This window comes from Chanos chanos, chromosome 8 (assembly GCF_902362185.1).
Source record: "Chanos chanos chromosome 8, fChaCha1.1, whole genome shotgun sequence".
In the NCBI taxonomy this organism is placed as follows: Eukaryota; Metazoa; Chordata; class Actinopteri; order Gonorynchiformes; family Chanidae; genus Chanos; species Chanos chanos.
The window spans coordinates 20,566,110-20,710,288 of record NC_044502.1 but is presented as its reverse complement, the minus strand read 5'-3'; the positions used below and the strand labels follow the sequence as shown (position 1 = coordinate 20,710,288).

At 39.7% G+C, this 144,179-nt stretch overlaps 1 protein-coding gene, 1 pseudogene and 6 gene segments (V, D, J or C); 6 read left to right on the top strand and 2 right to left on the bottom strand.

Moving 5' to 3' along the window:
• The first annotated feature begins 4,343 nt into the window (after window positions 1-4,343).
• Window positions 4,344-5,508, top strand: LOC115817842 (Ig heavy chain V region PJ14-like). The segment is given in 3 exon segments: window positions 4,344-4,386; window positions 4,510-4,806; window positions 5,477-5,508. Coding segments are annotated over 3 exon segments (372 nt in total).
• A 5,276-nt stretch (window positions 5,509-10,784) lies between these two features.
• LOC115819436 (immunoglobulin heavy variable 3-66-like) lies at window positions 10,785-11,241 on the top strand. The segment is given in 2 exon segments: window positions 10,785-10,836; window positions 10,934-11,241. Coding segments are annotated over 2 exon segments (360 nt in total).
• A 28,745-nt stretch (window positions 11,242-39,986) lies between these two features.
• On the bottom strand, window positions 39,987-40,443 carry LOC115817903 (Ig heavy chain V region PJ14-like). The segment is given in 2 exon segments: window positions 39,987-40,303; window positions 40,395-40,443. Coding segments are annotated over 2 exon segments (366 nt in total).
• Window positions 40,444-44,601: 4,158 nt separating this feature from the next.
• On the bottom strand, window positions 44,602-45,047 carry LOC115819435 (Ig heavy chain V region 5A-like; annotated as a pseudogene).
• Window positions 45,048-64,354: 19,307 nt separating this feature from the next.
• LOC115819434 (immunoglobulin heavy variable 3-43-like) lies at window positions 64,355-88,470 on the top strand. The segment is given in 3 exon segments: window positions 64,355-64,397; window positions 87,740-88,035; window positions 88,465-88,470. Coding segments are annotated over 3 exon segments (345 nt in total).
• A 525-nt stretch (window positions 88,471-88,995) lies between these two features.
• LOC115819432 (Ig heavy chain V region 914-like) lies at window positions 88,996-94,143 on the top strand. The segment is given in 3 exon segments: window positions 88,996-89,038; window positions 89,113-89,417; window positions 94,006-94,143. Coding segments are annotated over 3 exon segments (486 nt in total).
• A 4,250-nt stretch (window positions 94,144-98,393) lies between these two features.
• On the top strand, window positions 98,394-124,498 carry LOC115819431 (uncharacterized). Its single transcript, XM_030782963.1, has 3 exons — window positions 98,394-98,436; window positions 98,562-98,930; window positions 124,191-124,498. The coding sequence occupies exons 1-3, from the start codon at window positions 98,394-98,396 to the stop codon at window positions 124,496-124,498; spliced, it is 720 nt and encodes a 239-aa protein (XP_030638823.1).
• Window positions 124,499-139,140: 14,642 nt separating this feature from the next.
• Window positions 139,141-142,881, top strand: LOC115819430 (Ig heavy chain V region 5A-like). The segment is given in 3 exon segments: window positions 139,141-139,183; window positions 139,308-139,615; window positions 142,846-142,881. Coding segments are annotated over 3 exon segments (387 nt in total).
• Window positions 142,882-144,179: the final 1,298 nt, after the last annotated feature.

The following is a 144,179-nucleotide window of genomic DNA, read 5'->3' as shown; positions in this document are numbered from 1 at the left end:
AAGATGACCCTGGATCTGAAGATTTCAGATTGTCCTTGAAAAAGAAAACAATAGATGCTATCCTCAGAGAGGCTGAAAGTCTTTCTAATATTGAGAACTCAAATAGCAACTCTGACACAGACACCAAACAGCTGAAACAAAGACCTGATGACAGCCCATCATATGTGACATGAAAAAAAAAGCCTGTACTCACCCATACTAGACCAACAGTAGTATGTTCACTGGTTTTGAGTGTTTTGGAGAGAAGACATGAAATGACTCAGATCTTTCTCAAATGATAACTGAAGACCAAACTCAGTGACTAAACTTCAACACCAGCTGTGGTCCTGGTGGATGATTTATCCAATGTAGCTCCAATGTAGCACCACCCAGTGAGAGAGCTGAGAATCTTATCATGTAACCCCAGAAGGCAAGTTAAGAGTTAGTTGCATCACAGCAACCCAAAGAAGCAGCCCAAGATGAAACCAGCCAAACAAATAAATTATAGTTCCCATTGTCTCACAGAAATGTATGTGACAGCAGTGGGAAATCCCCATCTAAAGCAGGGGAGACTCATGCAAGATCTGCCAGCATGTAGCACAGATAGAGTCAGTACTGGACCCACCAACCACCCTGACACCTCTTGCTATATTCAGATTCTGAAAGCACAGAACCGCCCAGCAAGTATATGACTTTCCTTTAATTACTGCTATATTTATTTGATATCCTTTGAAAAGGTATCCAAACAATGGAATGGAGTCCCAGCCAAGGCACAACCACATCCAGAACAAAATCAACGTGCAAGACAGGAGGAAGACTAAAGAGGAACCAGGGAAAACTAAAGGGATGCAGTGTTCAGTCTCCTAGAATTTGTTTAAGGATAATTCATCGAGATGCCCCTCACAGAGGTTTTTGCCCTCTTGTCCAGTGCCCAGTAACTGGGAGACAAATAATGTGATGAAATTATGTCTGTGTCAGACTCATACCACTGAAGAAGACAGACATGTATTCCTTTTAGTGTATATTAGCATGCTTAACCTTTGGTCGGCTCCTTGCAGTGAAAAGGCAAGACTCCTTCATTTCAGCAAGGTGATGTTAACTCAACCTACTGGGGAGATTCAGCAAACCGATGAAATACTTGGTGTTCATATAGGAAGGCCAAAGGCATCATTACTTTGAAAAGACACGGTTTTCACAGTTCAACAGCTTTGTATGTTAAATACAAATTTGGGGGCACACATTCTCTGTTAAATAAACCTAGAGGAGCTGCTGATGTTTTCACTGGCAGATCCTGGGGTTTCACATATCATGTTTATGCTAATGATCTCTGCTCACAACACTACTAGCTATAGCCAATACGTAAACGCAAGTCTGTTGAATTCTTAATTATATTCACTATTTAATCAGCTGTTGTCTGAAAATGAGGATGTTCCTCCAGGCATCTGAAAAGTTCTGAATCAGCTCACATAAACAATATTCCCTGTTTCACTGCTACTCCTGCTGGTGGCCTTATCCTGTGAGTTTTCTTGTTCTATTGTTGTTGCTGTTTTTCTTTTTTTTGTGTGTGTGTGAATGCATTGATTTAAGAAATCTACAAATGATAACAGTGCCACTATTATTTGAATAAATTTATTGGTGTGTTTCAGGCGTCCAGTGTCAGGTTATCCTCACACAGTCTGAACAGTCAATGGATGGGTCCCCATTTCTTCACCAATATATAATATTTGATTATAATAGTCAGTTCTTTAAAAATGTTCTTTATTGGCATTGCTGATCAATTCCACATATAGCCAAATAAACCGATACCTCTGTATTTGAAGAAGAAGATGGAAAAGAGGAAATTCAGCTGAAATTCGTCGTAATCAGTACAGTTTGAAACATTTTACAAAATATGGCTGTGGATGTGTTTTCAACACACATGGCCCATGTCTGTCTCAGCACTATGGAGTCAGATAAACCATTTCCACAGAGACTGGGAGGTAACCTGTGATATGGCCTAAGGTCAAATGATCTTTTCTGTGAATATGCTGATGTATCAATAAATGCTTATTGTACAACACTCACATAATTAAATGTATAAGAATATATTTTTATGAAGTCTACAGATGAATACTTAATGAAATCTTCTTAAAAAGCGCAATGAGAAAAGATCAGTCATGGTTGCACTTGAACTGAGTAGAAAACTAAAACAAGCAAATAATTCTCATTGTGTGTTTGAGAAAATGGTTTTGCGAATACACATAATGACTGGAGCAGTAAATGAGGAAACATATAAATTATCTCCCAGTGCTCTCACAGATAAAATATGTAAATGTGCAGTATTGTCAATGGACTGTGTGTACCGCAGGAAATATGGAAGGAAATATGTTTAAACAACTCGTGCTTGCCTTTTATGTGTATGTCTGATGAGATCCAGAAGATTCAAAGTGAATTTGAAGAAGTGGACACTGTCTTTGGTCCCATATTTGCTGCGAAAGAGAACTCATCAGCAGATTAGGCACTCAATGACACATGTATAGCGGTAAACAGCAGACTGAAAATAGGTTACTTTTAGTTGGGCGCCAGACGCCCGCTAGGAGCGTCACAGAGAGAGAAGAAGAAGGAAAAAAGTAAAAAAAAATTAAAGAAGAATAGTACAGCCTTTTTACCCCTAACAGGCCGCATAGGCGTCTAGTAGGGCCTAGATTCACCTGCGGCCTGGCACAGCTAGCTCTATCTCAGGGCAGTCATACAAAAAGGATTCCCGTCAACATTTCAAAGTAGGATGAAAACAGAGTAGGGACCATGAATATATTTACAGTTGTTGAATATCCAGAGAAACAAAGTGTAGTGGATAATAACCAACATAAAAAAAAACAAACTCAAAGGCAACACTCAACACATAACGCCGCACGTCCAGCACAGAAGGCAATACATCATTTACAATTTGTCACAAATATTTACATATATACAGGCGACCGACTGAGGGTCGTTTCTTATTAGGGATAACTAAGAGGAGAATCAACCATAAACAAACAAACGACAAAAAAACAAAAAACCAACAAACAAACAAACAAAAAAAAAAAACGACCTCCGCAAAGTTCGTCCCTCCCCACGGAGAGTCCGGATAGTAGAGTAAGTTTGCCAACAATGTGAACGGTGTTTCGAAAACAGCAGATAGTGAGTGTGAAATCGAGGCTAGTCACCTGGGAAAGTAGGGGGGGGAAAGCCGGCAGGAAAAGTGAGGGGTAGAGCAGCAATCCAAGGTGGAGTCCAACCACTGCGAATCCGTGATCGTAACTCCGATTAGTGGAGAGAAAGAATTCTGCGAGTCCGTGATTGTAACTCCGATTAGTGGAGAGAAAGCATTTCAAGCTGTCCGAAAACGAAGCTGCGCGTACTGAACAGTCGATTAATAAAAGTAAACGGTCAGCAAACGCCTCGGTGACTGGGAGAGAGAAAACAAACCACGAGAATGCCGTTTCGAGTTTTTCCCTCCCCGTAGCAGGAATCACGCCCCTTCCTATATTCTACGGCGGCCCTTTTTAGTCACGGCAAAAAGCCAATGACGAAACGGCAAATCAAAGAGAGAAAAAAAAATAGAAAAAGTTTGGTGATGGAAAGTGAAAGGAAAGCGCGGTAGAAAACAGAAAAAAAATAATGAGCATGACACGGTGAAGGGTCCGTGTCAATTGCTACACATGATAACGATTGTTTGGAGCAAAAGAGTATGAAAATTGGACCTTATCGTGAATATGTCTTTAAGCACTCTAATCATCCAATTTAATGGTCTACACATGTCTGCCCAAATATATTACAGAGTCAGTCATGTGAAGTCAGCACTGAATTTTGTCTTGTTGTGCTTAATCCCACCAAAACTCCAACAAATTTGTGAATATAAAATCACTCTCCAACAAGTGTAGCTGTTGATCTACAGAGGGCGATATCCATCCTTAAATGACACTGCATGACATCTGAAAGGAATATTTTCTGAATATGTGGACAGAATTTAAACCACTAGAAACTAGATATTAATCTGGCCTTGAAAGAAGTACATGTGAGGGTAAAAAAAGAGAAAATACTGATATAATCTCACTCCTTCACATTGGAATAACAGGAATTCAAAGTTTAAAGGTTTAATTTAATTTAGATGATGCAGTCATTTCAATCTGTTTCTTTTTTCTTTCCTTTTTATAAGTGGTAAAAATATGTAATATATTACAAGTTGAAAAATTGAGGAGACATTAGTGAAAACTCTTTTTTTGATGTGACTCTTCAATGCAAATTCTCCCTCCTTCTGTCTCAGGTGACCAGTCTATTTAAATCCCAAGCAGCCTCTGAACTCTACAGGAGACAGTCTCAAAAGTTGAGCTTCAAAATCTGTCATGTTCTCTGTGTCTCTAGTGCTGCTACTGGCAGCCACATCCTGTGAGTTTCTTTGGTCTAGTAACAAAAATGAAAGCTGCAGTATCTGTAGTCCATTTTTCTGACAGCTTAGAGTATTTGACTGATTGTTTCATGTTTTTGTAATGATTATTGAATCTCTTCCAGGTGTTCACTCTTATGAGCTGATTCAGCCTGAATTTCAGACTGTTCGTCCAGCTCAGCAAATGACCATCAACTGCAAAGTCTCATATTCTGTTACTAGCTCTGGTACAGCTTGGATTCGTCAACCAACAGGAAAAGCTCTGGAGTTTATTGGAATTATCTGGGGTGGTGGGAGCTTAAACTATAAAGAGTCTCTGAAAAACAAGTTCAGCATCTCAAGAGACACCAGCAGTAAAACAATAACATTACAAGGGAATAATCTACAGACCGAAGACACAGCTGTGTATTATTGTGCCAAGGTTTATTACACACAGTGTTATAAACTATCAGCTATCCTTTACAGAAACCTCTGTGCAGGAGTTTGTAAAAGCATAAACTTAGGCCAACATATTCATATACATACATAGTTACTTCATTGCTCCAGAAAGAAAGAAAGAAAGAAAGAAAGACTGATGTTCTGATGAGTGAGTCATCTGGTTTGTCTTCATTTACCTTTTTGGTTATTATGTGTAAAGAATCATTGCTTTGTTCAGCTCTCTGCGAGATCTCTTCTTAACGTAAGATTTTAACTCTGTCTGTGAGTGATTCAAAGCATTGTTAACCTGTAAATTGATTCCAAATCAAAACCTGCACCTGGGTCCTGTAACCTCATCCTGCCTGAGTTCAGTCTTCCTGTCTGTTCCTGGTGTTTGATCCTGTTGTCGTTCTTGAGCTCTGTATATTGCAGTCTGTATAATATAATTACCTAGATTTGAACAGGTCTCAGGTTTTTCATAAGTTCTCTGACATACTTTAGAGTCACAGAAGAGAAATACAAAAATCATCACTGAAGCAGAAAACCAATCCTGACATGACACATTTAAAGTGTCAGAACAGAATGACAGAAACACTCATAGGCTCCCCTTACTATAGCATCAGGAACTTTTTACGCTTAATATAAAACATACATTGTCTGCTCTTTCCTTACCAAACATTGCAGCATATTCAATATTTGGCAGCTGAATACAACAACAGATTTCAAAATCACCTTAACTGCTTATATAAACATTTTTCTTTGCTCACCAACATTTCTGATGTGACAACACAACCTGCTTTACAATAAGTGCCAGGAGTTTCATTCATTTCAATTATTCAAGAGTAATTTCTGTTTCTGGCAAATGGTTATTTTGTTTTTTACCAGCTCATTTATAATGTACAATACCTTTTCCAAAAAAAAAAAAAAGAAAGTTTATTCAGAAGTATAAAAACTTCTCTAATTCATATGAGAGAGTTGCCATGAATCTGAGAATTGTTTAAATGCATAAAAAATGGAAAGCGTTATGATACAGAAGGTCTCTCATTAGGAGGAAAAAAGAATGAGAGTGTAACAGAAACAGACACAGAGCAGATCTTCCTGACTGTCTGTGTCAGCCTTTAGAAAACAGGTTATGCAAATTAACCATCAACATCTAAACTTCATATAATTTTTCATTGAAAAAGTGGAGTGCTGTGTAGACATCTGTAGAATAACCTGTATATGAAAGGACTTAGCTGTGGAGACCAAATCTCTGTGGTGTGTCATCTTTTTATCTCACTTTTACTGTAAGTGTTCAGTGTTCTGCTCATTTATTCTCTATGAGTGTGTGCTGGGATTTAGAGAGTAAATCATATTAAATGTCTATATGCCTTTGTTTTAAAAAGGCATATGCTGTGGGGAAAAAACCCTGGAGAATCATTTAAGATCTCTTGTAAAATCTCTGGTTACAAAATGACTAGCTCTTATATGCACTGGATCAGACTGAGACCAGGGAGAGCACTGGAGTGGATTGGAAGACTTAATTCTGGTAGCAGTTCTGATATCATTTATGCAGAGTCTCTGAAAGGCCAGTTCACTCTGACTGAGGATGTCTCCATAAGTGCACAATACATAGAGGCCAAGAGTCTGAGAACAGAAGACACTGCTGTTTATTACTGTGCTGTAGAGTCACAGTGACTGAATCTGGTGAATCAGCTGTACAAAAACCACAGACTACTGTTCTAATGAATGAATCATAGTACAGGAACATACATTTTGTCAGCGAGAGGAACTTTTCAACTAGAGTTTCTATCAGGAACATGAAGATCAGACATGATTTAATTGTATTGTTTACTGACATTCTAATTGAAATGTTTATAAGATATATTACATGTGTAAGATATGAGTCTTCTGTGTGGCCCTGATAAATTCTAGATTATGAAAAGTCTGAACATCTACCAGACAGAGAATAACAGGGTCTGGGAGTTTACCCAGGAGCAAGAACACGTCCTAAACCTGGCACTGCAGGGTCAGAGAAGAGAAATTAAACATTAATCAAATGCAGTCCCAACATGATCCATTTAAAGTGGACGCACTAATGTCTCCTCCAAATAATATGAGAGAACTGTGATAAATCTCACATTTGTTTAAATATGTAAGAAAGGGGGAAAAAACCTCAGTGATATGTGAAGAAAGACAGAGAGCTCTCTAAAGCTTATCTTAAATAGCAACGTTATCTTAAATAGCAACGTTAAATAGCAACTTTTTTTTTTTTTTTTTAACAATTTAATGAGGTAAATTGTTCTAACACATACATTTTTGGACATGAAAAATTGAAAAGCTGGCTACAAATTAAAAACCCACATCAACACAACACAACTTACAAGACAGCTTACAACAGGCATTCTGTGAATTTATGGATTACTTGATTTTCCAAAGTACTATACGTTTAATTTCAGTTGATGTGATTTGAAAACCTTCCTCAATACACACAAAAACTGAGTGAGACTCGATACACGTGTGGTTCACTAGATTTATTGAAACATAAACAGGCAGGTTTACAAAGCTTCCCATGGGAGTAGGCTTAGACTAGACAAAACATCTTTACCTCTCAGCATTACAAAGTAACTCAATATAAGACTCCACACAGAAGCACCTAAAAGACAGTGTTATTTATACAGTCTGGAAATCAGATAAATCATCAGAAGACAGGTTAGAGACGGCAGAAAGGGAACAGAAACAGGTACAATGGATGACTGAAAAATAGAAACACACTGAAACAGAACAGGCAAAGTGGCCACCACAGGGAGGAAGTGAGAGCCTAAACTGTTACGATATGACCAAAGCCATAAATAAAACAGAGCATTTATGTGGTTATGTTTTATGTATTTTACTTATTATTTAAATTATTTGAAACTGATCCAAGTCCTCACTAACCACCGACCTTTTGAGTAAAAAAGAAGAACTATGTTCTATGTATATTTATTGTTACTGCTGGCAGCTGCTTCCTGTCACAACAGAGATGACATACAGTCACTAATAAATTATCAAACTAAAAACAACAGAGTTACTGTGTTTATAACTACATCATTCTTCAACTGTGTCTCTGTAGATCAGATGCAGAAAACAAGTGGGAACACACACACATTCACACACACAATATATGAATTCTCTCTCTCTCTCTCTCTCTCTCTCTCTCTCTATATATATATATATATATATATATATATACATATGTGTTTGTGTATGTATTATGGGAAGATTCACCATCTCCACAGATGACTGCAGCAATAAACTGTATTTACAGATGAACAGTGTGACATCACAGCTGTGCTTTATTGTTCCAGAGACCAACAGTGACAGACGAACAGCCAACCTGTACAAAAAATACTTCCCATGCACGTCAGAAAAAAATAGGTTGTGTTGAGCTCTTAAATAGTGCAGGAATAAAAAGTAGTTCTCACTTGTAGATAGGTACTCATGAGCAAATGAGGTGAAAATCACAAATGAAGGTCACAAGCTTTCATGAGAAAATGAACAATTCACAGCTCTGTCTGCTAAGGCTGAATGGTTGAAGTAGGTATGACGGTTCAGGAGAAAATTTCACTCTGCATGTTTGATGAGATTCAAAAGATTCAAAGTGCATTTGGAGAAGTAGACACTGTCTTTGGTCCTGAATTTGGTGTGAAAGAGACCTCATCATCACCTCAGACCTTCACCTCAGATTAGGCTCTCACCAACACGTGACAAAAAGGTTGTTTAGAACAAAAGGAAATGAAAATTGGACCTAATCATGAATGTGGACTATAAGCACTCTAATCATTCAGTGTAACTGTCTACACATAATGTATGCCAGTGTATGTATGCCAAAATATATTACTGAGTCAGTCATATGAAGTCGATGTTGGATTTTACTGTTTTACGTCATCCCCGTTCCTTGGACAATGAAGGCAATCAAGCTATATGTGTGTGTGTGTGTGTGTGTGTGTGTGTGTGTGTTGGTGGGTGGGTGGGTGTGAGTGAGTGAGAGAGAGAAAGAAAGAGAGAGAGAGAGAGAGAGAGAGAGAGAGAGAGAGGAGCCATTCAAGGGTCTCATATTCCATACTGTTTCCAAAGAGCTTTTCACTGTATCTATTTAAGTCTCTAGAGGGACAATGTAAAGTTATGCTTTGGTTCAGCCTTTTATAATCTCATGTCCCTTTTCATCACTGTGTGAACAATATTTATAGAAGTAGCTTCTGTCAACTCAGCATTGGCAGTTTGATCCCTGGGCGAACCTTGCCTTCAGCGCCCCCCACCATCCCCAACAGAAATTGTGTGTCTATCACCTCTTTACAATCAAGTAATCTGTGTTGGTCATTCAGATTTCCCAAATCAACAAAACACATTGCACAGCTAAGGTACGCTTCGCGCTTCTTCTTAAATATTATCAACATACCTTGCAATCGAGACATAAAAACTGACTGGTGGAATAGAGTGATATCACAACCAGGAGTCAAACATTAATCCTACAATAATGTGGATTGGGCTGCCTATGACCTCCCTCGCTTAAAAGCGAGAACATGTTTATTCTGCTGCTTATTCTCATCCAGAGTTTATATGGATCAACTAAAGAAAGGAAGGTGACATACCCATCCACCCCAAACATAGAACTATATCTACCTGCACAAATCATCGAGACAATGCATTAGAGGTGAGCTAGGTTACTGCTGCAATGGTTAACTTCTGTCTCTGTCTTTTGGCATAAAGTGGATGGTATTAACATAGATATTCTGTGAGCAAAAAGTCACGCTTCTGGTGCCCCAGGTGTAGACAGACTGGTTTTATATTATTCTTAACAATTTCCCACAAACCCACAAAAAAAAAAAAAAAAAGAAAAATGCAACAATATGTCTCAGGAAATATATATTCACAGTATTACGACTGAACTGTGGTTTATTTGGTAGCATTTCATAGTGTTACTGATTTTACTAATTGCATGAGTACTGTACAAAATTACAGGTGCACTATTTGATGGATTCCCCTGCTCCCCCTACCTCGTGCTTCCAGTGGGGAGACCTGAGGTCAACTGAACCCTGCCCCCTTCCCCATTTCGTACTTCTGAGTGGGAGACCTTCCCAGGCAGTAGCCTACCTAGTTAACAAACTAGAATCGGGGCACCCACTCTGACAAGGTTAACTGACCCACACCGTGACATGACATCACGGACGTGATGTGCAAATGAGTGACAGAAAACCAATAGCGCAAATGTCACCATTCCAATCATGGTTTTTGTTTTTGTGTGTTTTTGTTTTGTTTTTTTGCAGGCGCTCTGTGCCACCCCCAGCAAGATGCCGCCCTGGGCCTCACCCATGTCTAAAACCATCCCTGCACAACTCAGATTCACCATATCCAGAGATGACTCCAGCAGTAAGCTGCATTTACAGATGAACCGTCTGAAGAATGAAGACACTTCTGTGTATTACTGTGCTGGAGAGTCACAGTGAGAGACAAAGACAGCAGACCTCTCAGGTAAATCTCAGTTGAAACAGATTGTGTTGTGCTTTTTAGGAGTGCAGAAGTGAAAAGTAGATCTCAGTTTTATATATAATCCTATGAGAAAATAATGTGAAAATCATGTATGGAGATCAGAGTATTGTATTGGTCTCCTGACAAAACGGATGATTCACAGCTCTTTCTACTAAAGCTGAATAGTTGAAGTAGGTATGACAAACCAGGAGAAAATGTCACTGTGTCTACAGTGTCTCTTCTTGACCACAAGGGGGCACTTGCTGTCTATCTAATGTAAAAACAGATGAGCCACTGATATTTTCATTGGTAGATCCTGAGGTTTCACATATCCTGCTTATGTCACTTCTCTGATCTCTGCTTATAATTATATTAGTTCACACCCATACGCCAATGCAAATCTACTGAATTCTTCATTATGCTCACTATTTAAACAGCAGTGGTCGGAATATTCTCCTCCAAAGCAGCTCTCACTAACTCAGCATCACCATAAACAATGTTCCCTTTTTCTCTGCTGTCACAGCTGCTGCTGTTAGCAGCCATGTCTTGTGAGTTTTTGGTTTTGGTGAAATAGTTTTAAGAAATTCATGTAGGATCATATTATTATTGTTCTTTGAATAAATTTGTCTGTGTGTGTTCTTTCAGGTGTCCAGTGTCAGGTTCTCACTCAGTCTGAACAATCAGTGGTTGTGTCTCCAGGTGGAGCCCACAAACTCACGTGTGCCTGCAGTGGATTTAGTGTGAGTAGCGCTAGCATGCACTGGGTCCGTCAGGCTCCTGGAAAAGGACTTGAATGGATCATTTACTATTATTCTGATAGCAGCAAGAGCACAGCCCAGGCAGTGCAGGGCCGCTTCACAGCATCCAAGGACAGCTCTAATTTCTACCTTCATATGAACCAACTGAAGACTGAGGACACTGCAGTTTATTACTGTGCTAGAGATTCACTGTGACTAAACTTATACAATCAGCTGTACAAAAACTAAAAAGGGGAAGGATGTGGGTGGAGATTTGTATGTATTTGTATGTATGATACTATATGTTTCCCCCTTGGGACTCATAAATTGTGCTCAAAAACAAAATAAATTTAACTCCCTTTTCCTCCACCAATTAAACATTTGTAATTGCACATGATTCAGTAAGTATCACCCTTGAATGTCAGCCATCTTCACCTTGGTGAATGGACTAGAACATTCTAATCATGAACTGTAATATCAATCATGAAGTCTTTCACACTGACATTTGCAGAAATGTGAATCGATATAACGTGTATTCACTGAATTCAACGCAAATCATATAAAAACCTTAGGTCTAAAGAGATGTCAAATGCAGGACAGCTCATTCATAAATAGTATTTATTGTCTTTGCAATCAATACATTACAAATTTAAAGGGTAACAAAGTCACACCCTTGAGAATGTAATACAGATGTCACTTTCAATGAAGTCATCAAATGTGATCATTTTATATTTCCTGCGCAGAATGTGAAAAATAGACCATACTGATTTTTTGCCTGTCATATATGATTTGAAGTCATTTCATAAAATCACAAAGAAGATAAAGAAAAAGAAAATATTAACACAATGTTCAAAGATAAAGAAACAGAAAAGACAGGAAAGGAAACTCTTAGGACAGTGGTGAATGAAACAGTTTGATCTCATATTCTGGCAAAATGAGACACTTTTTTTTTTAATTGAGGTAATAATTTACCAATATGACAAAAATGGAATAAACACCTTTTCCAAATACTCCTTCTTATTTTTGAGCTCTAGCTTATAACTCCGCATTGCCATATTTCCATACATCTGTCTGTATACTCTAAATAACTGTCACAGCCTGCACCTTAATTTGAACTTTTATTTTAAAATGTCTTGTGCTCCTGTTCCGTGTGTGTCTCTGCCTTTCACCTGATTCTGTTTGAACCAATCATGTTTGCCCTGTTTGTCTCCTCTTGTATTTCAGCCCTTGTGTTTGACCTGTCCCTTGTCTATCGTTGTTAGTGTTCGGTTACACTCTGTTTGGCTGCACTTTTTGTTACTGGTATTTGTTCCTGTTTGCACCTGTTTATTTATCTACATTTTGCAAGTGAACCATCAATTGCACCATCAATGTGTCTTGCACTTGGGTCCACCTCCACTCCACGCCTGACAATAACACATAAGAACTCACTAATTATTAATTTTGTTTTGAAGGTGAGTTCTTTTAAGAAACAAACACAAAAAATAAAATAAAAAATACAGACACATTTGCTGTCGCTGTCACTTTTAAACCTATGGAGGGCAAAAATTTCTACCCTTTATAATGACATACTGTATCTGTTCATCCATGTAAACCATTCTGCCCTTTATAATCATGTACTGAATGTTTTCATCCATGCGAACTGTTCTGCCCATTATAATCACACACTACACCTGATAATGATAATGAGGATGATGATTACTTTTTGTTCTTTCTCTGTTTCTTCTTATTAAAATGAATGTAACAGATGTAGCCGAATTTTGATAATCTGCATCTGAATAATGAGACATCATTACAGACTCCACACAGTGTTCACAGAGCTAGGTTATACTCCACTTCATGCTTTTACAATCACATGTGTCTTTTTATCTCTGGATGTGCGTACAGTATTTTCAGTAGTGGCTCCTGTCAGCTCAGCTGTGGAGTCAAAAGATATTTTGTTTTTGATCATCATGTTGATGTTTAAAGAATGTAAGATACTTCTAAACATTTGATTTAACTTTGATGTATGGATTTGTATATTTTCTAATTTCACATGATGCTCTTAAATTCAAGGTTCAATTGAATTTATTATATCCTCTTTCTTCATAGATGTATATGGGTCAGACACTGACTGAGTCTGAACCAGTGATCATTAAATCTGGTGGATCTCATAAACTGACCTGTACAGCCTCTGGGCTTGACTTCAGTAGCCATTGGATGGCTAGGATCAGACAGGCTCCTGGAAAAGGACTGGAATTTCTGATAGGTGATAGTGATAGAAAATCTTACTCCAGTGGTGTTGAGGGAAGGTTCACCATCTCCAGAGACAACAGTAAGAATCAGCTCTATCTACAGATGAACAGTCTGAAGACTGAAGACACAGAAAAGGAGGCATAAAAACCTGATGTAGTCACTTGCAGGAGTTTATCTGCAGTAAATCAATATGAAATGTCTAACTCAGTGAAATGTACTTGTGGGTCATAGCAGATTGTTCTCTGTGGTATTAAGATCAGAGGAGACATATACTTGTACTCAGACACACTGCTTGCACACTGACATACTTATGCAGCTGGTAACAGTTTATTGTCTCTGCTCATTTAACTGCTGATGTTTCCTCTACCTGATCCTGTTTCTGAGTGTTGGTGATTTACTTATTACTGTTCATCTCCTGGTGGGAGATGAAGTCGATCTCCTGGTGGGACACATCTATAGAGATATAAACATACTATCTTACAAATACCAGAATAGGCTTGTCATGAATATTAATAATGTCACATGACACAATTGAAAATACAGTTAAACAACCAACTATTGTCTCGCAACTGTTCAGTTACTATGAAAAAGAATCAATGAGCACAAACCAGCTACAATAAGTGTAGGTGAAATAAGTGAATAATTGTGATCAGTTTTGTGAACTGCGCATTTACAATTTGCGTTATGTCGTGGATTTGTATGCGTGAATATATTTTACTGGTATAACAATTTTTATACTGTTTAGAGTGCAGTTCTCAGGGGGGGGGGGGGTGGTTTCAAATGCAGCACACACTTTTCTTGAGGAAGAAAATCATTTGGACTCTGGTTAGGCTAAAATATTTGTTTGCAGTTTGGTATAGATAAGATATTTTAACTTTGTGATGGTTGCTGAAATGATATATGCAGGGATTTTTAGGAAACCAGCAATTTTTAGGTCTTTAGAGAAAGAATAAACACAAGGAGAATAGACTGTGTGCAGTGGAAAGATATGTGCTATTCAAAGCCCAGTGGTAATCCTTTTAAATCTTTTATCTGTCATAATGACCAAATTCTTTACATATCCCACATCACTCAGTCTAGCTGAGTCAAATGCGAAAACAGTTTAAAATAGTCTGGTGCTTGTTCTTTTATCCCATACAACATGTGTCAAATTGATTACCTGATTTGAGTTCAGACTGATACAGCTAAAATGTTTGCTGGAGGTTCATTTTTCCAAACCAAACTAATGCTCTACCACGATATCATAGAATTTAGTTCAACGTCTCAAAATCTAATTTCAGTTCAGTATTCAAAAGAAAATGAAGTTTACCAAAACATTTGAGAGAACATCTATGTATGAACATTCATATCTCTCCTCACTGATTAATTAGACCTTCTTGTAGTATCAACAACAACAACAATAATAATAAGAACAATTTGGTTGTTACTACATGGGGATAATGACTATAAACTCTTGTGGGAGGACTATGCCAAGTTATACTCTACTTCAGTCCTTCATAATCACACATCTCTTTTCATCTCTGGCTGTTTGTGCAGAATTTACATAGGAAGCTCCTTTCAGTCAGCGGAATGAAGAGATTTTTTTTTTATTTAATCCTCATATTTAACAGGACAGCACCCCCTGACTTAATCCTCATGGCAGGCATGAAAAAACTCCCCAAAAACCCAAAAGGGAAATGGGAAAATGGGAGAAATCTTGAGAAGGACCACAGAGAGAGGAGACCCCTCCTTGGCCAGACAGGTGTGCAATAGGTGCCGACCCAGCGGGCAGTTACAACTGAAAGTAAGTTGGAGCATGAACAAAAGGGATGGCGATGCTGACAGGAGGCTGACCGGGGGATGAAAGATGATAACACCAGGATGGATCAGTCCAGAGGGCAGGAGGAGTCAGGATCACTGGTATCTCAGGAGTAGCATGTGTGGCGAGTAGCGTGTGTGGCTCGACAGAGAGAGAGAGAAAGAGAGAGAGAGAGAGAGAGAGAGAGAGAGAGAGAGAGAGAGACATTGTTAGATGTTCATTTCCACATAATGGAAACCATCTAACAGTGTAAGTTTGTTTTAGGTTTGATTAATAAATTTAAATACTTCCCAACTTCACATGACTTTTAAACTTTAATATTTGCTCAGTTGACAATTGTATTCTCTGTTTTCAGATGTAGCAGCTCTGAATTAGCTCACAGTAGCTCAGCATTAGCATAAACAATGTTCCCTGTTTCTCTGCAACTGCTGGCGGTGGTGGCCTTTTTTTTTTTTGAAATTTATTGATTTTAGAAACTTACAAATGAACACAGTGTTACTTTTGTTTGAAGAAATTCATCTCCAGTTGTGACCAATGGCCATAAATACTAGTGGGGCAGACATTCAGTGGTGCATGACAATGATAGCAAGGTCATTAAAGCCCTTCAGACTACACTGCCCGAAGAGACTGATAGACGATGGGAGTTCAAAGAGTGATTCTTGGAGAGAAGCATTTCTATCAAAGCTGCTGTTCTTGACCCACATTTCAAGGAGCTTTTTCTTCTCACTGATGAGCGAAGGGACGAGGCTTATTCAGTGGTGGCAAATCTAGCTGAGAGTCTAGCTGACAGGCCTTTCCAGGAGGAAAGTGCTGGCAGTGACTTGGTGGAGGAGCGTGAGCCCACAGGCCCTCTAAAACAGAGAGAGAAAGACGAGGTGATGGCGATGCTGCTGTCCAGATATGCAAAGGAGGAAGAGCCGTATTAATAGGGCAGTGAGATGAAGGCTTATATGAAGGACTACACAAAAAGCAATACAGGACCACTGGAATGCCAGCAAAAGAACAAGGAGAGATACCTAAAGCTGTCAAGGGCCGCATAAAGAATCCACAGCATCCCATCCACTGCCACATCATCACAGAGGATATTCTACTCTGCAAGGCAGGTTTTATTGTCAGCAAAGCAAGGAGCGCACTTCTCCCAGGCAATGTGAACAACCTGGTTTTCCTCGCACACAGTTTGAAAAGAATCAAGCAGACACAGGTGTGGTGAAAGACTGGTTATTTTTGTTTGATCAGGTAGGCTAAAGTGATTTCAAAACCTTTTAGCCAGTTCTTTCTTGACTTTTGGACACTGTGAACTTCTTTAGCATAGAGTTGGATAGGCTACCCATTGCGGTGCTTAGAGCTTGGTCTCTGTGGTGTAAAAACTATTTGTTATGTGCCATCTGACGACCTACTTGATTCTGTCTTTCATTTCATAATGTTATTTTTTATTGTATTTATTTTATATTTATATGAGCAGGATTATTCTATGCTAATTTAATTCTACATTTAATTCTACGCTTTGAGACGGAAGTTTTCGGGCATCCGTGTGACCACAGTAGTTAGCTGATGGCTTGGCCTTTCAAATGCTAATAACAGTCAGTGGTCTGGGTGGGACTGGGTATAGAAGCCTGCCCCCCTTCCTCGCTGTAATTTTCTATCAGTTAGCCTATATGTAATATTTAGGCTACATTTTGATAACCACAAAAACTTGTTAGGTGTTGCATGGTGTATAATACAGCAGTGGTAGGCCCATGTAGCCTTTAATGTCATTGCTCTGTCGTGCAGCTAAATTATAATGGACTCTTCAAATGGAGCATACAAAAACACACTGAAAATATAATTAAAAAAAAAAGTCTAAATGAGAGGTTCATTAATTACATATTTGATGGTTATGCAACTGTCCTTTACTTGGGGTCAAAGGTATAGGGTGACCAGATGCAAACAGACCAAATGGGGGACAAGTAGTAAGTTTGTGTGGGACAATGTGGAACTTGTTACCAATGCTGAGAGATAACGTAAAACTTAGATATAATGTAAGTCTAACTGAATAAGAAACACTTGTGTACACTTGTATTGATAGACATCCAACATGCATTGGCCATTACAGGCCCATCAAAGGCAACTGTACTTAAGCAAAGCAGCAGGCATCATAAAGCTCAAGTCTTTCAAGTTAAACCCCTTACCAAATCCAACTATTACAATAAACAAGGCTCAAAATAAAATATTACATAAAATAAAACAATTTCAATGCAAATCTTTATATCAAGACAAAATCTCTATTGGATGAGTAGCATGGTCAGAAGGGATAAAAGAACTTTTTCCTTTCTTTTTGACCATGATGTCGGCTGACAGCGTTTACCTTCATATCTGTAAAGTTTTACTAAGTTTGGTTTTTGTGACGTAGCAAAGAAATTCGTCGGCCCCACAGCTGCCCAGTTTGATTGACGGCCGCCACAGCCTCTTGTTGACCGCCCTCAATGCTCTCCTCTCAGCCATTTGTGAAAGCAAGGCTTTCAAAAAAAAACTCGGCTATGTTGCATTTGTACTGCTTTTGACATAGCGCTATTAAATAGATTAGAAACTATGCCGGGCGGGTAAAAGAATGGATCCATATATTTTTTTATTTCTGACAACCAAACAACCAGTGAAACCAAACGACCAGCGAAACTGCGGGACATTATCTCAGTATGAGGGATTTGGGACAAAGGATACATGAGGTTTTTTTTTTTTTAAGTTTACAGGGCACTGGAGTTTTTGTTGTTGTTGTTCCTCGCTTGTTTGTTTGGAACGTTTCTCCTCAGTACGAGGACGCGCCCCGTTTTCAAACCACCCACTTAGAATCTAAGGTTGAGTCCTGTCCAATCAGTTTTCTGTGCATGCATGGCGTAGAGTGACAGTAACCAATAGCATTGTGTGCAACTGCAGCGCGAAATTTGCTTTGGGGAAGGGGTTACTTGTACGTAGGAGAAGCAAGTCACTGAAGGATTACAGAAGTTGTAGTCCGTATTCGATAGTGTGCATTTTGAAGATGTCTTGCAAAAGAACACTTGAGTTTTCGAATGGACAGCGGAGTGGAGAGTCTACTCGTGCGCCGGGAATATCCAATTTTTCCAACGCCGAGTCCGAACGAAAACAAACAACTGGGGGGTATTTCAAGAAGCGGGTTTAGTGAAAACTCTGAGTTTGTTAACCCTGAGATGAGGGAAACTCTGGGTTTTCCGTTTCAGAAAGCGAGGTAACTCAAACTCTGGTTCAGTTACCGCAGTAACTGACTCTGTGAACCTAACCTGCTCGCTGGCAGGTTTTCTTCAACAAACCCTGCGTTTCTCCCTAGCTCCTCCCTCCGACTGAACCTGAAGCATCTGTAAAACATGGCGTCTCCTTTCGTCGCTAACCCGATCGGTGTTGAAACCAAATTAATTCGCATAGCCTTATGTCGGGAGAAGTTTTTGAGACCCCAATTAGATGTATTGTCATTCCCTGATGACTACGTAATCGAGCGTTACCGTTTTCATCACAATGTATCATTTATCTGAACAACGGCCTACATCTCTAATATTACACACCGTGGACTTCTTGCTCTCAGATCGGAGTAAATTCTTTGCTCTTCATTTTTATTTCTGCCGACGGGAGTTTCCTTTATCACACTGGCGACGCCGAGTATATCGGGAAAGCAACTGTTTGTAGAGCCGTAAAAAGTGTCCCTTGTACTTAAACGGCTACTGCACAGTTTCCTAGCGTCAGACCTCTAAGGACCATCAAAGAGGAATTACACAGGATTGCAGGCGACTGATGTAGAATCATTCAGTTAAAGGTAACGATATTTTAAATTATATCGTGTTCATGACATTCTGCTGCGACCTCAGACTGGGATCAATCGTTAGTTTTTATGTTGCAGCGTTTCCCAGTGTCATGGGCTGCATCGATGGCACACAGATCCCTATCACTGCTCCTTCAGTTAATGAAGTTGACTATGTGAATAGGAAGTCTTTCCACAGCATTAATGTGCAGGTACACTGACTATTGTCTTACAATAACAAAGACTATACATCACAATATACTGCAGCTAATGTATCTCATTCTCTGCACCATCAAGATCATATGTGATGCAGTGCACTTTATCACAAATGTTGAAGCCAGTGGCCCAGCTCTGTGCATGATATACGAATGTATCATTAGTGTACCCTGAGCGACGGAATTGCACATGGAAAGTAAAGCTTTGCACAAATATCACTCCCTTGTCTCCCTCTTTTAACACCCTTAAAATGTATCCACTGTATAATTACAGGAGAGTTTGATGGCCACCTGCTTGGTGACAGAGAGTACCCATGCCAGCCCTCTCTGTTGAGCCCTTACCCTGACCCTGAGCTGGGCCCTCAACAACATTCCAGTGTGGCCCACTGCAGGACTAGAGACTGGGTTGAGATGACAATAGGCATGCTCAAAGCCCGGCTCCAGTGTCTGCATAAACTCAGGGTAACCCCAGAGACGGCGTGTGACATTATTTTGCAATGTGTTGTTCTCCATAATAATATTGCCACAATTAGAGGAGAGCCGCACCCTGCCGCACAAATGAACGATCCTGAGGAAGACAGTCCCATCCACCCTGCAGATGTCCTGGATGGAGGAGCCGTCCGAGAGAATTTGCCAAAAACATTTCACACATTAAGATACCACCACCCCCAGAAGTCAAATAAAGAAAAATCAGTCACATTTTATTTGGTCTTCTTTATTTCCTACAAATGCAACACTTATCATATTTAGATTGTTCCAACAATTAACAATTCACCTGTGACCATGTACCCACCTCTAACTGCTGTTCCAGTAATTGAATTTCAAGATAGGCCATTTAATCTGCCACTGCAAGTGCATCATTTCTCAGTCAGTTTTAGCCATTTTCCTCCTTAATTCATAACTGAGAAAACATAAGGATGACATTAAATTCTACAGATCTACATGCAGAATTAACCTGGCATTTATTGAACATCTCACTGTGTCAGTCTGTGCTGTGGAGGTTGATGGACTCTCCTCCTGGTAATGCCCAGTCATGCTCTGTTAAAAAGGATAAGAACGTGTCATCCCTTCAATGTGCATTTTAAACTCAAAGTTCCACACAAGAATGTAAAATCATTTTAATAGGGAGAGAAATATCAGTAGCTACCATACATAATATTAATGTAAACCACAGTAGGCCTTTCTGAATCCCTCTGTGGCACCAGACAATGTGTCTTCATCATCATCCTGTTATGAAGAGCTTTCTGTTTCAGTATACTTTAAACTACTATAATTGGCAAAATCTTTGGGAGTATTTACAGCCCAAATGTTAATCTGCTAAGCAGGATATTAGGCGAGAGGACATTTGTGTGTCTTAAAACAGCATTCTGTTGGGGGTTAAAGCTACTCCAAGTTGAAATAGCCACTGAATGACATTTACTTGGTTTAATATGTCAAATATGATTCAAACCAAAATGAGGTACAATCATGAGCCTATAGGCCTAAGCAAAATGTGTCTTATCTGTTTGAACTATGTTTTTATATTTCATTTTCAGCAGCTGCCAAGTGCACTTTGTGCCCATGGGATTGCTCCTAAAAGAAAATAGAATTTTATTCAATTACATTCCACCACTTCCACCTGTAATATTAAAAGAAAGTGTGCTTACATGTTAAATGAATAGACTTCTGCATTCAAACCTACGCACTGTCTCGGGCAGCAATTCTCTCCCACGCCGATTATCTCGCTTTTGCCGATGCAGGTGGGAACCGAACCAAACACCTTTTTGTTGTGAGGCGACAGCGTTACCCGCTGCGTCACCGTGCCGCGCCATAATCTGCTCATACTTTCTAACTGCAGCGGGGCGTAAAATGACTTTTGTTTTCGCCGGTTGCCATGGTGAATCGTAGTATCGGAGCTCCATTGATGATGGCTTTTTATAATTGTCATGCACGCGCTTAACTCGGAGTTAACAGACTCACAGTTGATCCAACCAACTCAGATCAGCTTTTCTGGAACCGAAAACTCAGAGTTTCCCATCTCAGGGTTCATCATCTCAGAGTTCAGGATTAAACTCAGAGTTTGTTAAACCCGCTTCCTGAAATACCCCCCTGGTGTCCTCGTTAAATGCATTTTTAAGAAGATGTCTGAACAGCAGTAAACGTACATGGAGAATGTTATTCGGCGGTTGGACAGGATGGAGTCAGACACTAAAGAAGCGCAAGAGGAGTCTGCCCAAAAAAGAAGACGAGCGGGAAATAACTCTGTTTCGGTAAGTTTATTTCTGTAGCCTTCTGTCTTTTGTCTTTGACTGCCGCACATTCTGATACGTTCACATTTCTTTATCTGCTTTATTCCTTAATGTGGTTGAATTTAACTCTTGTACTAATTTTGCGTCTACAGGAAGCTGTGCGGAGAATGCATAATGCTGAAAACAACACGCACAGATATGATCCACAGACAAGGTAAGATAACGTGTTTTGTTGGTAGACTATATCGTCGCGATTGTTTCATAGCAGTGCCTGGAATTCTTAAAAAACTTTTAATCAATCTTCCTTTCTTCTCCACTTTTTTTCTCTCTCTAGCATCCTGCAAGACCTATTGAGGCTATTCGAAAGAATTACAGGATTAACCAAGAAGGGAATCTAGAGAACAAAGAGGGGGCAGGATCGCCACTCGAACGAGGCAAAGGAGGAGAAGAGTAAGTCAAAACATCATTTCCCCAGTAGTTCTTAGACTTTTAGACTTAGACTTAGACTCCATTTGCTGTTTTCAGTGATCTAATTTCTTTTTTCACTGTGTTTTGCAGCAGCACAAGGCCAGAGCTAGTGTTCTTTAAACTGAGGAAGAGGCTGCCATATGGAAGACCGCATCAGTAGATATAATTTCTGAAGAGGAGGACGCCATCTTGGATGGAAGGCCATCGTGGGTCCTCCCGCCTAGCACAGAGTTGTCTGCACTGTGTGGGGTGCTACAGAATATACTGGACAAAGACCAAAAATATGTTGTGAATCAACATGCACGAGCTGGTGCGGATAGATTCACAATGGAGACCACGGAAGCAGGGTTGTTCTTGGGAATGCTCAGCATTTAGTTTCATTTATGCTCCCAAAAAGCATTTATATTATATGCTATGATATTACAGTATATTCTGTTCTAAAGTATTCTATTCTGTTATATGTTGTACATTGATATATGTATATATATGTGTATATGTGTGTATATATATATATATATATATATATATATATATATATATATATATATATACACATATACACATATATATACATATATCAATATATATATATATATATATATATATATATGTGTGTGTGTGTGTGTGTGTGTGTGTGTATATATATATTTATAATTTATATTATACTATATTTTCTTTATTTATAATAAAATTTGTGTAATTCATTTTTGTTTGCCAGACTATCTATACAATCTACCTATTAACATAAAACAGCACCACCAATAATAAGAATAAGAATATTAATAATATAAACCATATGAAATCATGCCTGGGGACACACTATGGACCAATGGGGAAGGGTTTTAGAGGAGGGGCAAGACATTGCTCCACCAATCCAAAGTAAGACTTTTGACCAATTGCAGGATATCTGGTGGCCCAAGGTGTGAAGTGCAAATGTTCCCTTGCAAGCACCCCCAAGGGATTATTCACCATGGCAACTAAGGGCTCTAGGTAGACCCCCAAACCTGGTACATATTCAGGAGCACTCCATGCTGCGTAACAGAGCTGCAAACTGCCGGATACAGCCGATTATCTGTGGAGTATCCGGGAATATACAGGAGTATTCCAGACCGGATACACCTCTTTTCACACAGGGTAGTGCACAATGTTTGTTCTTGTTGAAGCTTGCAGACTCAAGTGGCAGACAACATGGAGCACAGCATTCATCCAGGCAGCACTGACAGTTAGAGGACACTTCCCTGTTTTGGTCCTCTCCCTTCTTTTATACACAGAAAATGGGTGTATTCTTGTTAATTTGGAGAGTGGCAAAACATTCAAATATGAGTTTCACATGTGTGCCTTTAAATCGGTGCAATGAGAAGAGTCTTTTGGAACTTAGAATGTAGCAGGAATTCCCAGAAAACATACATAAACAAAATTTGAAAATGGTGATCAAAATAATCAAAGCAAAATTCATCAACATAATATTTCCATCACAATGAACAGCTAGTAATTTAACTTGATTTTCAACACACTTGCTAAAAAACAAAGTGACCATATCTGAGAGGATCATGTAACAGTTTGTTATTCACTCAGGGCTAACTGTGTGACAGTAGCTGTTTAACATATACATTTAAAAACAACAGTCTAAACAGTCCTGGGGGGTATTCCAGAAAGCGGGTTTAGTGAAAACTCAGAATTATTTAGCTCAGAGCAAGTAGTAAGCCTCCTAATAGAAGAGCTGTATGGCTTCATTCGCCTAGCAAAATAAAGCCATAGGGCTCTACTATCTTTTTTATCATTTGTTCCCAATGAAAAATGTGTCCTTATTTGTAGAAGGATCTTAAGCCTGAGTTTGGTGTATGGCCTAAATGGCCCCCCAGAATCTGTCATAATAAAGAGAAGTCCCTCAGTTCTGTTTTCAAGTCATTTATATAAACATTTCACTTCAATTTTATAGATTATATTCGCACAAAGTATTTTATTTGCCGCACATTTACTTGAAGGGGAAATACCAAAAATTGCAAGTGTTGTCTCATTTTCATGCCCCCCCCCCCCCAACCCTTTAATTTACATTTAAATATGGTTATGACTTGGTTCCTAAGTGCCTTGCTGGGAAATGGAATTCATTGTCTCTAAAAACAAACAGTACTTGTTTTCACTATATTACTTTTTACCTCTCACTTCTCTAATGTGAAGTTGTTTTAGAACTATCTGAGATCACACTATGCACTTTCTTATTTCATATTTCTTTTTGTGTTTATATGGGACATGTGTTTTAAAAATCCCCCAACATCAATATCATTCTCAATTATTTTTGTAATTTCAGTTTTTTCTTGCCTTTGTATACTCTTATTATTTTCATTACTTTGTATAATTATGTATTAAAATGTATCAGTTCTTCTTGTAAGTACAATTACTGTTGTTAAATTATATGGTTCATAACTGCACATATATTACTTTTAATCTACCTATAGTAGGTTATTGTAAATTGTATCTTTTACTTTAAGAACATTGTTAAGGAACATGAGACTCAGTTCAGAATAATTGAAGCATGACCCACAGGAAACACCTGCACTGTCAGTAAATGTCAGTATTGACTATAAATAACATCTACATGAAAATTTTTCTAATGCTTTGACTAACGTATTAAAGATACTTTCAAAAGACTAGAAAATTTATTGTGGAGGAAATTTTGATGTCCATTTGAATCACAGTACCATTTATAGTTGTCAGATGCAAAATAAAACAAAAAGAACAACATTAATTCCAAACATTGCTGGTTTATTTCATATAGTAGTTCAGTGCTCTGTTTACAGGACTGAGGAAAGTGACCTCTGCTCTTTCAACAGGACTCAGAGTTACTGCTGTCAAAAGTCATCACAGGATAAGACATCAGAGGAGCTTTTCTGGGACAAGTGAATTAAAATGAAAGGAATTATTGTCAGACAGCTGAGTGTGAAGGTCACTTCTGTTGTGTTTGTTCTCTTAGCAAAATGACTGTATTTAAAGATTTCTGGAACATCTGTGACTAGGGGAGTGAGAAATGAACAGGACATTTTATGACTGTAATCCACTATACCACCTCGGAATTTTTAAAACTCACTGTGACTGTTTGACTGGGTGGTGAACAGTCAGAATCAGCAAAAAACATATGGGCGAACAACCTCCTGTTTCATTACAAAATCTAAAATACAGTGAAAGCTAAAAGAATTTCAAATTACAAGGGTTAATCAAAACCCAGCTGATGCAGCAGGTCAGCAGAACACACAATTAGGTAGATGTACCTTAAAATGATCCACCCAGTTATTACAGTTAGAGGAAAAATGAATCTGAAATCTCTACTGTTTTGTGTGTATGTGTGTCCACTCACCATGGCTGGCAACTTGTCGTTCAGTGCACCCTCTGGTGGTGCCGGATGGTTCCGAAAAGAAAAAGGAAATGCCCACCTAGGGCTGCAACGATATGACCGCCATACCACGGTATTAGGAGGTGCACCGCGGTGTTTAGTACGTCACTGCCATTACCATCATAACAGCATTTTTTCCCCCTTATCTGAGAGTGCTGCCATCCTTGTGTAGCTTTTGGCTTAGCCTGTGGCCTTGTCTACATGTATCAGGATAATTTACTTTTTTTTTTGTCAGTTTTGAAACTGATCCTGTCCACAGTACACGCGTTTTTAAATGTGTCCAAACAAGAACGAGAAAACGATTCTAAAATGCCCAGACCTCTGCACTGAGCACACACACCGATGGGCTCTGATACACATAACATTCAGCAAGCGCATCACGTTATTGTATCCTTCTGGTAAACAGACCAATCAAATCAATCGAGAGGACTGACATTGTGAAGCGATTTGCTAGTCACCTAGCTCAAAAGTTCGAGTGTTTCAATGAAGATCTAAAATGATCTATTTGCCCCGACCAGAGCCGTTAAGAGAGTTTTTTCTACCGCTCTGGCCCTGACTAAGTTCATGTAACATCGTGTTGATGTAGAAACAAATGGTTGCCTATACATCTTTTAATAATACACATGTTTTCATGCTACATGTAGCCTTTAGCCTCCACCATCTTGGTCAAACTTTTTTTGTTACTGTAAGTGCCCAATCTGTCTCAGCTCTCTAGAGAACCATAAAATCACACGCTGAACTGATTGGTTCTGTCGTGGTTCTCATTTGCATGAAGTTGGGGTTTCGCCATTTTGCTTGCTTCACCTGATTCACTCTGATTTCGCCCAGTCAGATTAAATTTTGCCCCCATACAGCCTGAATGAGAGCGAAGCAAAATTCGCTGCAATTAAATTTAAAACAAAGTCAAATGAATGAATAACTAAACACAGAGAGGTTTGGTTGGGTTGTGGTATTACTGCAAACCGCAAAGGTAGCATTCCTCAAATACCATGGTAAGGAAATATATATATATATATATATGTGTGTGTGTGTGTGTGTGTGTGTGTGTGTGTGTGTGTGTATGTGTGTGTATATATATATATATATATATATATATATATATATACACACACACATACACACACACACACATATATATATATATATATATATACATATATATATATATTAGCAGTTCATACATATGTATAATAAATCTGAGAATTGTTTGAGTGTGCAAAAATGTAATGTGTCATTACACAGAAGTTCTCTCATTAGGAGGAAAAGAGAATGAGTGTGTAGCAGAAACACCCACAGAGCAGATCCTCTTGACTCTCAGCCTGTAGAGAACAGGTTATGCAAATTAACATCAACAACTACACTTTATATAACTTTTCACTGTATTCATTGAAGAAGTGTTGTGTAGACATCTATCGTATAACCTGCAGATGAAAGGATTTAGCGATGGAGACCAAATCCCTGTGGTGTGTCATCTTTTTATCTCACTTCAACTGTGAGTGTTCAGTGCTCTGCTCAATTATTCTCTATGATTGTGTGCTGGGATTCAGAGAGTAAATCATATTAAATGTCTATATGCCTTTGTTTTAACAGTTATCAGGTGTGAAGACATCAGACTGGATCAGCCTCCTATTGTGGTGAAAAAACCTGGAGAATCATTGAAGGTCTCCTGTAAAATCTCTTGTTTCACCATGAGCAGCCACTGGATGCACTGGGTCCGACAGAAACCAGGGAAACGATTGGAGTGGATTGGGCAAATGAATGGTGGAACAATTTATCAGGCAGAGTCTCTGAAAAGCCAGTTCACTCTGACTGAGGATGTCTCTGCAAGCACACAGTAGCACACAGTAGACCACCAGTATGAGAACAGAAGACACTGTTGTTTATTACTGTGTTTGACAGTCACAGTGACAGAAACTGATGAAACAGCTGTACACAAACAACCACATAGTCTCTGTTACTGTAAAAACCACACTCTTTCAATCTATTGTTCGATAATCGAATTAAAGGTACAGGAACAAAACACTGGCATTTTGAAAGGATCAAGACAAAATGTTGGAGGATAATCAGTACATAGGTGACATATGTCTTAAAAGTGATACCTTATTTATAAATAGGTGACAGTTGTTTAGGTCTAATTAGTCAGTCTGATAAGTCAATATCAAATAAAAACATGTCTCAGAAATAACTGGGTTTAAAAAAAAGAAGTATCACTTCTATAAAGCAAGTCCACTTGAGATGTTTCAGATTCATGCAATAAACTTCTGTCTATGTTGATCATCAGTTCAATTTGCTTTTATTCATCCAGTTCGATAATACCAGAGTAGGAGATAAACCTACCAATAGTTACTTAATCTCCACCTTTAGTGACTGGAAGCAGTGAAGTTCTATTCAGTAAAGAAAGGAGAGTCATATGCTACACAGGAATATTTCAATCCAATTAAATATCTGAGGGATGAGAGAGAACTAGCTATCTGGAATAGAAAAGCTTCACAAGGCAATTTAAACAAACAAACAAACAACAACAACAACAACAACAACAACAAAACCAAGGTCTACAACATCCCTGACACAAACTTTCCGTATGTTGTTGTGTCCATGCCATAAAATTACTGAAGAAATAAACCTGCAAAAGAGATTGCAAATCAATATATAAATAATAAAATTAAAAAAAAATCTTTATTTTGGATTATGGTTAAGGTTTTTTGTTGATTATGAGCAAATTTATCAATTTATACTTTTATTTAATCTTTGCACTCATGATCATTCATTCATTCACTCATTGGTAAGGTGGTTTGTTTGCCATTCCTACATACAAACATTCATCTTCTGAATTGGACATTTGAAAGTCTCCTCTGATTCCTAACCCTGAACACATTGTATCTGTTTAAGTCTGTAGGGCGTGGACTATGCAAACTTATACTGCACTTCAGTCCTTTATAATCTCGTGTCTCTTTTCATCTCTGTCTGTTTATATAGTATTTACAGGAGTAGCTCTTGTCAGCTCAGTTATGGAGTCAAGAGATATTTTACTTTTTATTGTCATGTTGACATTTAACCAATGTAAGACATTTCTAATCATTTAATTTCATTTTGATGAGTGAATCTGAATATATTCTTATTTCACATGATGTTTTTAATTGAGGTTTTTACTTAATTGTTTGTTATATTCTCTTATTTTGGCAGATGTAATGGGTCAGACACTGACTGAATCTGAACCAGTGACCATTAAACCTGGTGGATCTCATAAACTGACCTGTACAGCCTCTGGGTTTAACCTTGGTAGCTACCACATGAGCTGGATCAGACAGGCTCCTGGAAAAGGACTGGAATGGTTGTCATTTATCAGCTATGACAGTAGCAACATATATTACTCCAGTGGTGTTCAGGGAAGGTTCACCATCTCCAGAGACAACAGTAAGAAACAGCTCTATCTACAGATGAACAGTCTGAAGACTGAAGACACAGCTGTGTATTACTGTGCCAGAGACTCACAGTGAGAAAAAGGGAGGTACTGCTGTACAAAAACATGATGTAGTCACTTCCAGGAGATTACCTGCAGTAAGTCAATAAGAAGAGTCTAACATAAAAACAAATAAACAAACAAACAAAACAAACAAACAAAAACTGCAACAACAACAAAACCCTCACTGAAATGTAAAGAAAAGAAAGATGCAGAACTTCCTAAAGTGTATCTTAAATAGCCAAACTTTTTTTTTTTCTTTTTGAGAATTTAATGAGGTAAATGTTCTGACATGTACATTTTAGGGCCTAGAAAAATTGAAAATCTGGCTACAAATTGAAAACCAAGATCAACACAATGCAACTTACAGCACAGCTTCCAACTTGAGTTCTGTGAATTAATGGATTAGTTGATTTTTCAAAGTACCATTACTTAACAGTTTTTGCCGATTGCATACACACTGGAAGTGAATGCCTAGACAAAAGCCCCAAAACCTTAACTTTTGCAACCATGTCTTAAACAAAGGCACCAAAACTACAAACACATTTTCTGCTTTGAACTCTGTTTGCAATTCTGTAACACACTGTTTGCAAAACACTACACACTGTTTCTTACATTAGACACATTGTTCATGAATGAACCTCTTGCATTCATTGGGAAAACACTTCTATCAGAAATGCAAAACATAGCTGAAATTGGCAACACCCAAACATACATATGAAAACACTTGTACAGTAATTGAACACCAACCAGTCTGAGGCTTAGCACTACAAATAGACCTCAGGTAAGCTTTTGGTGGGGGTGGGGTGTCTGTGGGAACTCCTGCAAGGAGACTGCAAGGTGTTCTCCATCACCATGCCACCCTAGGTCACTACAACACAGCACACATAATCACATTTCTGGATGCACTACATACTTGTACTGGACAGACCAGAGCAGCCCAGGTTTGTTGTGATCTGGGATAATGTTAGTTTCCACCAGGCTGCTCTGGTCCGAGACTGGTTAACCAACAACAATAACTTTACAGTTGTATACTTGCCCCCTTACTCTCCATTTCTCAGTCCTACTGAGAAATTCTTTTTGGCTTGGCATTGGAAAGTGTATGACCACCAACCACATGCCTGCCTGCCTCTTCTGCAAGCAATGGAAGAGGCATGTGGAGACATTGAGGTGGGGTCATTCTAGGGTTGGATACGGCACGCAAGGTGATATTTTCCCTCTTGCTTAGCTAGGGATGACATTGCTTGTGACGTGAACAAGGTGATGTGGCCAGACCCTGACAGAGAGCGGGATCCATAAACCATCCACCTTATCCCTTACTATTCCTTACAATACTAATTTTTGTTTACCATTGCACTGTAATTTTACAGTAATTATTTTTGACTTTAGCATAACATATTGTATTGATTACTGTACTGCAATTCTATTTTTCTTTGTGATTTCTTGTTGTTGTAAAAACCTACAATGGTGGGGGGAAAAAAGCTGTATATACTTTTCATCTGAAGTTTTTCCTTTTTTGTGTTCATTGAAATGAGAGTAGTTACACTGTGCAATCTTTCACAGGAGCCTGTATTAGAGAATTAAAATGGTATACAAAATACTAAAGACAGAAGTGTTTTGTATAAAGTACATCAGTGTGTTGTTGCTGCTTTCAAAGAGAAATTCAAATGGTGCAAGTGTGTATCATTTTGTCGCAAAATTGCCATTTTGAAAAAGGATTGTTAGGTTTTGATTGCAGAGTTTCATTTTGACATAGAAGTGAAATGTTTGTCTCCAAGTGTTGTGTCTCATTTGCTTGTGTGTAGAGTTTTGACACAATGAGCGAAATTCTGCAACAGCTGTGTAAGGAATCATAAAAAAAAACTGTAAGCTCTGTGTTTTCATTTAAAAAACACTTACAGGTGTCTCTGTACCTCACTTTTCTCCAGTAAGGGGATTTGCAAGAGTGTGTGATTTTCTTGATGTATGTGTTCATCACTTCTGTTTTAACTTCTGTTTTCAGTCCCAAAAGATCGCTGTGATCATCACACTTATCTTACATTCAGTTACAAATGTTGTGTATAAATTTTGTGATCACTGTTGTGATAAAACTCACAGGATGCAGCTGCCAGCAACAGCAGTAGTAGAGATACAGGGAATGTGGTTTCTTTTCAAGCTGAAAATAGCTCTTTCTATGCCCATCTGAGAAAGGAGGAGCAGACAGCCCCTTTTAAAAGAGAGGGATGTTGCTGTAGAGAGTGATTTTGCATATAAACCAACAAAGCGCTCAAAGCCTTTAGTGTCAAAACTGATTTCATTTCACTGGTTTACATAAATGAATGAATTCAGTGTGTGATTATATAGGGTAGGCTGGTTCACATGGGTGAGCAGATCCAGTATGTGATTATAAAGGGTAGAATGGCTTGCATGATCTGCCCTCTGGAGGCTGAAACAAAAATTGAGAGCCATTGTGACCAGTACTTCTTTTCTTTCTTTTATGAGTCCACCTGTACTCGAAACAAAATCAACAGAATTAATCAATTCTTATGTGAGCAGAGGAGAAGCAGCATGTGTGATTTAGAATGTACAAACATACAAACTGTAGCTTACAACTGAAAAAAGAGGAAAATTTAATCAAAAATATGAGATCAAACTGCTTTGTTTATTGGTATTTTAATGCCATAACCATAGAGGGATTGTAACTATAATACTTAAAACATTTACCAACATTTACCATGTAAGACCATTGCGCGCCACAAACTTGTAAGGCACAAGAAATTCTCTCTCTCTCTGTCTCTCTCTGTCTCTATGTGTTTTAGTCAAGAACCCCTAAACCGAGACCAAGTAAAGACCAAGACCAAGGCAGGGCTAGACCACATTAAGACCAGGACCAGACCAGTGGTAGTCCCACACTGCATGACACACTTACGATAATATGTGGAACATGCAAACCATAGGCACTTCTCAAATTGATCTGAAAGATCCACAATCCCATAAAAACACCCACATAGAAATAAACACTAATAGCTGAAATCAACTTTACCATCTTTATTCAACACTCCTTTCCCATGTTTTACCATCCAGCAAACACAATACAATTTTTTGCCCAAGATGTTTTCTGATTTCACGAATTTCTGACATCTTTCACAACTGTATTTATGTGTTTATTTTAGCATTGCTGAAGTGTTATTGACATATAAGATAAAATGAAATGCCTACATCTTTTGGTTGATCACTAGGATTAGGCCTGACCTTTGAGATTGACCCCAAAAATCACTTTTGTGACGTGTTATCTGTTTTCACAAATTTTTGAAAAGTTTCACAACTGCATTTTTTGTTTATTTAATCCATACTAGGGTGTTATTTACATATAAGATGAAATGAAATGTCTACATCCGTTAGTCACTAGGACCAGGCATGACCTTTGTAGTTGACTCAGACTCATTTTGGATACATATTCCAATTTCCCTTTTTTTGAAAAATTTCACAATCATACTTTTATGGCCATTTCATCGATACTAGTACGTTACTGAAATCTAAGTTGAAATAAAATGTCTAGATGCCTGGTTGATCACTAGAAGTAGGTCAAGCCTTTGAACAGAAATGTCCAAAAATGTGTTTTCAAAAGTTATTATTATTCAGAGGAGCAATCATGAGTAATTCTTTACTACTGTTTAAAGAGAAACTGAAAATAAAATATAAATATTCAAAATTTGCTGACCATGTCTGGCCTTATACTTCACCGATATTCTACTTGTAACACACAAATTACCCTTCAGTATGCATGAACTTTCGATGGACTTTTACTTTGAAACGTAATCTCTGTGCAAGATAAATGGTGGAATGAACAGTAGGATGCAACAACATGCCTTAATTTGTTATTCATTTGCATTTCGGAATGTCATGTCCGAAAAAGTATTTATAATTTCACAACTGAATACAAGACAGGATAACATAATGTGTATGTAGTTCATATAACTTTTTATGAGAAAGAGATTTAACTATGTGGTGAATGTCAGGCGAATGTCTAATTTCAAGTTAACTTCTCCACGGTTATCCCAGCAGTTGTGGTCTTGACCAATCTTGAAATAGAATCCCGAATCCTCTATGTCTAAGAAAAACTGCAGTCGATTCTGAGACTAGACTGACCCATCGACACTATTTACATACATGCATATATAGGGAGAGAGAGAGAGAGAGAGAGAGAGAGAGAAAGAGAGGTATATGTAAGGGTCTGACCAAAAGTTGTCTAAAGAATTGTGATGGGTCAGCTGATACAGCCACAGTCATCAAATGTAATTTGATGGTATAAGATGCCAAAGAGATATTTTTTATTTGATCCTTATGCTGATGTTTAAACAATATAAGTTTGTTTTAGTTTTGTATGAATATCAATACTTCCCAATTTCACAGGTTTTTAATTTCAGTTCTTTCCTCAGTTTACCATTATATTCTCTTTGTTTACAGATGCAATGTGTCAGACACTGACCCAGTCTGAATCAGTGATCATTAAACCTGGTGGATCTCATAAACTGACCTGTACAGCCTCTGGGTAGCTACTGGATGGTTTGGATCAGACAGGCTCCTGGAAAAGGACTGGAATTTGTGGCAGCCAAATATGACAGTTCTTATATAGCTTATTCCATTGGTGTTCAGGGAAGGTTCATCATCTCCAGAGACAGCAGTAAGAATCAGCTCTACCTACAGATGAACAGTCTGGAAAGAGCAGCAGAGTCTTTAGAGATTTAGAATATTTTAATGTTAAACCGTCTAATCCCAAATTTTTCACATCTAGGAGAGTGCATTTGTTTTACTCCTTGAACTGCCCCACTACACAACCTGCATGCCTTTTCTAAGATATTTTTGGAAAAGTTAGTGAAAAAAGTTAGCTTTATTATCTCAGCAGTGTTTTGTTGGAGTCATGCCAAAAACTAGGGTGGCGCTATACCATTAAAATAAGTAAATAAATAAATAAATCTCCATTGCTCTGTGTTTCATCAAAGTTAAGGATCCTAACTAGGAACTTATGAAACCTCCGTATCGGCCATGTTGTGTTTCATCCCTCTTTAATTTAGTCAAAAACACATTTAAGCCTCTCCTCCTAGAGTTATGGCACAATGAGGTTTTTGTGTTTTACCTCTTTGGACCATTGTCTTTAAGAGTTGTCAAAGGATAGTTGCCAGGTTGAACAATATGGCCACGGTGTACCCACAAATTCACCCATGAAGGCACTATAAAGGAGGAGTGACCATATCTCTGCAATGGTTTTGTTCACTGGCATAAAACTTGGTACACATGTTTACTATGAGGCCTTGGTGGCACACACCAAGTTTAGTGAAATTTTGCCACTTAGGGGTGCTATGCTGAAAAACAGGTGTAAACACCAGTGTGTCCATGTACTTAAAATTTAATGACAATTTGTTCCAATGGACATCAAAATGCACAGAACACATAAAGAAAAGAAGATATTGTGTGCAACTTTTTGTAGATCATTGCATCATTACATGTCAGGTTCTAACTGGGAAATGAACACATAGCTCAATGTCCAAGTGGCATGGCTGCTAAGATACAGTCAGTTTGTGGCACTTAAAATAGGCACATCTCATGCACCTTTGGAGCCACTGCCACAAAACTAAATAGTGTTGAAGAAGTACTTGGACTTTCCATATTGGTCTGAATGTAAGAAAGGGTCTTTTCTTTTTTGTCTTTCTTTTTCTTCAAAAATTACATTCGAAAAGTGGGGTTAGTTTACTTTCAAGGACTAGACTTGACAAATTTTTCACATCTAGGAGAGTGCATTTGTTTTACTCCTTGAACTGCCCCACTACACTACCTGCATGCCTTCTCTAAGATATTTTTGGAAAAGTTAGTGAAAAAAAGTTAGCTTTATTCTTAGTCATAGTTGTGACCAGTGGGATTAAATGGCTACATAGTGGATTGTGAGTTCCAATATCACTTATGCAGACAGTCTGTCTGTCTGTCTCTCTCTCTCTCTCTCTCTCTCTCTCTCTCTTCCACAACAGCTATTATGGTCATTCTAAATGGATTTAAAGCAGATGTATGAGGTAGAGTAATTACAGTATACCTCATGTATTTCTGTTTTAACAGATGAAATTCCTGGAGTTAGAGAATAACTATGCAAAACAGTTACACTTCAGTCTTTCAGAAAGATGTCTTTTAAGTCTTAAGCCATTGGTCATCGACAAACTGCAAAATGTCATTCAACGTTATTCATGTTCACATTATTCTTTCGAAAAACAAAACAAAAAAAACAAAAAAAAGAAAAACCTCTACAGTGGCACCAAACATATGGTGTCTCTTCATGTTTGGCTTCATACACAGTTAGTGACGCCTTTCACTCGTTTTTCTAATTCACAGGTATTGACTGTCAGATATTCACTCAGTCTGAAGCCATGTGAAGTCTGTCAGTCTCCTGGAAAAGGACTGGAATGGATCATTTACTATTATTCTAATTCTGACATGAGCACAGCCCAGGCAGTGCAGGGCCGCTTCACAGCATCCAAGGACAGCTCTAATTTCTACCTTCATATGAACCAACTGAAGACTGAGGACACAGCGGTTTATTACTGTGCTAGAGATTCACTGTGATTAAACTCAATCAACCAACTGTACAAAATCAAAAGGAGCTGGGTGTGGGAGGGGGCTTTATGGAAACATAAATAGCAGAACAACAAAACAGGGTCATTTGCAGGGCAGTCATTTATTTATTTTCACCAGTTCTTCACCAATTTAAAATATTCATTTACAATAAAAATTTAATAGTTAAAAATGTTCCTTATTGCCATTGCTGATCAATTCTACATATAGTCACATAAAACTATACCTTCGATGGTTTGAGGAAGAACATAAAACTTGGAACATGGAGTTCCAGTGAAGTCAGTTCAGCTGAAATGTACCTTAATCAGTACACTGTTTTAAATTTATATTTTGTAGTTGTAGTGAAACATCTCCTGATGCTAAGCTAGGGCAGATTATCAGTGATGTTTCCGGGGGTCATCAGGTGTTTCAGGTCTTTCGAACATCATACATTCTAGCCCAGGTGACCCAGCTGGGGTTGATCAGACTTCAGCTTCCGGCCTAGCAGTTGTTACCCATGAATCCGCCCTCTTAATCCATAGCCATTTTGAGGCTCTCTCTGCAGCCTGTGTGTTATTCCAGATGGCTCTCCTCCTCTTCTCTCCTGTGATGCCAAGTGCAACACAGGCCCTACAGAAAGACTGCAAAACCTAGGTACCCGACCTCTACAGACAAGCGCCTCACTTTCCAGCCTTGCTTATGGCAGTCCTTGACCAGGCTATCATACTACTCCCTTTTCCCTCCAAAGGCCTCATCCATGTGCTCCTCCCATGGCACAGTATGCTCCAACATGATGATGTGCTTTGTCGCCTTTGACACCAGCAGAACATTGGGTCTGAGGGTGGTCTTAGCTACATGCTGAGGGAACTTGAGTTGTTGCCCCAACTCCATCATTTGCTACCAGTCCTGTGCTGCATTGAGAAACCTTGGTGCTGCCTTGGGTGTTCTGCTTGGCCTCTCTCCTGCTTTAATGAAGCAGGTGGCCAGTTTAACTGGTTTTGCCCTCCAGCATTCAGTGATGGCCCAGGAAATGGACTCTGTGATGGTCTTGAGCATCTGCTCATGCCACCACCAATACGGGCCCTCACCCAAACCCTTTGGGCAGCAGCCCAGAATGTGCTCAAGGGATCCTGTCCTTTGGCAAAGAGGGCACTGTGGTGACTCAGCCATGCTCTAACAGTGCAGATTGGATGGGCTGGGGAGGACATCATAGACTGCCTGGACTAAGAACTTGATACGTTGCGGTTCTACCTGCCAGAGGTCCACAAAGACATGTATGATAGGATTAGTACTCCTGTCAGAGACTTGACCAAGGCACTGGCAAAAAGACCTGGAGTTGGTCCCCGGGTGCTGCACTGCAGCTGCTCCTAACTCATAGTGTATGTGTGCTCACTGATCTAGTGTATGTGTGTGTGCTCACAGGTGTTACGATGGGTTAAATGTAGAGGCTATGTTTCACTGCTCACTGCGTGTGTCTGACAAATAAAGTACTTCTTCTTCTTCTTCTTCTTCTTCTTCTATTATATTACAGAGACAGTCATAAGAAAGTCGTCGTTAGATTTTATTCTTTTACCTAATCCAGTTCTTTGGACAATGAAGGCAATCAAGCGGTGTCTGTGTCTGTGTGAGACAGAGGACTAACCATAGGCTGGCAGGTGTTTCTAGAGTACTCACAGGCTGACACTCTGAATTTCTTATACATGGGTTGATTGGACGTGGACAAGAAGCTGAACAAGCCATTCAGATATCTCAATAGTTTAGAGATATAATATTCCCTATAGATAAAAACAGAGTCCAAAGGGGAAAAACAAAGTTTGTGAATATAAAATTGTTCTCCAACAAGTGTAGCGGTTGGTAGACTGGGGTAGTGTCACGCTGGTGGTGTGGTGCAGGACCCAAGTGCAAGACACGATGATTGATGGTGACAAACGGAAGGCTTTACTTAAAATGAAGACCAAAACACAAGTGCAAACTAATAACAAAAGCCGATAACAAAAAGGTGCAGCATAACAGTGTGCGCAAAACACAAACAACGATAGACAATGGACAAGGCAAACACTAGGACTTAAATACAAGGGAGAACTAAAACAGGGTCAAAACAGGATTGGATAAAATTAACAAGGTAATAATTAGACAAACAGGTACAGGTGAGGGGCGGAGACAGACAGAGAACAGGAGCATAAAGACATGTCAAACCAAAAGTCCAAAATGGCGGTGCAGGTTGTGACAGGTAGGCACTGTTCAGTAGGTGATTTGTTATTTTTTAACATGGGGATGGCCCAATGGGAGCACCCCCTTGCTCCCACACCACCAACCAAGACAAATTCTCCCTCTTTCTGTCTCATGTGGCCAATCTCTATTTAAATCCTAAACAGCCTCTGAGCTCTACAGGAAACATTCTCAAGTTGACCTTCAAAATCACTCTGTGTGTATCTTGCACTGCTACTGGCAGCCACACCCTGTAAGTTTCTTTGCTCTAATAACAGAAATTGCAGCTGCAGTATCTTGTAGTCCATTTTACTGACATTTTAGAGTATTTGACTGAGTGTCTCATGTCTTTGTAATAACTACTGAATCTCTTCCAGGCGTCCACTCTTATGAGCTGATTCAGCCTGAATTTCAGACTGTTCGTCCAGGTCAGCAAATGACCAACTGCAAGGTCTCATATTCAGTTACTAGTGAACATACAGCTTGGATTAGACAACCAACTGGAAAAACTCTGGAGTATATTGGACATATCAACAGTGATGGGAGCTCATACTACAAAGAGTCTCTGAAAAACAAGTTCAGCATCTCAAGAGACACCAGCAGTAACACAATAATATTACAAGGGAATAGTCTACAGACTGAAGACACAGCCATGTATTACTGTGCCACATATAATTCAAAAAGCTCTATGTGGGCATTTGTAAACAGCATAACGATAAGCCAACATATATTTATACCTATAGTTGCTTTACTCCCCTCAAAACTGGAGTCTTCATGCTTACCTAAGAAAGAAAGAAAGAAAGAAAGAAAGACAGTGTGTCTTATCAGAAATTAAATAAAAAGCGTCACTTTGTGGTAACATATATTACAGTTTTTTATGATTGCTTACACACTTGTTGTGGAATTTCACTCATTGTGTCAAAACTCTACACACAAGCGAATGAGACACAACACTTGGAGACAAACATCTCACTTCTATGTCAAAATGAAACTCTGCAATCAAAACCTAATAATCCTTTTTCAAAATGGCATTTTTGCGACAAAATGATACACAAATGCACAATTTGAATTACTCTTTGAAAGTAGCAACAACATACTGATGTACTTTATACAAAACACTTCTGTCTTTAATATTTCATATACCTTTTTAATTGTCTCATACAGGCTCCTGCGAAAGATTGTTCCAGTACAGTACATCTACTCTCATTTCAATGAACACAAAAAAGAAAGTTTTCAGGAAAGAAACCCAAAAAAACAAAAAACATACCGCTTATTTATTTTCGCCATTGCAGGTTTTTACAGCAACAAGAAAACACAAAGAAAAATAGAATTGCAGTACAGTAATCAATACAATATGTTACGCTAAACTCAAAAATAATTACAATAAAATTACAGTGCAATGGTAAACAAAAATGAGTATTGTAAGGAATTGTAAGGGATGAGATGGATGGTTTATGGATCCTGCCCTCTGTCAGGGTCTGGGCACATCACCTTGCTCACATCACAAGCAATGTTGTCCCTTGCTGGGCAAGAGGGAAAATATCACCTTGCGTGCCGTATCCTACCCTGGACTGACCCCACCTCAATGTCTCCACATGCCTCTTCCATTGCTTGCAGAAGAGGCAGGCGGGCATGTGGTTGGTGGTCATACACTTTCCAAAACCAGGCCGAAAAGAATTCCTCAGTAGGACTGAGAAATGGGGAGTAAGGGGACAAGTAGTTATTGTTGTTGGTTAACCAGTCTCGGACCAGAGCAGCCTGGTGGGAACTAACATTATCCCAGGTCACAACAAACCTGGGCTGCTCTGGTCTGTCCAGTACAAGTATGTATTACATCCAGACATGTGATTATGTGTGCTGTGTTGTAGTGATCTAGGGTGGCATGGTGATGGAGAACACCTTGCAGACTCCTTGCAGAAGCTCCCACAGACACCCCACCCCCCCAAAAGCTTACCTGAGGTCTATTTGTAGTGCTAAGGCTCAGACTGATTGGTGTTCAATTACTGTACAAGTGTTTTTATATGTGTGTTTGGGTGTTGCCAATTTCAGCTATGTTTTGCATTTCTGATAGAAGTGTTTTCCCAATGAATGCAAGAGGTTCATTCATGAACAATGCGTCTAATGTAAGAAACAGTGTGTAGTGTTTTGCAAACAGTGTGTTACAGAATTGCAAACAGAGTGCAAAGCAGAAAATGTGTTTGTTGTTTTGGTACCTTTGTTTAAGACATGGTTGCAAAAGTTAAGGTTTTGGTGCTTTTGTCTAGGCATTCACTTCCAGTGAGTAAGCAATCGGCAAAAACTGTAATTCAGGATAGTTAATTCATGTTCTCAACTTCAGATTGCCTGTCATCTCTGACATAGAAATAAGGCGCTTCATTTTCACTCTTCAGTGACCTGTTAATCTGTGAATACAGATCACTTCTCATTGTACATGTGTATGATTATGTATTCCTTATATCTGTGGAAGGTGCAGCTATGTAATTTTTGGAATGCACATTTTTATATATGTTGACAAAATACCTACTGTTTAGTTCTTTACAGTTCTCTACAGGACTGTTTGACAGTGATTGAGTTTTCATATAGGGTGTCCTCTGATTTGTATCACTGTGACTCTCCAGCACAGTAATACACAGCTGTGTCCTCAGTCTGCAGGCTTTGTCCTCGCAGTGACACTGTACTGCTGGAGGTATCTCTGGAGACCTGAAACTTGTTCTTCTGTTTTTCACTGTAATCTGTGTTTCCATTACCACATATTACTCCAACCCATTCCATTGCTTTTCCCTCAGGCTGTCGTATCCAGTATGTACAGTAGTCACTATCAGTCAGTGAATATCCAGAGATCTTACAGGACAAAGTCATGGACTGACCAGGCATCACAACCATAGAACCAGGCTGGTTCAGCTCAATACAGTGGACTCCTGTCAGAGCACAAACACAGTCAAATATGAATAATTTAATTCACATTCCCTCAGCACTTTCAAAAATACAAGTGAATTCACTGGTACTCACTGTTTACAGCTGCCAGCAGCAGCAGCAGTAGCAGAGAGGAGGAGAACATGGACTAAGAGGAGATAGATGTGTTTGGAGCTGGTCTTTCTCTGTTCACATACACTCAGACATGTTTGGATCAGTGTCTCTCATCCACTTCACCACTGAGGGTCACGTGGCTGTAAAGATCCTGATGAAGTTCAAGTTGAATTAACTAAAAGAAATACTTGCTCATTTTTCAGATTCTGAAAGATGCTGCCATATCTCGTATCAATGCTAATTTTTCATGATCTTTTTTACATATTTCATCACACTCCATAGTCATTGTTTGTGAGTTAAGACAAAAACTGTCATAGACAACTGACTAATGTCTGATTTTGAATGTTTAATTTAATTTTTTCTGGGCTACAGTGGCATTGTATTGTTACCCACAACCTGTAATGTTAAATGAAATATCATATCTCTTGTATGGGCACTTTGAGTGTTTTGACTGACAGGAGCTTACAAATTAGATCAACAATTCATCCCATCTGAGAACCATATGATAACAGCAGAAAAATGTATTTCTTTGTTTAAATATAATACATTTTGTCAGGAATGAGGGATCTGGGGAGACATACGAGACAAGGCATGTGTGAGTGAGTCTGTAAATCTCTGTAAGATATGGGGTAATAAATATGGGTAATAAATATACAGGAGGACACATCACTGACTGGCTGATTTTCTTACATTGTAACTCATTTCCTTTCTGTATGGGGACATCAGATATTGAGCACTATTTCAAGTTTAAGTTAAAGTTCAGGTTTAATTTGTGCACTTTTCATAATTAAAATTTGTCTCAAAGCAGCTTTACAGAGATCAAAGCAGCCAGTACATAGAATATAGAGGTTTACAGTACAGGGGAATCAAGAGTAACCAGATTCAATGGCCCTTTAAATGTTTTAAAGTATATTATGTATTATGTTAACAGTATAAAAGATTTATGATATAGAACATTCTCATAGTTCCAGATTGTATGCGACATGGATTAGTTGATAACTTATTGATATGAAAATTAGCTAGTTATCTTACCAAAAAAAAAAAAAAAGTTTTATACTGCTCGATGTTCAGCAGTACTAAAACAGGGATGACCTGGGTGTACAGGACAATCTAATCTTGGTTCTACAGTCAGGTTGGGTCAGCACTACATGCTTAGGATAGGAGCTTGTAGGAGGTACAGACAAGGAGTCAGGAATACATAGGGACCCAATAAATTTTGTGAATTAATTTCTTAAACAAATTAGGGTTGCGCTATTCCCACCTTTCTAAAGAACCTGACTTATCTTACCTGATCTCACTCACTCATTGTCTAAGCCACTTATCCTGATTAGGGTCGCAGGGGGTGCCTATCCCAGCACTCATAGGGTGAAAGGCAGGGAAACACCCTGGACAGGTTGCCAGTCCATTGCAGGGCAGACACACACACATTCATACCTAGGAGCAATTTAGAGTGTCCAATTCACCTGCATGTCTTTGGACGGTGGGAGGAAACCCACACAGACATGGGGAGAACATGCAAACTCCACACAGAAAAGACCCCAGCCACCCAGCCGGGGAATCGAGCCCTGTGACCTTCTTATAGCGCTACCCACTGCGCCACCGTGCCATCCTTACCACACCTAAACTAGCTTATTAGAGTCTCAGCTCTCCCAATGGGTGGTGCTACATTGAAGCTACATTGCATAATCCATCTACTGCGACCACAGAACCAGGAACACAGTCTGTGTTGAAGTTTAGTCACTGGGTCTGGTCTTCAGCTCTTGAATTTGAGGAGGATTTGAATCTGTGTGATTGCTGATGACTTATTAGCATATAGCGCAGAGTTCAGGTCTGGAATGACATACAGATGACTTACTGACTTATTTAAATCTCTGAATATTACTTGTCAGAACTCTGCAGTATGAGCTCGACAGAACTGATAAGATGACAGAAAAGAAAAGTCTGTTTAAGTTTAATGAGTCACTTACACGGTGACAGTAAGAGACAGAGTTTGTTGGAAATATATAAAAAATGTGTCTCTAGTTTCTATGTTTACTCTTGTGGTTGAACTCTGAAAACACAGTTTAGGAAAAATATTGGACATGTTAATATATGACACGATGAAGTGATGCAGTTCATTTAATTTCTGATAAGCCACACTTTCAGTGGATCAAGCCGAGACCTCTTACTGTAAACCAATGGCATGAGGAGATACTTAAAGTTATACCAATGGAGCAACTGAGTGCAGTCTTGAGGTGAAATATAAGTTCCTTTGATAGGCTGTGACAACCCTTTCTGGATTATATCCCACTCAGTACTTCAGACATCATACAAAGAAGGCATCACACCCTAGTCTGGAGTCCTCCTGGTGGTCCCCAGAGTGGGCAAAACTGCTAAAGACTGTTTCCTTTTGTTTTTATTTTGCTCTCATGTTTTCCTGTCCGTTCTGTCCCCCATTCCAGAATATCTTCTCTGTCTGCACTGACCCATGATATGATATGTTAAGGTGGTGCTGTCTGCTGTCACCTCTACATTAGTTTTATTATTTTGCTTTATGCTGATTGTATTGATCTAAGGAAGATCCAACAAATATTGGGGAAAAAAGCGTCTCTGGTTTCAATGTTTACCTCTGTGGTTGCACTCTGAGATCAAAGTTTATGGAGGAAAAAAATACTGGAAGTGTTAAACAACAAGAGCTTCTCATTAAATTTCTGATATATCAAAAATTGTTTCTTCTTTCTTTCTTTCTTTCTTTCTTTCCATCTGTCTTTCTTTCTTTCTTTCCCGCTCTCTGGGGGGAATATAATAACTATAGATATGAGTATGTGTTGGCTTATGGTCAGAGGTGGACAAAGTAAACAACTCCATTACTTGAGTAAAAGTATAGATACTCCTGGTCAAATATAACTCCAATACAAGTAAAAGTTGTTCAGTTCAATTTTTACTTGAGTTAAAGTACCGGAGTACTTGCTTTCAAAAATACTTAAGTATTCAAAAGAACATTTTCTTTTTAATGTCATCGCATTGTTGTATTGTTGCAACAATGTATTTACAGAGTCGAACGACTCTGAAACAACCTACTGAATGCACTGACTTGCTTGTAGAACCTGTAGAATAAAAAGCTTGTGGAATATGCTAAAAAGCCTATAGAAACACAGTTGAACCAAATGCTTCCTCTATAAAAGACAGTGTATAGCTTCAGTTAAACAGGCACAAGGTTAACTCAGATTGGCCTTAAAAGGATAAACACGTCATAATGTTGTAGGCTAGGTTAATTTTACTTCTACTACATAGCATTGTCTGAAATGTGAAACAGCCCGGTCCTATGTGAAACTACTGACCTTACAAATATCACTGTGTTTACCAGACAAGATTAAAGCATATATTTCTGAAAGGATTTTGTCAGTAACGTTAACTCGGCATTTTCGCTATCTAACTATTAGTATGCGTCAGCAGTGGATTCACACAGGACCTGGTGTTATGCCCCAAATGGTTTTCAGGCCAACCGGAAGTTGTTGTCTGCCTCTGTCACCAGATTCGTCACACATTCACAAACATATAAATCGCAATTTTCAAGTCACATCTCATATCTACTGTGGCAAATGATTGTAAGTGTTAGGCGAACACAGCGCACAAATGCACACGGGAAGCAATTAGCTTGGAAACCAGTTGATTTAAAAAATCTCAGACATGGTCTTAAGATATGGCCATGGCTGCTCTGGTGAGGAACCTTTATCTTTATCATCTTTATCTTCCATTGTAGTAGCCATCAGTAAAACCGCCAAGTTCAGTTGTTAAAAAAAATGCAGCACGCACTTGACTGACAGCACTGGAGTAGTTTACTGTGGTTTTTCTGCTGTGACGAACACAATATGGCCTATCGCATTTTAGGAAAGAAAATTCGTCCACTGACTTCAAAGCTATGCGTTAAGGTAACAAGTAACGAGAACCTTCATAGAAATGTAGTGGAGTGAAAAGTACAATATTTGTATTTCAAATGTAGTGGAGTAAAAATTTCCAAAAAAAAAAAAAAAATAACACTCAAGTAAAGTACAGATACTCAAAAAATGTACTTAAGTACAGTACTCAAGTAAATGTACTTCGTTACTGTCCACCCCTGCTCATGGTTATGCTTTTAACAAATGCCCACATAGAGGTTTTTGTACTAGACATCTGCTAGTTCATAATAGTGTGAGTCTCTAGCTCAGTACTACACAGCTGTGTCTTCAGTCTGTATTCCCTTGTAATATTATTGTGTTACTGCTGGTGTCTCTTGAGATGCTGAACTTGTTTTTCAGAGACTCTTTGTAGTATGAGCTCCCATCACTGTTGATATATCCAATATACTCCAGAGCTTTTCCAGTTGGTTGTCTAATCCAAGCTGTATGTTCACTAGTAACTGAATATGAGACCTTGCAGTTGATGGTCATTTGCTGACCTGGACGAACAGTCTGAAAGTCAGGCTGAATCAGCTCATAAGAGTGGACACCTGGAAGAGATTCAATAGTTATTACAAAGACATGAGACACTCAGTCAAATACTCTAAAATGTCAGTAAAATGGACTGCAAGATACCGCAGCTGCAATTTCTGTTATTAGAGCAAAGAAACTCACAGGATGTGGCTGCCAAGAGCAGCACTAGAGACACAGAGAACATGATTGGTTCTGAAGGTCAACTTGAGAATGTCTCCTGTAGAGCTCAGAGGTTGTTTAGGATTTAAATAGAGATTGGCCACATGAGACAGAGAGAGGGAGAATTTGCATAGAGGAGTATCATTATGTAAAGGTTTTTTGCCAATTTTTTCCTCATTTTTTCTCATTGTAAAAGAAAAAAAAAAAAAAAAAAAAAAAAAAACAAGAAAAAACTCACGGAATCAATTTACTGTTGCAGCTGACAGATTGAACCCAAATGCAGGTAACAGATCTTAAATAAAGTTTTGACGGGGTTTTATTGAGAAAAGTGGGAAAGTGACAGGCAGATGAGAACACACAGAAGTTCAGCAGAAGAGATGGTTTATGACAGGTGACAGGGTCAGGATGCGTAGCGGATGGGTAGCCAGGAATGACAGATGAGAAGAAGGCGAGGAAGGTAGGCATGTGGCGGGTGAGAGGCAGGAAAGAGCTGAACAGGTGGCACAGGGAGATGACCTGTTTAGCGATAGAAGAATATTAACACAACCGACAAATCAGACTTGTTATAATACATAAACAAATGATAACTCTACTGAGCGAACGGAGGCAACGAACTGACGGTAAGTGGTGGGAGAACCGGGGTATAAATGCAGCAGTGGTAACCCCTTTTTTTTTTTTTTCATTACATCTCATAGATTAATATCTATGAGGCATTTTAAGTGGGTTAAATCCTGTCCACATCTTTATAAAATGTAATCACGGAAAACATGCAGTTTTTAGATGGATATCGCCCTCTGTACATTAACAGCTGTACTAGTAGAACAGATATACTATATTCACATACTTTGTGGAGTTTTTCCCTTTGGACTCTGTCATCAAGGAATATTATATATCTCCAAGGAATATGATATCTCAAATTGCTGAGATTCCTGAATGGCTTTTTCCGCTTCTCCACGTCCAGTCAGTCAGCGTATAAGATATTCAATGACTCAGACTGTGAGTACTACAGACACTGCCAACCTGTGGTTAGTCCTCTTTCTCTCTCTCTCTCTCTCTCTCTCATATACACACATACACACACACACACACATTCGTACACCACTATGCAACTACTACATGCAGTAACAGAGAAACAGGGTACATTGTTTATGCTGAGCTGGTGTGAGCTGATTCAGAACTTTTCAGATGCCTGAAGGAACATCCTCACTTTCAGACTACAGCTGATTAAATAGTGAATATGATTACGAATTCAACAGATTTGCACTGATTTATGGGTCTCAACAAATATCAATAAACAGGATATGTCAAACCACAGAATCAATTAAAACATCAGCAGCTTGTCTAGTTTTATTTAGTAGATAATATATGCTCCCTTATAGATAAGAGAGGGTACTGTTGGTAGAGTGAAATTTTGTCCTGATTTGTCATGCCTACTTCAACCATTCAGCTTTAGTGGAATGTGCTGGATTATTAGTTTTCTCATGAAAGCATGTGGTTTTCATATTATTTACTCACAAGCTCATGTGCAAAACTGAGACTTACGTTTTATTTCTGCGCCCAAGCAGGTCTGCTGTCTTTTGTACAGGTCGGCTGTCTTTGTCTCTCACTATAACAGTACAGTAATACACAGCCGTGTCAGGAAATGCAGACAAAGGGAACAAGGAGAGTAGAGCAAAGATGTATTAGGATAACTTGTGTGTGTGTGTGTGTGTGTGTGTGTAAGTACGTGTGGACAGTGTTTCCTGACTCCCTTTGGATTTTGCACAACACTGCCTCCCTTTCTCTCATTGCGAGTCTCTAATACACAGCTGTGTCTTCAGTCTTCAGACTGTTCATCTGTAGATAGAGCTGATTCTTACTGTTGTCTCTGGAGATAGTGAACCTTCCCTCAACAGCACTGGAGTAAGATTTGCTGCTACCGTCACCCGTAATTGTTGACACCCATTCCAGTCCTTTTCCAGGAGCCTGTCTGACCCAAACCATCCAGTGGCTACTGAAGTCAAGCCCAGAGGCTGTGCAGGTCAGTTTATGAGATCCACCAGATTGAATGATCACTGGTGCGGACTCAGTCAGTGTCTGACCCATAACATCTGTAAACAAAGAGAATATAATAAATTAAATAAAAACAAATTTAAGAACACCATGTGAAGCTGGGAAATATTTACATTCATACATCAAAAAGAAAATAAATTTCTTACAAATTTCTTAGAAATGTCTTACATTTTTTCAACATCAACATGATGATCAAAACCAAAATATCTCTTGATTCCATAGCTGAGCTGATTGGAGCTGCTTCTGAAAATACTGTACACACAGACAGAGATGAAAAGAGACATGAGATTATAAAGGACTGAAGTGGAGTATTTGCATAGTCCATCTAATATGGTCTTAATTATCAGATCAGAGTCTCGAATCTTTGAAGATTTCTCATTTTTCAAGGTCACATCATTAAAATTCAGCTGTCTGTTACATCATTTTACAGTTTTTCATAAATGTTTACACACATTTTCTGAATCTTCAGCTCATTTTCTCAAAACTCTAAACACAAAACCACAAAAAAAGCAATACTATACAGTTTTTCAGCAAAAGCAAACATTGCATTCAGAACTGTTTTATCCCTTTCCAAAATATGTTTTTTTGCATCAAAATGTCACACACCATCATATGAAGAGATCTGCCTACCAACAACACTTTGATGTGCTCAACAAAAAACACTACTTCAGTTATCTCATCAGTAGGTTTCTGCCTTTTGCAGAACTGCTAAAGTAGTACTGAGAGGAAAAATCATATCATACTCATCACACAAGAAGAAAAAGGAAAATGAGATTGGAGAGAAGTTGGAACAAAAACTCAGAGAATTAAATGACAAGTATGCTAATAATCCAATGGAACAACTTCTGAATGAATTAACAACAACCAATTTTCAATTGAACACTATTATGAACAAGAAAAACCAATTCATACTGCAAAGACTAAGACATGACATTTTTGAATACAACAACAAATCTGGTAAATATCTGGCAAACCAGTTAAAATGAGGCAAAGACAAATCCATTATCCCAGTCATAAAGAACTCTGCAGGGGAAACCATGCAAACACCTACAGATATAAACAATACATTTCGGGAATTTTACATTAAATTATACACCTCAGATCATGAACCAAATTTGACAGACATCCACCCCTTTCTCAATTGTACTGACCTTTCTCAGCTTGACAAGGAAACAGCAAATGAACTAGACGCACCATTAACATTGGAAGAATTCTATAACGCCCTCAACCAGATACCAAATAATAAAGCACCAGGACCTGACGGTTTCCCTGCTGAGTTCTTCAAGCACTTCTGGCACACAATCTCCCCACTTTTCTTTAGAATGACTGTTGATATTAAACAAAACTCAAAAATCCCGCCACATATGACCACAGCACTCCTCTCAGTACTACTGAAAGCCTGACAAAGACCCAACCCTATGTCCTAGCTACCGCCCCCTTTCACTCATCAATACCGATCTCAAAATTATCAGTAAAGTCCTAGCCATCAGAATTGAGAGAGTAACCCCATCACTAATCCACTCAGACAAAATCGGATTTATCAAAGGAAGAGATTCATCAAATAACATGAGCAGATTATTCAACATGCACAGATTATTCATTTTAACAGATTTTGCGGTACAAATCGGACAAAATGGAAACGAAAAGACAAAGTTGATAAACCAATGGCAAAGTCCCAGTTTGCGATTTAATTTTCGACATCAACGCGCTGTATCTGCCAAAATGAAAATGCAAAGGCAAACTGGCATTGCGTTTTCGAGTTCGCCTATATGCAAATATATGCAAATATATGTTAATGAAAAATGGGCGTTGCGGAAGACACGGACCTTAATAGTGGAGGACACGTGACCCGGAAAGTGCCCGAAAGCCTAATAGAGGTAACAATGGCGGATGCATTCTAAGAGACGGCGAAGGAGCTGAGTTAGCGAATTGTCAGGATGAAGACTTCGTTTTACTTAGAGTTGAAGTACTTTTAGATAGGCTTGGAGATATTGTCCGTGTCTTCGGCAACGCCCATTTCTCATTAACATATATTTGCATATAGACGGGATTTGCCGTTGGTTTATCAACTTTGTCTTTTCGTTTCCATTTTGTCCGATTTGTACCGCAAAATATGTTAAAAAGAAAAGACTAACAAATGAAATGAAATGACAAAATTATATTTTAATTTTTTTTTTTTTTTTGTCAGAAAAGACTCATGTTTGTCTTGGGCAGGATATGTGCGCAGAGGTATTGAAAAAGCAATGTCAAACCAGGCTTTGAACTTTCATTTTACCGTTTTCATTTTAATTTTAATTTTGGCATGGATTACCTCCCATACTAACGGACTAACATCACAGAGTTTCATGCTACACAGAGGGACCAGGCAAGGATGCCCACTCTCACCATCACTTTTCGCCCTGTTCATTCAACCTCTAGCCGCTGCAGTACGCCAAAATAACAACATCAAAGGAATCCAAACCCCCAACACACACCACAAACTCAGCCTTTACGCAGACGACATACTGCTTTGCCTCCAAGACCCATCAAACTCCCTGCAAGAAGCCATGAAGCTTATCAATTTATTTTCTGAAATATCAGACTACACTGTAAACTGGACAAAATCAACAATTTTACCCATCTGCAGTGTTGACTCGTACGCTAAAGTGAAAAACATGCCCCTCATCTCCTCAGGTAATATTAAATATCTAGGCAGAAATATCTCCACCAAGCTGTCAGAGTTTGTCGTGGAGTGACGTGATTCGTGGGTGATTTAAACAACAACAAAAAAGAGACTGGCTCCGCCGCAATAGCACTTCAGTGCAATGATGTTTTATTTACAGTGTTTCCCAAACAGCCCGACAAAGCAAAATTCCGTGACAAAAATCCAAAAAGTGCAAAATACGTATTTAGGTTCACAAAACAAAAGACAAAGCAAAAAAAAAAGGATTCAAATTTACATATAAAGGCCTATACAAACGCAATTTAATGTACACGACTCGCAATGGTCCTACCATGACCGAATCCTCCCAAGAACTACCTCTAGGTACCCCAGGGCTCTTCTTCTACCCTAAGCCCCGCCCCTAGCTCATACTATAGTGGAGGATTGACAACCAAATAGATTTTTCCTTCTTTTTCCCCCTTTTATAATTTCTCAGGCATTTTTAAAAATCACATTTAATCTGTACACCCCAAATTGATGATAAAAGGTCATAAAATTTAAAGCAGCAATTTCCATAACCTATTTCATTAACATATTTCATGTTCGGTCACTCTTGCATGGTTTGCCCCACCAGCTCCTGGAGTGAAAGAGCCACCCACCGAGCTTTGAAAACTGTCAGGAAAATTACGGTTCAGCCTTTTGCAGTGTCCGTAGCCAGGAACTTCAGCAGTTACCACGGAAGACAGTGGACGAACATAGCGCGCATTTACAAACTTACACAACAACGACAGACGAAGATCTTCAAAAACAACAAACAGATAAGACAATAATAAACTTGGTTTTAAATGGATTTCTGCGTCTGTGTAGATTTGTGTTATGTAGGCATAATTTTGGTAATTGTGTAAGGACCGGGATGAATTATGTCGTGGTTGTGATTGCGTGTATGCGAATGGAACATATTTAGCCGCTAATTCTGTGGTGCACTCACAGAAGCATCTAACTAGTAACGGGGAAGGGAATGTAATAATGTAGAATGTAGTACGATGTTTGGGGGTCAACCAAAAGTGCCGCCGCGGATACCGACAGAGCCCTCTGTCACAGAGTTGTTTCGCCTTAATTTCACTCCATGATTAAAATCAATAGAAAATGACTTAAACTGTTGGACAAATTTACCACTGTCTCTAATTGGCAGAATAGCAACTGTAAAAATGACCATACTACCCAAAGTGAACTACCTCTTCAAAATGACCCCAACTCAACCCACTACTAACTGGTTTAATTCACTCAACTCCATGACAACTAAATTCTACTGGAAAAATAAACCACCCAGGATTAAACTAGCAACTTTACAGAAACACTAATCTCAAGGAGGACTGGAAGCACCAAACTTCTACTATTATTACCTGGCTAATCAACTACAATATATCTCAAACTGGATTCATCCCAACCAATAGAATAACCCATGGATTGAAATAGAACAGTCAGAATGCAATGAAATTTCAATCTCCGATTTGCCATTGTAACCGGGGTGTTCCTCTATCTGCACCTCCGTTAAATTAACCTCTATAATCTGCGTTGTGTTCGATGGTCTGCTTAACTTGATAGTAGTGTAAGGATCACACCGATGATTCCAGTTGTTGGTTTTATTAGAGGAGAAATACCGTCTGCACAAATTAACACAAAACGAAAAGAAATGTTTGACATGCAGCCCTCACACGCACACACACAGAACATCAGCAACCTCTCCTCAATTCAACAACCGCAGACTGAAAATTAACTACATAATAATGAACGAACACTGAGCACAACATACCTGCACAAATTAACACAAAATGAAAAGAAATGTTTGACATGCAGCCCTCACACGCACACACACAGGACATCAGCAACCTGTTAGCAAAAGAAAGCATACAAGAAACCTCCTAGCACCTTATGGAACACGTGTCTTTCATAAATTGTGTAAAATATGAAATTACAGTATTTGGATCTGAGTAATAAAATGTTTGCATGTTCATTAACTTTACATACACAATTATGGCTGCATTGCGTAACATTTGTCTCGTTTTTTATCACCAAAATATACTTTTATAATCTAACGGGTATAACTTGCGTACCTCTCCTCAGTTCAACAACCGCAGACTGAGAGCGACGCAATAATGACGACAACGAACTACAATCTCTTAAAGAAACAGTGCAGGTGAAACAGCTCAGTATTGAAATCAGACACATTACATAGATACATTATATACAAACATAAAATAAGACAATAGCAACCATATCAGGATTTGGTGAAGTTCATAAAAAAAATAAATGTACACTTTTTAACCTGGTTACACCATTCCTTAGCACTTCCATAAAACACCACTATTGCTTCAAAAATACTGTAATCTCAACAACCCTGACAGCTTGGTGGAAAATTAATAAAATCTTTAAATTCACAGTGTCACCATGTAAATACACCCCAATACGACACAACCCTGACTTTTCACTCAACAAATCACCACTCCACTTCACCACTTGGAAACAAAGAGGTATCACACAGCTTCAGCACATTTTTCAGAATAACACCTTCATCACTTTCCAGGACCTGGTGCAAAAGTATAACATAGGGAAAGAGCAATACTTTCAGTAATTGCAAATAAAATCCATTCTAAAATCCAAAATTAATATAATTAACAGCAACCTACATCCACCCCACTAGTGGAAGAAATGGAAAAAATAAACAATACTAAGAAAAATCTCCAAATTATACAAACTAATATCATCCACGGACCAAACAATATCCCTCCCCATCCAAGACTGGGAAAAAGACCTATCACTCTCTACCAGTACAGACTTCTGGACTCTGGACACTTTCACAATGACAAACAGTACTGATCTTCAACTAATACAATATAAAGTAATCCACAGAACACATATCACCCAGCACAAGATGTATAAAATGGGATTCCTAGATTCAGACATATGCTCACATTGCACAATGAACACCCCAGACAATTATTTGCACTCTACCTGGTTGTGCCCACCAACTTACCACTTTTGGAAACAAGTTACTGACAGAATATTCGTGAGCTGTAACATCCCACTCTCTCCATCCCTCTGTCTGCTCGGGGATACCTCTGTGATCAGCCCACCAATCCAAAATCCCAAACCCATACTCATCACCCTAGCAATCGCTAAGAAAACTATTCTCTTAAACTGGAAAACAAGAAACACAATAAACATCACACAATGGTTAAACTTTCTCAAAAATTTCATTCCAACACCAAAACTTATACTTTCAAAAAATCTGGGCCCCTTTCATAAATTTATTGAATTTGTCTGCTAAACTAATTTTTTAAATTTACTTTTCTTCTTTATCCCTTACTCCCTTATCACCTTTCATTGATTTTGTCCTTCTGTCTGTCTCCTTGCCTACCTGTTCACTTGTCTGTCTGTCATTCTACAGCATGTCACCTGTCTGTCTGCATGTTTGTTTGTTGCCTGTCCACCTGTATTCTCTGTACACAAGTGTGTAGACTCATCAAATAAAATTTATAAAAAGAAACAAGGGAAAAAAAAGAGAAAGTACGATGTGACTCCCATGTCGGAGGGGTGGTGGTGGGCTTAGGAAAATAAAAAAAAAACAAAAAAAAACTGTAATAATATTACTGTAATAATTCACTGGAAGTGAATGCCTAGACAACACCCAAACATACATATGAAAACACTTGTACAGTAATTGAACACCAATCAGTCTGAGCCTTAGCACTACAAATAGACCCCAGGTAAGCTTTTGGTGGGAGTGGGGTGTCTGTGGGAGCTCCTGCAAGGAGACTGCAAGGTGTTCTCCATCACCATGCCACCCTAGATCACTACAACACAGCACACATAATCACATTTCTGTACTACATACTTGTACTGGACAGACCAGAGCAGCCCAGGTTTGTTGTGATCTGGGACAATGTTAGTTTCCACCAGGCTGCTCTGGTCCGAGACTGGTTCACCAACAACAATAACTTTACAGTTGTATACTTGCCCCCTTACTCCCCATTTCTCAGTCCTACTGAGGAATTCTTTTCGGTTTGGCATTGGAAAGTATATGACCACCAACCACATGCCCGCCTGCCTCTTCTGCAAGCAATGGAAGAGGCATGTGGAGACATTGAGGTGGACTCAGTCCAGGGTAGGATACAGCACGCAAGGTGATATTTTCCCTGTTGCCCAGCCAGGGATGACATTGCTTGTGATGTGAACGAGGTGATGTGGCCAGATCCTGACAGAGAGCGGGATCCATAAACCATCCATCTCATCCCTTACAATTCCTTACAATACTCATTTTTGTTTACCATTGCACTGTAATTTTTGAGTTTAGTGTAACATATTGTATTGATTACTGTACTGCAATTCTATTTTTCTTTGTGTTTTTTTGTTGTTGTAAAAACCTGCAATGGCGAAAAAAATAAGCGGTATGTTTTTTGGTTTTTTGGGTTTCTTTCCTGAAAACTTTCTTTTTTGTGTTCATTGAAATGAGAGTAGATGTACTGTACTGGAACAATCTTTCACAGGAGCCTGTATAAGAAAATTAAAAAGGTATACGAAATATTAAAGACAGAAGTGTTTTGTATAAAGTACATCAGTGTGTTGTTGCTACTTTCAAATAGTAATTCAAATAGTGCATGTGTCAATCGTTTTGTCTCAAAAATGCCATTTTGAAAAAGGATTATTAGGTTTTGATTGCAGAGTTTCATTTTGACATAGAAGTGAGATGTTTGTCTCCAAGTGTTGTGTCTCATTCGTTTGTGTGTAGAGTTTTGACACAATGAGTGAAATTCCACAACAAGTGTGTAAGCAATCATAAAAAACTCCTTAATTCCTTAAAATAACAGGAGGGGGCGCCTGACTCCTTTGTATTATGCCAAGAGTACTTGGTGAGGTCTGATATGAAAACTAAACAGTTTCCCCCAGTTAATTTTAAACACTTGTAACACTTGTAACAATCAGCTATCCAAATATCCATTTCTACCAACAAATAAACAGGTTAAAACTAATTCTCCGTCAGATATGATTGACATTTCTTTTTAAAATAAGGTCATCTAATTTGATCTTGTTTCATATTTCATGGGTATACTATGTAAAACAGAGCACAATGAGTTCTAGCCTCTAATATATGATTCAAGGTCATTTTATGAAATCACAAAATTACAAGTAAACAAGTTAAAAAAAAAAAAAAAAATTAACACAATGGTCAGAAATAACGTAACAGAAAAGACAGGATTCTGATTCTTCATTTTTTTGAGCTCCAACTACGTTTTTCCATATTTTCATATATTTGTGTTTTGAGTACATTATTTTGTTTTGAGTACAGATGAACTCATTAAAGAAACAAGAAATTCTGGACACAGTTACTGTCATTGTCACTTTTAAACCTCTAGAGCAGGGGTGGGCAAATCCGGTCTTGGAGGGCCATGGTCCTGCTGTTTTTCTTGTCAGCTAACTAAATACAATCTGTGATTGGCTGAAGAGAGTGCACACCTGTATGCAAGGTGAAAATCAACAGGTAACTAAGAGGTGAAAACAAAAACCCGACAGGTCACTGGCCCTCCAGGACCGGATTTGCCCACCCCTGCTCTAGAGGGAAAAGCACTGTGCCCTTTGTTATCTGAAACTGGATATTTTCATCAAATTAAACAATTCTAACATTAAAATCACATAATAGACCTGATAATGATAACGAGGATGGTGATTCTTTTTCTTCCTTTTCTGCTTCTACTTAAAATGAAAGTAATGGACATATCTGATTTTTTCTGATCTAACCTTGAATAAAGAGATATCTTCACAGATTCCAAACTCTGATCACAATGTTTCTCACTGTATCCATTTAAGTCTCTAGAGAGTGGACTATGCAAAGTTATACTCCACTTCAGTCCTTTATAACCATGTTTCTTTTCATCTCTGGCCGTGTGTACAAAAAGAGGCAGCTCCATAGAAGCAGCTCCAGTCAGTTCAGCTATGGATTCAAGAAATATTTTGTTCTTTCTTATCATGTTGATCAATGTAATCGAACAATGTAAGATAGATCTAAACATTTAATTTCATTTTGATATACAGATTTGAATATTTTCCAGTTTTGCATGATCTTGAATTTAAGTTTTTTATTTAACTTATTATATTCGGTTTGATTAAAGATGTAATGGATCAGACACTGACTGAGTCTGAACCAGTGATCATTAAACCTGGTGGATCTCATAAACTGACCTGTACAGCCTCTGGGTTTAACTTTGGTGACTATGGCTTGAACTGGATCAGACAGACTAGAATATTCTAACCATGAACTGTAAAATCAACCGTGAAATGTTTCACTCTCTGACATTTGTAAAAATGTGAATCAATGCAGCACGTGTATTCAATAAATTCAAACCAAAAACCACATAAGATCCTTAAGGTTAATGAGATGTCAAATGTAGTATTCTTTATTGCCGTTGTTAATCAATACATTATGAATTTATGGTGTACGAATATCACATTCTTGAAGATCTGATATGGAACGTGGAAGTCACTTTAAATGAAGTCCTCTTATATGATCATGTTTCCTGTGTATAATATGACCAAAAAGAGCATACTGAGTTCTAGACCATAATATATAATTCAGTCACTTCACAAAATTAAAAATTTAAACATTAAAGTAACCATGTGACTAAATCTCACGAGAGAAGATTTCTGACAGAGATAAAAGAAAACAAAAATGACACAATGGTCAGAGATAAATGAAACAGAAAAGACGGGATTTTTATGCCCCCACACATTATGAAGGACAGTGGTTATGAAACAAATTGATCATTTTGGGGAAAAAATGAGAAACAATGAAAATAGCTTTTCTTTTTCTTTGCTTTTTATCTTGTGGTAAAAATATATCAAAATAACAAAAATGGAACAAGCAGTTCTATTAAATATTCCTACTTTATAGCTCCAGCTTATAGTCATGCTGTATTTGCATACATTTTTGTACTCCAAATAACACATTTTTCTACCTCTGCTCATAAGAACTGACTCTTGTTTGTTTTGTTTCGTTTTGAGTACAGGGGGGTATTTCAAGAACCGGGTTTAACAAACTCCGAGTTTAATTCTGAACTCTGAGTTGATGAACCCTGAGATGGGAAACTCTGAGTTTTCGGTTCCAGAAAAGCTGATCTGAGCTGGCTCGACCGACTCTGAGTATGTTAACTCCAAGTTAAGCGCGTGCATGACAATTATAAAAAGCCATCATCAATGGAGCTCCGATACTACGATTCACCATGGCAACCGGCGAAAACAAAAGTCGTTTTACTTCACCCCACGGCAGTTAGAAATTCTCATACGTATTTATGGCGAGTATGAGCAAAATTTAGGGCGGCACGGTGACGCAGCGGGTAGCACTGTCGCCTCACAACAAAAAGGTGTTTGGTTCGGCTCCCACCTGCATCGGCAAAGGCGAGATAATCGGCGTGGGAGAGATTTGCTGCCAAAGTCAATGCGTAGGTTTGAATGCAGAAGTCTGTTCATTTAACATGTAAGCACACTTTCTTTTAATATTACAGGTGGAAGTGGTGGAATGTAATTGAATAAAATTCTATTTTCTTTTAGGAGTAATCCTACGGGCACAAACCACACTTGGTAGCCGCTGAAAATGAAATATAAAAACATAGTTCAAACAGGTAATACACATTTTGCTTAGGCCTATAGGCTCATGATTGTACTTCATTTTGGTTTTAATCATATTTGACATATTCAACCAAGTAAATGTCATTCAGTGGCTATTTCAACTTGGAGTAGCTTTAACCCCCAACAGAATGCTGTTATAAGACACACAAATGTCCTCTCGCCTAATATCCTGCTTAGCAGATTAACATTTGGGCTGTAAATACTCCCAAAGATTTTGCCAATTATAGTAGTTTAAAGTATACTGAAACAGAATGCTTTTCTTCATCACAGGATGATGACGAAGACACGTTGTCTGCTGCCACAGAGGGATTCAGAAAGGCCTACAGTGGTTTACATTAATATTATGTATGGTAGCTACTGATATTTCTCTCCCTATTAAAATGTTTTTACATTCTTGAGCGGAATTTTGAGTTTAAAATACACATTGAAGGGATGACACGTTCTAATCCTTTTTAACAGAGCATGACTGGGCATTACCAGGAGGAGAGTCCATCAACCTCCACAGCACAGACTGACACAGTGAGATGTTCAATAAATGCCAGGTTAATTCTGCATGTAGATCTGTAGAATTTAATGTCATCCTTATGTTTTCTCAGTTATGAATTAAGGAGGAAAATGGCTAAAGCTGACTGAGAAATGATGCACTTGCAGTGGCAGATTAAATGGCCTATCTTGAAATTCAATTACTGGAACAGCAGTTAGAGGTGGGTGCATGGTCACAGGTGAATTGTTAATTGTTGGAACAATCTAAATATAGTAATTGTTGCATTTGTAGGAAACAAAGAAGACCAAATAAAATGTGACTGATTTTTCTTTATTTGACTGCTGGGGGTGGTGGTATCTTAATCTGTGAAATGTTTTTGGCAAATTCTCTCGGATGGCTCCTCCATCCAGGACATCTGCAGGGTGGATGGGACTGTCTTCCTCAGGATCGTTCATCTGTGCGGCAGGGTGCTGCTCTCCTCTAATTGTGGCAATATTATTATGGAGAACAACACATGGCAAAATAATGTCACACGCCGCCTCTGGGGTAAGCCTGAGTTTACGCAGACGCTGGAGCCGGGCTTTGAGCATGCCTATTGTCATCTCAACCAAGGCTCTAGTCCTGCAGTGGGCAAAACTGGAACATTGTTGGGGGCCCAGCTCAGGGTCAGGGTAAGGGCTCAACAGAGAGGGATGGCATGGGTGCTCTCTGTCACCAAGCAGGTGGCCGTCAAACTCTCCTGTAATTATATAGTGGATACATTTTAAGGGTGTTAAAAGAGGGAGACAAGGAATGGTATTTGTGCAAAGCTTTACTTACCATGTGCAAATCTGTTGCTCAGGGTACACTAATGATACATTCGTATATCATGCACAGAGCTGGGCCACTGGCTTCAACATTTGTGATCAAGTGCACTGCATCACATATGATCTTGACAGTGCAGAGAATGAGATATATTAGTTGCAGTATATTGTGATGTATAGTCTTTGTTATTGTAAGACAATAGTCAGTGTACCTGCACATTAATGCTGTGGAAAGACTTCCTATTCACATAGTCAACTTCATTAACTGAAGGAGCAGTGATGGGGATCTGTGTGCCATCGATGCAGCCCATGACACTGGGAAACGCTACAACATAAAAACTAACGACTGATCCCAGTCTGAGGTCGCAGCAGAATGTCATGAACACGATATAATTTAAAATATCGTTACCTTTAACTGAATGATTCTATATCAGTCACCTGCAATCCTGTGTAACTCCTCTTTGATGGTCCTTAGAGGTCTGACACTAGGAAAATGTGCAGTAGCCGTTTAAGTACAAGGGACACTTTTTTACGGCTCTACAAACAGTTGCTTTCCCGATATACTTGGCGTCGCCAGTGTTATAAAGGGAAACAAAAAAAAAAAAAAAAAAAAAAAGAAGAGCAAAGAACTTGCTCCGATCTGAGAGCAAGACGTCCACGGCGTGTAATATTAGAGATGTAGGCCGCAGTTGTTCGGATAAATGATAGATTGTGATGAAAAACGGCAAAGCTCGATTACGTAGTCATCAGAGAATGATAATACATCTAATCGGGGTCTCAAAAACCTCTCCCGACATAAGGCTATGCGAATTAATTTGGTTTCAACACCGATCGGGTTAGCGACGAAAGGAGACGCCATGTTTCACAGATGCTTCATGTTCAGCCGGAGGGAGGAGCTAGGGAGAAACTCGGGGTTTGTTGAAGAAAACCTACCAGCGAGCAGGTTAGGTTCACAGAGTCAGTTACTGCGGTAACTGAGCCAGAGTTTGAGTTACCTCGCTTTCTGAAACGGAAAGCCCTGAGTTTCCCTCATCTCAGGGTTAACAAACTCAGAATTTCCACTAAACCCGCTTCTTGAAATACCCCCCAGGTGAATACATTAAAGAAACAGTAAATAACGGTCACAATTACTGCCACTGTGTCAGGGAAAACTTAGGACTCAGTTGCAGACTCGCCAATGAATGAATTAGAGATGTTTATTGTGCTAGGCAACAGTCTTTCAATACACTTGACAGAAAACAGAATCAAAACAAGCAGATGTCATACCAAAGAGGAGTCAGAGGCAGGCGAACAATCCAAAACAGAAGACAAAAGCAAATTCCAGGGACAGGCAGAAGGTTCAAAAACAGGTGCAGTGCAAGACAGGAAGGCAGAGGAAGCAAACTCCAACAGGCAAAAACAGTAAAAAAAAAAAAAACAAAAAACAGACAGAGATCAAATACAGAAGGCAATCAGAATAACAGAAGGCTTGTACGACACACCAGGGGAAAGCAGTACGAACTGACAAACAAAGGGTAAAACAGGCAGGGTTTAAAGAGACAGACTAATACAACTCCAACGAGCAACAGGTGAGCACACTGACACGATAAGTGAGGGGCAGGGCCAGAGCACATGGAAAACCAAAATAAACAAAAGCACATGACAAAAAACCAAAAACAAATGACAGCTAACACCAGAAATGACCAGTAGGGGCACAACAGAGAACCCTGCAGGAACCCTGACACACTGTCGCTCTTAAACCTCTAGAGGGAAAACCATTCTACACTTCATAATCACATGCTGGATCTGTTCGCCTATGTGAACTGTTCTACCCTTTATAATCACCCCTTTATAATGGTGATTGTTTTTCTTCTTTTTCAAATTAAAATGAACGTAACAAACATATCTGAATTTTGATAATCTAGCCTTGAATAAAGAGAAATCTTCAGAGATTCCAAAGAGATAAAGTGTTTCTCATTGTAAATATTTAAGTCTCTAGAGGGTGAACTATGCAAATACTCCACTTCAGTCCTTTATAATGACATGTCTCTTTTCATCTCTGTCTGTGTGTACAGTATTTTCAGAAGCAGCTCCTGTCAGCTCAACTATGGAATCAAGAGATATTTTGTTTTTGATTGTCATGTTCATGTTTGAACAATGTAAGACATTTCTAAATATTTAATTGCATTTTGTTGTATGGATGTAAATATTTTTCAGCTTCTTAGATTTAAATTTTTACTCATTTTATTATATTTTCTTTGTTTGCAGATGTTATGGGTCAGACACTGACTGAGTCTGAACCAGTGGTTTTTAAACCTGGTGGATCTCATAAACTGACCTGTACAGCCTCTGGGTTTAACTTTGGTGTCTATAGCATGCACTGGGTCAGACAGGCTCCTGGAAAAGGACTGGAATGGTTGTCAACAATTAAAGGTGACAGTAGTGGCAAATATTACTCCAGTGGTGTTCAGGGAAGGTTCACCATCTCCAGAGACAACAGTAAGAATCAGCTCTATCTACAGATGAACAGTCTGAAGACTGAAGACACAGCTGTGTATTACTGTGCCAGAGACTCACAGTGAGAGAAAGGGAGGCAGTGCTGTACAAAAACATGATAGTCATTTCCAGGAGTTTATCTGCAGATGTTCAATATGAAGAGGCAAATTTAAGGGGGAAAGAAAACCTCAGTGAAATGTGAAGAAAGACAGAGAGCTCTCTAAAGCTTATCTTAAATAGCAACAATTTTTTTTTTTTTTTTTTAAGAATTTATTGAGGCAAATTATTCTGACACATATATTTTTGGACATGAAAAATTTAAAGCTGGCTACAAATTAGAAACCCTCATTAACACAACATAACTTACAAGATTACATCAGGTGTTCTGTGAATTTATGGATTACCTGATTTTCCAAAGTACTATACGTTTAATTTCAGTCAAAACCCAGCCGAAACCCTCTTGCTGTGAGGCGACTGTGCTACCCACCGCACCACCGTGCTACCCCTCGTTCAAATACTTGTTGAACTCAAATTTAGTTTTCCAGACCAAACATATGCTCTACCACAGTGTCACAGAATTTGGCCCAACTTCCCACAATTCCGTTTCAATTACATGAAGTTTACCAAAATATTCGAAAGAGCATTCATGTCTCATGTGTCTTCAGGTGGAGCCCACAAACTCACCTGTGCCTGCAGTGGATTTAGTGTGAGTAGCATTGACATGCACTGGGTCCATCAGACTCCCAGAGAAGGATTGGAATGGATCATTTAATTTTGTTCAGATTCTTACTAGAGCACAGCCCAGGCAGTGCAGGACCGCTTCACAGCATCCAAGGACAGCTCTTATTTCTACCTTCATATGAACCAGCTGAAGACTGGGGACACAGCAGTTTATTACTGTGCTGTAGAGTCAATGTGATTAAACTTACACAAACAGTTGTACAAAAACAATAAAGTGGAAGGGTGTGGGAAGGGGCTTTATGGAAATGTATTTTGTAGAACAACAAAATAGGGACAGGAAATCATTTAATTTTTTTTCTCATTTCTCCACCAATTTATAATATTTCAACATAACAGCCAGTAACACTCTTCATTTCCACTGTTGATTAATTCTACATACAGCAACATAAACTTGTACCTTGCAGGATTTGATGAACATGGAAAAGAGTTTCACTGAGGTTAATTCAGCTGAAATTCACCTTAATCGGTACAGTTCTTAATATGGTTGCAGCTGTTTTTTAAATACAAGTGGTCCACAGTTCCAGTCTCTCTCAGCACTATGGACTCAGACAAAACCACTCCAACAGTAAGATTGGGAGGTTACTTGTGTTACAGTCAAATTTTCCTGTGTGAGAGCATTTTGACATAAGGGAGAAATGCAAATGATGATGTTTCAACAAATATTCATTTTAAAACAGCAACTTCATTATACTCTTAACAGTATATTTCTATGAAGTGTAAAGATGAATATTTAACAAAATCGTTTTAAAAGGACAATGAGATCAAAAGATAAGTCATGGTGTCACTTGGATTGAGTAGAGAACTGAAACAAGCAAATGATTCACATTGTGTGTTTGAGAAAATGGTTTTGTGAATACACATGGTGACTGGAGCAGAGTTTACATTAAATGAGGAAACAAATGAATTATCTTATAGTGCTGTCACAGCTAAAACATGTGCATGTACAGTATGGTCAATGGACTGTGTGTTACAGTAAAGAGAACATGTTTAAATAACTCATATTTAACTCTTATGTGCATGTTTGATGAGATTCAAAAGATTCAAAGTGAATTTGGAGAAGTAGACACTGTCTCTGGTCCTGAATTTGGTGTGAAAGAGACCTCATCATCACCTCAGACCTTCACCTCAGATTAGGCTCTCACCAACACGTGACAAAAAGGTTGTTTAGAACAAAAGGAAATGAAAATTGGACATAATCATGAATGTGGACTATAAGCACTCTAATCATTCAGTCTAAGTGTCTACACATAATGTATGCCAGTGTATGTATGCCAAAATATATTACTGAGTCAGTCATATGAAGTCGATGTTGGATTTTACTGTTTTACGTCATCCCCGTTCCTTGGACAATGAAGGCAATCAAGCTATGTGTGTGTGGGGGTGTGTGTGTGTGTGTGTGTGTGTGTGTGAGTGAGTGAGAGAGAGAAAGAGAGAGAGAGAGAGAGAGACAGAGAGAGAGAGAGAGAGAGAGAGAGAGAGAGAGAGCGCAAGCCATTCAAGGGTCTCAACAATTTAAGATATAATATCCCTTAGCAATAAAAAAAACAGTCCAAGAGGAAAAACTCCACAAATTGTGTGAACATAAATTCTCTGTTCTACAAGTGCAGCTTTCAATTCAATTCAATTAAAAAAGCTTTATTTGTCCCCGAGGGCCAATTCCTGAGGCAGGCATAGTAAAAGGACCCAGAACAGGACACAGAACAGACAATACAAAACAGACAAACAGTGGCCACATTGCAGAGACAGTACAGTATACAGCAGTGACTGTGTAGCGGAGTTCAAAGGTCAGATGTCCAGCAGTAATAATAATAGTAATAATAATAATAATAAAAATAGAAATACTACTACTACTACTACTACTACTAATAATAATAAAAATTCTTCTTCTTCTTCTTCTTCTTCTTCTTCTTCTTCTAATAATAATAATAATAATAATAATAATAATAATAATAATAATAATAATAATTATAGTAATAGTAATAATAATAATAATAATTCACTTAAATATATTTTACATTTTAAATAAATAAAATAATAACATAATAAATAAAATATAAGAGTCTTTTGACCTGCAGAGGGCGATATCCATCCTTAGATGACACTGCATATCAGTGATGCATTTTCTTTTTTTTTTTTGCATTTTCTAAACAAGTGAACAGAATTTAAACCACTTGAAACTTCTCATAGATATTAGTCTGGCCTTCACGGAAATTGAGGAAATACATGTAAGGGGGAAAAAGATTAATCTCAATCTTTTGCATTGGGAATGGAATTAAACTAGAATTTATTTTTTGTTTTTTTTTTCCCCAAAAGGAGAAAAAATGAGGAAGACATTGGTGAAACCTCTATGCAAATTGGCCTTCTTTCTTTCTCATGTGACCAATCTCTATTTAAATCCTAAACAGCCTCTGAGGTCTACAGGAGACATTCTCAAAAGTTGAGCTTCAAAACCAATCATGTTCTCTGTGTCTCTAATGCTGCTCATGGCAGCCACATCCTGTGAGTGTCTTTGGTTTAATTACAGAAATGAAACCTGCTGTATTTTGTTGTTCATTTTACTGACAGATTAGTGTATTTGACCCAGCATGTCATGTCTTTGTAAAAATTATTGAATCTCTTCCAGGTGTCCACTCTGATGAGCTGATTCAGCCTGATTTTCAGACTGTTCGTCCAGGTCAGCAAATGACCATCAACTGCAAGGTCTCATATTCAGTTACTGACTATGCTACAGGTTGGATTAGACAACCAGCAGGAAAAGCTCTGGAGTATATTGGACTTATCTACAGTGATGGGAGCTTAAACTACAAAGAGTCTCTGAAAAACAAGTTCAGCATCTCCAGAGACACCAGCAGTAACACAGTAAAATTACAAGGGAATAATCTACAGACTGAAGACACAGCCGTGTATTACTGTGCCAGACACACAGTAAAATGAACTTGCAGCTATCCTGTACAAAAACCTCTATGTAGGCGCTCGTAAAAAAACACAAGCGTAGCCCACAGACATTCATCTATGTAGTTACTACATCCCCCCTAAAACTGTGGTCTTCATGCTCACCTAAGAAAGAAAGAAAGAAAGTGTGGCTCATCAGAAAATAAATGAACCGTATCTCCTTGTCGTAACATATATTAATATGCCCAATATTTTTCCCAAACTTTTCTGGGAATTTCCCAGTATTTCTCAGGGTTCAGCTACAAGAGTAAACACAGAAACGAGGGACACATTTTTCTATGTATTGCCAATAAACCACAACAGTATCATCTTTCACAGTTAGAATGCTAGTGACCCATTAAACTTAAACACTTTTTTTTTTTTTTTTAATCTTACCAGTTCTGTCGAGCTCATACTGTGAAATATTCAGATAGTCAGTAAGTCATCTATATATCAAACCACACCTTATCTCTGTGCTATGTATTCATTTACAATTTTTAATTTGACAGTTCGCAGGCACTTTTTAACCAAAGTGACTTACAATTAGTGCATCAATCAGGTTTAACTAACTCCTAAGCAAGCACTACCTCATCAGCAGACACACAGAGTCAAATCCTTCTCAAATTCAAGAACTGAAGGCCAGACCCAGTGACTAAACTTTAACACGGACTGTGTTCCTGGTTCTGTGGTCACAGTAGATGGATTATGCAACGTAGCTTCAATGTAGCACAGCCATGCCACCACAATTTGCAATGTGAGAAATCAGTCACTGAGTAATGTGTCCTCCTGTGTCCACTATCCAGTGGGAGAGCTGAGATTCTAATTAGCCAACCCAAGAAGGCAAATCAGGGGGGTATTCCAGAAAGCAGGTTTAACAAACTCCGAGTTTAATCCTGAACTCTGAGTTGATGAACCCTGAGATGGAAAACTCTGAGTTTTTGGTTCCAGATCTGGGTTAGTTCAGTCAACTCTGAGTATGTTAATTCTGAGTTAAGCGCATGCATGACAATTATAAAAAGCCATCATCAATGGAGCTCTGATACCACAATTCACCATGGCAACCAGCGAAAACAAAAGTCGACTTACTTCACCCCGCTGCAGTTAGAAATTCTGATACATGCTTATGGTAAGTATGAGCACATTTTCCAAAAAAAAAAAAAAAAAAAGAAAAAAAGAAGAAGAAGAAGAAAAAAAAGGCAACACAGCTGCATCGGCAAAGGAGAGACAAGTGGTATGGGAGAGAATTGCTACCAAAGTCAATGCATGAATTTGAATGCAGTAGTCTATTCATTTAACATTTAACCACACTTTCTTTTAATATTACAGGTGGAAGTGGTGTTATTGGTGTTATTTTCTTTTAGGTGCAATCCCATGGGCGCAAAGCACACTTGGCAGCCGCTGAAAATGAGATATAAAAACACAGTTCAAACAGAAACGGCATATTTTGCTAAGGCCTATAAGCTCGTGATTGTACCTCATTTTGGTTTTAATCATATTTGACATATTAAACAAAGTAAATATCATTCAGTGGCTATTTCAACTTGGAGTAGCTTTAACCCCAAACAGAATGCTGTTTTAAGACACACAAATGTCCTCTCACCTAATATTCTGCTTAGCAGATTAACATTTGAGTTGTATCCAGCTAACAAAAAAAGGGAAGAGGCCCACAAAATGGCTGGAGGGTTAGGGTTAGGGTAAGGGTTGGGTTAGGGTTAGAGGCAGAGGAGCTGGCTCTGAGCCATAAAACTGGGCAACCAGTGGCTGAAGGCAACCATGGAGGGAGCTCATCCATATATATATATATATATATACACATACATACATACATACACAGCCACTTTGTAAAGGATACAATGCAACTAGTGTTCAGCACATGCACACTGTGGCTGGTTTACCCAAGTACATACCATGCTGCACTCTCTGTAAATGTTTACATACTGAGCACAGTTTCTACAACACACACTTTATTTATTATATTGCACTCATTGTCTTTTGCACAGTACCTGTTTTGTTTACACACTGTCTACTGTCATACACAGTTTAGTTTTTACTGTTTTTTTTTTCTGTTCCCACTGTCAAACTTATATTGTATCACTGGCATCTTATTTGTGTTCAATGCACTGTGTCTTCCCATTGTGACCCCCCTCCCCCCACAGAGGTGGACAAAGTAAACAACTCCGTTACTTGAGTCAAAATATAGATACTCCTGGGGGGTATTTCAGGAAGCGGGTTTAACAAACTCTGAGTTTAATCCTGAACTCTGAGTTGATGAACCATGAGATGGGACACTCTGAGTTTTCGGTTCCAGAAAAGCTGATCTGAGTTGGTTCGATCAACTCTGAGTATGTTAACTCTGAGTTAAGCGCGTGCATGACAATTATAAAAAGCCATCATCAATGGAGCTCCGATACTACGATTCACCATGGCAACCGGTGAAAACAAAAGTCATTTTACTTCACCCCGCTGCAGTTAGAAATTCTGATACGTGTTTATGGCGAGTATGAGCACATTATGGGGCGGCAACGTGGCGCAGCGGGTAGCGCTGTTACCTCACAACAAAAAGGTGTTCGGTTCGGTTCCCACCTGCATCGGCAAAGGCGAGATAATTGGCGTGGGAAAGAATTGCTGCCCTAGTCAATGCGTAGGTTTGAATGCAGAGGTCTATTCATTTAACATGTAAGCACACTTTCTTTTAATATTACAGGTGGAAGTGGTGGAATGTAATTGAATAAAATTCTATTTTCTTTTAGGAGCAATCCCATGGGCACAAAGCGCACTTGGCAGCCGCTGAAAATGAAATATAAAAACATTGTTCAAACATTTAAGACACATTTTGCTTAGGCCTATAGGCTCATGATTGTTACTCATTTTGGTTTTAATCATATTTGACATATTCAACCAAGTAAATGTCATTCAGTGGCTATTTCAACTTGGAGCAGCTTTAACCCTCAACAGAATGCTGTTATAAGACACACAAATGTCCTCTCATCTAATATCCTGCTTAGCAGATTATCATTTGTGCTGTAAATACTCCCAAAGATTTTGCCAGTTATAGTAGTATACTGAAACAGAAAGCTCTTCATAACAGGATGATGACGAAGACACGTTGTCTGCTGCCACAGAGGGATTCAGAAAGGCCTACAGTGGTTTACATTAATATTATGTATGGTAGCTACTGATATTTCTCTCCCTATTAAAATGTTTTTACATTCTTGAGCGGAATTTTGAGTTTAAAATACACATTGAAGGGATGACACGTTCTAATCCTTTTTAACAGAGCATGACTGGGCATTACCAGGAGGAGAGTCCATCAACCTCCACAGCACAGACTGACACAGTGAGATGTTCAATAAATGCCAGGTTAATTCTGCATGTAGATCTGTAGAATTTAATGTCATCCTTATGTTTTCTCAGTTATGAATTAAGGAGGAAAATGGCTAAAGCTGACTGAGAAATGATGCACTTGCAGTGGCAGATTAAATGGCCTATCTTGAAATTCAATTACTGGAACAGCAGTTAGAGGTGGGTGCATGGTCACAGGTGAATTGTTAATTGTTGGAACAATCTAAATATAGTAATTGTTGCATTTGTAGGAAACAAAGAAGACCAAATAAAATGTGACTGATTTTTCTTTATTTGACTGCTGGGGGTGGTGGTATCTTAATCTGTGAAATGTTTTTGGCAAATTCTCTCGGATGGCTCCTCCATCCAGGACATCTGCAGGGTGGATGGGACTGTCTTCCTCAGGATCGTTCATCTGTGCGGCAGGGTGCTGCTCTCCTCTAATTGTGGCAATATTATTATGGAGAACAATACATTGCAAAATAATGTCACACACTGTCTCTGGGGTTACCCTGAGTTTACGCAGACATTAGAGCCGGGCTTTGAGCATGCCTATTGTCATCTCAACCCAGGCTCTAGCCCTGCAGTGGGCCACACTGGAACGTTGTTGGGGGCCCAGCTCAGGGTAAGGGCTCAACAGACAGGGCTGGCATGGGTACTCTCTGTCACCAAGCAGGTGGCCATCAAACTCTCCTGTAATTATATAGTGCATACATTTTAAGGGTGTTAAAAGAGGGAGACAAGGAATGGTATTTGTGCAAAGCTTTACTTACCATGTGCAAATCTGTTGCTCAGGGTACACTAATGATACATTCGTATATCATGCACAGAGCTGGGCCACTGGCTTCAACATTTGTGATCAAGTGCACTGCATCACATATGATCTTGATGGTGCAGAGAATGAGATATTAGTTGCAGTATATTGTGATGTATAGTCTTTGTTATTGTAAGACAATAGTCAGTGTACCTGCACATTAATGCTGTGGAGAGACTTCCTATTCACATAGTCAACTTCATTAACTGAAGGAACAGTGATAGGGATCTGTGTGCCATCGATGCAGCCCATGACACTGGGAAACGCTACAACATAAAAACTAACGACTGATCCCAGTCTGAGGTCACAGCAGAATGTCATGAACACGATATAATTTAAAATATCATTACCTTTAACTGAATGATTCCACATCACGCACCTGCAATCCTGTGTAATTCCTCTTTGATGGTCCTTAGAGGTCTGACACTAGGAAAATGTGCAGTAGCCATTTAAGTACAAGGGACACTTTTTTACGGCTCTACAAACAGTTGCTTTCCCGATATACTCGGCGTCTCCAGTGTTATAAAGGAAACTCCCGTCGGCAAAAAAAAAAAAAAAAAAAAAAAAAAAAAAGAAGAGCAAAGAATTTGCTCCGATCTGAGAGCAAGAAGTCCACGGCGTGTAATATTAGAGATGTAGGCCGCAGTTGTTCGGATAAATGATAGATTGTGATGAAAAACGGTAACGCTCGATTAGGTAGGCATCAGGGAATGATAATACATCTAATCGGGCTCTCAAAATCCTCTCCCGAAGTAAGGCTATGCGAATTAATTTGGTTTCAACACCGATCGGGTTAGCGACGAAAGGAGACGCCATGTTTCACAGATGCTTCAGGTTCAGTCGGAGGGAGGAGTTAGGGAGAAACTCGGGGTTTGTTGAAGAAAACCTGCCAGCGAGCAGGTTAGGTTCACAGAGTCAATTACCGCGGTAACTGAGCCAGAGTTTGAGTTACCTCGCTTTCTGAAACGGAAAACCCAGAGTTTCCTTCATCTCAGGGTTAACAAACTCAGAGTTTCCACTAAACCCGCTTTCTGAAATACCCCCCTGGTCAAATATAACTCCAATACAAGTAAAAGTTGTTCAGTTCAATTTTTACTTGAGTTAAAGTACTGGAGTACTTGCTTTCAAAAATACTTAAGTATTCAGAAGAACATTTTCTTTTTAATGTCATCGCATTGTTGTATTGTTGCAACAATGTATTTACAGAGTCGAATGACTCTGAAACAACCGACTGAAAGCACTGACTTGCTTGTAGAATCTGTAGAATAAAAAGCTTGTGGAATATGCTACAAAGCCTATAGAAACACAGTTGAACCAAATGCTTCCTCTAGAAAAGACAGTGTAAATCTTCAGTTAACAGGCACTAGGTTAACTCAGATTGGCCTTAAAAGGATAAACATGTCATAATGTTGTAGGCTAGGTTAATTTTACTTCTACTACATAGCATAGTCTGAAATGTGGAACAGCTGGATGACCATCGTCACCGCTTGATTCCCGTCCCCACCCTCGTCTTATTGGTACCGGGTCCTACGTGAAACTGCTGACCTTAAAAATATCACTGTGTTTACCAGACAAGATTAAAACATATATTTCTGAAAGGATTTTGTCAGTAACGTTAACTCGGCATTTTCGCTATCTAACTATTAGTATGCGTCAGCAGTGGATTCACACAGGACCATCAATGGTATTATGCCCCAAATGGTTTTCAAGCCAACTGGTTTCCATATGTGTTCACACACTGTGCTAACAGTAGAAGTTGTGGTCTGCCTCTGTCACCAGATTCGTCACACATTCACAAACATATAAATCGCAATTTTCTAGTCACATCTCATATCTACTGTGGCAAATGATTGTAAGTGTTAGGCGAACACAGTGCGCGAACACATACGGGAAGCAATTAGCTTGGAAACCAGTTGATTTCAAAAATCTCAGACATGGACTTAAGATATGGCCATGGCTGCTCTACTGAGGAACCTTTATCTTTATCTTCCATTGTAGTAGCCATCAGTAAAACCGCCAAGTTCAGTTGTTAAAAAAAATGCAGCACGCACTTGACTGACAGCATTGTTGCAGTTTACTGTGATTGGTTTTTCAACACAATGAACACAATATGGCCTATTACATTTTAGAAAAGAAAATTCGTCTGCTGACTTCAAAGCTATGCGTTAAAGTAACGAGTAACGAGAAACGTCGTAGAAATGTAGTGGAGTGAAAAGTACAATATATGTATTTCAGATGTAGTGGAGTGAAAAGTAATACGTTTCCAAAAAAAATAACACTCAAGTAAAGTACAGATACTTGAAAAATGTACTTAAGTACAGTACTCAAGTAAATGTACTTCGTTACTGTACTATACATACATACACACACACACACACACACACACACACACACACACATATACATACACACAACGTTAATCCTCATGGCTACTAATAACAACCAAGGTATCATTTCAAAATTGAAACACCTAACACTTTAGCTGTATGAGATGTATGTGAGTTAGCCTAAACTAATGACCACAGAGAGCAATACAGTCGCTTAACTAATGCTAAGGATTGAGAACGATAGCATACAAAAATTGAGGTTTTCAGAAAAAGTATCAAAGTAACTGACAGTTAGACAGCTTAACCACTTGAATTATTGTAAGACTAATAAAATCGAACACTTGCATATATTTTCTGGTATAACTCCCACAGTACACCTTACCCTCTTGACACTACATTTCAGACACTGCTTTTACCAGAGCTTTACAAGAAGGTTTACTTTGTTATTTTGTAAAATAAAAAAGTAATAAAAAAAAAAAAGGCTAGGCAGGAGGCAATTTTTTCCTTAATGCATTTGCTACTCAGTTGTCAAGCATGTACTCTGAGTTGGCAGATATTCAATATTAAATGATTTGATCAGGACATCCCTAGTAGCTATTGATATTTTTCTTCCCATTTAAATGTTTTTACATTCTTGTGTGGAATTTTGAGTTTGAAATGCACACTGAAGGGATGAAACGTTCTTATCCTTTTTAACAGAGCATGGCTGGGCATTACCAGGAGGAGAGTCCATCAACCTCCACAGCACAGACTGACACAGTGAGATGTACAATAAATGCCAGGTTAATTCTGCATGTAGAACTGTAAAATTTAATGTCATCCTTATGTTTTCTAAGTTACCAATAAAGAAGTTGCAAAAATGCATCTCCTGACTTAGAAATGGTGTACTTTGAGCGGCAGATTAGAGAGGTCTATCTTGAAATTGAATCACTGGAACAACAGTATGGGGTGGGTGCATGGTCACAGGTGAACTGTTACTTGTTGGAACAATCTAAATATAGTAATTGTTGCATTTGCATTTGTAGGAAATAAAGAAGACCAAATAAAATGTGACTGATTTTTCTTTATTCGACTGCTTGGGATGGCGGTATCTTAATCTGTGAAATGATTTTGGCCATCCAGGACAACTGCAGGGTGGATGGGACTGTTTTTGTTGTTCATTTACTGCTCTCCTCTAATTGTGGCAATATTATGGAGAACAACACATGGCACAATAATGTCACATGCTCTCTCTGGTGTCACCCCGAGTTTACGCAGACACTGGAACCGAGCTTTGAGTATGCCTATTGTCATCTCAACCCGGGCTCTAGTCCTGCAGTGGGCCACACTGGAACGTTGTTGGGTGACCAGCTCGGGGTCTGGGTAAGGGCTCAACAGAGAGGCCTGGCATGGGTACTCTCTGTCACCAAGTAGGTGGCCATCAAACTCTCCTGTAATTATACAGTGGATACATTTTGAGGGCGTTAAAAGAGGGAGACAAGGGAATGATATTTGTGCAAAGCTTTACTTACCTTACTCAGTTTTAACTATCCACAATATTATATTAAAACATGGATTACCTGGGTATAAAGGACAGTTTAATCTGGGCTCCACAGTCAAGGTGAGTCAGCACCATATGCTTAGGATAGGAGCTTGTAGGAGGTCCAGACAAGCAGCCATTTTGTGAATGTCGTCCAACTGCCGTCTTGAAGGAATTAGGATTGTGCCATTCCCACCTTTCTAAAGAACCTGGGGAGTATTCCAGAAAGCAGGTTTAATGAAAACTGAGTTTGTTAACCCTGAGATGAGGGAAACTCTGGGTTTTCCATTCCAGAAAGCGAGGTAACTCAAACTCTGGCTCAGTTACCGTTGGTAACTGACTCTGAACCTAACCTGCTTGCTGGCAGATTTTCTTTAGTAAACCCTGAGTGTCTCCTTAACTCCTCCCTTTGGCTGAACATGAAGCAGCTGTCAAACATGGTGTGTCTTTTCCTTGCTAACCTGATCTGCGTGCAAATGTCAGAGTGTAAAACATTTCATGTTTTATTTTAAGTGGAAATACAGCTTGGATTCAACAACCAGCAGGAAAAGCTCCGGAGTTTATGGGCATTATCTGGTATGATGGGGGCTTAAGCTATATCGAGTCTCTAAAAACAAGTTCAGCATCTCAAGAGACACCAGCAGTAACACAATAACATTACAAGGGAATAATCTACAGGTGTGTATTACTGTGCCTGTTATACATTATATCCATCTGGTAGAGGAGCTGTACAAAAACTCACACACAGCCTAAAAACATGTTCATTCAATGTCACACTTTACATTACTGCCAAATGATCTTGCTGCATATAGGAATGCGCGTTTTAACTTACATAATTTTTTTTCTTTTTTTTTTTTCGAACAGTTTCTATTTTAGTGTAAGGAGCTGTCAGCCTGCTTGTGTCCACTCGTCAGGACCATTTCATTTTGAGACTGTGCATGAACACGCATCACATGGATAATATACTACAACTTTACTATGGTATGTTCATGTAGTTATGCACAAATACACACAAGCTCACAAACAGAAAATAATTCACATTCATTCCTTTTACTGCTACCACACTGGGAATCTGAATGCACAATGATTCTTCATCTGGCAGTAGTATATATCCTATACTTTCTGTCAAACTGTCAGTCAAAGTGATTTATGACCCCTCTGTGATTCATGACCCCTCCCCACGCTCCCTTTCCCACCCTACTCTCCCTTTCCCCTCTATCTCCCACCTCCCTCATGCTCGTCCAGGGGATGGCTGACATGGGGCATGTGTGGTTGACAGGAGTAAACAGGACATGTACGGGCCAGTCCCACTAGTAATAAATACGCTTGACCTGTAAATAGCATTCTGTATATATCCTTGTGTTTGCAACTAAGTCTAACTAGTTAGCTGTTTAAAAAACGTCTGCATCTGCAGCAGTAAAGAGTGTGAAGAGGATACCTCTCGTCACTATTACTGACGATACTATGGTGGGCAACAAAATGACTTTTGCGCCAAGAGAGAAGACATCCGAGAGTTTGATTCATTTTCTTCAAAATGAGAACAAAGCTGTGGAATACAAATGGCCATTGTCTGACTGGTGTGTTGCTGTATATGTTTTCGACAAAGTCGTGCCATCTGTGAAGCTGTACGTCGTTGAATCTGGTGAGACGTTTACAGAGGACACGATACACATTCCATTCTTTGGTAAAGACTAGAGTTTGTTCAGAAGCAAAGTTTGGAGAGACCTTGAAGTTGCTGGTTTGGAACGTGTCTACAACGTGGCGCGGAATAGTGCAACGCAACAGAAAAGCTATTACATATTTGCAAATCGTTTTGAAAAGGATCCTGATGATTATGTGTATATGTGTTGTGGTGAATACACGATCGTGAATGCAGGTGAAGATATAGATGTTGAGAGGATCATGCGTGACCTGAAAGTTATGTTTCTTTGGAGAGACATGCCTGCTCTACATGTTGTTTTCAAGAAGATAAACAGGCTGTACAAATGGTGTGATGCACTGGACAGATACCAAGACATCAAAGTAAAACTTTTTCATACGTGTGACTCTGACATACGTGTGACTGTGGGCATGTCCATTCAGAATCACTGCCCATTCTCTACATGCAAAAAGACTGACGGCTCTGAGATGGACCCCATCTAAAAGACTTGTTGACTGCTGACTAGCCATATGACAGGTAAATGAAAACTATATCTGAAGACTGCCGTTGGCTTGACGAATTTTGCGAGAAGCTTGGGAGAATGAATTTGACTTATACACCAGGGTCTGAGTCTATGAAAATGCTAACTGGATCGTCTTCTCCAGGGGGCGTAGAGACTACGTCCGCACTATCACAACCTGCTGAAGACGTGGATGGCTGCATACCCCCGCTGGGCTTCAAACTCATAAAGTCCGCTGTGGGTGTCATACTTGAACACATCATCGAGGCAAAGTTGCGGGAACGTTGTTTTGGGTGTGAAGTGAACCGTCCGAGTCAGTTACGACATTTATGTCTCTTTGAGCCTGACCCCTATTTTTTTATTCACACATCAAGGAAATAAAAGAGAAACTTTTTAAGCCAGAGTTACCACAAGCCATCGTGCGTCTTTTGGGGGCATATGGACTACGACTACACCCACAAAACTACTTCCCTTGCTCCCCCTACCTCATGCTTCCAGTGGGGAGACCTGAGGTCAACCGAACCCTGCCCCCTTCCCCATTTTGTAGCTCTGAGTGGGAGACCTTCCCAGGTAGTAGCCTACCTAGTTAGCAAACTAGAGTCAGGGCACCCACTCTGACAAGGTTAAATGACCCACACCGTGACATGATATCACGGACGTGATGTGCAAATGAGCGATAGAAAACCGATAGTGCAAATGTCACCATTCCTATCTTTTTTTTTTGTTTTGTTTTGTTTTGTTTTGTTTTGTTTTGTTTTGTTTTTTGTTTTGTTTTGTTTTGTTTTGTTTTGTTTTTTTTTGCAGGCGCTCCATTCCACCCCAGGCAAAATGCCGCCCCGGGCCTCGCCCATGTCTGAAACCGTCCCTGCACAACTCAGATTCACCATATCCAGAGATGACTCCAGCAGTAAGCTGCATTTACAGATGAACTGTCTGAAGAATGAAGACAGTTATGTGTATTACTGTGCTGGAGAGTCACAGTGAGAGACAAAGACAGCAGACCTCTCAGTTAAATCTCAGTTGAAACAGATTGTGTTGTGCTCTTCAGTAGTGCAGAAGTGAAAAGTAGATCTCAGTTTTAGATATAAGCCTATGAGCAAATAATGTGAAAATCATGTATGGAAATTATAGTATTGTATTGGTTTCATGACAAAATGGATGATTCACAGCTCTTTCTACTAAAGCTGAATAGTTGAAGTAGGTATGATAAACCAGGAGAAAATGTCACTGTGTCTACAGTGTCTCTTCTTGACCACAAGGGGGCACTTGCTGTCTATCTAATGTAAAAACAGATGAGCCACTGATATTTTCATTGGTAGATCCTGAGGTTTCACATATCCTGCTTATGCCACTTCACTGATCTCTACTTATAATTATATTAGTTCACGCCCATATGCCAATGCAAATCTACTGAATTCTTCATCATGTTCACTATTTAAACAGCAGTGGTCGGAATATTCTCCTCCAGAGCAGCTCTCGCTAACTCAGCATCAGCATAAACAATGTTCCCTTTTTCTCTGCTGTCACAGCTGCTGCTGTTAGCAGCCATGTCTTGTGAGTTTTTGGTTTTGGTGAAATAGTTTTAAGAAATTCATATAGGATCATATTATTATTGTTCTTTGAATAAATTTGTCTGTGTGTGTTCTTTCAGGTGTCCAGTGTCAGGTTGTTCTCACCCAGTCTGAACAGTCAGTGGTTCTGTCTCTAGCAGCAAGAACACAGCCCAGGCAGTGCAGGGCCGCTTCACAGCATCCAAGGACAGCTCTTATTTCTACCTTCATATGAACCAACTGAAGACTGAGGACACTGCAGTTTATTACTGTGCTAGAGATTCACTGTGACTAAACTTATACAATCAGCTGTACGAAAACCAAAAGGGGAAGGATTTGGGTGGCGATTTGTATGTATGATACTATATGTTTCCCCCTTAGGACTCATATATTCACCTCGAAAACAAAATATGGTCAGACAGTCATTTGTTTAACTGCCTTGTCCTCCACCAATTAAACATCTGTAATTGCATTTGTAATGATTCAGTGAGTCTCCCCCTTGAATGTCAGCCATCTTCATCTTGGTAAATGGACTAGAACATTCTAACCATGAACTGTAATATCAATCATGAAGTCTTTCACACTGACATTTGCAAAAATGTGAATTGATATAATATGTGTATTCACTGAATTCAACGCAAATCATATAAAAACCTTAGGTCTAAAGAGATGTCAAATGCAGGACAGCCCTTTCATAAATATTATTTATTGTCATTTGCAATCAATACATTACAAATTTAAAGGGTAACAATGTCACACCCTTGAGAATCTGATACAGATATCACTTTCAGTGACGTCATCAAATGTGATCATTTTCTGTGCAGAATGTAAAAAAACAGACCATACTGATTTTTTGCCTGTCATATATGATTTGAAGTAATTTTATAAAATCACAAAGAAGATAAAGAAAAAGAAAATATTAACACAATGTTCAAAGATAAAGAAACAGAAAAGACAGGATTTTTATGCCACTTCACACTGTGAATGACAAAACTCTTAGGACAGTGGTGAATGAAATAGTTTGATCTCATATTCTGGCAAAATGAGACACTTTTTTTTTTAAATTGAGGTAATAATTTACCAATATGACAAAAATGGAACAAACACTTCTTTCAAATACTCCTTTTTTTTGAGCTCCAACTTATAACTCTGCTTTTCCATATTTCCATATATCTGTATACTCTAAACAACACATGCTTTTCTACTTCTGCACACATAAGAACTCACTAATTATTTATTTTGTTTTGAAGGTGAATTCTTTTAAGAAACAACAACAACAAAAAAATACCGGACACCTTTGCTGTCATTGTCACTTTTAAACCTATGGAGGGCAAACCATTCCACCCTTCATAATTACATACTGTATCTGTTCATCCATGTAAACCATTCCACCCTTCATAATTACATACTGTATCTGTTCATCCATGTAAACCATTCTACCCTTCATAATCACATACTGTATCTGTTCATCCATGTAAACCATTCTACCCTTCATAAACACATACTGTATCTGTTCATCCATGTAAACCATTCTATCCTTCATAATCACATACTGTATCTGTTCATCCATGTAAACCATTCTACCCTTCATAATCACGTGCTGCATCTGTTCATCCATGTAAACCATTCTATGGAGTCAAAAGATATTATTGTATTGTATTGTATTCTTCCATAGTCTTTTTGGCCGACTGCTATCCTAATTTTTGTCAGTCGTTCTTCGAACCCCTGGTAACCCTGTTTTATGCTCAGCCTGCTGGTGTTGTACTTTTTTACATGTCATTAAAAGTCCAGCATCATGGTTCTCTCTGACACACATACACATACACACAAATATTAATGTTCATATCATGGCTACAGAGTTTTCAAATAGCCAGTCACTGTGTTTATTTTCATTCTGACAATAGGACTAAGCAAATTTTGTCCAGAACAGTAAGAGCCACATTCAGGCCTCATTTACATACAGTCTCTCTGTATGCTGACAAGTTGTCACACTCATGTATTTTTACGTGTCTCAGTAAAAATGAATGCTCTCTAATATGGAATTTGCCTGGCTTTAATTTCAGTTGAGAAATAATTATTCTATGAAGAATTTCTGAAATGTAAAAACTCTCAGGTGACTTGATATTCATGCTCATGGTTGCTAGTTTTTATGGACATTCGCTGACCTCATCTGAGTCTGTGGTGAAGAATCCTGGACAGTGTCTGGATGCTCTATGAGCAACTATTACATGCACTGGATCCATCAGAAACCAGGGAAAGGACCGGAGTGGATTGGATGCATTGACACTGGCACTGGGACAGCATTTGTCTTGTCTCTCCAGGGCCAGTTCTCTATCACCAAAGATACCAGCAAGTGAAGTTCTGTTCATGATATATCATCCGTTATATTTCATGTCTTTGGATGCACTGTCATTATGTTAGTTTTGTTAAGGGCATCCTGTGAAATTAGAAAATATTCAAATACATCATAATACATCAAATTTAAATTAAATGTTTAGAAATATTTTACATTCTTTAAACATCAACATGATCAAAAACAAAATATCTTTTGACTCCATAGCTGAGCTGACAGGAGCTGCTTCTGAAAATACTGCACAAACAACCAGAGATAAAAAAAGACATGTGATTATAAAGGACTGAAGAGGACTATAACTTTGCATAGTCCACCCTCTATAGGTTTAAACAGACACAGTGAGAAACATTGTGATCAAAATCTGCAATGGTTTTCTCATTATTCAAGAATGGATTATACAAAATCAGCTATGTTTGTCACATTCATTTTAATCATTAGAAGCAGGAAAAGATGAGAATAAACACTTTCCTCAATATCATTATCAGGTCTAGTGTATGATTACAAAAGATAAAACAGTTCACAGTTCATGGATGAACAGATCCAGTGTGTGATTATAAAGGTTAGAATGGTTTTCCATCTAGAGGTTTAAAAGTCACAGTGGCAGCAATTGTGTCCATTTTTTTAAAGAGTTCACATGTACTCAAAACAAAATAATAATAATTAGGGGTGACCCCAAATAATCAGGCTACGTAGATCAAATAGTTCAGGGGTGGGCAAATCCAGTCCTGGAGGGCCGGTGTCCTGCCGGTTTTTGTTTTCACCTCTTAGCTACCTGTTGATTTTCACTTTGAAAACAGGTGTGCATGCTCTTCAGCCAATCAGAGACTGTATTTAGTTGGATGACAAGAAAAACAGCAGGACCATGGCCCTCCAGGACTGGATTTGCCCACCCCTGAACTATTTGAACTAAGTAGCCTGATTCGACTGCCAATCTCACAGTTCAAATCATTGCAAAATGTGGTTATGAAACAAGGATCATTCCATTCTGGCTACATGGAGGTAATGAACATTTGATAAAATAAATTCTTATGTTTTCTTATGTGTTACTAGAATAAGGGGCAGGCTGTATTGAGAGAGTGGGGGGAACTCATGGGAAGTGAAGACAAGTGATGGTGTAGAAGGGGGAGACCATGTTGAGAGGGTTGAGGGGTAGGTAGTAGTTGCACTAGTTTTGGGCAGTTCGATTCATTTTAGTGAACCGATTCTGTCAAACAGTTCGAGAAACTGAACCAGGTTCTTTTAGGTTTTCGAGTTTTGATTCTTTTACACTTCCGGTACATTTCCCCACTTGTTTCTTCAGCTTAAGGCACTTGCTGAAGCTTTACATTCAATGCAACAAGCTGCGTACAAATCTAATTGTAATAGGGAGAAGGCTTCCTCATAATGGCAAGTTCTGTTTGTCAATACTTTTACCTCAGGAACGCCCACTCCATCACCCAATTTTAATTCCACTTTATAAATAGCCACACCTAATCTGGTTTATGGAACGTTTTCTTGGGTTTCCGGTGCTGTGGATGGTGGTTGTTTTATGAACAGTTGGGTTGCCAGAAGTTTTATTACATTTAAGATGTATTTTAATTTATCATATTCTCCTCGTTCGCAGATTTAATGGGTCAGACACTGACTGAGTCTGAACCAGTGATCATTAAACCTGGTGGATCTCATAAACTGACCTGTACGGCCTCTGGGTTTGACTTTGGTGAATACTGGATGGCTTGGATCAGACAGACTACTGGAGAAGGACTGGAATGGGTGGCAGCCATATATGGCAGTTCTACCATAATTTCCTTTAGTTGTGTTCAGGGAGGGTTCACCATGTTCAGAGACAACAGTAAGAATCAGCTCTATCTACAGATGAACAGCCTGAAGACATAGCTGTGTATTTCTGTGCCAGAGAGTCACAGTGAGACAAAGGGGTGCAGTGCTGTACCAAATCAGCAGCAGGAGTCCACCTACAGGAAACTGTCTACATTAGAATTACTTCAGAAAACTCAGCGCTAAAAGGCAATGACAGACACGGAACAGTCAGCATTCATTCCATTTCCAGTAACAGTATTGACAAGACCAGACTTGATCAGTCTCCTGCTCCAGGGGAAAGAGCATTGGAGTCTTTTGAAATTAAAAAAATATTTTAACATTAAACTGTTTAAAAAGCCATTTCTCTCTCTCTCTCTCTCTCTCTCTCTCTCTCTCTCTCCTTTCTACAATGGCTAAATGGATGTAAAGCAGATGTATGAGGGTACAAATAATTACAGTATACCTCATGTATATCTGTTTTAATTGTGGCAAATTCGGATTGGAAAATAAAACAAATATACAACACAGATACCATTGTCTAATTATAGTGTCAATAACCCACACTGAAACACAAACATAATCCAACAAACAGCAAAAAATATAATCCACAACTGAGCCAGGAAGAAAAAAAAAAAAAAAGAAAAGAAAAATCTCACCGGTTTGGCCGACTGGGGATCAGATGACAGTACTCTGCGCTCAGACCTGAATCTTGGTGAGCTTGGCTTCAAGAAAACCCTCACAAATCACAAATGGCAATTTAAGTTTATCCACTTTCATTTAATTCAAGTGCACTTTTCTATCTCGGCGTTCAGATCCACCGCAGACCCCCTCATTTTTTTTTTTTTTTTTTTTTTTCGTTTTGTCTTGCCTATGTCCTCTCTCCTGCCACACCCGCATTTCCTTTTAAAAACATTTGAAAAGTCCGCGACAGCTCTGACAGCCAGGTGATTCACACAAACAATGCAAATGAAAACGAAATGGAAGACCGGAATATATTACAACAACCATAGGGCAATACATGTTGTCACAACCTGCACCTCCGTTTTGGACTTTTAATTTGATATGTCTTTGTGCTCTTGTTCTGTGCCTGTCTCCGCCCCTCACCTGTTCCCGTTTGTCTGATTATTACCTTGTTAATTTCTACCAATCCTGTGCTGCCCTGTTTTGTTCTCCTTCTATTTAAGTCCTAGTGTTTTGCCTTGTCTTTGTCTATCGTTGTTTGTGTTAGTTTGCACAACTGTTACGCTGCACCTTTTTGTTATTGGCTTTGCTTTTGTTTTGCACTTGTATTTTCGTCTTCATTTTAAGTAAAGTCTTCCGTTGGCCACCTTCAACCATCGTGTCTTGCACTTGGGTCCTGCACCACACCACCAGTGTGACAGAACGATAGACCACACAAGGACCCAGCAAGACACTTCTGTCTCCCAGGCAGAGACGGCTCCAGCTCCTGACCTGGGTGCGGCGGGGCTCCCTCTCTCGGTAGGTTCTCCAGCCCCTAACCCAGGGGGGGGGAATTTTTTTGGGGGGGGCTCCCAGCCCTAGACCCAGGCACCACATGGACTGTGGTGCTGGGCCCAACCATCTCTAGGGCTGTGTCCGCTCCTGGGTCTCCTGTCTCTGCCACCCTGAATCCCCTTCAAGCAGTGACTCCGAAGGCTCCATGGAGGGTGCGCTGCCCAGCGCGAGGAATGCGCTGCCCGGCGCACCATGGAGGGTGCGCTGCCCAGCGCGAGGAATGCGCTGCCCGGCGCACCATGGAGGGTGCGCTGCCCAGCGCGAGGAATGCGCTGCCCGGCGCACCATGGAGGGTGCGCTGCCCGGCGCACCATGGAGGATGCGCTGCCCAGCGCGAGGAATGCGCTGCCCGGCGCACCATGGAGGATGCGCTGCCCAGCGCGAGGAGTGCGCTGCCCGGCGCACCATGAAGAGTGCGCTGCCCGGCGCACCATGAAGAGTGCGCTGCCCGGCGCACCATGGAGAGTGCGCTGCCCGGCGCACCATGAAGAGTGCGCTGCCCGGCGCACCATGGAGAGTGCGCTGCCCGGCGCACCATGGAGAGTGCGCTGCCCAGCGCGAGGAATGCGCTGCCCGGCGCACCATGGAGAGTGCGCTTCTATTTAAGTCCTAGTGTTTTGCCTTGTCTTTGTCTATCGTTGTTTGTGTTAGTTTGCACAACTGTTACGCTGCACCTTTTTGTTATTGGCTTTGCTTTTGTTTTGCACTTGTATTTTCGTCTTCATTTTAAGTAAAGTCTTCCGTTGGCCACCTTCAACCATCGTGTCTTGCACTTGGGTCCTGCACCACACCACCAGTGTGACAGAACGATAGACCACACAAGGACCCAGCAAGACACTTCTGTCTCCCAGGCAGAGACGGCTCCAGCTCCTGACCTGGGTGCGGCGGGGCTCCCTCTCTCGGTAGGTTCTCCAGCCCCTAACCCAGGGGGGGGGAATTTTTTTGGGGGGGGCTCCCAGCCCTAGACCCAGGCACCACATGGACTGTGGTGCTGGGCCCAACCATCTCTAGGGCTGTGTCCGCTCCTGGGTCTCCTGTCTCTGCCACCCTGAATCCCCTTCAAGCAGTGACTCCGAAGGCTCCATGGAGGGTGCGCTGCCCAGCGCGAGGAATGCGCTGCCCGGCGCACCATGGAGGGTGCGCTGCCCAGCGCGAGGAATGCGCTGCCCGGCGCACCATGGAGGGTGCGCTGCCCAGCGCGAGGAATGCGCTGCCCGGCGCACCATGGAGGGTGCGCTGCCCGGCGCACCATGGAGGATGCGCTGCCCAGCGCGAGGAATGCGCTGCCCGGCGCACCATGGAGGATGCGCTGCCCAGCGCGAGGAGTGCGCTGCCCGGCGCACCATGAAGAGTGCGCTGCCCGGCGCACCATGAAGAGTGCGCTGCCCGGCGCACCATGGAGAGTGCGCTGCCCGGCGCACCATGAAGAGTGCGCTGCCCGGCGCACCATGGAGAGTGCGCTGCCCGGCGCACCATGGAGAGTGCGCTGCCCAGCGCGAGGAATGCGCTGCCCGGCGCACCATGGAGAGTGCGCTGCCCAGCGCGAGGAATGCGCTGCCCGGCGCACCCTGGAGGATGCGCTGTCCTGCCCTGTTCCCGAGGCCGCTTTCCCGGCCCAGGTCAGCTCCCATGCTGACGCCCTGTCCAGGTCAGCTCCCATGCTGACGCCCTGTCCTGGTCAGCTCCCATGCTGACGCCCTGTCCTGGTCAGCTCCCATGCTGACGCCCTGTCCTATTCCCGAGGCCGCTTTCCCGGCCCAGGTCAGCTCCCATGCTGACGCCCTGTCCTGGTCAGCTCCCATGCTGACGCCCTGTCCTGGTCAGCTCCCATGCTGACGCCCTGTCCTGTTCCCGAGGCCCTTTCCCCGACCCAGCTCAGCCCTCTAGCCGACGTCGAGGCTGTTTGAAGAGTCTGCTCCGTTCCTGTTCTTCTGCCCGGTTTGGAAAGTCTGTTCCAGCCAACCCCTCACCTGCTCGGCCGCAGAGGGGGCCCGTCGGCTGCAGCACCTTCGGTCATCCCTCTGTGCGCCCCCCCACCCACCAGGTTTGTTCTGGACTTTGTTTTTGTTTTTGGGGCGTCTGGGAGCCGCCCCTTAAGGGGGGGGCTCTGTCACAACCTGCACCTCCGTTTTGGACTTTTAATTTGATATGTCTTTGTGCTCTTGTTCTGTGCCTGTCTCCGCCCCTCACCTGTTCCCGTTTGTCTGATTATTACCTTGTTAATTTCTACCAATCCTGTGTTGCCCTGTTTTGTTCTCCTTCTATTTAAGTCCTAGTGTTGTGCCTTGTCTTTGTCTATCGTTGTTTGTGTTAGTTTGCACAACTGTTACGCTGCACCTTTTTGTTATTGGCTTTGCTTTTGTTTTGCACTTGTATTTTCGTCTTCATTTTAAGTAAAGTCTTCCGTTGGCCACCTTCAACCATCGTGTCTTGCACTTGGGTCCTGCACCACACCACCAGTGTGACACATGTAGAGGATGGGATGTTATATTATATGGATTACCTTTACAGTGATCAACCATTATATACTGTTAACCTCGAATTAAAAGAAATCCTAAAACCCATGTGGCGCTACACACCAAACATGGTTCTTGTGTGTTTCCTGCTTCTGTTGGCAGCCATAAAAAATAGGTTTTTGCTTTAGTGAAACAAATTACTGATGTCTTTCTGTGGTATTCCTTCGGGTGTCCAGTGCTGTTTGTTTGTTTGTACAGTTTGTTTGTTTTTCAAATGGTCAGAAATAAAGAAATGGCATGATATTTATGCCCTACAAGCTGGTGGAGCACAAGGCTATGAAATGGTAAAATTTGGTAAATGTTGGAAAATGTTTCGGGTGTTATAGTTACATACGCAGTCCCTCTCTGGTTATGGCATTATTACAGTGGTGAATGAAACAATATAATCTCAAACTCTTAAATTGGACACTATCAGAACACAGTCTTTTACCGAGAGGTGAAATATACCAAAAGGCTAAAAATTAAATCACTTCTATTACTTTTTTTTTTTGAACTACAACTTACAACTATGCTTTCAATCTTTTCATCTGTTTGTACAGCTATATGTTGGATGATTTTTTTTTTACAAATTCAAGAGAACTCATTCAAGAAAAAACACTGGTCATTTTGCTGTCATTTTATCTGTCACTGTCACATTTCAGCCTCTAGAGGGCAACCATATCTTGATTTCATTATTTGTTCATCCATATAAACCATTCTACCCTTTACTGTATGATCACACACACACACACACACACAGATAATGAGTACAGTGATGACGATTTTCCTTCTTCTTCTTCTTCTTCTACTTCTTCTTCTTCATTTCTTCCATCCATCCATCCATTTTCTCCCGCTTATCCGGGACCGGGTCGCGGTGGCAGCAGGCTGAGGAGGGTCGCCCAGACATCCCTTTCCCCGGCTACATCCACCAGCTCCTCCTGGGGGATCCCAAGGCGTTCCCAGGCCAGCTGAGATATATATTTCTCCCAACGTGTCCTGGGTCTTCCCCGGGGTCTCCTCCCAGTTGGTCGCGCCCGGAACACCTCCATAGGGAGGCGCCCAGGAGGCATCCTGACGAGATGCCCGAACCACCTCAACTGACTCCTTTCAATGCGGAGGAGCAGCGGCTCTACTCCAAGCTCCTCCCGGGTGTCCGAGCTTTCTTCATTTCTTTCTTGAAATTATTGTTCAAACGGATGTGAAAAACATCGCTGTATTTTGATAATCTATTTTTGAATAAGAGCGAAAGTAATCAAAGATTTAAAACTCTGATCACCATGTTTCTCACTAGATCTATTTAAGTATCTAGAGGGTGGACTATGCAAAGTTCTACTCCACTTCAGTCCTGTATGATCACGTCTCTTTTCATCTCTGTCAAGTTTGATTCAGTTTTGTTGTATGAACCTAAATACTTACAAATTTCATATGGTATTTCTAAGTGTAAATTTTTGCTCATTTGACTGTTGTATTTTCTTAGTTTTCAGATGTAGTAGGACAGACACTGACTGAGTTTGAACCAGTGATCATTGAACCAGGAGAATCTCATAAACTGACCTGTATGGTCTTAGATGGATTGCATGCATAAGCACAGCCATTCTCCAATCTACTATTCAAAGTGTGTTGAGGGAAAATTCACCATCTCCAGAGATGACTCCAGCAGTAAGCCATATTCACTGGCGCCCACAGCTGTACCGCTGTACACACAGTGCATACCATGAGATTTCCTATTTCCGTGAGCAGGGAATGACATGGTGACCACCTCTCAGTGTTTACTGATATCCATATATCATGTGCAAGTCCACTTCATATTTCTCCTCTGGCTAAATGCTCTTCAGTTAGGCTACGTGATGTCTGGTCTGTTATCACCACTACCATAGAAACAGCTGTAAAGGAGGTGCCTGTACTACGAAGTGAGGTAACTGGCTTACCCAGGTAACTTCAGAGTACCCAGGTAACTCAGAGTATGTGGTAAACCTGCTAATAGAGGAGACCTATGGCTTCACTCTCTTACCAAAACAAAGCCATAGGGCAGTTCTATTAGGACAGATTCCAAACTGTAATCTCAAATTCCAAACTTGACAGACTCCAAACTCTGATCACAATGCATATCATTGTATCTATTTAAGTCTCTAGAGGGTGGACTATTATACACCACTTCAGTCCTTTATAATCACACTTTGCTTTTAATCAAGAGTCATTCTGTTTTTGATTCTCATGTACAGGTTTGAACAATATAATTCAATTCAATGTACAGGTCTTTCAGCGTCGAAATTTCAACGTTGACTGATAAGTATTGTGTTAACATTTTTACAACCATTAGCATTAAACGTTGTTTCAGCATTTTTCAACACTGAAACAACAACTGACATTATTGCAACCACATTTCAATGTTGAAGGTCGGTCACGTGCCAGACGGAGTACTTCTGCCCCCTAAACAACTGAACTGCCTCCTTTGTAGTGTATTACCTCTATTTTTTGCTTATTTTGTTGTCTGATGTATTTGGGTATTGGTGTGTAATGTCCACTGTATTTGGGTATTGGTGTGTGAATGCTTTCCAGTGCTGCCATTCAAAACTACCTTGTGCTTTAGTCCTGTTCCAAAAAGCAAATAAATAAATAAATAAAATTATAAAAGGATAATGAATATGATGATGATGATGATGATGATGATGAGACAGCTTTGAATTGTGAGAAAATAATCACAGACTCTAAACTCTGATCACAATGCTTGTAATTGTATCTGTTTAAACCTCTAGGGGGTGGACTATGCAAAGTTATATTCTACGTCAGTCCTTTATAATCTCATGTCTCTTTTCATCTCTGTCTGTTTATACAGTATTTACAGGAGGAGCTCCTATCAGCTCAGCTATGGAGTCAAGAGATATTTTGTTTTTGACCCTCATGTTGATGTTTGAACAATGTAAGGCATCTGAAAACATCTAATTTCATTTTGTTGTATGAATATTCATGTTGTTTAAGTTGAATTTTAATGTTGTTAAGTTTTTATTAACTTAATTTCTGTATTCTCTTTGTTTACAGATGTAATGGGTCAGACACTGACTGAGTCTGAACCAGTGATCATTACACCTGGTGGATCTCATAAACTGACCTGCACAGCATCTGGGTTTAACTTTGGTGACTATGGCATGAACTGGATCAGACAGGCACCTGGAAAAGGACTGGAATGGGTGTCATATATCAGCTATGACAGTAGCAACATATATTACTCCAGTGGTGTTCAGGGAAGGTTCACCATCTCCAGAGACAACAGTAAGAATCAGCTCTATCTACAGATGAACAGTCTGAAGACTGAAGACACAGCTGTGTATTACTGTGCCAGAGACTCACAGTGAGAGAAAGTGAGGTAGTGCTGTACAAAAACCTGATGCAGCCATTAGTATGAGTGTAAGTGTAAAAAATAACAAAAGAATGAATGATCCACCAAAAAAAACAAACAAAAAAAAAAAAACGCAGTAGAAACATATTAAATGAGTGTCATGCTGAAGGTAGAATGAAGAAAAAACAACTCTACCAAACAAAGGAGTATTTACAGTAAACACAGTCCAGTTCGTAATGGGAACTTAGAATAAGCTCACAAGATGTTTCTTTTTTCACAAAGTGTAATGATAATGTAATTACAATTATTAATTGCATGTGTCTGATTAAAATTAAACATTCAGAAATGCTTAAAACTCATTTCTTTTAGTCTTTTTTATAAACTCTATTTTCTCCATCTGTCACTTCTGTGCTTCCTTTCACAAAAGACATGACACACAGTCACAAATTAACTATTACATTAAAAACAACAGGTTAAAAACCAAAGTTACCCGGTTATATATCATCACATTTTTGAAGTGTGAGAGCTCAGATATAGGCAACGAATGTATTCACACACACACATACATACAAATATTTATATTTGTGTGTGTTACATTGGGTTTTTCTTCAATAAATGAATAAATAAATCATTTAAATTAAACACATAACATGTCATACAACAAAGATTCAAATAACTGTTAACCAGCAGAGCTCATGTTGAACTCTCCCCACACTGTGCTGAGAAACTAAAAGGAATGCTACACTTGGATTAGTTCTATGTCATGGAGTGACTAATATTCAGTGAGTACATTTTTCCCATAACAAATCACTGTCTTCATTTTCATCCTGACAATCTGACTAAGCAAATTTGTCCAGAACACCAAGAGCCACATTCAGTCTTCATTTTCATACAGTCTCTCTAAAACTCAGAACTGACAAGTTTTCACACTGCTGTAGTTTGACATTTCTCAGTAAAAATGGATGTTCTGCAATATGGAGTGTTCCTTGCTTTCATTTCAAGTGAGGAATATATTAAATATTTCTGAGATAGAAAAATCTCAGATGACTTGATATTAATCCTCTCTTTTTTCCAGGTGTTTGCGGACAGTCACTGACCTCATCTGAGTCTGTGGTGAAGAATCCTGGACAGTCTGTCACTCTGTCCTGTACTGTGTCTGGATTCTCTATGAGCAGCTACTACATGCACTGGATCCGTCAGAAACCAGGGAAAGGACTGGAATGGATTGGAGCTATTGACAGTGGGACTGGCACAGTCTTTGCCCAGTCTGTCCAGGGTCAGTTCTCCATCACCAAAGGCACCAGCAAAAACAAACTGCATTTAGAGGTGAAAAGCCTGAAAACTGAAGACGCAGCTGCTTATTACTGTGCCAGAGACTCAGTGCTGAACAAAAAAATAAGACAATAAAACAAATGTCTTGGATTAGCCGTGATCCCTCTCTGACCTGAGTGCTGTGTAAGTAATTGATTTTAACTATGACTAATTGTTGGGGATCTACCAGTAGGTGGTACCTGTAGGTAGAGCTGGTAACAGTTCATCATCTCAGATCATTTTATTGCTACTAGTCTTTATGTTGCTTCACCAGTTGGCTATGTGCTGTTATGTTTGTCAATAATCAGTGTAAACAGGTGGCCACTGTCTATAGTGCTTATTTCCTTTCCTGTGGTCTCCTATCAAACCAATGGAGCAGTGATGAATTATGACTCACTCAGAGACTTATGTCATGTTCAGAGCTGGTAACATTTTGTCTTTGTTCATTGACTGCTGATGTTTCCTCTGTCTGATATTGTTTTTGAGTGTTAATGGTTTACATATTACAGTTCATTTCCTGGTAGGGCATTCCACTCCACAGACATAGATACAATATCTTACAAATGCCAGAAAAGGCTTGTAAATATTCCTGAAATATCTGTAAACATCCATGATGTCACATGACACACCCAAAAACACAGTTAAACAAACAACTATCATCTGACAATTATTTGGTTGCCATGAAAAAGTACCAATGAGCACAGTCCACCAACGTACATAGTCAAAGGGTTGTTGTGATGTCACAGTAACAAGTGAATCATTTAAAATGATTTTGTGAACTGTTTTGTGAACTTAGAATTTGCATTATGTGAGTTGTATGAGTGAGGACATTTTTCTCTTCAAGCATTTTTTACACCAGTAAAACTGCAGTTCTCAAAGCTCTATTTTTGACATCACTATATACTTTTGACTGCCCATATGTCACAACCTGCACCGCCATTTTGGACTTTTGTTTGACATGTCTTTGTGCTCCTGTTCTCTGTCTGTCTCCGCCCCTCACCTGTACCTGTTTGTCTAATTATTACCTTGTTAATTTCACCCAATCCTGTTTTGCCCTGTTCAGTTCTCCTTCTATTTAAGTCCTAGTGTTTGCCTTGTACTTTGTCTATCGTTGTTTGTGTTAGTTTGCACAACAGTCATGCTGCACCTTTTTGTTATTGGCTTTTGTTTCTGTTCTGCACGTGTATTTTGGTCTTCATTTTAAGTAAAGCCTTCCGTTTTTTCACCCACATCATCGTGTCTTGCACTTGGGTCCTGCACCACACCACCAGCGTTACACCATAATACCTTACATTTTCTGTCGACTAATTCATTCTACAAAACCCAGTTTGACAGTATGTTTGATATACTAGTTTTGGCAGTAAGATTATAAATAAAACTGAAAAAAATAGGCCTATTAGGAACATTTTACAGATTTTTATGATTGCTTACACACTTGTTGTGGAATTTCGTTCATTGTGTCAAAACTCAAAAAACATCTCACTTCTATGTCAAAATGAAACTCTGCAATCAAAACCTAATAATCCTTTTTCAAAATGGCATTTTTGAGACAAAATGATTGACACATGCACCATTTGAATTACTCTTTGAAAGTAGCAACAACACACTGATGTACTTTATACAAAACACTTCTGTCTTTAGTATTTCTTATACCCTTTTAATTTTCTTATACAGGCTCCTGTGAAAGATTGTTCCAGTACATTACATCTACTCTCATTTCAATGAACACAAAAAAGAAAGGCTTCAAAAAAAAAAAAATGGTAAACAAAAATTAGTATTGTAAGGAATTGTAAGGGATGAGGTGGATGGTTTGTGGATCCCGCTCTCTGACCACATCACCTCGTTCACATTACAAGCAATGCCATCCCTGGCTTGGCAACAGGGAAAATATCGCCTTGCGTGCTGTATCCTACCCTGGACTGACTCCACCTTGTTGGGCATCAATGTTTTTAAAAGTGTTGAAAATAATAAACAGGCACGACGATGACTTAAGTTAGCTCTTTTGTCTTTATTGAGTACAAGGTAGCGTATACAGCAAAAGCAGAGAGGAGGTCATCAGAGGAGCACCCAGACAGAGTTTTGATGGTGGGAGACACTGACAACAAGGTCTCACACACACACAGATATACACGTGGAGCCAAGAGCCTTCGGCCTTGACGCCCATAGATAATGAGAGCACTCTAAAACTGTGGGGCAGGTGTGTGAGAGCTTGGTTGATAAACCAGTGTTTGAGTGAGAGAAGTGTAACACAAGATGAAAAGTATGTCCACACATTCCATTCACTTAACAAAATATATACCTGTGATCGTATTTTACCACTACACCTCACTAAGAGGCCAAAGAGGTCTGGTGACGGTCAAAGTATTCAGCTAGGCCCCACAACCTCAATGTCTCCACATGTCTCTTCCATTGCTTGCAGAAGAGGCAGGCGGGCATGTGGTTGGTGGTCATACACTTTCCAATGCCAAGCCAAAAAGAATTTCTCAGTAGGACTGAGAAATGGGGAGTAAGGGGGCAAGTATACAACTGTGAAGTCATTGTTGTTGGTGAACCAGTCTTGGACCAGAGCAGCCTGGTGGAAACTAACATTATCCCAGATCACAACAAACCTGGGTTGCTCTGGTCTGTCCAGTACAAGTATGTAGTGCATCCAGAAATGTGATTATGTGTGCTGTGTTGTAGTGACCTAGGGTGACATGGTGATGGAGAACACCTTGCAGACTCCTTGCAGGAGCCCCCACAGACGCCCCACCCCCACCAAAAGCTTACCTGAGGTCTATTTGTAGTGCTAGTGTTTTCATATGTATATTTGGATGTTGCCAATTTCAGCTATGTTTTGCATTTCTGATAGAAGTGTTTTCCCAATATTTGCAAGAAGTTCATTCATGAACCATGTGTCTAATGTAAGAAACAGTGTGTAGTGTTTTGCAAACTATGTGTTACAGAATTGCAAACAGAGTTCAAAGCAGAAAATGTGCTTGTAGTTTTGGTACCTTTGTTTAAGACATGGTTGCAAAAGATAAGGTTTTGGTGCTTTTCTGTAGGCATTCACTTCCAGTATGTAAGTGATTTCTTTTAGTCGGCAAAAACTGTATTAACCCATTTAATCACAGGTTTTTCACAGATAAGTGAGTCCATGAATTTTGCTCCTTGAACAGCCCCGTCATACAACCTGCATGACTTTTTCTTAGATTTTTTTTTAAAAGTTGATGAAAACATGTTGGGGTTTTTTTCAGTCACAAATGTGATCAGTGGGATTAAATGGCTGAATGCTCCTATCACCTAAACTGATGTAATAGATTGGAAGCTGTGTTATCATTTAAGCATTAAGCATTTAACCTCTAAAAGCCATCTCTCTCTCTCTCTCTCTCTCTCTCTCTCTCTCTCTCTCACCTTTCTACATTAGCCGTTATAATTATTCTATTTAAAGCAGATGTATGAGGGTAGAGTACTTACAGTACACCTAATGTATATCTGTTTTAACCAATAAATTTTTGGGTTCAGAGAACAAGAGAAGAAACTAAAATAATCTAAAATAATAGCGCCTCCGCCTTCCAAAGCTTTTAGATTTAAGCCACTGGTCATCAATAGACTTCAAAGTATCAAAGTATTATTCAACATTATTCACATTCACAATATTCTAACTTAAACAAACCCAAAAACCCTACAATGGCACAAAACACACGATATGTCTCCACATTGGCCCTCATAAACAGTGGGTGACACCTTTCTCTCATTTTCCTAATTCACAGATATTGACCGTCAGGGGTCCTACTAATTGCCACACTACACCACACTGTACCACACTACACCACACTGTACCACACTGCACCACACTACACCACACTGTACTGTACCACACTGCACCACACTATACCACAATACACCACACTATACCACACTGTACCACACTACACCACACTGTACCACGTTACAGCACACTGTACCACACTACACCACACTGTACCACACTGTACTGTAGGGGTTGTCAGGACCTATTACCCATAATTCCCTGCTTGACCGCATGGATAATCTGTACCCATCTTTTTCTCTTTCCAGCTCCGCAATCCTGCAACTCCCTAGCAGCGGCTCGCTCTAGCACGTGAAGGAAGTGTTGTTATTTGAATTCTTTTATGATTTAAATGTACACACTGTATTTCATGTACGATGCGGTTTTTAGCCGTTTGCTATTTTCTTCTGGTTACAACTAATGAAGGATAGATCTGGCATGCGTTCTCTCTCTTTCTAACTCCCTTTCTCTGATTGCACACTAACATTGGGATTACTACATCCACATACCACGCATACCTCTTGCCTGTGCACATGCGCACAGCCTCTCTCCCTCGCTCCTCCTCCTCTTTTCTGTGCGCTGCTGGGCACATGCCCACATACACGCACGCTCTCTCTCTCTCTCTCTCTCTCTCTCTCACACACACACATACACACCCGTCAGCGTAAACCATCTATGCAAGAAATCCGTAAAATGACACAAGTGACTTGGGAAACTGTTGCCAGGCCCAAGCCCAAAAGCATGCAAAGCCCCACCGCTCGAACAAGTAGTTTGCAAGTTTTAAAAGACTGCCCGCACAACAGAACAAAGGGGGGTGGCAATTCGCCCTACAGGGACACAGAACGTGACCGTTATGTCCATGGCCAGTGCCACTTCTCAGACACTCACAGTGTCTACTCAACGGCGTCGTCAGATGATGACAGCATCTCTGACCACCTTCCTGAGCCAAGAGTCAAGAAAAACTTTCAGCCTAAGAGCTACAGGGGTCGTTTTTCACGTTCCTAGGAACAAAATAGCAGTTCTCACTGTCTAACCTTGCAATCTGACATTGGGTTTATTGGGCTTATTAACATAACCTGGAAGTATAAACACCCACTGGTATTTTTGTTTGATGCTGCTTGCATTATGCCATTTTGTTGTTTAGACTTAGTCTTGGTAACGATGATGACATCAGTTAAGCAGGCAGTTATTCGATTTAGGACACCCCTTCAGTCTGGTCGCTTGAAACTCCTCCTCAGTGACTGGATCATCACGGCAGACATTGCATACATGCTGTACAACACATACAAACACGACAAACCAAACTTGACTCTAGTCAACACAGTTTCAAGTGCTGTACTCTCTGCCGTACTCTTACACCACATGCTGCCACTAACCTTTCCAGAGAATAGGCTTATTAACCACATGACTAACACCCTTTCTTCCTTTTCCATGTATACTTGAAATTCGCTTGACATGTGTTAAAATGTATACTTGAAAATTTTAAAGTGTTTGAATGTTTTCTTAACCATTACTTAGTTTACACAAGAGTAGAAATGTCATCTGCCCAGATGCTCAAAGCCTTTATGTTTGTCCAGATGCCAAAGCCTATAGGAACTGTTCACGTTATCAGGACTGTTAGATTCTGATGGACTACGGACACGTGGACACCGTCTTCTGTTGCTTTCAAGGACTATGATTAAATCCCAGTCCTGAGACCAAAGGGGGGATTGCAGGGGTTGTCAGGTCCGCAGACCTATTACCCATAATTCCCTGCTTGACCGCATGGGTAATCTGTACCCATCTTCTCAGATTTCACTGTAAGGGTATTGGATACAGCAATGGAGCCAAATACCAGATGCAGTGATGACACAATTTTCACCATAAAACCGCGGAAAATTCCAAACTCTTTCTCTTTTCCAGCTCCGCTATTCTGCAACCCCCTAGCAGCGGCTCGCTCTAGCAGCAGCTCGCTAGCAGCGGGTGTCTCTTTTCTCTGCCGAAGAAAAGGACAAAGTAACGACGAAGCGAGATATTTGTACAACCAAAGTTTAATTTACTTTCTCTTGCGCAGTTGCAACTTTAACTTCTACCGGCTAGTTACACTGTAACGCACACAGTATTCGACGGAAGAAAAGGCGACCGGATCCCTTTTTATTTCGTTGACGAACTAAATCAAGAACCCTTAAAGATCATCGGACGAGTAACGGAGCCCCGAAGATCTTCAAGTGACAAGGAAAGGAACTTCTCTCTGGACCTGCGAACCGCACTGCTCATCAGGCCACCAAAGACGCATCTTCGGTCGCCACGCAATGAGCTATTCAAAGTAAGGCTGGCATCTGGGCATACTTTAGTATTAAGATTACATGCAGTTAACGTGAAGGAAGTGTTGTTATTTGAATTCTTTTGTGATTTAAATGTACACACTGTATTTCATATACGATGCGGTTTTTAGCCGTTTGCTATTTTCTTTTGGTCACAACTAATGAAGGATAGATCTGGCATGCGTTCTCTCTCTCTCTAACTCCCTTTTTCTGATTGCACACCTTCAACATTGGGATTGCAGCGTGACTTAAGGGTTGGGTAGAGTTGTTGAGATAAGGACCTACTTACTTGAGACTAGCTCTCAAGTTAGACATTCTTTGGTCTCTCGCATACATGCGCTTCTCGTTGCCACCCCCACTCTAGTTGGTGTCTAGCACACACGCTTGCGCATAACTTCCACATACCACGCATATCTCTTGCCTGTGCACATGTGCACAGCCTCTCTCCAAAGAACTCCTCCCTTTCTCTTCAGTGCGCAGCTGGACACACGCCCACATACACGCACGCGCTCTCTCTCTCTCTCACACACTCACACACACACACACACACACACACACACACACACACACACACACTCACTCATCTCTGGTCTAACACTCATTCAGTCCTACACTGAATACCTGTACATAGACTCATCACCATTTTGTTACCATTTACCTTTTGATCATTCTATTTTCTGCTGACTATTGATTGTACCATATCAGTATTAGTTTGCCAAGTAGTACTGATTATGTTAATAAATAGTATCATTGAAATAAACTGTTGTCCTGTCTGTTTCTGCCACAGTATTCACCAAATGCCAACCTCTGCCATCAAAGCACTCCCAATTACCTTCATCAGCCTGGTTGTTCATGAGTGTTATGGGTTTAGTAGTGTAATTGTAATACATTAGTACTGCAATACTCTCTAAGGCTGTAGCACAGTGTTACAGCTAGCTTATCCCATTAATCTTGGTTGTTTAATTAATACAATGTTGAACACCCAAATTAATGATTAATAAATTTTATGAGACTGATTTATTAATCCTATCACACCTACATCTTTTGGTGTCCCTGTGTTAGGACTGCAATTGTACCTACACACACACACACACACACACACACACAGTCTGGGTCCTAGAGTTGAAAGGTAGTCATCAAAACCATGATCTTTGAAAACTACAAGAGACTTTATTTTGTACAGTATCCCCTCTTTTTTTTCTTCGTGTTTATGTGTGTGTATGAATGTGAGTGTAAATGTAGAGAAGGATGTATGTTTATGTAAGATGAGTATGTGTATACAACAATGAAATAAATGACTGAACAAAGAAATTAACCCTTGTCTTGATAAAATTAACAAAAATTAGGAAAAAGGGGGTGCAAACTATAAAAGAACAAGTGCATAAAAGAGCAAATGCAAAACAAAGAAACTGTCCCTTTTTTTTCTTTTTAAGTCCTTTGTGCCTTAGGTTCTCTGTGTGCAAAGAGTCTTATCTGAGTCCAAACGCGAAGTTTGGAGTTCAATCAGTCTGTTGGGGAAACTATGCTGGCCAGGCTGCCACAGGCTTTGTCTTCTATGCATGGAGTCATCCAGGGCAGGCTCGCCATCTTGTCTGATCGCAAATCTTTACTTGAACCCAAGGAGGAAAAAAAAACAATCTACACAAGGTAATGTAACAGTCACACAATTAGTAATTTCTTCTTTCATGAGATCTCGTTTAACTTTTACTATAGTGTCTAACTCAACATAGTAATGACGACAATTCGTCGAATCAGTGTTTGCTTCTTAATATCTTAGCTGGGCTAACATGGCAACACAAGGTTAACAGCTGAACTTGTTAGTTACGCATATACAACACGAACATTCAAATGTAAGTTACAACAAATGGGGGAAAGAACATGAAAATACCATTACATTTTGCCAATGAAACACTCTCTTGTATTACCTGCTGCTTCGACTGGTTTTTTTTTTTTTTTTTCAGTACTCTTATCTTCACTTCATCTCAACATTTACTACCAGCATGTGATAGTTAATTACCATAATACAGGAAAATTCACCGAAGCTCTTCTCTCGTCCAAATAGGGCAAACGCTTGCTCTCAGCGAGTAAAAAAAAACAAGCTAAAGTAATTCAACCTTACAGTACAATATCCAGAAATGCTTACGATTTCGCTTTCATATAGCTTATTCTAGAGAATTCGTGTCTCTGTTAAGCATGCTCTGTTATGCATGCGCAGCACATATTCCACTAAGCGGTCAAGTTCAGCAAAAAAAAAAAAAAAAAAAACCTTGCGCATACACAGAGATATTGCCATGTCTTTCTTTTCTTAAATGGGCTACATATACAAAAGGACCTATGAAGAACACAGGATCTTACTACGTTTCATGAGAAAATTACTGAATCAACACAATATCCTCCTAAATATGTGTATGTGTGTGTGTGTGTGTGTGTGCGTGTGTGTGTGACAGCAGACTGGCGGGTATTTCTGTAGTACTCACAGGCTTACACACTGAATAATTTATATACGGATTGATTGGACGCAGATAAGAAGCTGAACAAGCCATTCAGGAATCTCAACAATTTGAGGAAATACATGTAAAAAAAAAAAGAAAGAAAGAAAAGGAAGAAAAAAAAAGAAAAAGAAAGAAAAACTAATATCATCTCATCTGTTTGCATTGAAATAGATGAAATTAAAGGTCACAAGTTCAAAGTTTAACTTAATTCAAATGATAATAATTGTAATTGACTGTAATTGATTTTTTTCTTTCTTTTTTCTTGTGGACAAAATACATAAAATATTACATGGAGAAAAATGAGGAAAACATTGAAAACTGTAATTCACGAAAATCTTCATGAGTTAAATCTCAATGACACTCCTCTATGCAAATTCATGTGACCAATCTCTATTTAAATCCTGAACAGCCTCTGAGCTCTACAGGAGACATACTCAAAAGTTGAGCTTCTAAACCAATCATGTTCTCTGTGTCTCTAGTGCTGCTACTGGCAGCCACATCCTGTGAGTTTCTTTGCTCTAATAACAGAAATTGCAGCTGCAGTATCTTGTAGTCCATTTTTACTGACAGTTTAGATTATTTGACTGAATGTCTCATGTCTTTGTAATAATTACTGAATCTCTTCCAGATGTTCACTCTGATGAGCTGATTCAGCCTGACTTTCAGACTGTTCGTCCAGGTCAGCAAATGACCATCAACTGCAAGGTCTCATATTCAGTGACTGACTATGCTACAGCTTGGATTCGACAATCAGAAGGAAAAGCTCCAGAGTATATTGGATATATCGACAGTGATGGGAGCTTAGACTACAAAGAGTCTCTGAAAAACAAGTTCAGCATCTCAAGAGACACCAGTAGTAACACAATTATATTACAAGGGAATAGTGTACAGACTGAAGACACAGCTGTGTATTACTGTGCCCGTTACACACAGTATTATGAACTAGCCGCTATTCAGTACAAAAACCTCTATGTAGGCATTTGTGAAAAGCATCACCGTAAGCCAACATATTGTCATATCTATAGTTACTATACTCCCCCCAAAACTGTCTTCTTCATGCTTACCTAAGAAAGAAAGAAAGAAAGAAATAGTAAAAATGTGACAGCCTGCAGGAAAAACTGTGGAATGGATTGGAGAAATATGTGGTTATGGTAACATATATTAAAGTGAAAAACTGAAGAACAAGTTTCAGGTCTCCAGAGTACAGTGTCACAGACTGATGTCGTGACGAATGAGTCATAGTCATATTTTTGTGTATTTTTCTACTCTAAATAATAACTGCTTTTCTACCTCTTCTCACATAAGAACTGACGCGTGTGTTTTTTTTTTTTTTTTTTCTTGTTCGTTTGTTCATTCTGTTTCTTGTTTTGAGCACAGGTGAACTCATGAAAGAAACAAAAATGCTGGTCACAATTGCTGTTACTGTCACTTTTAAACATCCAGTGGGAAAACCACTCTAATCAATATTATCACATATTGGGCGTGATAATGAGGATAATAATAATGATGATGATGATGATGATGATGATGATGATGATGATGATGATGATGGTAATGATGAAGAAATAGCTCTGAATTATGAGACACTATTCACAGACTCGAAACTTGTATCACAATGCTTCTCACCGTATCTGTTGAAGTCTCTGGAGGGTGGACTATGCAAAGTTATTCTCCTCTTCATTCCTTTGTAATGACATGTCTCTTTTCATCTCTGACTGTTTGCACAGTATTTATGGGGAGAGCTCCTGTCAGCTAAGTCATGGAGTCAAGATAAATTTTGTTTTTGATCCTTATGTTTGTCTTTGAACAATGTAAGACATTTATGAGCAATTTCATTCTGATGAGTGAATTTGAATATTTTCCAATTTCATATGGTCTTAAATTGAAGTTTTTATTTAATTGATTATCATATTCTCTTTGTTTACAGACACTGACTGAGTCTGAAGCAGTGATCATTAAACCTGGTGGATCTCATAAACTGACCTGTACAGCCCTTGGTTTTGACTTCGGTAACAACTGGATGGCTTGGATCAGACAGGCTCCTGGAAAAGGATTGGAATGGGTAGAAGCATTACATATGACAGTGCTGAGATATATTACTCCAGTGCTGTTGAGGGAAGGTTCACTATCTCCAGAGACAACAGTAAGAATCAGCTCTATCTACAGATGAACAGTCTGAAGACTGAAGAGACAGCTGTGTATTACTGTGCCAAAGACTCATAGTGAGAGAAAGGGAGGTAGTCGTGTAGAAAAACCTGATGGAGCCATGGGCAGGAGTGTATGTGTATCATATACACAAGGAAGAATATTTCAAAATCATGCCAGTAGAAAATAAAGAAACATGAGAATGTGTTTGTTTGGGTTTTTTTTGTCTGTCTGTCTGCTTGTCTGTTTGTCTATCTATCTAGCCTAGAACAGCTGCCTCTGGTCTGTTTTTACAAATCATCACTTTCCTTTGTCATGAATAAAACAGACTGAACAAAGAAAAGAAATGTAATTATAAAAGGATATGTCAACAGTTAAACTGTTGTAGTAATAATTGCCCTGCTCAGACCAAACATTCAATGTACAAATCAGTACAATCAGTGCAGCCACATACTATATATTCAGTGCTACCAGCTAATAAAATGGATGTCTTTCAAAAGAAAATAGCAAATTAGTTACATTTACACACTACAAATTTAAACACATCAACATATATTCAAATTGCAAACACATACATATTAATGAGAGCCAACTACTAACACAAGATATACAAAACACATCCTGGACCAGCTGTCTCTACTCTGCTTATGTCAATCATTGATAATACAGCAGAAAAAGATGCATTAAAATATGATAGGCTAAATGTACATTGTGTAAGGCATAGGACAGTGTGGATGGCCAAGGTCATGAGAAAACCCTGTTTTACTGCAGTTTTAATGTTGCTCCCCTCCCTCTCTCTGTCTCCCTTGACCAGTCACATCTTTTCTCTCTCTTTTTTTAAGCAACCAATACTTGTGCTTACTTTAGACACCTTGTGGGAAAAGTCCATGTTTCGAGATGCAACGCAAAATACTAAGCTAGATACTAGAATCCAATACATGATGACATTAATAACAACAGCAGACATATAGTTCTGTTAAACCACTAAATTTTTCAACAGTATCCATGGCATCAACAACAAGAAGACAAAGCACACAGTCAATGAGAATTTCACAACAGTTCTTCACTTTACAATAAAATGTTTAAAAGATGAAGACTATGTAACTGGCTGGCTACTAACAGGTCTAGAGAACTGAGCAGAATCCTCTGAGGAACTGTGATGCTGCCTGACATGCTGATTGCCTGACGTCACAGTCAGCTCTCGTGGAAGAGCTGGCAATGCAAAAGACTCTTCCTGGATTAGTTGGCAGCCTAGACCAGACTGCTGCTTAACACCATTTAATGTAGTGTAAAGCAACTCCACGTATTCAAATGGTATATTAACGGACAGCAAGGCTTGTGTAGTCTGATATCGAGGCAGGTCATTTACATCCAGAGGAGTGAGTCGTGGACTTGAATGTGTGGGTCAGGTGAGTCTTAAGGTGATTGTGATGAACTACTTGAGAAGACCCATCAAGAAAGTCTTTGCAACGAATAACATACAATAAGCATTTTCCATCAGTAGACTGAATGGACTGGATGGCAACACAGGGTCCTTTCCAGTGAGATGCTTTTGAACTAATCTTTTGTATGACTCTGGAGTAACAAGTTGTCTAAGTAAGTCATTCGTTCATTCTTTCCCTTGGCTAGGAATGTTGGAATGAGTGATTCGTTCACGACTCATAACGGCGGGTGTTCAGGTCAGTGAGTCTCTCGTTCAGTTGTCACATGGCCACTGCGCAGGCTCAGTGTAGGAACGACTAAATCGCTCACGACTCATAACTATGGGTCTTCGGGCCTGAGTCTTTCGTTCATTATTCAGGTGGTTACAGCAGTAACATGACCAACGCTATTATTACTAGTGAGGAGGGCTTGCTAACGTTATCTGGTCAACCAGAACATTTCTGTAGCTAGCTGTGTGTAATGTAGATACTGAATGGATGTTTAATTTGCCTTTCCATTGCAACGAGGTTCATACACCACGGGTCCTAAATGACCAGGTAGGCTAAAGTGAATAGCTATCATAGAATGAATAGAATGATATTTATATTGATAAGCACAGCACTCTCGTATGGGCATTTGAACATATTGTACATTGTGTTCTTCGGATATTTTTAGATATCTTTTTTTTTCTTTTATCTCTACTTTCTTATACCTCGTGTTTAGTTGATAAACGGCATTCAGAGTGGAAGGCAAAGTGAGAATTTCACTGTACGGGGGGAAACTTGTTTTAACCGTATATATGACAAAAAACGCTTTGGCTTTGATTTTTGAATTTAGGCAATCAGTCATTTCAACTGAATAACTCAATAGGCTATGGTCCAGAAGGTTGCTTAAGATCTTCACAAAAGTGAACTTTTATACTTTACCAAGTGAAGCAAACCATGTTGCTCTTAATGTCTGAGAACCATGCTCTTGCTTTTTTTGTAGATGACAGCTACATCGCCACACTAGTTCCAATGAACAGAATGAATGAATGACTTCAAAAAAGATTCATTCATTTTACTGAACAAGATTCAAAGATCCGAGTCAGTAAAAAGATCCAAACTTCCCATCACTAGTGTGAAAACTGGTATTGTAGGAGAGCTGGATCGAGGGTAATAGCATCTCCCATGGATCTGGCTCCTAATATAGTCATTTTGCCATCAAGTCTTCCTAGGTAGGCACTCCAGGATCTACAAGAATCTTATATATGTAATTGAGACATGAAGGAAACAGATAATATATTCAGGAGAGATTTTGATAATCTAGATATTAGAATTCTTTAGGCCTGACAAAATTAAACATGTTAGACCTGGCCACAGTTCAAATAGTTCAATTTTACTAAAGAACAACAATGTATGCTCTCATTTGTAACCAGAAGCTTTAAAGCCATTTTTGCAGTCTTGAAAAGAAGCTCATTACCACTACCAGCAGACCAAATATATCATAAAACTCTAGTTCAAAGAATCACATAAAAAGTATTGTAAAGTAACATGGGCAGTACAAAGTAGTTCACAATTAGACAGCACAGCACTCAGGTCAGAAAGGGTTCACAGGAAATCCAAGACATTTTTGTTTTATTATCTTATTTCTGTTTGTTCTGTTCATGAAATTTTCACAAAGAGAATATTTCGTGTTCAATCCCATGTCAGTATTTCTCACTGATACATACCTGCGTAGTTTTCGTTCAGCACTGCAGCTCTTTGTGTGACTGTGAGTCTCTGGCACAGTAATAAACAGCTGTGTCTTCAGCTTTCAGGCTTTTCACCTCTAAATGCAGAATGTTTTTGCTGGTGTCTTTGGTGATGGAGAACTGACCCTGGAGAGACTGGGCATAATATGAGCTAGTGCCACTGTCAATGAATCCAATCCACTCCAGTCCTTTCCCTGGTTTCTGGCAGATCCAGTGCATGTAGTAGGTGCTCATAGAGAATCCAGACACAGTACAGGACAGAGTGACAGACTGTCCAGGATTCTTCACCACAGACTCAGATGAGGTCAGTGACTGTCCACAAACACCTGTAAAAAAGAGAGGATTAGTATTAAGTCATCTGAGATTTTTATATCTCAGAAATTCTTCACTTGGCAGCACAGTGCGCAGCGGGTAGTCCAACGACATGCAGGTTAGGTGAATGGGGGACACTCAATTGCCCCAAGGTATGAGTGTGTGTGTCCTTGTCTTTGTATCTGCCCTGCAATAGACTGGTGACCTGTTCAGGGTGTTTCCGCGCCTCTCCTCCAGTAGATGCTGGGATAGGCTCCAGCACCCCTGACAACCCTAATTAAGACAAGCAGCTTTGAAAATGAGTGAGAGAAATTCTTCAAAAATATATATTTCTCAACTGAAGTGAAAGCCAGGAACACTCCATATTTCAGAACATCCATTTTTTGATGAGAAATGTAAAACTACAACAGTGTGAAAACTTGTCAGCTCTATAAGTATCTGAGAGAGACTGTATGTAAATGAGCACTGAGAGTGGCTCTCAGTATTGTGGACAAAATTTGTTTAGTCAGATTGGCAAGATGAACATAAAGACAGTGATTAGTTATGGGAAAAATGTTGTTACTGTTTTCACTATGTATTGGTCACTTCATGATGTAAAACTAAATCAGATGTAATACTCCTTTTGGTTTCTCAGCCCAGAATTGGAAAAGATCAGCATGAGTTAGAACCTTCATGAACCTTTATGGTTCAGATTCATTGTATAAAGTGTTACATTTTTTTTTTAAGAAAATACTCTAATGTAAACAATATGACTATTCACATTTTAATGTGTGTGTGTGTGTGTGTGTGTGCGCGCGCACGCGCGTGCATGTGTGCGTGCATGTGTGTGTATAGGTGTGTCTGTACATGTATGTATGAGTACATTCGTTGCCTGTATCTTATCTCTCACAGCTGAAAAATGTGATGTTAAACTGAAATGATGAATATAGTAACTCTACTGCTTTTAATCTGATAATTATTTATTGACTGTGTGTCATGTCTGTTGAAACAGGAAACAGTTGCCAGCAGTAACAATAACGATGCAGAAATCAAAGTTCTTCATGAAGCTGACAATAAAAAATATGTCTATTTAGGCAAAAGAAATGAGTTTGTAAATACTGACATGTTTCTTATTAGACCTGTACTAGTAACAAATGAAATCAAATTATCATGAGACTATATCTGAAACAAAGAACAACAACTGATATTATTCTGAGTTTTCACATAATGAACAGGACTGTGTTTACTGTTAATACTCCTTTGAGTTTTTTTTTTTTTTTTTTCTCTATCTTTTCATTCTGCCTTCAGCATGACACTTTTCCAGTGTCATGTATTTTCTTTATTATTCTTTTCTCCTGATTTTTTTTTTACTCTTTCACTTATACCAATAACTTGATCAGGTTTTTGTACAGCACTGCATCCCTTTCTCTCACTGTGAGTCTCTGGCACAGTAATACACAGCTGTGTCTTCAGTCTTCAGACTGTTCATCTGTAGATAGAGCTGATTCTTACTGTTGTCTCTGGAGATGGTGAACCTTCCCTGAACACCACTGGAGTAATGTATGTTACTACTGTCAGCACTGATATATGACACCCACTCCAGTCCTTTTCCAGGAGCCTGTCTGATCCAGTGCATGCTATAGCCCCCAAAGTTAAACCCAGAGGCTGTGCAGGTCAGTTTATGAGATCCACCAGGTTTAATGATCACTGGTTCAGACTCAGTCAGTGTCTGAGCCAAAACATCTGCCAAAATAAAAGAATATAATACATAAGCATGTAAACCCTTAAATAGAAGAACACCATATGAAATTGGAAGTCTCTCATCAAAATGAAATACATTTTTTGAAAATGTCTTATATCGTTTAAACATGAGCATGACAATAAAAGACAAAATATCTCTTGACTCCATAGCTGAGCTGATAGGAGCTGCTCCTGTAAATACTGTACAGACAGACAGACAGAGACGAAAAGAGACATGTGATTGTAAAGGACTGAAGTGGAGTATAACTTTGCATAGTCCACTATCTAGAGACTTAAACAGATACAGTGAGAAACGTGATTTGGAATCCATGAAGATTTCTCATTATTTCAGATATGTCCGTTACATTCTTTTTTTAATGAGAAGAAGCAGAAAAAGAAGAAAAAGAATCACCATCCTCATTATCATTACCAGGTCTATTATGTGATTATAATGTTAGAATGGTTTAATTTGATGAAAATATCCAGTTTCAGATGACAAAGGGTACAGTGCTTTTCCCTCTAGAGGTTTAAAAGTGACAGTGACAGCAATTGTGTCCAGTATTTCTTGTGTCTTCGCCTGTACTCAAAACAAAATAAAAGAAATTAGTAATTTCTTATGTGAGAAGAGGTAGAAAAGCATGTGTTATTTAGAGGACACAAATATATGAAAATACAGTAAAACATAGTTGGACCAAAAAAATGAAGAGTCCGAATCCTGTTGTCTGTGTTTCTTTATATTTGACCATTGTGTTAATACTTTTTTTTTTCTTTTATGCTCTATTTCTCATCTTCCCTGGTGAAATTTAGTCACAAGTTTACTTGTAATTTTGTGATTTTATAAAATGACTTTGAATCATAATATTATGGGCTAGAAATCAGTATGCTCTGTTTTTCATTTTATACACAAGATTTTTGGGTTGAATTCAGTGAATACACATATTGTATTGCTTCACATTTTTGCAAATCTCAAAGTGTGAAACATTTCATGTTTGATTTTACAGTTCATGGTTAGAATAGACAGATGTCTCGACAGAGATTCCAAGATATCATGCGCTATCTGCGCTTTGATGTCAAGAATACAAGGGCTGCCCACCTTGTGACAGATATATTTTCTATATTAGATTTTCGATAAAGTATTGTTTCCTTTACACCTAGTGAGAACATAACTGTAGAACAACTGTCCCCTATCAAGTCGTTACTGTATCGTTTCACATAGTACATGGGCATTAAACTGGGCTAATTTGCTAGTAAATTCTGGGTGGCCGCTGACGTTGAAACAAAATACATGTTGAACGCAATTCCCTACTTAGGGAAAGATGACAGTAGGCCAGCAGTAGGCCAAAAATTTCTTCACCTAGTTGGCACTGGCAAACAATCTTTTGGTCTACGTTGAAGGGAACTTCTGAGTTGGTCAGCTGACCAAGTGATTCATGACGCGGTCGTTAGGAGGGGTTTGGGATCACACCTAGGCTATTGTTTTAGGCTGTCGGTCGAATATCGATCCACTTGAGATGGGAACACAAAACAGGTACAACATTCCCTGCTTGAACAGGTTGTGTCAAAGGGGTTACAGCATTCCAACACAGCATCCTTATTTACTGTAAATAAACTACAAAGCTGTCGATTTACCAAAAAGAAGGTCTTTTTTAGTGCTGTAATTCAGTTTCAATAAATGGTCAAAATTCGGCCATGTTATGCTACGCTATTTACTCTAAACGCCTACACACCAGACACAGCTTTGTTTACGAAAATCCATATTTTGTAAAAACAACATCCATGCATATTTATTCATTTCCAAGCTGTGCCTACATTTTCTGTTACATGTGTGGAATTAGATTTAGCTGAGACTCATGATAGACGGTGGTAGGCTACTCATGGTATGAACTAGTTTTGGCCAAATCACTCTAATGCTGGAGACTAACAATAGATTATGGCACTCTATTGGGAGGGGGTTGGGAGGTGTTACTCGTAGGTTCCTTGGCAGGCTAGGTGTTAGGCTTCTCATAGCCCACTGAATGCCTTGAAAAGTCGCTCCCTACAATAGTTAATTTACAATCACAGTTGTCTCTAATATTTGCACTACCTGGACAGTGCCCTTACAATAAATTAATCACTAGGGACAACAACGTGATCATTGTCAGTCGACAATTGAATGCTGATAAAGTCGGGCTCGCATTTACAGACCAACCGCAGTCTAACTCGCAATGTGTGTGACATCCCTATATTTAACTAATTCTCTAAGGTAGAACATTAAATATTAAAAAAAAACAAATACTATGAAAAAGTTGCCTGAACTAGTCTTGTTCAGATGGTTTTCTCAGTCGAATTTGATCAAGACGTCTTCTGGAATTTATGCCTTTGGAAACATGGTTACCACAAATAGGTAATCAAAACATTATGTTGAATGATGGAAGGGCTGGCCAACAAACGTTCTAATGAAATAATAACCGACTATTAGCACTGAAATGAATGATACACTGGCCGAACGCAAGTTGATCTTGTAAGCAAACTCTTTGCTTTGTGCAAGAAGCGCCATCTAGCGATCATTATGTGTCAGTAACAGTGTCCTTGTCTAATGACTCGGCGGTCTTTTGACCGCCTAGCCGCGCTTTAAGTAGGTAAAACCAGCACAGCGCTCCTAGCAGGCAGTCACAGCGTTCAAATGATCGGCACTCAGCGCTTCAAGGTATAAGTAGGTCAATCCAGCACGCCGCTTCTAAAGAAGGACTTTTGTATAGCAGTAGCAGAAGGTGGGGGGCAACAGAAAGTGTGTTAAGTTTCCGGATGATAGAAAGTCTTTGCTGGCAGCGTTTGTGGATGTCCATGGTGTGTTGTTTGAAGCACAGTGTATTGTCTAGGGTGATTCCGAGATATTTGAACCAATCCACTATCTCAGTGGTTTCGCTGTTAATGCAGACGGGGTTGTGGGTGGGGTTATGGTTCGTGTTGTGTGTGCTAGAGGTGATAATTATCTTTTGTCTTCACTACGTTCATCTGCAGGTGGTTATCCAAGCACCATTTTGTAAAGTGGGAGATAGAGTTTTGATAGTCTAAAACAGAGTTATTGTCATTAGTATGGCAGTATCATCAGAGTATTTAAAGCCTTATAGCAAGTTCAAGGCTATATCATTGATTACAGGTTCAATACCCCCAATTATTCCGTAATGTTGTAGAGGGTAGTTTTATTTTCTTTTGTTCTATAAAGTTTGTGAATGAAAGAATGTCGATTGGACTTGTGGCATGGTCCGAATCCCATTCACAGGGGCCACTAACCTCTGAGGTGATATTGTCTTCACTGGAGTTGATAAGCCATCAAACCTGGCACCTGCTTTATGTTATGACGGAATGAGTTTCTGCTGTCATGTGCATTGTCTCTGAATGCAGGGGGGGGGGGGGGGGGGGGGGGGGGGGGCATGGTTAGGATCAAAGTGAAAGGGACAGGGAAAGAGGGGAGGAATTAGGGAAGGAGGTGTCAGAGAAGGGTGGGGGTAGGTGGGGGGTGGAGTCTAGACCATTTCTAATAACACATCCAGTGAAACATTTATTTACCCATGTAAAGGTAAAAAGTCTCTCTTCCTATTGCTGCCTGACAGATACAAATAAAGTGAAATAATCCATACACCAGCTGTGCACTCTTTTCTTTTTTTGTTTGTTTGCATTTATTTTTTTGTTTGTTTTTTGTTTCTTGTTTGTTTGTTTGTTTTATTTAAATACACGATCACAAAATACAAAGAACAAACAGAGAACACAACAAGAACATGAACAACAACAACAACGACAACAAGAACAACAGCAACAAATAAAGACAAAAAAGAAAGAGCAAAGGGAAGATAAAAAAAAACACCACCACCACCACCAACAACAACATAATAATAATAATCATAATAATAATAATTAAATAAATAAAATAAATACATAATTCTTGTATATATGTATTTACGTATAAAAGTTGAAGAGCAAAGCATGACAGACTGACAAGACATGATGGGGCAACACAAACAAGACCAAACAAGCCGGGCTGGTGGGACAAACTGCACACTGTGCTTTCATGTAGGGCTGTTGAAGCATACACGAGGAGAGGATAAATCAATCAATCAATAAATAAATATTGAAAAGAATAGTAATGTAACATTGTTTTTCTGAGATGCAGTTAGTAGATTGAATCAGTGAGCTATAGATATCTTGGTTCTTTCTTTCCAGCTCAGTAATATGGTCTTTTTGGCAATGGTTAGCGATATTAATATGAATGATTTTAGATGTTTCGGTGTATGCAGCGTAGAGACCAAAAGTTTTGGACGTATGAGCAGAGCCAGATGGCATGAAAGTAATCATCTGTTGAGGTTGAGCAATGTGAACATGTATTACTTTGGCTAAAGCCCATGCAGTGAAGTTTGTGGGTGGTAACGTGGGTTCTATGAAGCACTTTATACTGTATAAGTTGGGTTTTAGAATTACATGTCATGAAGAATGTGTTATTGCATATACTTCACCAATTAATATCTGCTGGTAGGTTATTTATGTCTGTGGTCCATTTGTCTATAGGGACTGATATTGTGCTGTCTTCAGATGCTTGGATTTTGTATATTTGGGATAACATTTTTTGAAGTTTGAGTGATTATAACTTTGAATAGAGGGGAGGGCTGTGATTGTTAAAATTCCAAGTGTTGATGGGGTTTTTTATGACTTCTTTTAACTGGATATACTGGAAGTAGCAGTGGTCCGGGATGTTATATTTTTTTGGATGTGGTCGAAGGTCATGAGCAAGCCATCACTGAGTAACCCAGGCTGGTTACTCCTCTGTCATTGCAGGCTGAGAAGAAAAAGGGTTTGCTATTGATTAAGAACATGGGATAATACCATAATGAAGTATGGATAGATTTGTTTAGATTTGGAGTGATGTGGATTACAAGGTATGCAATAGATTTTGCTGTTCATTTGAAAAGGGGGACCCCAGCCTCAGCATCCCAGTTAAGTTTGGTTAGGCAGAATCTCTGATTTTGTCCAGTTGACACCCTACTGTAATTACTGATCAGAGTTTGGACTGCTGGAAGTGAAGATGAGGGGTTTGCAATGTATAACAGAATGTCATTGGCATTCAAACTGATTTTATGGTGGTATGAGTTTGATTGGATGCCTGAAATATGGTCACATTGTCTAATGGAAGCATCCAGTGGTTCAATGAAAAGTGCAAACAGTAATGGGGACAATGGGCATCCTTGTATAGTACCTCTTTGTAATTGAAATCGTTTTGATATAAGTCTCTTGGTTATAGCAGATGCAGTGGGTCAACTGTGTAGTGTTTTAATCCAACTGATGAAATATCCAAGTGATTGAGGAAGGTGAAGAGAAAGGATCAGTCTCCTCTGTGAAATGCCTTTTCAGCATCAAGTGTTGCTATTGAGAATGATGGTTTGTTTGGAGGTGCTATTTTTATAGAAATTGATCAGGTTAAATGATCTCTGTGTGTTTTCTGAGGAATGCCTCTCCCTAATAAGGCTGGTTTGATCCATGTGTATTCATGATGAGATTACAGATTCCAATCTGATTGATAAAGCCTCGCTTATAATTTTATGTCTGTGTTGATTAAGGATATGGGCCGATAGTTGGAGCATTGAGTGGGGTCCTTTTTGGTTTTGGGATGAGTGTAATATAGGCATTGTTCATATGATGGGGAATAGTGGTATTTTGGTGGATTTCAGATATCACTTTAAAAAACAGAGGTGAAAGGACAGGCCAGAACTGTTTATAAAATTCTGTTGGGTAGCCATCTGGTCCAGGTGATTTATTGTTAGGCATGAGATGGAGCGCTCTGCTGATTTCTTCTAGATTCTCTGCTTGGGTTTGAGTTAATTTAGGTAGGGAGACATTCCTCAGAAATATTTCGGCATCTTTAGGTGAGGTGCTCTGGTCTGATACTTACATGATTCTGTAAGTATCCTCCTGGCATGGCAGCCAACCTCATTTTGATGAATGGACTAGAACGTTCTAACCATGAACTGTAAAATCAACCATGAAATGTTTCACACTCTGAGATTTGCAAAAATCTGAATCGATACAACATGAATTAATGTTGTATGGATTCAATTCATTCAACCCAAAAACCACATGAAATCCTTATGTGTAATGAGTTGTCAAATGTGATACAGTTTATTCATAAATATTCTTTATTGCCAGTGCTAATCAATACGTTATGAATTTATAGTATACTAACATCACACCCTTGAGAATCTGGTATGGCATATGGATGTCAATTTCAATAGTGTCATCAAATATGATCATGTGTCAGACATTTCTAAACATTTAATTTCTTTTTTGATGTTTCACACACCTAAGAGAAAGTAGCCACATTCAAACCAGACACTCATGCTCAACAAATGAGCCACAGCCATGCAGGAGATGAGGGAGGGAAGGAGAGCATTATTGGAGTAGCGGCCCTTAACAGATGAAATAAGAAAAATAATTTTATAGATAATTTTGTATTGAAAGTTGCAAGAGTAGTAGCTGAGGAGGGCGCAGGAGGAGCAGGGACACGCGGGGGGAGCAGGGCCAGGGACAGCAGGGCACAAAGTCATTCAGCCGGCCAGGGGAAGGTGCCACATCCAGGAAGGAGGCGCAGGCATCGACCACTCACACAAACAGAAGAGAGCAGGTTACTGACAGAAACTGACAAGGTTAAGATAAGAGCAGAGGAGGGAGGAGAGAGAGAAGATGAGAGGTATCTAAGCCGGCAGCTACTAAACTAAACTATTCCAGGAGAGACTACAGCAGAGACTGAGCCTCGCCGGATGGTCAGATTGAGATTGAGATTATCATACGACACAGAGAATAAATGAGTCTTAAGTTTGGTTTTAAAGGTAGCAAGAGAGTAAGAGAGTTTGCCTCTTTGATATCTATAGGTAGGCTGTTCCCGAGAAAGGGTGCGCGGTAGGCAAAGGCGCGACGGCCAGCAGACTTCTTTTTAACTTTTGGAACAACTAATAATTTAGCAGCCTGAGAGCGCAGGGTGCGGGGAGGGGGGGGGGGGGGGGGGGGGGGCGTGGAGTGTAATTACATCAGAAAGATAGGCCGGTGCAAGCCCATGGAGAATTTTAAATGTTAATAGGAGGACTTTAAAATCAGCCCTCATGTGAATTGGGAGCCAGTGAAGGAAAGCCAGGACGGGAGTGATGTGATAGAACTTCCTAGTTTGGGTCAGGATTCTGGCAGCAGCATTCTGGACAAGCTGAAGACTTCTGGTGCTAGAGGCGGGCAAACCAGAGTACAGAACGTTACAGTAGTCGAGGCGAGACGTGACAAATGCATGGACAATGGTTTCTGCATCAGCTAAACATAGTAGGGGCCTAATTTTGGCGATATTGCGGAGATGATAAAAGGCCGTTTTGGTAGTATTCTTGATATGAGTGACAAGCGAGAGACTAGAGTCAAAGATCACACCAAGGTTTTTAGCTGTAGAATTTTGCGAGAGAATGCAGTTGTCAAATTTTAATGTAAGATTATTAAAAAGATGCTTATGTGCAGGGGGTCCAATGACTAGCATTTCTGTCTTACCTGCGTTAAGCATCAGGAAGTTTGAGGACATCCAATTTTTAATGGCACAGAGACACGCCTGAAGGTTAGCCAATTCAGAGCGGTCACTGTGCTTGATTGGTAAGTAGATCTGAGTATCATCAGCATAACAGTGGAAGTTAATGTGATAGCTACGAATAATGTCTCCAAGAAGGAGCATGTAGATAGAGAAAAGGAGAGGGCCAAGGACCGCCCCCCTGAGGGACACCACAGTTAAGCTCTCGATACTCAGATGTCACATTATTGTAGTGGACACACTGCTTTCTCTCTGAGAGATAAGATTTTAACCAGGAGAGCGCCAGGCCACGGATGCCAGTTTGATTTTCCAGGCGCTTTAACAATATGGTGTGATCGACTGTGTCGAATGCTGCACTCAGATCGAGAAGAATAAGTATTGAGGTATCACCAGCATCCATGGCTAGTAATACATCATTAGTCACTTTAGTTAATGCGGTTTCAGTGGAACGAAAACACCTAAAGCCTGACTGAAACACTTCAAAGAGGTTGTTGGAGGACATATATGCGATGAGTTGCGCAGCGACAATTTTTTCGAGTATTTTAGAAAGAAACGGGAGATTAGAGATTGGTCTATAATTATTCAAGCATTCTGGGTCGAGGTTAGGTCTTTTAAGTAGGGGGCTAATCACGGCTGTTTTAAAAGCAGAGGGTAGAACGCCCGACTTAATTGACAAATTTAAAAGGTTGAGGATTGTAGGGCCGAGGATCGAGAAAAGTTCTACGTAGAGTTTAGGAGGTAGGGGATCGAGCAGGGAAGAGGCTGGTTTAGCAGAGTATGGAATTGAATATTATCAAGTTTCACATGATGTTCTTAACTTCAAGTTTTTCCTTAATTTATTATTTTCTGTGTCTTTGCTCAGCCAAAACTCGAATGGCACAGACATTCACCGTCTCACTACAGCTAGTACCTCTACCTCATGCTCAATAGGCAAAGATGGGTCTTGATATAGTAGGACCATTTGAGACAGCCAAATGGGACTGGAGATATGCTATCACCCATACTTATTATTACTCTAAGTGGCCTGAAGTGGCATTTACACCCTCTATTACAAGTGATGCTGTAATGGATTTCCTCTGTAGCACCTTTAGTTGTTATGGCAATCCTGAATGCCTAGTGACCGACAATGGGCCACAACCGATCCATTGCACTTTCCACATTCTTGAGAGAACGCAACATCTCTCATATCAAAGCCTTTGTGTATCACCCTACTTCTGATGGGGCTGTTGAAAGATTCAACAGGGTTCTCAAAAGCTAGAGACTGTGAGAGAGTTCCTTCACATTTATCGAGCGACGCCACATGCCATGACAGGTGTTTCACATTTTGAGCTCATGTACGGCCACAAGATAATAACCAAACATATCATTTTCCCGTCAACGGCCGCCGTAAACCATGATGCTGGAGTATGCCAATGCATGTCCACTTGCCAGTTGCAGATGAAGGAATATTGTGACATAAAGAGGGGATCACAAAGAAGGAACAATGTAAGAGTGAGAAAACAGACTCAAGTTCCCAAGTGACATTACAAATTCACTGAGCCAGTTGAAATCCAAAAGCAAGTGAGTCCTTGCACATACGGATTGTCTGATGGGAAGCTCTGGCATTCCTCTTATCTCATCAATGTACCTGAATCATCGGTGATGCCTCTAGATCAGTCCAGCACCAAAATTTCTGTGTGGAGTTTGCATGTTCTCTATGTGTCTGCATGGGTCCTCCAGGAGCTCTGGTTTCCTCCCAAAGACATGCAGGTAAGGTGAATTGGAGAAACTAAATGTGTTTGTCTGTGTGTCTGCCCTGCGATGGACTGGCGACCTGTGTTTGTGCTCTGAAAGGAATTCACTGTGTTGAGCTGAACCAGCCTGGTTCTATGGTTGTGAGGCTTGGTCAGTCCATGACTTTGTCCTGTAAGGTCCCTGGATATTCACTGACTGATAGAAACCACTGTACTGACTGGATACAACAGCCTGCAGGGAAAAGCACTGGAATGGGTTGGATGAGTATGTGGTAGCGGTAACTTATATTACAGTGAACAACTGAAGAACAAGTTTCAGATGTCCAGAGATACCTCCTTCAGTACAGTACACAAAAACGTGCATCCCAAGAGTTGCATGGTTGCAACTCCCACAGACACAATGCAAGACATATTGGCCATCCACACAACAATGGAGAAAACGAGCTTTTGTGAAAACGGAAGGATTTTGTTTCGTTCTGGCCTTCTGTCCATATAACAACAGCTTTTTTGGGGCTTGAAAACACAAACTTTTGAAACTGGGTTCCAGAGTGGAATCTTTTGAAAACGCAACTCTTATGTCGCATTGTAGACAGGCGAACATGGAACCTTTTGAAAACGACATTGCCCCACGTCGTGCATGACTTTTTACATTTACGTGGTGTTCTTCTGTGGTGTTTGTGGATTTGTGTGGCTAAGTTACACTGCACCCACTGGCCTGGCACACATAATACAGCGTTTTCACTCGCTTTTGCGAATCCGTGTGGACGAGGATGAGATCTCAAAATATTGTTGTATATTTCGTTGTCATGTGGACGGGGCCATAATCATTCTCTCTCTCTCTCTCTCTCTCTCTCTCTCTCTCTCTCTCTCTCTCTCTCTCTCTCTCTCACACACACACACACTCAGAGGGACTCATTAAGAGATCCATGTTTCAGATGTTTGCCTTGAACTTCAGTCAAACAGTGAAACAGTAAAAGCTAAATCACTGACACAACTGGAAACTGGGTGACATTGAACAATCTGTAGTTAAGAACATAAATTATTTGTTCTGCATTAACAATACATTCACTGAGGTTAACAATAGAGGGCGCTTGTCTCCTTTTAATACTGCGAAGAGCACTCAGTCAGGACTGATATGAAAACTGAATGAAAACTGTGTATGCCCCAGCAAGCAATGCAAATTCTCTACCTATATAAACATGACAACCATGCAGAAAAAAAGCAGTCCAGTGAAAATCCCTCTGATCTCTGGAGAGGACAAAAGAGCTGTTTCTATCAGTTCATTTTCATCACAAAACATGTTACCTGTATTTACTGTTGCTGTCAGCAGCCATGCAAAGTAGGTTTATGTATTACTTAAAACAAATAAACAACTCACTTTCCAGATATTTGTGCTATTCGTGATTTTTCTAACATGTTTTTGACTGGTTTTCCTTCAAGTGTCCAGTGTGAGGTTGTTCTCACCCAGTCTGAACAGTCAGTGGTTATGTTTCCAGGTGGAGACTGCAAACTCACCTGTGCCTGCAGTGGATTTACTCTGTCAAGGCACAGGATGCACTGGGTCCGTCAGGCACCTGGAAAAGGACTGGAATGGATCATTTACTATTATTCTAATAGCAGCAAGAACACAGCCCAGGCAGTGCAGGACCGCTTCACAGCATCCAAGGACAGCTCTAATTTCTACCTTCATATGAACCAACTGAAGACTGAGGACACAGCATTTTATTACTGTGCTAGATAATCACTGTGATTAAACTCATACAACCAACTGTACAAAAATGAAAAGGGGGAAGGATGTGGGAGAATTGTAATTATGATACTGTAAGTCTCCCCCTTGGTACTCATACATTCAGCTCAACAACAGAATATGCTCAGACAGTCACTTATTTATTTTCTCCACCAATTAAAATTTGTAATCACACATGGTTCTGTAAGTCTCAGCCTTGCATGGCAGCCATCTTCATCTTGGTGAATGGACTTGAATATTCTAACCATGAACTGTAAAATCAACCATGAAATATTTCACACTTTGACATTTGCAAAAATGTGAATCAATACAACATGTGCATTCACTGAATTCAACCCAAAAACCACTTAAAATCTTTAGGTCTAATGAGATGTCAAATATAATAGAGTTTATTCAGAAATATTCTTTATTGCCATTGTTAATCAATATATAATGACTTTATAGTATACCAACATTACTCTTGAAGATTTGAAATGGAACATGGATGTCACTTTAACTGAAGTCATCGTATATGATGATGTTTCATATTTCCTGCGTATAATACGAAAAACAGAGCATACTGAGTTCTAGCCCAAAATATTATGATTCAAAGTCATTTTATAAAATCACAAAATTACAAGTAAACATGTGACTAAATTTCACCAGGGAAGATGAGAAATACAGGATATATTTGTGTCCTCTAAACAACACATGCTTTTCTACCTCTGCTCACATAAGAAATTACTAATATCTTTTATTTTGTTTTGAGTACAGGTGTAGACACAAGAAATACTGGACACAATTGCTGTCATTGTCACTTTTAAACCTCTAGAGGGAAAAGCACTGTACCCTTTGTCATCTGAAACTGGATATTTTCATCAAATTAAACCATTCTAACATTATAATCTCATTATAGACCTGGTAATGATAATGAGGATGGTGATTCTTTTTCTTCTTTTTCTACTTCTTCTCATTAAAATGAATGTAATGGACATATCTGAATTTTTCTGATCTAACCTTGAATAATGAAACATTTTCACAGATTCCAAATCACAATGTTTCTCACTGTATCTATTTATGTCTCTATATAGTGGACTATGCAAAGCAATACTCCACTTCAGTCCTTTATAACCATGTCTCTTTTCATCTCTGGCCGTGTGTACAAGAAGAAGCAGCTCCATAGAAGCAGCTCCAATCAGATCAGCTATGGATTCAAGAGGTATTTTGTTTTTGATCATCATGTTGATATTCGAACAATGTAAGACATTTCGAAACATTTAATTTCATTTTGATGTATGGATTTGAATATTTTCCAGTTTTGCATGTTCTTAAATTAAAGTTTTCTTATTTAATTTATTATATTCTCTTTGATTATAGATATAATGGGTCAGACACTGACTGAGTCTGAACCAGTGATCATTAAATCTGGTGGATCTCATAAACTGACCTGTACAGCATCTGGGCTTGACATCAGTAGCTACTGGATGACTTGGATCAGACAGGCTTCTGGAAAAGGTCTGGAATGGGTGTCAAGCATTAAACATGACAGTACTGAGATATATTACTCCAGTGGTGTTCAGGGAAAGTTTACCATCTCCAGAGACAACAGTAAGAATCAGCTCTATGTACAGATGAACAGTCTGAAGACTGAAGACACAGCTGTGTATTACTGGACCAGAGACTCACCATGAGAGAAAAGGATGCAATGCTGTACAAAAACATGATGGATTTACTTGAAGGAGTGTATCTGCAGTAAATCAGCATGATGACTCTAACTTAAGGGGGAAGAGACCTTCATGAAATGTAATGAAATTTGAACTTTCCAACGCATAACTCAAATAGTGGGAAATAATAGTTTCTTCTTTTTTTTTTTTTTTTTTTTTTAATACCAGTCCTGTTGTAGATAGCTACTTTGCCTAATTTAATGAGAAGAATTTAATGAGATAATATTTTCTGACACATACATTTTAGGACCATGAAAACTTGAAAGGCTGACAACAAATTTAAAACCCAGATGTAATAGGGAGGAGCCATATGGCTCGAATGAACTAACAACATCTTGCAGGATCTGTGATCTGGAAACACCCTCATTAGCACTGGTAGTCTTCCCCAGATGATTTCTGTTTAAAGGTTTACCGAAGCACCTCATGTTGGCCCAACCAATGCAAAATGTTGCTTACCATTTGTGTACTTTCAGCTGACTTGGTTTTAACCCAATGTGCTGTTACTTAGGAGTAGCACCTGCTACCCAGATAATAGTTTATCAGATTCTATTTATCAAAGTTTTTGTGTTTATCAGAAAAGATTTGTAAGTTTTAACTATCTTTGTACTGTCTTACAGTCACAGCCACTGCTGTTTTGGCTTTAGTTTACTTTTTTTGTTACGTTTTGTTCACCATTTATTGTTTAGGCAGGCGGCCCGATCAGAGTTTGCTTGCCTGCGTATGTTAGACTTGTATCGTTCTGCTTGGGTTTATTGCTTTGCCTGCTTTACTGTTCACTGCTTTGTCTGAGTTTTGTGTTAAACCTGCTTGTTTTGTAAACCAACTGCTCATGCTGCTTCCAGTATTAGTGCCTTCATCTCTAGTAGCGAAGTGATGTGATATGTTTGGCGGTCGTGCTACGGGGGAGGGTCTGATAACCAGGTTTTCCATTAATAACTCTTGCCACTGCATGCTTAATTGAGTGTTTTTCTTGCACCTAACCCCCTCTTGCACCTTTTATTGCAGTGTTTGTGTGCTGAGGATGTGTGTGAGTGTGTGCATGTTCACGATTACATGTGGTGGTGGTAAGTATTCCCCCAATCTAGGTAAGCCCCGCATCAGCCCCCTCTGCAGTCGGTCCACCTCACCTTCTTATTCTTGTGCCCTTTGTGGTGTTCTAATAATCATAGTGGCAGTTTGTACATATGGAAACACCTTGTTTAAACCCTTCTCTTATGTCCTTTTTAAATGGTAAGTTCAATTCTTTGGTATTGAAATAGTGCCTCTTGTCCCATTACAGTGAAATTTAAAAAAAAACTTTACACTTATTGCACTTGAACACCATGTATCTGCTCTTGTTTTACAATAAAGACCTGTGCAATACTTGCTGTTTACTAAGGGATTAGGTATATAACTATTTTTTCAGGTGAAATTCCCAAAGTGGCGTTGTCGTTATACATTGTTTTGGGGGGACCTTTACCCTCCCCTCCTGGTCACAAATACTTCACAACTTACAGCACAGCTTCCAACATATGTTCTATCAGTTTGTGCAATTTTTCAAAGCCAGCTTAATTTTAATCATGATTAAGATTCAAGATGCAAGACTAGAGTGTCACTGACCCCAAACCTACTTCATTTATAGGAGCTTTAATCATCAGTGCAATTCCTACGTACAATAATATGACTATGCCAGGTGAAGATTTCCCTGGGGCCGTCTTTTAGCATCTCGGTGGGGTTTTGAAGACATCAACATAAGTAGTTCCTGTCTTCCACCCCCATATTCACTGAGACTGATATTTATATTCCACTTAAAAATAAATACCATTGTAGTAAAGAAAAGACATTTTAAACTCTTCAGAAAAAAAAACCACATAACATAAGGTTTATTTTTTAAAGTGTTTGTCAGTGTAAGATTTGAGATATGGATTATCTTAAATACATAACTAAAATGTTAATCCTCACAATTTTATTGATATTATAAAAAGGCAAGTGATGATCAATAGTATGATCTGATTCACAGAAAAAAAAAAAAAAAAAACATAGAATGATTCATGCAATGGAGTGATAAGCTATGAAGACAATGCCAGAAGATTTAAAGTCATTTGTTGCTACTTGTTGCATAGGTGACAGGTGTTATTAATTACCTGATTTTTCCTGATAACTTACCTGATAGTATAAAAGCTCTATGTACAGTAGACATAAGGGTTCACCAGAATAGACAAGAGTTCACAAGGGTTTATGGAAGTTAATGTTTGGAGTTGGTAACAGTTCATAATCTGAGATCATTTTACTGTTTCTAGTTTATATTTTTCTTCACTGGTTGGCCATGTGCTGTTGTGTTTGTCAACAATCAGTGTAAAGAGGTGGTTGATGTTCCTTTCCTGTGGTCTCCTATCAAACCCATAGAGCAGTTATGAATTATGACTCACTCAGAGACTTATGTCATGTTCAGAGCTAGTAACAGTTTATTGTTTATAGCATTTAACTGCTTTAAGGGCTAATGTTTCCTCTGTCTGATATTGTTCTTGAGTGTTAGTGATTTACTGATTACAGTTCATCTTCTGGTCGGGCATATCTATAGACATAGACATAATATCTTATAAGTACCAGGATAAGTTTGACATAAATATTCATGGTGTCACATGACACATTCAAAAACAGTCAAAAAACCAACTATCATCTCACAATTATTTCGTTACAATGAAAATAAACCTATGAGCACATTTCAACCACTTATCGCCTGAGCAAATCTAAGAAACACAGCATGCACTCAACTCCATTACATACAAAAATCAGTGAAACCCGCTCAGGTCTTTTGCTTATACTGCCATTAGGCAAAAATACGGATGATCTAAAACAACTAACTTGTCACTCACCTGTAAATGAAGTGCATCCACGTCTGCAGACTAATGTGGGACTGAGCAAATAATGAACCACTGCGAATGCTCCGGCTGAAGCATTTCTTGTGGCAAGCATCACGGCATATCCTAAGGAGTACAAATCGTAAAACTATGAAATTATACATGTGTGATGCCACAGTTAGTCTGTATGTCACAGTGCAAATGTTTGCATGTCCTTAACCTGAACTGACAAACGGTGTAAAACTAAGAAATGCAATGTCATCAGCACAATATCTCAGTCATTTTGTTTACACATTCCTTTATGTAACTGATAAACTTGGGTCCATTGTTTGCAAATGTTCAATTCCAGAATATAATGTTAGTCCTAATTTATCTTAGCTAATGTTACCATTGTATTTTTACAGTAACATTAGACTACATTAGTCACAAAAGTTAGCAAAACAGCTAAATATCCTGGGCTCTCAAAAAGCCCAATATAACAATAAGGCAGTGAGTTGGATAATGTGCTGTAGCGCGCATTAAATAGGCCTACTACATCTATGAACAATACAGACATAACTCAAAAGCACATCCTTACCATTTTGGCTCTTTATCTCCGTAGGACTTCTTGTATTTTATGACGTGGTGACAAGATGGGCATCTCATGAACCTTCTCAAGAGGCCTAACAGCATAAGGTACCCAACAAGCCTCTCGTTTCCCCTGAAAGATGGTCTGAAGAATATTTCTCATAAAAAGTTATCCATTTTCCCCCAGCTATGTACTGAAAACGACCCAAGGAAAAAATACGTACGGGGTAGGAGTTTCATTCAGGGGTTGACCAATCAGATTTGATCTAAGTTACGTATGGAGTTGAGCTGGTCAGTTTTGCCGAGTAACCTAGATTTGGTTTCACCTGATGCCATGGAAAAAATAGAGCTTGCTGCATCTTTATCTATAACTTTTTATATGGTATGTTGCGACTTTGTATAGGTCTTGTCTTTGTAACTTTTGTTAGCAAAGATTAGCTGTATGCAAGCTGAGAACTCAGTCAGGCTTGTTAGCAGAATGAACTACCTTAGCTAATGTTAGCCATTAGTGATTTGGCAGATTTAATGTGCCAAAGATAGCTAGTTTAGCTAGACTAAGACCTGTTTAAACACCACACATTTTTTCTACAGCCTAAACAGAAAATCAAAACACACAAAGTACATCCCATGGAGAAGCTAGAACGTGCAACTCTACCCACTGTGTCACTTGTTAAGGACGAAGGGAGCTCTCCCATGGCAAGCGGCAGCAGCCAAGGTTCTGATGTAAGTAAGTTGTCTGCAATGCAGGAACATTTTAAAGTGTTTTACATGTTGTTTGAATCAAGTTTATTTTGGCTACACTGATTTTCCAAGCCGCATATAAGAAAAAGAAAAAAAAAGCATTTCAACAAAAAGAAACTTTGATCACGTCTTACATTAAAAGAGTTTGGCCTGGCTATTTTGAATTTGTTATTTCTTAATTCTGGTGAATGATGTATCCATTGTAGGTTTGGTTTCAGTGACCCTGCAGATGGAATTTCTTCAGGAGAAAATAATATGGCAGGAGAAAATGATTGCAGAGTTGGAAAAAGGAACGTGATTTCCTGCGGCAGCAGTGTGTAGGAGAACAAAAAGAGAAGGATAAATAAATTTTAGAGATGATTGTTTGTTTCAACTTAATGTTAAGCATTTAACACTAGGATCACCGAGCACCGGTCATTTGACCGCTGTGATGTCTTACTAGAAGCACCGTGCTGGTTTGATCCACTTATACCTAGAAGCGCTGAGCGGCGGTCATATTCCCTAGATTTGTGTGTGTTATCACTTAGCATCTTTAGATTTTCAAAATCACACTGGTACAAGCTAGTTTAAAGCTATTTTTCTCCTATTTGTGTGAAACTGCTGCCAGCCTGGTGTTTGGCCATGTTGTTTCCAGCCTGCGATTCTCTTTTCTCTCAGCAGATGTCGCAAGGGTTCGCTTGTACTAGTTTTCTGTCTTTATATACACATATGTGTGTGTGTATATATATATATATATATATAATCAAATGATCAAATACACCAATGATCAAATACACCAATCAACAGGGTTTTTGAATAACGCAGACTCTGCAGCCAGCCTCAGCCACTGACATTTTGTACTGATTACACAGGTTGTAAGAAACCTTAAACACCTGTCTCCTACCAATACCATTAGTTAACCTCATCTTTGCTTGTGTCATTGAATAACTACAGCAACAGTCAGGCACATTGCTTAAAACAATAAACTTATGAATACTCAACATGTAGACCTAAATGAGGTATTCTTGATTATTTCTTTCAGTTTTAAAATACAGAAAAGAAGCAGAAACCCATGATGATGTGGATGACTCCTCAACCAGTTTCAGTGAGTCAGATCCCCCTCTTATCCTCACATCAAGCAAAAAGAAAAAAACACCAAAGGGCAATCAAGTCTCGTCTTCCACATCATGCAAGAGATAACTATTTATACATGTTTATATATATAAATTTTTCCCATTAAAGAATAGTACAATTACATCCGCTTACTTGTATCTGCCACATTTTATGCTTCCGAACAAGACCAAATATGGTTTCTTTATAGTTAAAAACAGAACAGTTACACTGATGGTCATAAAATTAGCTGCCTGTGACATGGTTCCTTGTTATTTTTAAGTTTTACCATGCTTGTATGACTATAGGAAGAGTTATGACTCAATATGTGTATTTAATTGATAATATCGTATGGTTAGTTTAATTTTTCTTTTGTCTTACATAGTTTGTGCCCGAGTGGAGCAATGCAGATGGAGCCTGTGGCATGGTCTGCATTCCATTCTCACAGCGAAACTAACCTCCTGAGGTGATCCAGTCTCCCTTGAATTTATCGTTATCAAATTTTGACCAAATGGCCTGGAGGTTGCTGTGCTAAAACGTTGAGCCTGGCGTCCGTTAGGTGTTACAGTGAGGGGTTTCTGTTTTGGTGTGCATTGTTCCTGAATGCAGGGAGGCCTGGGCCATAAAAGAGAGAACTGGGATCAAAGGGGATGGGGATAGAGAGGCAGAGTGAGGGTGATACAAAGATATAAGGAAGGGTGAAAAATAGGGAGAGAGTTTACACAACTGCAACTTTAATTACTAAGGAACACTTAAGGTTAACAAATATCCTTTTCTTTCTGAAACCTGCACAGTGTCTGCCCGACAGTGCAAATGTGCCCTCTGAAAGGTCGTTTAGTGTTTATGAAATTGCATTACCTTTATGGGTAAATGTAGAGGAGAGCACATTTATCATGACTGTGTATGTATGTTTATTTTGTAAAAGTTCGAGGTCTACAAGAGGTGATACAGCGCTATCAGCAAGTCCTTAAAACATTTGGGAAGGTTCGCACAATGATTGAGGCATTCCATAGGCATAACATCGACAGAAGGACCATTGCTGCCACAGCCCCTATTGCCAAATTGCACATTGCTGACCCCAAGGCCTACAGCACCCTAGAATTTGAACCAGCAGTAGAAACACTGCTGGGTTTTGCAGAGAAATGTGCCAATCATGTAACACCAGACATCAAAAAGTCAATCGAGGATTTGAAAGCTAGTGGGCATTTGCTCCCAATTATGCTTAAATACTAAGACACGCGGTCTTTGAAAATTCTTCATTGTTCAATAACAAATTGCCTTGGTTTTTTACAAAGTGTGTGCAGATTGATTTAAATTTGCAGTGAATGATGCTTTGAATTTTTTTTCCTGTAATTTGCAGTGGTGTTTGCATACTGTACAACTTTTATGAAGAACAGAGGTTTTATACAAAATAGATTTTTTTTATGTTTGACAAGTATGTAAGTGTATTTACATGTTCTAAGACAATGTGTTCATGTATTAAAATAAACATTTTGATGTTTAATGCATACCGTACTTAGATTTCATCTTCTTTACTCTGTCTTCACGCTATCAACCTTTACTTTAGAACGGGTAACCTGCTTTGAAGTAATAATGACATACTGGCTGTTTATTAAGGGCAAATGTGTCTTTATTTCCTGAGTTGTTCTGGAATACTGTTTTCATCATGTCTGTCACGTTGGTGGTGTGGTGCAGGACCCAAGTGCAAAGACACGATGATGTAGGTGAAAAAAAGGAGGACTTTACTGGAACTGAAGATCAAAATACATGTGCAGAGCAGGAACAAAAACTGGTAACAAAAAGGTGCAACGTAACAGTGTGCACTAAATCACAAACAACAATAGACAAAAGACAAGGCAAACACTAGGGCATAAATAGAGAGGGAAACTAAACAGGGCAAAACAGGATTGGATAAAACTAACAAGGTTAATAATGAGACAAACGGGAACAGGTGAGGGGCGGAGACAGACAGAACAGGCGCACAAGGACATGACAAACTAAAAGTCCAAAATGAGGTGCAGGCTGTGACAGAGCCCCCCCCCCCCCCCCCCCCCCCCCCCCACGGCTCCCAGACGACCCAAAACAAAAACAAAGTCCAGAACTGACCGGGTGGGTGGGGGGGGCGCACAGAGGGATGACCGAAGGTGCTGCAGCAGACGGGCCCCCTCTGCGGCCGAGCAGGTGAGGGGTTGGCTGGAACAGACTTTCCAAACCGGCAGAGGAACAGGAACGGAGCAGACTCTTCAAACAGCCTCGACGTCGGCTAGAGGGCTGAGCTGGGTCGGGGAAAGGGCCTCGGGAACAGGGCAGGGTGTCAGCATGGGAGCTGACCAGGGCAGGGCGTCAGCATGGGAGCTGACCAGGGCCGGGAAAGCGGCCTCGGGAACAGGGCAGGACAGCGCACCCTCCATGGTGCGCTGGGCAGCGCACCCTCCATGGTGCGCTGGGCAGCGCACCCTCCATGGTGCGCCGGGCAGCGCATTCCTCGCGCTGGGCAGCGCACCCTCCATGGAGCCTTCGGAGACACTGCTTGGAAAGGGTGATTGAGGGGATTCAGGGTGGCAGAGACAGGAGACCCAGGAGCGGACACAGCCCTAGAGATGGTTGGGCCCAGCACCACAGTCCATGTGGTGCCTGGGTCTAGGGCTGGGAGCCCCCCCCCAAAAAATCCCCCCCCCCCCGGGTTAGGGGCTGGAGAACCTACCGAGAGAGAGAGCCCCGCCGCACCCAGGTCAGGAGCTGGAGCCATCTCTGCCCAGGAGACAGAAGTGTCTGCTGGGTCCTTGTTTGGTCTATCGTTCTGTCACGCTGGTGGTGTGGTGCAGGGCTGTGACAATGTCATTCTTATTAAGGGGGAAGTAAGCCCTTACTTTAGAATAGGGAACCTGTGCTGGTGGCCATTGAACCAATTTCCACTTTAGAACAGGGAACCCATCTCCTGGATGTAAAGGGCTGTAGCCCACAGCAGCCTGCGCAATGAAATATAGCAATGACGTTTGTCAATATGAATATTTCTTTTACTCTTACTCTGGCACTATTAGTAACATACTCAGACAATATATTTGGAGGCTATAAATGGTCTGTTTTGATACTTACTATGTATCGGTAAGTTAAGATTGAGAGTTATTAGTCTGTTATTAGGGATACATCAAGAGTAAACGGCTTATTCATCAATGATAAGAAATTGATGAATACATCCCTAATAAATGATTAATGATACTTAACGCTTAACTTATTGGACACTAATACAGGCAATTATTAGTCATGTGTTAATGGCTAACATGTGAACCTTAAAAAAAAGTGTTACCGCATTTTGTTGTTGTTGTTGTTGTTGTTTTTTTTTATGATTTCTACAATAAGTGAATAATTGTGTTTGGTTTTGTGCATTTAGAATTTGCAGCATTGTCATGCACATGAATGACTGAATACATTTTACTCTACAGGTACTTTTTATACCACTAAAACTGTAGTCCTCAAATCTCTGCCTTTGTCATCTTTATATTGTTAACTACTTTGGACTACTCGTATTACCTGACTTTTTCTGAAGACTATTTGATTTGTCAAGACACAGTTTGACAGTATGTTTGATATGCTAGCTGTGGAAATAAGCTGCTAAAATTGCTTTAAAAAAGGTTTTAGGGTTTTGGTTTTAAATTATAGCACATAATGTCATTCTTTAGGAAGAACTAAACTATTTGGACCTTGGTCAGGCCTAAACATTTATAATCAGGTGTAGTTCAGAGATTTTAATTTTGTGTAGATTGTTGGTATGACACATGCAGGGATTTCTAGGAGACCAATCAGCATCTTTTAATAAGCAATCTGGGCAATGTGAGGAAGAGTGGATCTTGGATGACACTTGGATGAACACTTGGATGAACACCCCATTCACTACATTTATGAAAATATCAGAATAAATTACACGAAATCTCCAGCACAGCAATACTGAAACCTAAGATGCTCTCTCTGTAGGCACTTTCCACAGGCTCACCTCTTGAAATCTCCGACAGTAACCTGAGCACTCACCAATAAACAGGGAGCAGACATGTTTAGTTCCCAGCACTTTTGGGGTCTCAGTCCTGTGGGTAGGAGGTTGTCTCTACAGAAGACTGAACAAACAGTGACTCTGGAGGGCTCAGGATGGACCATCTTGGGGTGCAGCTGAGGCCAAACTAATTTTCTGCCCTTAAAAACCAACCACTGGGCTGACACACTGCTCAGACCTGCTAACAGATACAGTCCTCAAAAGTGTTAAGTTATATTATGTGTATCCAAATTTCACCTGTAGGCCTAATCAGTAGGCGATTTTTTAACGGGGGGATGGCCCAATGATCGGGTTAACAATGGGGATGCGTTTTGGAAATTTTGCTAACAAGGGGGGTGGCATCCCTCCTCCTCCCCCTACTAATTGCCTACTGGGCCTAATCATCAAAAAATCACAGCTGATTAAAAACAACAAAAGCACAAAATGAAAAACAACAAAATGAAAGAAGAAAATATACAATCTAATTAAAGGGTCCTACTAATTGCCACACTGCACCACACTATACCACACCATACCACACTATACCACACTGCACCACACTATACCACACTGTACCACACTACACCACACTGAACCACACTGTACCACACTACACCACACTGTGCCACACTGAGCCACACTACACCACACTGTACCACACTACACCACACTGTGCCACACTGAGCCACACTACACCACACTACACCACACTGTACCACACTACACCACACTGAACCACACTGTACTACAGTGTACCACACTGTACCACACTACACCACACTGTACCACACTGAACCACACTGTACCACACTGAACCACACTGAACCACACCGTACCACACTACACCACACTACACCACACTGTACCACACTACACCACACTGCTCCACACTGTACCACACTGTACCATATTACACCACACTGTACCACACTGAGCCACACTTCACCACACTACACCACACTGTACTACACTACACCACACTGTACCACACTGTACCACACTACACCACACTGTACCATACTACACCACACTGTACCACACTGAGCCACACTACACCACACTGTACCACACTGAACCACACTGCACCACACTACACCACACTGTACCACACTGCACCACACTGCACCATACTACACCACACTGCACCACACTGTCCCACACTACACCACACTACACCACACTGAACCACACTGTACCACACTGTACCACACTATACCACACTGCATCACACTGCACCACACTACACCACACTACACCACACTTTACCACACTACACCACACTACACCACACTATACCACAGTACACCACACTACACCACACTGTACCACACTGAACCACACTGTACCACACTGTACCACACTGCACCACACTGTACCACACTACACCACACTACACCACACTTTACCACACTGTACCACACTGTACCACACTACACCACACTGTACCACACTACACCACACTACACCACACTGAACCACACTGTACCACACTGTACCACACTACACCACACTATACCACACTACACCACACTGCACCACACTGTACCACACTACACCACACTACACGACACTATACCACACTGTACCACACTCGTCTGCGCTGCCATACACTCTCACTGCAGAAAAATAATACTAACAATGATGTGAAAAAAGAAGATAAATCAGAAGAAGATGAAAACTAACCATTAGCATTGAGTTCCTGCACTTTGTCGACTATAGTTAATTCATATTGTAGCTTAATTCACAGTTCACAGGTAATTTCTTTTCTTTTTGTGAAAACCATATTATAACACATATTCCATATGCAAAGGCTTATAAAAATTAAATTAAAGAAAAACAAGCAATCTCTACCCTCCAGTGACGGCCAACTGGTGATTCCCAATGTACCCAAGCTTGCAAAAAAAACAGGGCAAAAAAGATCTGCGAAGGCTGAGAAAACCCAAACTAAACGGGGAAAAAAGGCAACTCAATAGAAAGATGTGAAATTAGCCGATATATCATGCCTTGGTTTTTATTTGTTGTTTATCAGTGTTCATATTAGGAAATAAGATCAAAAAGCATTAAAACTTAAAACTTAAACTTAAAAGTATTTCAAAACAGTTTGTATCCCATGTTCTGTGATGAAGAATTTGTGAAATTTATGTGATGTTCTTCACTGAATTCTGAATAATGAATGTTCTGAATGTTCATTTAGAAAAGTTGCCATTGTTAACTGTTGAATTCATGACGTTATAGAAGTTCAGGTAACAATAAGAATATTATAAACAATAAAGAAGGATTGTGAATGTTTGTAATAGTTACTTTTCAGTTCTAGTGTAAACAAAGAGAAAAAGTTTTCATGAGTATTTTTTGAACATGAAAAGATGTTAATGTCTTTGAGGTGAAAAAAAAATAAGATTAATAAAAACAAAAACAGACAACAGTCGTGTACTGTATTGTACTATATAGAAACAACTGATCTGGTATTTTTGTGGTATCATGTGGTATACTGTAGTATTATGTGGTGCAATATACTACAGTGTGGTGTAGTGTGGTACAGTGTGGTGTAGTGTGGTGCAGTGTAGTACAGTGTGGTGTAGTATGGTACAGTGTGGTGTAGTGTGGTACAGTGTGGTGTAGTGTGCTACAGTGTGGTGTAGTGTGGTGTAGTGTGGTACAGTGTGGTGCAGTGTGGTTCAGTGTGGTACAGTGTGGTGTAGTGGGGTTCAGTGTGGTTCGGTGTGGTACAGTGTGGTACAGTGTGGAGTAGTGTGTTACAGTGTGGTGTAGTGTGGTACAGTGTGGTATATTGTGGTGCAGTGTGGTACAGTGTGGTACAGTGTGGTTCAGTGTTGTACAGTGTGGTGCAGTATGGTACAGTGAGGTGTAGTGTGGTGTAATGTGGTACAGTGTGGTGTAGTGTGGTGTAGTGTGGTACAGTGTGGTATAGTGTGGTACAGTGTGGTATAGTGTGGTGTAGTGTGTTACATTGTGGTATAGTGTGGTGCAGTGTGGTACAGTTTAGTGTGGTATAGTGTGGTGTAGTGTGGTAAAGTGTGCTGTAGTGTGGTCTAGTGTGGTACAGTATGGTGTAGTGTGGTATAGTGTAGTTCAGTGTGGTACAGTGTGGTGTAGTGTGGTACAGTGTGGTATAGTGTGGTGTAGTGTGTTACATTGTGGTATAGTGTGGTGCAGTGTGGTACAGTTTAGTGTGGTATAGTGTGGTGTAGTGTGGTAAAGTGTGCTGTAGTGTGGTCTAGTGTGGTACAGTATGGTGTAGTGTGGTATAGTGTAGTTCAGTGTGGTACAGTGTGGTGTAGTGTGGTACAGTGTGGTACAGTGTGGTATAGTGTGGTTCAGTGTGGTACAGTGTGGCTCAGTGTGGTACAGTGCGGTGTAGTGTAGTACAGTGTGGTGTAGTGTGGTACAGTGTGGTGTAGTGTGGTACAGTGTGGTATAGTGTGGTGAAGTGTGGTGTAGTGTGGTACAGTGTGGTACAGTGTGGTGTAGTGTGGTACAGTTTGGTGTAGTGTAGTACAGTGTGGTACAGTGTGGTGTAGTGTGGTACAGAGGGGTGTAGTGTGGTACAGTGTGGTGTAGTGTAGCGTAGTGTGGTGTAGTGTGGTGAAGTGTGGTGTAGTGTGGTACAGTGTGGTACAGTGTGGTATAGTGTGGTACAGTGTGGTGTAGTGTAGTACAGTGTGGTACAGTGTGGTGTAGTGTGGTACAGAGGGGTGTAGTGTGGTACAGTGTGGTGTAGTGTAGCGTAGTGTGGTGTAGTGTGGTGTAGTGTGGTACAGTGTGGTATAGTGTGGTACAGTGTGGTTGCAGTGTGGTACAGTGTGGTGTAGTGTGGTGTAATGTGGTGTAGTGTGGTGTAGTATGGTACAGTGTGGTGTAGTGTGGTGTAGTGTGGTACAGTGTGGTTCAGTGTGGTACAGTGTGGTATAGTTTGGTACAGTGCGGTATACTGTGGTACAGTGTGGTGTAGTGTGTTACAGTGTGGTTCAGTGTGGTACAGTGTTGTGTAGTGTGGTGTAATGTGGTGTAGTGTGGTACAGTGTGGTACAGTGTGGTGTAGTGTGGTACAGTGTGGTTCAGTGTGGTACAGTGTGGTATAGTGTGGTGCAGTGTGGTACAGTGTGGTACAGTGTGGTATAGTGTGGTGCAGTGTGGTACAGTATGGTGTATTGTGGTACAGTGTGGTACAGTGTGGTACAGTGTGGTGTAGTGTGGTACAGTGTGGGGTAGTTTGGTGTAGTGTGGTACAGTGTGGTGTAGTGTCGTGTAGTGTGGTACAGTGTGGTTCAGTGTGGTGTAGTGTGGTGTAGTGTGGTATAGTGTGGTACAGTGTGGTTCAGTGTGGTACAGTGTGGAACAGTGTGGTGTAGTGTGCTACAGTGTGGTATAGTGTGGTGCAGTGTGGTTCAGTGTGGTGTAGTGTGGTACAGTGTGCTACACTGTGGTGTAGTGTGGTACAGTGTGGTACAGTGTGGTGTAGTGGCGTACAGTGTGGTGTAGTGTGGTACAGTGTGGTACAGTGTGGTTCAGTGTGGCACAGTGTGGTGCAGTGTGGTGTAGTGTGGTACAGTGTGGTGTAGTGTGGTGTAGTGTGTTACAGTGTGGTTCAGTGTGGTGCAGAGTGGTACAGTGTGGTGTAGTGTGGTACAGTGTGGTGTAGTGTGGTACAGTGTGGTATGGTGTGGTAGAGTGTAGTGCAGTGTGGTATAGTGTGGTTCAGTGTGGTACAGTGTGGTTCAGTGTGGTGTAATGTGGTACAGTGTGGTATAGTGTGCTACAGTGTGGTGTAATGTGGTACAGTGTAGTACAGTGTGGTGTAGTGTGGTACAGTGTGGTGTAGTGTGGTATAGTGTGGTGTAGTGTGGTACAGTGTGGTACAGTGTGGTGTAGTCTGGTACAGTGTGGTGTAGTGTGGTTCAGTGTGGTACAGTGTGGTATAGTGTGGTACAGTGTGGTATAGTGTGGTACAGTGTGGTGTTGTGTGGTACAGTGTGGTATAGTGTGGTGCAGTGTGGTACAGTGTGGTGTAGGGTGGTACAGTGTGGTATAGTTTGGTGCAGTGTGGTACAGTTTAGTGTGTTGTAGTGTGGTACAGTGTGGTGTAGTGTGGTACAGTGTGGTGCAATGTGGCAATTAGTAGGACCCTAACTGAATGATCATGACCTACCCCTTCGCCCAACAACATCCAGTGCTGACAGGACAAGCTGTACAGGTGATGACTACACTTCAGAAGGTAAGCAAGCTAATTCCTTTTGTGTGGTGAGGGTTGAATTGCAGTGATTTTCTAACCTAAACAAAGCAAGTGCTATAAAATTATTGCAATGAAGACATTGACTAGCAATGATGGCTATAAAACCATAATCAAATTTAATATTGCTGTTAATGTGACTGATGCTTGCTAACCACTTAAGTTAGCTGATAGTACAAACATTAGCTAGGCAGCTAAGTTAGCTAACTGGTCGTTAATACAGGCTTCTTCATGTCAGCAAGGTGATACTAACTAAACCTTTTCTGCGGATTCAGTAAACCAATGAAATATTTGGTATTAATACAAGAGAGCAAAAGGCATCATTACTTTGAAAAGGACTTTGAAAAGTTTTCACAGTTCAACAACTTTTTTAAATTGACTCCCATGTGCATTTGATAGTGATGATTTAGAGATTCATATTTCCCTCAAGAAATACATACAAGTTCTGAGTGCATGCTGTAATGTCCACAAGTAATATCATATTTTCGCTGTATTGAATGAATATATCATCATCTAAAGGACTCCTTTATGAAAGGCACCACATGCATCAGCATGGATGATTTGAGAAGTAAGTGCAGTCTATTTAATAAACCACTACATAGTTTGTATTCATAGCTTCTATTCATTCATATAGAAAACTTGCAGTTTACAGCTGGTTTATGTTTTTCTTTTCTTCTTTCTTTTTTTTTTTTTTTTAATTATTTGGGCCAGGTGAACGATGTGTACTTATTTGTTGAAGGATCTAAAGCCTGAGCTTGGTTTATGGCCTAAGTGCCTCCCCAGAATCTCTAATATTACAGGCTAAATGGTGTCGCCCCATAAATGATGAAATTTAAGGCCTGGTGTCAAACATTCCTTCAAGAAAGGCTCTGTACAGATATATCAGCATTGATGATTTAAGAAATAAGTGCAGATGTTTTAATAAAGCCGCACATAGTTGAGATTCAGAATGCCCCCCAGAATCTATAATATTAAAGACCAAACGACCTTGCCCCCTAAATGATTAAATTCAAGGCCTGCTGGGACATAACTGTACCCAAAACCAGCTGGCTGTAGTCACACAGTTAAAGCATGGGGAAGTCCCTCAGTTCTGTTTTCAAGTCATTTACATAAACATTTCACTTCAACTTTATAGATTATATTTGCGTAAAGTATTTGACTTGTCACACTTGAAGGAAAAGATCAAGCATTACAAATTTTCTCTGTAACCTTAATTCCCTCCGGCGGTGTATCTTTTTTTTTTCTTTTTCTTTTTCTTTTTGTCCAAAATCTTGTAATTAACATTTAAATGTGGAAATGGGTTGGTTCCTAAGTACCTTGCTGGAGAATGGAACTTATTTAAAAACAAAAACTTATTTTCACGATATTATTTTTTTTTCTCTCACTTCTCTAATGTGAAGTTGTTTTAGAAATATTTGAAATCACACTATGCTCTTTCTTCTTTCCTATTTCTTTTTGTGTTTTCATGGGTCGTGTGTTTTAAAAAATCCCTCAACATTAATATCGCTCTCAGTCATTGTTTTATTTTTTTCTTTTCTTTGCATCTTTTAATTTGATTATTCCAATCACTTTGTACAATTTTGTAAGAAAACATATTAGTTATTCTCCTTACAAGATAATATACTATCAATAAATTATATAGACGTTCATAATTGCACACCCATTACCTTTAATCTACCCATACTAGGCTATTATTGTAGTTTGTAGCTTTTACTTTTACAGCATTGTTAAGAAATATGAGACTCAGTTCAGAAGAACTCAAGCATGATTGACAGGAAACACCTGCGCTGTCAGTGAATGTCACTATAGACTATAAATAACTACATCAACATTTTACAGATGCTTTGTCTAGCGAAAATGTATAAAAATATTTTCAAAAGACCATATAGCTCATTGTGGAACAAATGTTGAAGTTTGAATCGCATAATAATTTACCATACCTAGATTAAAATTAAACAAACAGAACAACATTAATGACAAACATTACTGTTTTTTTTTTTCCTTTCAGGTAGTAGCTTAATAAAACACTAGAACACTCTGTTTACAGGTCTCTGAGAATAGTGACCTCTTTTCTTACAACAGGACTCTGAGCCTTTTGAGCCACCAGAAATCTCAGAGTTACTCTTGTCAAAAGTCATCATGAACTGAACTGGGGGATAAGACATCAGAGGAGTTTTTCCGGGACAAGTCAATTAATGTCAATTAATGGTGGAGATTACTGACAGACAACTGAGTGTGAAGGTCCTCTGAGCATCTATGACAAGGGGAGCCATACGTTAACAGGAAGGTTAAGAATTATAATCCACTACACCACCTCAGAATATTTAAAGCTTTGGAAACTGAGTTCCAACACCTTCCTTGACTTTGTTGGAGGGGAAACAGTATCAAAATCAGCAAAAGAGAGAATAGGTTAATGGATCACCATGGCTGGCAACTCATCACTCAGTGTGCCCCCTGGTGGTGCGAGTTGGTTTTGTCTGTTTAAATATCTATTAATATTTAGACATTTTATTTAATATTATAGATTTATATTTAATAGACTTGGAAGTTCATTTGATGTTATAGGTGGTGGGGAAAACCACAATGCCGCTAGTGAAATTAGTGTGAAATTTAACATTTAAAATCAAGTGCTGATTGGTTGTCTGTTACTGTCATTGTCTAAGCAGATACAAACTGACTTCAGAGTATGAACAAAAATGCAAAAAGATCCTGAAAAATCTTAGCACTGCTATGAGATTACACATTTGAGAGTGACACCATGAAATATCATCACTATGAGAAAATGAACAAACATCAGAGGAGCATGACAGAGTAGACTCTCTTACTTAACAAATGAGCAAGTCACTGTCTCAATTATTAAAAGGCTGGTGCCAAATTAAACACTCTTATCAGGATCTTTCCCATATTACATCAGAATCATGATCAAAATTTGAAATCATGGATATCTTTGTAATGTTACGTAATCCTTGAGTGCACAGTTTTTCATTAGGGTTGTAGGAGTGAACCTGTCTAACTGATAAAAGCCACATGCCCCTCAGTGGTGAAGTGGATGAGAGACGCTACTCTAAACAAATTCACTGTCTCACATCTTCATATTTAAACCATGTCTGAGTATATGTGAGCAGAGAAAGACCAGCTCCAAACACCTCTGTCTACTCTTAGACCATGTTCTCCTCCTCTCTGCTACTGCTGCTGTTGGCAGCTGTAAACAGTGAGTACCAGTGAATTCACCTGTATTTTAAAAGTATTGAGGGAATGTGAGTTAAATTGTTTACATTTGATTGTGTTTGTGCTCTGACAGGAATTCACTGTGTAGAGATGACCCAGCCTGGTTCTATGGATTTAAGGCCTGGTCAGTCCATGACTTTGTCCTGTAAGGTCTCTGGATATTCACTGACTGATAGCAACCATTGTAATGACTGGATACGACAGCCTACAGGGAAAACACTGGAATGGGTAGGATGAGTATGTGGTAGCGGTAACATATATTACAGTGACAAACTGAAGAACAAGTTTCGGGTCTCCAGAGATACCTCCTTCAGTACAGTGTCTCTGCGAGGACAAAGCCCTCAGACTGAGGATACACCTGTGTATATTATTGAAATATTACATATGAAATGCTCCTTTTTAATCTTTTGAGCTATAATTTATAACTATGCTGTTCCACTGGACCTGATACAAGTCTCTAGAGGGTGGAAGGGTGGACTATGTAAAGTTGTACTCCACTTCAGTCCTTTATGATCACAAAGCTCTGTCACATTTCTGTTGAGTTTGATTTAGTTTTGATGTATGAACCTGAATATTCCCCAATTTCATATGATATTTTTAAATATAATTTTCTACTCATTTGACTGTTGTATTCTATTAGTTTTCGATGTAGTAGCAAAGACACTGTCTGAGTCTGAACCAGTGATCATTAAAGCTGGTGGATCTCATAAACTGACCTGTACAACTTCAGGCTTCATGTTCAGCGGCTATGGTATGGCTTGGATCAGACAGGCTCTTGGGAAAGGTCTGGGATGGATTGCATTCCTAGAAACTGCCACTTATAGCTTTGCTAACAGCTATTCTCAGTCTGTTAAGGGAAGATTCACCAGATGACTCCAGCAGTAAACTGCATTCACAGATGAACAGTGTGAAGACACGGCTGTGTATTACCATGTCAGAGAGACACAGTGATAGAAAAGAGTTAAAAAGCCATACAAAACCACTTCCTGTAAAACCACTGTAAACGAAAAAAAAGGACAAAACAAAACATGATGATGATGATGTTGATGATGATGATGATCCCACACCATCCCGCCACCTGTGTGGCATCCCACCAGGCCCCTATTTCTCCCCTTGCAGGTGGTGGTTCCACGAGAGGACGGCCCCACGTGGCTCATTTGGGCTGAGCCCGGCCGGACACTGTGGAAGGTCCGGCCACCAGGCGCTCGCCTACGAGCTCCCCTCCCAGGCCTGGCTCCAGGAGGAGGCCCAGGTCTCCCTTTTCCGGGCGAGGTGCCTGTTTCTATGTGGGTGCTGATCATAAGGGCTTTCAGAATCGCTTTTTGTCTGGCCCCTCACCTTGGCCATGGTCCTATGCCGGAAAAAGGTGGCTTGCCCCCTCCGAGTTGGGACTGAGTTTCTGCCTCAAGTGGAGGAGTTCAAGTATCTCGGGGTCTTGTTCACGAGTGAGGGTAAAATGGAGCGGGAGATCGACAGGCAGATCTGGGCGGTGGCAGCAGTCATGCAGTCGTTGTACCGGACCGTCGTGGTGAAGACGGAGCTGTCAGAAGGCAAGGCTCTCAATTTACCAGTCGATCTTTGTTCCAACCCTCACCTATGGTCACGAGCTCTGGGTAGTGACCAAAATAACGAGATCGTGGATACAAGCGGTGGAAATGAGCTTCCTCCACAGGGTGGCTCGGTGCACCCTTAGGGATAGGGTGAGGAGCTCGGACACCCGGGAGGAGCTTGGAGTAGAGCTGCTGCTCCTCCGCATTGAAAGGAGCCAGCTGAGGTGGTTCAGGCACCTAGTCAGGATGCCTCCTGGGCACCTCCCTGTGGAGATGTTCTGGGCACGACCAGCTAGGTGGAGACCCCGGGGCAGACCCAGGACACGTTGGGAGAATTGTATATCTTGGCTGACCTGGGAACGCCTTGGGATCCCCCAGGAGGAGCTGGTGGATGTAGCTGGGGAAAGCGATGTCTCGGCTTCCCTCCTCAGCCTGCTGCCACTGCGACCCGGTCCCAGATAAGTGGCAGAAAATGATGATGATGATGATGATGATGATACTTACGAAGAACAGAATCGTATTGCTTTGAGAAAGTGACTGACTAAATGCAACACCATTTCCTCCTAAATCTTAGTGGTTGAAGGAGGCAGTATGAATCAGTAGAAACTTTCACCCTACCCACAATACCACTTCTTATCCACAGGTGTGAACTCATTCTCTGTAAAAACAGATGAGCTGCTGATGTTTTCATTGGTAGCTCCTGTAGTTTCACATGTCCTATTTATGCCAATTCAGGTGCTTTACTACTTCAGAACCATGCATCAGTACAGATCTGTTGAATTCTTAATCATATTCTCTATTTAATCAGCTACGGTCTGAAAGTGAGGATGTTCCTCCAGGCATCTGGAAAGTGCTGAATCAGCTCACACCAGCTCAGCATAAACAATGTTCCCTGTTTCTCTGTTACTGCTGGTGGTCATGGCCCTATCTGAACAGTCAGTGGTTCTGTCTCCAAGTGAAGCCCACAAACTCACCTGTGCCTGCAGTGGATTTAGTGTGAGTGGTGTTTATATGCACTGGATCCATCAGGCTCCTGGAGAAGGACTGGAATGGATCATTTACTATTATTCTGATTCTGACAAGAGCAAGAGGCAGTGCAGGGTCGATTCACAGCATCCCATGACAGCTCTAATTTCTAGCTTCATATGAACTCACTGAAGACTGATTACACAGCAGTTTATTACTGTGCTAGAGATTCACTGTGACTAAACTCATAAAACCAGCTACACTGTAGGATGGGGCTTCATGGAAACATAAACAGCAGAAAAACAAAACAGGGTCATTTACAGAGTAGTCAGCGTTCACTTATGTTCACCAATTTCTAATATTTGAGTACAACAATCGTCTAACATTTATTTGAACATGCTCTTTATTGCTATTGCTGATTAATGTCTGATAGGTACATTTTTATGAATTGTTGGGCAGAATTTCAAACCATTCAAAAATTCTCATAGACATTAATCTGCCCGAGCGTGTGGAAATAAGTGTGAAGAAAAAGAAAAAGAAAAAATCATCCTACTCCTTTACGTAGAGAGGTAACTGCAATTAAAAGTCACAAATTCAAGGTTTCACATAATTCCAATCATGATACTATATTTGTTTCTGGGGGGGGGGAAACAAAAAAAAAAAGCATATGAAATATGTAATCACTTACAGGATTACAGGAGAAAAAAGATGAAAGCGTGGATGACAGATCTCATGTGATGTGACTCCCCTATGCAAATCCTCCCTATTTCTGATTCATGTGACCAATTTCTATTTAAATCATTTAAACAGCCTCTGAGCTCTACAGGAGATACTCTCAAGTTGAGCTTTAAAACCAATCATGTTCTCTGTGTCTCTAGTGCTGCTACTGGCAGCCGCATCCTGTGAGTCTATTTGGTCTAATTACAGGAATTAAAACTGCAGTATCTTGTAGTCCATTTTACTGACAGTTTAGAGTATTTGACTGAATGTCTCATGTCTTTGTAATAATTACTGAATCTCTTCCAGGTGTCCACTCTTATGAGCTGATTCAGCCTGACTTTCAGACTGTTCGTCCAGGTCAGCAAATGACCATCAACTGCAAGCCCTCGTATTCAGTTACTAGCTATGATACAGCTTGGATTAGACAACCAGCAGGAAAAGCTCTGGAGTTCATTGGAATTATCTACAGTGATGGGAGCTTATACTCTCTGAAAAACAAGTTCAGCATCTCAAGAGACACCAGCAGTAACACAATAACATTACAAGGGAATAATCTACAGAGTGAAGACACAGCTATGTATTACTGTGCCTGTTACACACATTATTTCCATCTGGTAGAGGAGCTGTACAAATATTCACACACAGCCTCAAAACAACACTTATATACAATGTCACACTTTACATTGCTGCCAAATGATCTGACTACATATAGGAATATGTGATTTAGAAGTGATTTATGATAATACTGTAAATCACTTTCATGAGACAGACCCCAATTTGCACATTTTCATTCACATAAAGTCAGAAAAAAATAACACATGAATCAAAATTAGCATGTATTTATACTAAACACTTACTACCCGGGAACAAAACCAATTGTGTCAGTTAAATGGTGGAACACAAGTAAATGAAATTTAGAAGTGATTTTTATTAACTTCTATTTTGACTATTAAACAAAATAATATCCCAGCAAAGGAGAAGAAAAAGAACCGGGGTGTGCAACAAATAGTTTAACAGGATTTACAGACCTACTGCTATGATAGTTCTACGAAACAAAAAAAAAAAATACATGCTTGGTAAAATATATTTCAAAATAACCCCCCAAAACAGTCTAGTCTAGTATCTTATTCCATAGCCTACAAAGTCATAGGGGGTGCTAATAGTATTAACCTGAGTCATAAGAAAGTGCATCTCTGGCTATGTTTTGTGTCTGTCAAATGCAATATTTAGCACTGTTTGAAAGCAACATTCACGATGCAGATAGTAAAATAAGTCCCATAAGTTTTACTTGATTAATTCTTATGACATGAACTCTATATTGAAATTAGGCAAGACCTCTGCTCTACTGTTTTATATTCATTTGATATATACCATTTTAAAACTCTCATCTTAAGTGTCACAGCCTGCACCTCCATTTTGTTTTGTTCCATCTTTGTGCTCCTGTTCTGTCTGTCTCCGCCCCTCACCTGTTCCCGTTTGTCTCATTATTAACCTTGTTAGTTTTGACCAATCCTGTTTTGCCCTGTTTAGTTTCCCTCTGTATTTAAGTCCTAGTGTTTGCCTTGTCCATTGTCTATCGTTGTTTGTGTTTTGAGCACTCTGTTATACTGCAACTTTTTGTTATCGGTTTTTGTTGCAGTTTGTACTTGTATTTTGATCTTCATTTTAAGTAAAGTCCTCCATTTTGTCACCTTCATCATCGTGTCTTTGCACTTGGGTCCTGCACCACACCACCAGTGTGACAATAAGACAGAAAAACTATATGCAAATATTTACAGCAGTCTTGCATTTTAATAACACTCTGCTCTGCCTCCCACTTCCAGATCCACACAAATAAATACACATATAAGTGACTGCAGACACAAACACACACAGTGGGAAGGTATGTGTAAAACTGTGTGTCTACATTTCAGTTCTACTCTGTCTCCAGCGGCAGCAGTCATGAGCTGGGTTCCTCTGCTCCTCTTGATCTTTCTGCTGTGTGAGAAGATAAATTCAGTCAAGTTCATCATTTGTTTTATTATTTCTATCACACTCTATGACACTACATCATTTCTAACTAGTAACAGTTTTCTCTCCTTCTCTCCTTATATCAGGTCTACATTGATCTCTCTGACCTCTTCTCCCGATCAAACTGTCTCTTCTGGTGAAAAGGTGAAATTATCCTGTCAAATCTCAGGTTATGCCCTCACTGACTATGGCACTTGTTGGATCAGAAAGACTGAGGGAAAAGACATGGAGTTAATTGGGATCATATAGCGCAGTGGATCCATAGACACTGGAGATTCATTCAAAAGTCGCTTCACCATCTCCAGAGACAGCAGTCAAAGCCTGCAAAAAGAGGACACAGCTGTGTATTACTGTGCAAAGACTGCCACAGTGTTAAAGACACACAGTTCCCCAAACAAAACCTCCACAATGGAGCCACAATAGACAATTTCTAACATTTGTATCAGAATTTAGAATACGACATATAGAAAAAGGACTTGAGTGGAAAACTTAATCACTATTCTGATTCTGACAAGAGCCAGTAGTACAGGGCTAGCCTCTTTGAAATCAAATGAATACAATCAAATTTATGCCTGTATATGCACCAACAAAAGACTGAGGGCACTCAGTCTAGTGCCTACCCATCTGATACTTTATAATTACACTTTACAAACTTATACACATGTCCGTGCATGACTTTATTATAAACATCATTCTGCACTATCCACATGTCTTAGTCTGGGATCATACACAGCTGACAGTAAATTTGTTTAATAATGGGTTATAAGTATAATGACATGTGTAATTATGTTTCACAAAATTATGTCTTTTCACACTTGATATACAAAAGAGCCCTATGGCTTCATTCTCCTAGCAAAACAAAGCCATAAGGCTCTACTATTAGGGGGGTTACTACTTACTCTGTGTTAACTTAACCAGAAGTTATCTGGTTAAGCCAGTTACATTGCTTTGTAGTGCAGGCCCAAGGTTGCTGTCATCAAACCTTTGCCTCTTCCTGTGCAAACACACGCATAAGGGAGATCTGATTGGTTAGCTGATGCGCATAATCTTAAATTGTATCTTTTCAAATGTGGCAATTTACCCCCAGATGATCACCAATGACAGTCCTACGCTAGCTAGTTCATGTTAGAACTAAGAGCACAGCAGATTTCTACCCCAACATTCTACATGCTGAAAGTCCTGCTGACTATACCAGTGTCCACGGCTTCTTCCAAGTGCAAATTTAGCATTCTGAGGCATCTAAAGACTTATTTATGCAACACGATGACAGATGCAGACTCACTGAACTTTCATCCTAAATTAGAACATTCATCCTGAAATGAAAATAGACAGTGAGGAAATGCTCAAACAATTCGATGGGACTGGGAGAAGCAGAGTAAACGTCACATGGGTAAGCCAGATTTAATTATTCATTAATCAGTCAGTGATGTTAGTCTCTCTCAGTTCTCTCTCGATGTGTGTGTGTGTATACGTGTGCGCGCGTGGTCAGGTTTCTGTATGTACCCTAAGATGAAATCCTGCAGGTGTCCCTGGCTGTATTTACAGATGAACAGCGTGAAGAGCGAAGACATGACTGTGTATTACCAGTGATAGAAGTGAGTCACAAAGCCATGCAAAACAACTTCCTGTAGAACCACTGTAAACAAAAAAAGAACAAAACAAAACATGATGATGATGATGACGGCTTTAAATTATGAGAAAATAATCACAGACTCTACACTCTGGTCACAATACTTATAACTGTACTTATTTAAGTCTCTGTAGAATGGACTATACAAATTAATAGTCCTCTTTAGTTCTTTATAATCTCATGTCTCTTTTCATCTCTGTACAGTATTTAGAGGAGCAGCTCCTGTCAACTCAGCTATAGAGTCAAGAGTTATTTTGTTTTTGATTTTCATGTTGATGTTTGAATGATACAAGGCATCTCTAAAGAATTAATTTCATTTTGTTACATGAATTTGAATGTTTTCCAGTTCTTTAATTTAGGTTCTATTCACTTGGTTATTATGTTCTCTTTGTTCACATATGTATTGGGTCAGTCAGACACTGACTGAGTCTGAACCAATGACCATTAAATCTGGTGGATCTCATAAACTGACCTGTACAGCCTATTGGTGGCTATAGCATGAGCTTGATCAGACAGGCCCCTGGAAAAGGACTGGAATGGTTGTCAACAATTACGGGTGACAGTAGCAGCAACTTTTACTCCAATGCTGTTGAGGGAAAGTTCACCATCTCCAGAGACAACAGTAAGAATCAGCTCTATCTACAGATGAACAGTCTGAAGACTGAAGACACAGCTGTGTATTACTGTGCCAGAGACTCACAGTGAGAGAAAGGGATGCAGTGCTGTACAAAAACCAAAGGGAGTCAGGAAACACTGTCCACACGTATTTACACACACACACACACACACACACACACACACACACACACACACACACACACACACACACACACACACACACACACACAAGTTATCCTACTACATCTTTGCTCTGCTCTCCTTGTTCCCTTCATCTGCATTTCCTGACACAGCTGTGTATTACTGTACTGTAGAGTCATAGTGAGAGACAAAGACAGCCAACCTGTACAAAAGACAGCAGACCTGCTTGGGTTGCGCTCTCCAAAAGTGCAGAAATAAAATGTAGGTCTCAGTTTTGCACATGAGCTTGTGAGTAAATAATGTGAAAATCACATGGTTTCATGAGAAAATTAACAATCCAGCACACTCCACTAAAGCTGAATGGTTGAAGTATTAATGACAAATCAGGACAAAATTTCACTCTACCCACAGTAACCTCTCTTATCCACAAGGGAGCATATATTATCTACCAAATAAAACTAGACAAGCTGCTGATGTTTTCATTGATTCTGTGGTTTGGTGTTACGTGCAGCGCACTGTGCATTTTATTTGTGTGCCTTGCTTCATTTGCGGGTCTCTCTCTCTCTCTCTGCTGACACAGGTACCCAATACCATCTGGCCTGATGTTGTGCCCCCCCTCCCGTTCGACCAACCAGGGAGGGAGTGCCTCTCGTGGCTTGGCCAACCAGACGCGGAGCGCTAACATTTAAAGATACTGGATGCGCCATGTGTTAGATTTCGATCTCGTTGTTGCCTTTTGCCTTTCGTGTGTTTCTACTGTATAACAAACTTCCCATTCT

Excerpts from the sequence above, each read along its gene's own strand:
- LOC115819431 (XM_030782963.1), top strand. The coding sequence starts at position 98,394 with ATGTTCTCTGTGTCTCTAGTGCTGCTACTGGCAGCCACATCCT. Across the intron at positions 98,437-98,561 it reads GCTACTGGCAGCCACATCCT|ATGTTCACTCTGATGAGCTG; the intron begins GTGAGTTTCTTT and ends AATCTCTTCCAG. Across the intron at positions 98,931-124,190 it reads CATTTGTGAAAAGCATCACC|TTCGAGGTCTACAAGAGGTG; the intron begins GTAAGCCAACAT and ends ATTTTGTAAAAG.